General features: G+C 35.3%; 4 protein-coding genes and 1 long non-coding RNA gene across 7 annotated transcripts; 2 read left to right on the forward strand and 3 right to left on the reverse strand.

Annotated features, from left to right (window-relative positions):
* Nucleotides 1-785: 785 nt before the first annotated feature.
* Nucleotides 786-15980, reverse strand: LOC126811929 (splicing factor 1). Its single transcript, XM_050537991.2, has 13 exons — nt 15833-15980; nt 13100-13237; nt 10638-10713; nt 8997-9149; nt 8218-8338; nt 7228-7380; nt 6889-7007; nt 6412-6516; nt 5973-6048; nt 5180-5305; nt 4544-4853; nt 4064-4171; nt 786-2713 (listed from the first exon to the last, which is right to left on the reverse strand). Exons 1-13 carry the CDS (start codon nt 15888-15890, stop codon nt 2436-2438), a joined length of 1821 nt encoding a protein of 606 aa, XP_050393948.2. The 5' UTR covers nt 15891-15980; the 3' UTR covers nt 786-2435.
* Nucleotides 15981-16427: 447 nt separating this feature from the next.
* LOC126811927 (DNA-directed RNA polymerase III subunit RPC1) lies at nt 16428-42687 on the forward strand. The gene is made up of 37 exons (XM_056099119.1): nt 16428-16567; nt 17583-17718; nt 17911-18060; nt 18282-18441; nt 18740-18894; nt 19361-19414; nt 19654-19775; nt 19957-20056; nt 20413-20490; nt 20638-20775; nt 20960-21111; nt 21653-21794; nt 22462-22602; nt 23095-23164; nt 24305-24432; nt 25042-25177; nt 25720-25884; nt 26575-26659; nt 26955-27042; nt 27613-27724; nt 28082-28195; nt 28488-28645; nt 29385-29540; nt 29672-29799; nt 30823-30905; nt 31356-31448; nt 31753-31848; nt 32926-33077; nt 33433-33519; nt 34275-34340; nt 35043-35159; nt 35526-35637; nt 36595-36767; nt 36955-37023; nt 40110-40173; nt 40833-40902; nt 41663-42687. Exons 1-37 carry the CDS (start codon nt 16524-16526, stop codon nt 41745-41747), a joined length of 4179 nt encoding a protein of 1392 aa, XP_055955094.1. The 5' UTR covers nt 16428-16523; the 3' UTR covers nt 41748-42687.
* Nucleotides 42688-43335: 648 nt separating this feature from the next.
* On the reverse strand, nt 43336-65458 carry LOC126811933 (alanine racemase). Of its 2 annotated transcripts, none has more exons than XR_008786124.1 (8): nt 64417-64768; nt 58582-58740; nt 54526-54638; nt 53099-53182; nt 46965-47086; nt 45876-45985; nt 44698-44827; nt 43336-43905 (listed from the first exon to the last, which is right to left on the reverse strand). XR_008786124.1 is itself a non-coding variant. In XM_050537994.2 (8 exons), the coding sequence occupies exons 1-8, from the start codon at nt 65231-65233 to the stop codon at nt 43572-43574; spliced, it is 1170 nt and encodes a 389-aa protein (XP_050393951.2). In that variant the 5' UTR covers nt 65234-65458; the 3' UTR covers nt 43336-43571. The 2 variants fall into 2 exon arrangements, 1 of the variants encoding a protein (XP_050393951.2); XM_050537994.2 differs by lacking the exon at nt 64417-64768 and adding an exon at nt 65116-65458.
* Nucleotides 65459-78886: 13428 nt separating this feature from the next.
* Nucleotides 78887-97465, reverse strand: LOC126811934 (uncharacterized). Of its 2 annotated transcripts, none has more exons than XM_056098959.1 (5): nt 97239-97465; nt 95284-96010; nt 84113-84248; nt 82861-82990; nt 78887-80894 (listed from the first exon to the last, which is right to left on the reverse strand). In XM_056098959.1, the coding sequence occupies exons 2-5, from the start codon at nt 95958-95960 to the stop codon at nt 80809-80811; spliced, it is 1029 nt and encodes a 342-aa protein (XP_055954934.1). In that variant the 5' UTR covers nt 95961-96010; nt 97239-97465; the 3' UTR covers nt 78887-80808. The 2 variants fall into 2 exon arrangements, with proteins under 2 accessions (XP_055954934.1, XP_050393957.1); XM_050538000.2 differs by lacking the exon at nt 97239-97465 and adding an exon at nt 96176-96332.
* Nucleotides 96249-107935, forward strand: LOC126811938 (uncharacterized). Its single transcript, XR_007675785.2, has 3 exons — nt 96249-96464; nt 99780-99932; nt 107487-107935. It is a non-coding gene; the product is annotated as an uncharacterized LOC126811938 (long non-coding RNA).
* The last annotated feature ends 30777 nt before the right edge of the window (nt 107936-138712 follow it).

Raw genomic sequence — 138712 nt, forward strand, 5'->3', positions numbered from 1 at the left:
GGTCAGATATTTTAGATTGTTCCAAAGTATTTAGCATTAGGTTTTCTCTGTTTTGTAGATATAAGGACTTTTGCCACAACTTATTAATACATTTGCGTACTTTCTCAAGCTTATAGTGTTTTTATCCCTATTTTGCCGACTATATATAAAGCTATTTAAGATTACTTGCGCGTTTTACTACATTTCGCGAAAATAGTTAATTATAAAGGTTTTGAGATTTCTTGTAGCACATAGTTGAACATGACTCACACCTGTACGATACAATGTTTGGGAAAAATGGCCCCTTATATTTAGTTTGTTTTCATTTTGTGTGAAGCCTGTATCACTACAGGCCCTTGATCTATACTCAAGGTCTCTTTATGTGCACACCTCCACATAAAGAGGAAGCCAGACTGAAAAATCCTGAGGACCTTGGTCAACACAGTGATCAATCTCAGTACTCACGAAGCGATGGTGACTTTAATCTATGAGAATGTTTTACGTAACAAGATATTACTGACATTTTTAACTCTCCTAAAAATTTTGTTGGTGAGCATAAATATATTGCTGTCTAGCAATTCTGTGTGTAAATAGAGAGAGAGAAATGGGGTTTAACAATCACTTGACATAAACCAGGTCATTTCGGGACTATCATGGTTCAATTTTTTTTCAATAATTTGCTTGTGTGTAGGGGTCTTTAGCAGTGGGAGGACCTGGAGAAAACCCACGAGGTCGGACAGGTGACCCTACTCTTTGTCACTGCAACCAGGGTTGTGTTTAAATAATGACAAACAATTTGATTGCATACATACGTGTAAGAGTTTTATTTTCTAAACTCGATTCAGATTTTACATTTATCTATAGCACTTAATGTTGAATTTACAATTAAAATGTCTGAATCTAGAGAATAACCATTACCGTGATAAGAATGAAATATTGTATATACAAAGAATTAAAATACAACATTTATTTCATGAAATGTAAATGATTGAATAACAGTAGGCATATACATAAATATATGTTAGTAGCAAATCAAAGGGGAGTTCTCCTTTTGGCAAGCACACATGTATAACTGCCTAAAACTGGTCTTTACAGCCGAGTTAATTATTGTCACTTTGTGCACTATTTCAGATTTACTATTAGTTTGTGTGAAAGGCTTTGTCCGCTACTAATTCATATTTAATGATGTATATTTAATATGGAATATGAATATATACAATGATATAAACCAAAAAAGCATATATAAATATAATGTTATTTTAGCCCGACTTGGCTATCTTATACTCTCGGACAGATACTCAACATATACAAGGTTGGACAGATGATACTACTCCTTATCAGAATATCAAAAGAACACCACCTGACCCAGTGACAGACCTTATGATCTAAAACACACACATGAGGGTATTTTACACACTGTTATATAAGTAAATGTCCTTCATTTGAACCTACAAACTATGTACAAAAATACAGAACAGAGTCCCACCACTAAAATTAACCCAAAATATTGGCCATCAATTGGTAATGGTGATATATGTTTAGCTTAACTAGATTTAAAAAAAACATGTTGAATAAATGCATATTTTAAAATAGAAATTAGCCAACAATTCAAACAATATAATGCTACAATCTAGAAGTCGCTAACTCAATATCTCACTTTCTTTTCTGAGGCTTTATGGGCACATAACTCTGGCTACACAACTGTAAATATACTAATATGGAGAAGAGTATAAAAAAATGTATAACATTAACATGTATATGAGATCTTTAGTCAATGTATAATATTTTCAAAATGTAGATTGGAATAATATAGAGATGTATATTAAGATATGAATGAATCATAATTTAATGAACAATTTTATTTTGCAATAAACTGTATCAAGCTTGTTAACGTTAAGTATGTGTTATAGTTTATTAGTTACTCAATGCCTCTCAAAGATTACTATTTTGCAATATTACTGCCCATGAAATACAATTTTTTATCATTCACAAACTTTCAAAGATCAAACAAAATCTTATTCAATATCACACAAAATTAAATTTTATACATTTTATCAATTTACATGAAATGGTTTATAATTTTCCTTAAAGATGCCTTATGTAAGAGTTTGGCTTTAAATGTTATATAAATTATTATTTAGACATTTATTCACATGACAAGCCCATAATCAACTCTCCATATCATCGGATGGCCGAGATGTAAATGGATTGAAATACGATCACCATTTAATGATTTAATTTAAGAACGGAGAAGTGAGGCTGAGTCACGATTAACCAACGTTACAATGCTAATAAAAAATCTATGCCACATCTTGTCAAACAGTGATAACGTCACTCAGAATAAAGTTATTTGAATGAAATGAGCTATTTTGGAACTATTATAGCATGAATGGTCAGCTCTTTATCTAAATCTTACATATTGCATCTTTAATATATTAAAATGTAAAAATTGTGTTTTAACTTGGTGGTGGAGGTGGAGGGGGTGGGGCTACCATCATAGGGTTCATTCCTGCCATAGTGTTAAAACTGTTTGGTGGGGGTGGAGGGGGCACTGGGCTATAAGTCATCTGTTGACTAGTAGTTGGAGGTGGGGGTGGGGCATTCATTGTATTTTGCACTGCATTTTGTTGCCATGGAGGTAAAGCTGATGGGGGTGGAGGAGGGGGTGCTGCTGGCATCTGAGCTCCCCATCTACTTGTGTTGGTGGTTGGCGGTGGTGGTGGAACTCCAGACACTGAAAGAACAAAATGTAAGAATTCATGGAGAAATGTAAATATATTCATATTCAAGATATCAAGTTCGACCTGTGGTTTCCGGTGAACTTTGTCATGTTGCGACCATGAACGGTTGATAAACAAACTGTCCACAAGAAAAGAAATTATTTATTATTATTGTCCTCAATCTCTAATCAGTTTTAAAATTGAAAGGAAAATTGGATTAAATGAGTTGTGGTTGTTGAGAAAAATGTGTTTAATACTACAAAGTAGACTGGCCTGTACTCTATTATTAACATTACCGGTAGTCAAATGTTTTTGTCTTTTTTCCTAGAATTGATTAGAGTAAAATAGAAATCAAATCCAGGTAGGAGCTTTCAATAATTGATTCACCTATCTTGTCAATTACATATGAAGCTCCTCCCATGATGTGCCAGACTACTACCTGTATATTGTCCTTAGCAACCACACCTACAATCAGTCACACAAATCAACACGACTGAATGTTACAGTCCTCAACATATTAGTACAGTTCTATATGAACTTACAACAAAACGAACTATTAATAATATACCCAAGGTCGGTATACAGTCTAACTACATTGATGCTATGTGACCCCATTATCAATTGTATCTTAAAGATACATTAGTTAAGAGCTAACTATGCCTATTGCAAGTCTTTCTTTATGCTTCAGGTGTTATAGAAATTATTAATTAGACCTTTATTTACATGACAAGCTCAAAATCAACACTGTAGACCCCCGGATGGATTGGATACAGCTTGGATTTAATCAGTTGTCCATTTAATAATTAAATCAAAAATGGCTGACCAAGCTAACATGAAAGACCTGCCAATTGAGGGTACCGTAGTCATTGGGAATGTTGCTTGATATTTCTGGTCCAAACTTCCAACAGTGACAACACCATTCAGAATAAAGTAATCTGACTGTAATTTTCAATATTTTCTTTTTTTATCATCTATTTTTGAATTATTATAACAAGAATGGTCAACTCTTTATTAAACTCTTAACTAATGTATCTTTAAGCTTTCTCTTTTACAGTGAAATAAGAGAGAAAGAGACACAAACTATTTCATTTCGGGATTAACATATGGATCAAGTTTTTTTAAATAGTTTGCATGCGCGATGGTGTCTTAAGCCGTGGGAGAACAACAAGAGGAAACAGCGAAACCCCACAAGTTTAGACAGGAGACCCTACCCCTTGTCACGTACAAGAATGGGCTCAAAACCATACCACTTGATTCAATGACAGACTGGATGATCTAAAGCACAGGCATTAGACCACTACACCACCTAACCCTCTAAGAAATAAAAGCAGCATTAACAAAATTGTTATGCTAAAAATACATACCTTGATTCTGAAGCCATGGCATGTTTGCCATTGAATTCTGGGCTTGAGTTGAAGGTGGTGGAGGGGGTGGGGCTGTTATCATTGTTGGGGGTGGGGGTGGTGGAACTCCTGAAAATAGAATTATATGGTTAATTTCCATCTAGCACATTTGGCTTTGCTAAACCGAGTCTAAACCATTCATCCCAATTAGCGATTAAGTAGTCACAGTTGTACATAAGGATATATTTGTGGGACAGAAGTGGCCACCAAACACTATTCATCTTGTTGGGGGCGATGCTCTTCAAGAAATGGTTAAGACTCCGCCAACTCATGTACGGTCAACTTGAAACTTGGCATGCTTTTTCCTTGGACAATTGCAGTCAATTGACAGTCAATATTTGCAGACGGTTCCGATGATGTCATACTTGTTTCTTTCCAAATCACACGATTCACTAAAACCTCATAGAATTGTAATTCAACAAAAGTTTAAGAACTACTTACCTATCATCTGAGATGTTGGTACATTTTGCATTCCCATCTGGGGCTGTTGTTGTTGCCATGGTGGTAATGGTGGCTGGTTATTCTGTCCCATAGGAGGTGGGGGAATAGGGGGAGTCATATTAGGAGGTCTATTTAACTGAATCTGTGATTGGTTAATCTGTGCGTTCATCAAGGGCTGTGGTGTACCCGTAAATCGTGTTGGAGCCATTGATATTGGTTGTCTCATTTGTTGATTATTCTGGGGTGGGGGCATCTGTTGCTGTTGTTGTTGCTGCTGTTGCTGCTGCTGTTGCCATGGTGGGTTCATAGCCTAAAATTAATGAACGATATTGCATTCTGTTATTATTATGTATCTTGCAAAAAGGCATGATTTAATAATAATTTATGTAACAATTGAGCCAATACATCACATACTCAAACATTTTATGGAATTTCAGGCCTCCATTTATTCCATATGCAGCAAAGAGCAAAGAGACAATGAATGATATGGTGCTACTAAAGGGACACATCGATCATTTCCATATTTTTAAACATATTAATTTGTTCCAAATTTAAGATTCAGTACACAAATTGGAAAATATAGGTTGCATTCCACATACAAACCCCATAAACTTGGAATGGAGATCTGTAACTTACCATAGGATTAGGAGGTGGGGCTTGGAATGGAGTTCTAAAGTTCTGTTGTATCGATGTTCTCATTTGCGTAGATTGTGTTGTTTTAGGTGGAGGGCCTTCCCCTAATTCAGCCATTAGTGACATATACTGGAAATGTATCAATATAATGTATGAAAAAGAGAAAAGTTAATAAATTCTCTGATTTTTACCACTTAATACAGTGAAAATGAGACTCTAGAAGACAAAATGTTCATATTAATTGTTTACTGCTTTATAGCCAATATTTTGATTGAACAGACAATGAGTATTATATAAAACCTTTCAGTATAAGCATTTGAAGATGAAATAGACATCACTTTAATTGAATATGACTGATTTCTGTACTGTACTTAAAGAAGCATTATTTAAGAGCTAAATCTGCTTATTGCAAGCTTTATTTTGGCTTCAAATGTTTTATAAACTATTAATTAGACATTTATACACGACAAGCCTATAAACAACTCTCTAGGACATTGAATGACCAAGATTTAAATCGATTAGAACACTGGTGAGATTATAAAATTTAAAATTAAAATGGATATTGAGACTTAGTCTACGGTACATCTTGGTCTATGGTACATCTTGTCAAAACTACAAACAATCATACCCTCGCTCAGAATAAAGTAAATTAAATGAAATTTTTAATATACTCATTATGTATTTTGGAACTATTATAGCAAGAATGGACAACTCTTTATCTAAATCTTACATAATGTTTCTTTAATAATTTATGACTGTCTAATTCTGTTATAGTATGTAGCAATATCTATATTACCTCGCTATCCATTTTAGCTTTATCAGCTAGTGATGTTACAGGTAACTGCGTCATACCTCTAAATGTATCTCCCGGTCTAAAAAAAAACACAATGGATAAATTAATTAACATGCTTCAAAGTTAAGATACATTAATCCTAGCCTGCATCAAGTGAATAGTTCAATGTTTGCACTTTTGATCATAAGATCTGTCATTGAGTCAAGTGCCATGGTTTCAATTCCCTCTTTTTAGGGTATGAGTAGGGTCCGCCCTAGGTTTGCTCCTCTAGTTTCCTCCCACTGCTAAATACCCCATTTCTCTTAGCCTCTCCCTATAATCTAAAGTGGTATCAGGTGTTCTTTCTGATACTCTGTTTGAAATTAATATTAAACTAATTCTATTGTCAATAAATAGCATATTGTTTATCACTGGCCTACCATATTGTATGGAAGACACTTACCGTTTTTGTTTACAATCTTGTGCTATATGACCAGTTCCTCCACACAGACTACATAGTATAGTGTTCGTTATAATATTCTGGGCTGCTTGAAGTTGTTTTAATTTCCTGAAAAAATTATTTTAAAATTGTCAATAGCATAAAAACTTCCTATCTAATAGTTGATAGAATGTTGGTCAATGTCAACCAAATTTTAAATAATAATTTAATTGGATGACATTATGTCAAGGTTTTCTGTAATGCAGGTTTCAGTACAAAGGTGGCATCAACATTGCTCCAAACAGCATTGTAGTTCTTGTGTGTAATATATCAGGTTTACTCAGTGGATCCAAACATTTGCATTAAATTTGCATTAGACCGACCGAAAACATGTGCGGAAATGCTGCGAAAACATGTATATGGAAAATAGGCCTTATAGTCTCACTGTACTAGCACATGTAAATTGCTTCAAATATTTATAGCATTAAGTATAAAACTTACGCTAAACCGTCATTTTCTCGTAAAGTACCATTAAGTAAAGCTAATTCTCGTAATTGTTGACGTCTCAGATCATTTTGACCTTCTGGTACATCAATACCTTGTTTAATTATAGTCTTTATCTGAAAAAGACAAAAGTAACAATATTTGAACTAGAATTCTTAAAGTAACAAGATTTCAAAAATAAGCTTAAATTATTCAATAAAGATATTTCGGAAAACTGAATATTGTGATGCAGATTGAAAATGTTCTGTATTTACAATTTACATTGTTTGATCACATACAATACGCTTCATAATTGTAATTCATATATAAATATTGAAATTTGAAATGAAAACCAACCTTTTCCACTGCTTTTTTAACATTTTCTGGATTATTAGCAGTGACATATGCATGTAGTGGCTCATCTTCACCAGGAAGAGGCTGACCATCTTTGCGACCAATCTTGCCTTCTTTAACTGAACCCTTACCCCGAATAATAATTTTAGCACCTGTCTGAAATAACAACCAATCATTTCAATGAATATCTGTTATTCTGAATTATTATGGTTAAAAGGTAATAATAATATTAATTCATGCTGCATGAGAAACATTACAGCATTTATTAATTTAGATCTTTATTCAAGTCCTAGTCATCGAATAATTTAGGCTCTGTGTACAGTATACTGTAAGGGCACAAATCAGATTGTTTTTTAAGCTACAAAAATTATAGATTTTTGATTTGAAAACATATACATCCATAGACATTGAAAGCACCAACCAAAAATATTCAAATTTGGGTTATGTTATCATTGTTAAATTTCTGTGAAATTTTCACACCCAAGCACAGTTTACACAATCCTCAGGCCGGCATTGTGTGGCCTCACAGCTGAGTGTTGAAACTCATTCTGGTTGGGTCTTAAATCCCTGGGTCCTTGCATAAGAAATTTTATTTCTGCAGTTGTCCATGTATACTGGTAGAACTGTGCAAGTGTGTCAAAGAGAGAGAGAAATGAGATTTTATGTCCACTCTAAAAATTACTAGGTCATTTCGTTCAATTTCATTTCAATAATTCACTTGCGCCTAGGGGTCTATAGCAGTGGGAGGAAATCAGAGGTTAAACAGGTGACCCTACTCCATGTCACGTATCAGCTGGGAATCGAAACCGTGCCACCCGAAATGAAATGACAGACTTTATGGTCTAAAGTGCACGCGTTAGACCACCCAACCCTCTTTTAATTCAGAAGAATATGGATCATACTTTAACAACAAAAACAGCATCAAATTCTTATTGTAGCCAACAAAGTTCCTACGGACAACAATTCATATAAATATTTCATTACTGTACGTACCTCCTTTTCTAGACACTTAAGTGTATTTCCACGTGGTCCAATGAGAAGACCAACAAAGTTGATATCTGGATGTTCATCTTGGGGTATCATAACCTTATCATTCACACGAACTATAAGAGGCCTACAAGATTCAACCATTAAACTAAATGCAAATCTTGGATATCATTAAAAGATTTGTAATTCCTAATTAAAGATACATTATGTAAGACTTAGAATCTTAGATAAACAACTTGTCATTCTTGCTATAATAGGTCATAGATAATGCAAAATGAATATATTGAAAATTTCATTCAAATTACTTTATTCTAAGCAAAGATATTGACCATTGATGGTTTGACAAGATGTGTGCATTGATTGTAACCGATTCTCCATTTTTAAATTAAATCATTAAATGGCCAAACTGTTCTAATCTACTTAATATCGATGACATCCGATGGCATAGAAAGTTGATTATGGTCTTGTCATGTTAATAAATGTCTAATTAATAGTTTATGTAACATTCAAGGCCTACAGAAAGACCTGCAATAGGCAGATTTAGCTCTTGCATAATGCCTATTTAAATAAGAAATAATTTAATGTATATTCATCATTATTTACTAAGATTTAGATAATTTTCAAAGTAAGAGAGCTATATCTACATGTATTTAACACAGCAATCAATAAGGGTCAGATTATGCTAACAATGTTCCAGAACATATTATACCACTACTCATTTGTCTGGGCAATTCACAATTATTATACAATACAATACAACTAGAAGCTAACAATTTAAAACCTACTTATAGTCTGCCGGAGGTTTATATTCTTTATTTAAATCTACCGCTTCTGTAACTAAACGATGTCTTTCTTCTTCCAATTTTTTCCGTGTACGATATTCTCGTGTATTCAACCGCTTTCCTTCATTATTATAGATTGGCTCTGGTGATGGAGATCTGAGGAAGAGGGGAGATAATTTATGTTTGCCAAAACTCATGCAATTGTAGGATATCAGATGAACTCTGATTTCCAGTGAATACAAGTAAAGAATGACAGAAGGGGAAATGGTTATGGGGTGCCAGTTTAAGGGATAATCATTAAGTAGGTGTGGAATTATTTTTATGTGTATTAAACTATTATGTGTTAATTCAAAATTAATTGAAGCAACTCAAAATTAACCAAGAACCAATTAACCGTCTCTTAACAATTAATACCAAAGCGAACTTCTTGTTTTGTTATTCCCTACTATAGATTAGGGAAATCAAACGGTAAGCATAAATCCATTGCCAATATAGTATTAAATATAGCTTACAGAGAATACAAAAACAGGCTATTTAAGTAAGATACAAGTACCACAAATTATGTGTGCGAGCATTCCAATAACCATTGATTAACATTTTAAATATAGCCTACTAGTTCTGGAATAAAAAAATTTACAAAATGACTGGGATATCGTTTTCAAATTAAAATGTTTGAATACTTTAGATCTATCTCTAGTAGTTCTGGAAAATGGGAAGGCAGGGCAGGAAGGGTATTTGGTCATGGTATCCATAAACTATTCAATTAGGAATTGTATTTTCAAAATTAATGATTGAGAAGAATATGAAATCTGATAGATTTGTTTAGGAGGAAAACTATTTTAAATGTACTATAAACAATAAACTGAGGGTTAGAAATATTACTGCTCAAGCAAAATATCATCCCTGTAGTTGAACCACCAATATATCTCCTTTCATTAGGTATTAAAGTGGCATTACACTTTTGCAAGTTCAAATATCTTGCATTCATTAATTAGCCTTTCATCATGCCAACTGCTATGATATTAATTTAGAAATTCTAGCATTTTAAGAGAACACTCTCAAATAATTAAAATCCCTTGTAATAATGTTGTAAACCGACATTTGTTAACCAGCTAATTTACTAACATGTGGGAGGTTTTCCAATACAGTAAGCTATAAAATGGCCACACTATATTATGGTTTTACACTACGGACAAAATTATATGGATTGATAATAATATTGCTACTTTAAAATTTCTGTTTATTTTAATTGAGAAGCCTGGGACAACATGTCATTGTTCAAATTCATGCAAATTTCATTAAAAAGAAACAGAATTAATATACATATAGTAAATCAATGATAAAGTGTGTAATATCATTATATCATAATCATGCAATCTGTCAATCATAATAAAAGTTCAAAAATTAACAAAAAAAGAAAAGAAATTATTGATTAGAATTAGGATATAAAATTACTTATGATAAAATATTCAATTGATCATATCTTTCTATATAAATAATATGGTGTCAAAAATAAAATATTAATATAGTTTTTTTTAAAAAAAGAAAAAGTTAACCAATTTTGTTTGTGTGTATTTTTGCATGACGTTGATCTGTCTTTCTGCTGTAAAATGAGATGTGTTATGATAATGGTCGCGTTCAAACCTGGCTTCTGGATTCGGCGGTATTCCCAAATCTCCTGTACGTAGCTTACGTGATATTTCTTCAATCTGTAGGTGCACTGTAACACAATGATTAAAGTAGGAGCAAAGGTTAACATTATATATACAATAAATAATTAATCAAACCAATCTGGACACATAATTATTTGATATTTGATTTCAACATATTTTCTCAAAATTTTTTTTAGCAATGTTTGTCCTTTTCTAGGCCAAAATATGTCATTAAGCAAACAAATTTCTTCAAAGCAGAAATATGACATTTTGATGGGGTTGGTATTTTCAAAAAGATTTAAGACAAAGTTTAATAATACTAATATGCCATTTTTATGTTTGGAATTTTTAGAAAGGTTCAAGACAAAAGTTAAAGGAAATGGATTATCCAGATTGACTTAAAAACATGTAGAATAAAGTTGTTTCTCCACCTAACTGTAAATCAAATAGTCTGTTATTACTTCTTACCTTAGATCTACATATATTCATAAAACAATTTTATTTCATTTTCTGAAATAACTACATGTAATTTAGACAATTTCAATAGTGTTTTAATTTTAATGATACATGTCTGAAAAATGGGTTTAAGTAATTAAATTTTTCATTAAGGTAGGTCCCCTAGTAGATTTGAAATTTATGATGGGTAATTCAATAGTCATATGGAGAGTAATTATCAATATTTAAGTTTTAAACTAACTTTTTAACATTTACAGATCAAGTTATTCTAAGCATAAACTATGAAAAGATAGCCACGCAAACAGTGCAAATACGCTCAAACAGCAGCTTTGTCTAAACTCCAGCTTATCCGAAAGGAAAGTTTGGAAGATGGGTAAATAAATGCAATGTAGCAAAACGCTTAATATTGACAGAGTGCATCATTTCATGAACCCAATGGTTACCACCTAATTTGATAGAAATCCATTAAAACATAGCATCTATCATGTTCACAATGTTTTTGGCAAAGGTGCAATAACTCTGTAAAGAAAAGGTAGAGAACACTGAATACTGACAGGGTTATCCTCTCATGACCCCAATGCTTTCCACCAAATTTGAAAGAAATCTGTTGACAACTAGAGCCTTTATCTTGTTCACAAGATTTTCGGCAAACAGAACAGAAATCTGTAAATCAATAGTGTTTGTCCTGTCGTGACCACAATGCCTAACAAGGTTTTCAGGAAAAGGGGCATAACCCCAGAAAGAAAAGTCGCGGAATGCTGAATATTGATAGAGTTTGTCTTCTCATGACCACGATGCTCCACACCAAATTTGAAGAGTCTGACAAAAAATCTAGCCTCTATTACGTTCACAACCCAATTGTCGACAGACAGGGTGATGACATAATATGCCAACACTGAAATATGGGCGTATAAAAATATATTTTGTAAGTGTCAAAAGCTATGCAAACACTTAAACCCTTGTGTGCATGAAAAATCAGTTCTTTTTAGATAAGACCTATTAGAGGTACATGTACATGTAAACTAAAAATAGTAAGTCCAATATTTGTTCTGATATGCATAATTTATAATATATATTTTAAAAGGTATACATGTATTGTTATTTATTTCATAATGTAAAACCAAATAAACAAAACTATCAAAAAATTGTTTTTTTAAACTATCATTAATATATTTAGACATTAACAATTTTACATGTATTTTGATTCTTATAATTATAAGTGTTTTATTTTCACTATTGTCAAAAGGTTTTATTAGAATAAATAAATTTTCAAAACCAATTGTTTACGGGGACCCAGCTTAATTTTCAACTGCAAATAAAAACTGATTACTTATCAAAAAGAAATTAATTTAGTTACTACTATCATTTTACATGTGTCAGCTTCACCTAAACTGAAATTTGAACGTTAGGGGAGAAAAAAGCAAATGTTGCAATTATTAATCCTGTTGAAAAATTGATTATTTTCTTTTGATTATTACATTATTTAATTTACCACAACAATGGAACATATTATGCAATTAAAATATAGGTATTTTATAGAAATCAAACTTAATTATTTGGTAATGTCATGTACATGTTTAATGATTTTATGTAGTTGACTTAATCTTAATCAAAGTTTAAAATAAACTGTGCAGCAATTACATGCAGTACTAAGTAATAAATACAAGTTATTATGCAGAATTTTAAACGACGAAAAAGATTAAACAATCAACATAGAATATACTATTCATATACTGAGCTTCACTGATGTTTATGTTGGGGGTCCACAGTACATTCTTTTACCAACTGATTTCAAATTATATTTCAAACCAATAGGTATAATCATGCAGCCATTCCATATTGTATACTAATACAATATGTAGATTATCCAATGACTTCACTATAAGTACAAAGTTTGACCATTGTTCTGAACCAAGTGTTACACTGAAATTCAATTTTAATTTTTTTTGCCAGAACAACTGTATAATTTACATGGAAACAATTTACAAGTTTACACACCTATATATTGTCTTTGTTGTTCTGTTGATAAGTTACATGGTAATGCAGCAGGCATCCCGGGTATGCTTGTTTTATCATCATCATCTGTGTTCCAGCGACTTTTTCTTTTACGCTTTCGTTCACTTGCACTATCTAATGCTAGAAAAACAAGACAAATATTATTACTATTTAATGTGGCCATACATGAGTCAATACCAAGGGCAATTATTAACAACCAGGTCCAGTTTGAAGACTACCAAAATTAACAAAGTTACCTATTTGAAGTCCATAGTATATACATATACTGGAAATTGGCACGGACAAACTGCAGTAGCCTATACAATATAGGTCAAATCCTGTTGGTAGTTAGCATGAGAATTCCATAGAATGCATGAATGAAACAGGGTTTAACATCTTTTCTGAACCAACCAGACTAATTATAATGGACATATAGTATGCTCTAAGGAAAATTTTGACGGCAGCAAATGAATTCCAACTGTCAAGGGTTCTAGGGCTACACACTGAACCACCATACCATGACTCCACAGAAAAGTAGAACTTGTCTTGTATATCCTGACAGACACCTGTACCGTACATGTATAGGTCAAACTCTCGACACCAATAATGATTTCAACTAGTAGACCTGCAAGCAGCACTGAACCAGCTTTCAGGAAGGAAACAGGAAGGAAGCATACGATAAGACCATTCATTGAGTTATCCAATGGTACTTTAGTTGTTTTGATCCGATGAACGACATCCAATGGATAAATTGCATTTTTCCCAAAAAACATCTATTTTTTGTGTTTCTTTCAAACTATTGGATATTTGTTTGACTACTTCCATTTTACGGATCATTGTCAGGATAGTTTCCTCAAGTGGTTTGGTTACTTAACTTCCTGCACCAGAAATTTCAGAAACATCCATTGAGAAGTTTTGAAAGAAAAGAAGAATAGAAGAGCATATTCAATAAATTTAGAGGTTGGCAACTTTTCTCAAAGATTGAGGGCTGAGGCCCTTTTTGAACCACTTTTATCATTTCAAGGCTATTACATCTTGATTCACACCCCTGGACCGCCGATAGGACTCTAAGTAACAGAAGTTTAAGAAAAGAAACAAGAAAGTACTTGATTTTCGGCGTGTCATATTTTGTTTCCAGATTATCCTATCTGTATTAATTGGGTATCATACGGTAGTCCAGGCATCGGGCCACGCAACAATACTTTAATCGGTTTAATGCTGTGATATCGGACGGAGGAATCGCATTTTTGCCAAAAGCATCCATTTTTTGTGGGTTTTTTTTAAATATTGGACATTATATCGACCAATTTCTACGGATCATTGTTGGGATTGCTTTATCCATATGGCTTTATGTTCAAGAAGTTTCAGAAACATCGATTTGAACATGGGAAGAAAATATGAAAAATTAAGGGTGATATATCTGAATTAAACTTATATTACTACAATCGTATTGACTTTTAGTATTCAAAAATGTAGGTCAAATTTGAAAGTTTTGAAAAATGACAAAGATTGTCTGATAAACAACTAGTTTTCAATTTTCATTGATAGAAGTGAACGACAAAGTGACGAAATGTTCAACTGCGATCGTTGTGGGAAAAGTCTGAGGGTTTCCGAAAATGTCATTTGTTTGAAAATAGGTAAGTGACGAAACTACGGCTGATTTTGTATTTTTGGGCACCTTACCCATTTATGCCACTGCCGGGCTGCGCAGAAGTTTCAAAAATAGCCTATGGAGTAACTATCACCATGGTTTCCCGATAGAAAATAGATCGCAGATCTGTACCCTATTAATATTAATAATAGGTTATCTTATTAGCAATGCAAAAGCTCGCTAGAGGCGCCACTGATACTATTTTTATCAATGTCAAAGAAACTGACTGTAAAATGTGTCGTTTTTGCTCCGCGACTTTGTGACGTCGAATGAACACCAACATTTTGGACTTTGCGCAGAGTTTGTGTCAAGCATGGTTTAGACATTCAGAAACGTATTTACGACTTATTTCTTCTATTTTGAAAAAATAAAATTATCAGGAAAAGGCAAAAATGGCGCTCGTCACTGAAAGTAAACGTATTTCTCATAGAAAGACCCTATATCAAAGAAAATAAATTATATAGCCCAAATTTAAAAATTCCAATAAAAAGTTAATGGTTGGATGGATGTTTCCTGAAAATTTGATGTCAGTATCTTCAATGGTTTCTGAGAAATTGTCTTCGGTCACTTTTTTTACATATTCAAAAAAAAAGGTGTATAGTATATATACTGACAGTGACATCGATCAATTTTGGGTCATTAGAATAACATTCTTATTTCTTAATCGATTTTGAAATTTTTTGGGGTTTCTTAAATGGGAGAGGGGTTGGAAAACTAGTAAATATTCAGTTTTAGTCAGATTCAAAAATTTAAAAACGCTTTTGCATTGCGAATCTTTTAACTTAAAGTTAGATCTAGGCATTCTACTGCCTCCACACACTGGGAAATAAGGATATGCAGTAAAAAAAATGGTAATAATAATAATTTTAGTAAAAACAATAGTCTTTCAAACGAAATATAATAATTCTCAATCAAGTCTAAGACTTTGGGTCTAGTTGGTACATAACATTGTATGTACTAAGACCACCACCACATTTTATAGTACATGTACTGATGTAGGTCAACGACCACATCACCATCATGACCATTCTTTTTATTTTTACCGTTGGTCGTGTCGGATGCGTTTCCCTAGAAAATATACATACCATCAGAATTCTCCAACTCTCTTTTTATAGTGCTGGTCACAAATGAATAATTCATCATAATTACAATAAACTGGGTTCTCTTATCTTATACTGAAATTAATTTGGAAATTAAAAAAAAGCAAAACCTTCAACGTTATAAGACGAATGGGTAAAATATGGCTGCTTTACATTTACTCATTTAGACAACGAAACGAAAAAGAAAAAAAACATTAACAAACTGTACATTTACTCTCTTTCAAGATATTTATGGAACACTGTGGTGTGTTTAGAAATGCTATATAAATATCCACTACACACACGAAGACTTATAATTCCAATAGCTAGTGAAAATATATTAACCTTTTATTCGTTTCGTTTAATGTTCATATCGTATAATCCAATCTTTTGAAATAACCAAATAAAATTGATTTTATTACGTAAACAATATTTACCGGCCGCGTTTTGTCAATGTTTTTAATAGAAATGGTCACAGCCATCCAAATGAATGTCCAAATAACATGCTTACCTTTCGAATAAATCATTAATTATCAGACAAAGGGAAGTTATAAAATTTTAAGGATTGTCTCCCCTGTGGCGCTTATTGCAATATGGCTGATGTAAACACGTGAAAACTGAATTGCTAATATCCAAAAAACAATATTTCAAGAAAAAGAAGTTCTGACACGGCGTTCAGTCGTTGTCAACCCACAAGATGGTTAAAGAACAATTCAGAGAAGCCGATGTGGCTAAGAAAATGTAATAACTTCATTAACCTGCCGGTGAAAATTGGATAAAAATGATGCAACGGCATAACCGGCAGATTTTGTTCAAGAATCAATGTGTTCTGTTGTTTTCAAGGGAGGGGGTGGGGGAGTTGAGTTTTTCTTGGTTCTGTCTAAGCCCTAGAGCCTGCTGTTATTGTTTTTAATGGAGAGGACAGCACCTCTTTATTAGCAGTAATGCTTGAGCAAGGCTAGTTCAGCTCTGGACATAAGTCTTGTTACACCCGACTTCAACCTGTCAGTGGCTGTACTGTACTCTGTGTAGGCTGTATGTTCAAGTACGGTTCAAATGGAAACTTTTTGAGTCCCCAATAGATTTTATTGGATCACTTTTTACTGCTAAACGGTTGTGTGCCAGTCTCTGTGAATGCCTGTACAATGTAAAGAAACATTTTAGTAGCAAGGCAAAGAATTTTTTTAAAATTTGAATCAAGACTGACTCGCGACCGTTTAGCAGTAAAAAGTTGTGCAGTAAAATTTACTGGGGACTCAAAAAGTTTCCACAAGGAGTCAATAGGCCCGTTCTTGAATGTACAGGGTGAATTTAACAAGACTTACGTACAGAACTGAACTAGAGCAAGGTTTGCAATTTAGCTTCTAGATCCCATGGATGGTTTAAAACAGTCTTTTGGCATTATTATTACTGGAGTAGCAACAATTAAAAATCTAATTTGCGTTCCTAGATCTCTGATTGTATACAGTGCACATGGGTAGTAGAAAGGGCAATAGAATTAGTATGTGTTGATTTTCAAAACTGTTCCAGGTTAATTAAGAAATGGCGAACACAGAGACACTATGCCTTTTTAGTCATTTGGATAGTACATCCTGGTACATATGGGCCTGACTAAAATGATATTGACCTTCATATTCACTGCAACATATTCTGCAAACCATATGCAAACTGATATATTTTGCCCTATTTCACAATAAATGGGTTGTATTTGGTAAATTGTTCTGCCTCAATTTTTCATCCAATTTTATAATTTCAGAAGCCATGTTACGTTTGGGATGATGAATTCTCAACAAATGCAGCAGGTTTCTCATATGCATGTTGTCAGTAAAAATCTCTACAATCAAGATGGTAGTCGAAAACCTGTTATCAATGGTGTTCTTGATCATAGAATGGTATACACATTTTTATTTCTTCTCTCCTATTTCCTGTTAAAAGATAATTGAAACATACATTTAATCAGAGGTATCAATATATCTAAAACCAGTGCAAGGTGTATTTGTTAATACTATGATTGTGTCTGTAGGCCTACATATATTTTGACATAAGTCTGTATTTTCGTTAAAGGTAGGAATTTATTTTTACAGGGAACCAGTGATAAGGAGAATAGTTGTGAATCATGTGGAAAAGGATTAGTTGATTGTATTGGTCACTATGGTTATGTTGATCTGGAACTACCAGTCTTTCATATTGGTTATTTTAGAACAACGATAACACTACTGCAGATGATTTGTAAGGTGAATGAATGTTTGTACCGTTATACTGCAATGTCTACAAACTAATGTGTAGATGTTTCATATTTTTGTTCCAGTTGAAAGAAGAAATTGCAATAAAAAAATGACAAAACTACATTTCAATTTTGAATGTTCAGAACATTAACTGTATTCAAAATATCTAGCTTTGAAATTAGGTTTGATGTTGTAAATAATTTCATAACATTAATCTGTTATCTTTTTAGCGTTGCAGCAACATTCTTCTTCATCCAACAGATAAAAAGAATTTTTTGGATGCTTTAAAGCGACAAGGAATGACCTATCTTCAAAAGAAGGGCATGAAGAAAAAGATACACGAAAAGTGTAGAAAAGTTACTAAATGTGTACATTGTGGAGAATATAATGGTATTGAAATTGGTGTTTTACATTTTTACTGAAGAGTAGTCTCTAATAAGTAATTTTATCGCCAAAAAGTGCACACCATGGCTGATATCTTCACTTCCAGCATATTTTCAATTGATCACGCTTCAAAATTTTAGGATCATAGATTTAAATCTATTTTTCCATCCACACTTTATTTTTAAAGCTTACTACAGAGTTCACAATAAATTTTTTAGAACTTGCTCAGATGGATTGATAACAGTGATTTTAGTTTTAACCCACACAAAGTTAACTGTGTTTACAATTTTATGTTAAATTGTAGGAATGACAAAGAAATGTGGTATGCTGAAGATTATACATGATTGTTATAAACCTGGTAGAAGAGGGGGAGAACAAATTATTGCTGAATTTGTTGGTTCATTTGAAAATGCTAAAAAGCACAATGGTGAGATTGAACCATTGCTAAATAAAGTTCAGGTAGGTTCCATGTCTTCTCAATAACTCTTTGTCATCTTATTTCTCTGTAATCAAACTTTCAGATGATTTGCTTGACCTAAATTTGGGGATTTCACTTCAAAATGTTTATTTTTAAGGTTAAATTCTTTGAAGTTTACATAGGCTAAGCCAGTTCCCCAATCCCATTCAGACATCCTGAATAAAAATATTGTTTTAAAAAGAAAAAAAGTTCTCCAGTCAGTCAATTTTCCTGCCAGTAAGTCAATTTTCCTGCCAGTAAGTCAATTTCAAGACAAGCAAATGACATGAAATGTTAGTGCTGCCCACTATAGTCTGTCATCTATCAATGTTTGTTTGATCCCATAATTGTGTATTACACGTAGTAGGGTAGTAAGCAAACCTTGTGCATCTTTATTTTAAAAAAAAACCATATATTATTTAATTCAGTTATCAGTATTCGACCAGACATTTACATAATTTATTTCAGGAAATTTTAAATCCTTTGGTGGTTTTGAATCTTTTCAAAAAAATTAAAGATGAAGTAAGTAAATACAAATTTTTATAGGTCTTTTCTATTTTGGGATTATTTTTCATTAAGAGTTTCTGGCCCATGTGAGTAAAAATTATTAGAATGAAATTCTCTGCTAATAGTTTTACTTTACCAACCAAAACTTCAAACTTTTAAAACCTGTCAGTACAGACTCATAATTGTTTTGCATAAACTTGTGACACAGGATGTTGCATTGTTGATTATTACATATTTAATTGTTTGTTTTATAGGATGTACCTTTGTTAATGATGAATCCTAATGTAGGTCGTCCAGAAGATATGATTCTAACTCGTATAGTTGTGCCACCTATCTGTATTAGACCTTCTGTAGTATCAGATCTTAAATCAGGAACGTAAGTTTTTCGTATCAAGCATGATGTGAACGGTAAAACAATAAAAATGGACAAACTTGAATGAATAACTATCCAAACCATTAAACTGTTCATTCACAGGTTCCATTACATATATATATATATATATATATGTTATGGAATTAAAACTATTTTATAAAAACATTGTTTATTTATTTATCAGAAATGAAGATGACATTACTATGAAGTTTACAGAAATTATATTTTTAAATGATGTAATACAGAAACATAGAGCTTCTGGTGCTAAGATGCAGATGATCATGGTAGATACTTAACAATTTTCTTCTTTGTTTTTAAATTAACCAAATAAGGTTTAAGAAAGAGAAGTGCTAAGTTTTGTTGCAGAATCTTTATCTCTAATAACAAATGTTGTAAATTTTACTCAACAGATAAATATATTGTTGGTTTCAGTATAAGTTGTTTTGGTCACAACAAAAAATCGATTACATACATTTGATTAATTTATGAAGTCTTTTTGGTTCAATTTTCAATTTTCTAGAAATTTTGAATCTTTCAAAATAACACATTTTCCTTATACATGTATGTTGATTTTTTTTATATTACTTAATTTTATTGTATTTGATATATTAAAGATGCATTATATGTAATTAATTTACAGGAAGATTGGGATTTTCTACAATTACAAGTAGCTTTACTATACAACAGTGAAACATCTGGTATACCACTTCATATGCAGGTAATTGTCTTTTACATGTGTTGATGCTATTATTTCTTCTTAGTCCTTATTATTGAGTTATAAGAAACCTAAAAATGTTTTCAAGGTTTGCAAAGTGCATAAGAATTGTGATTATTCGTATCAATATCTGAAATTATATTGTTTTAGCCCAAGAAAGCCTCCCGTGGATTTGTACAAAGATTAAAGGGTAAACAAGGTAGATTTCGGGGTAATTTGTCTGGTAAAAGAGTTGATTTTTCTGGAAGAACAGTTATCTCCCCTGATCCTAACATGAGAATTGATCAAGTAAGTATTTCTGCTGTCTGGGCAAAATTCACCTCTTTGAAGTTAAAGTCTATTCCATTCCTAAAATGATCCTACTTCAAAATCAGAACATGTACAATAACTGGGTGTTGTATATCAAAAGCTAATCTCTTGGAATATTTTTACTGTTTGATGGTTGATGAATAATGTTTTGTCATCTATATAGGTAGCTGTACCAGTTCTTATAGCTAAGATTTTAACATATCCAGAACGTGTTACAGCAGCTAATATTAAACTAATGAGACAATTAGTATTAAATGGAGCTGATACTCATCCTGGGGCTAATTTCTTACAACAACGTGGAAATAACATCAAAAGGTAAATCACATGAAATTATTTTCTTCGTCTATGGACACTTTTCTTTGATTAATGCATTTGTGAATACTCCACATGATAGTGAAAAAAACATTCATTTTAACAACCGTATGTCCTTAGAGCTGGATTCATCATTTGTAATGTATTTATGTAGTTAGGACTTTGGACTGTCAACACTGTTCAAATCCCCATGTGAACTGGAAAATTCTTTGGTTCTCACTTACATTGGCCGGTGCCTGTAAGGATGACATGAAAATTGTGTGTAGTTGTACGTATCATACGAAAAACAAGGCCTGTTTACAAATTGGTAATGCACATTAAAAATCCCTTGAAGAAGAGTATGTGGAAATGCTGCTTGGACAAAATTCTCCTCACAATGTACATCTAACCATAGAAGTAAAACTACTGTATCCTCGTAAAATGTTGACAAGATGTTCCATTCTCAGTAACAGTTTACAATATAAGGTACTTATCTCAAGTGAAACCCTGGCCACTCAGTAAATAAACCAATAGTTATAATGAGGAATGTCTATTTATATTATAGGTTTTTAAAGTATGGAGATCGGGAGAAGATGGCCAGTAGTTTAAGATTTGGTGATATTATAGAGAGACATATGATGGATGATGATGTCATTCTGTTTAATAGACAACCCTCTCTACATAAACTTAGTATACAAGCTTTTTATGTAAGTTGTAACTCTAATCTTCTAATCTTAACATAAACATAGCACCATATATCTGTAACTTTCAATTTCTTGGTATTAAGACCTCATATACTATTAAAAAAACAAATAAAATCTATTTATGGAATAACAATTACTATGATTTATTACACTAGGACGTTTCAACAAGATTTTACAAGTCGTTATCAAGTATATACTCACAAATAGGTTGATAATTACTTTGGAAAATCATGTTCACACCGCTGTGTAATAAATCATAGTAATTGTTATTCCATGAATAGTGTTTTATTTAAATAGGCTCCAATTACTAAATGCCAATCAAAGAATATGTACTATAATAGTAAGTGCAGGAGAGCCGCACTACAAGCAAAATAAAACTGAGAAAACAAACCTGCGGCACAAGGCAAACTACATAGACAATGCAAGAAATAATCAACAAATATCAAATCAAGTGAATGGATAATAATTAAATATTTAACACTCAGTGATGATCTTTAAAATAATTTTAATCAACTAATCTTCTCAAAATGTGCTAAATGCAATGGTTGATTGTGAATGACAAAATAAAAGCTTTAATATGGGCATTTACTCATTGGAATTTTCACCCTTTTTTTTAAAGATCTGATTGTCTGCTTGATATAACTTACTTGTATTGTGTTATTATTTACAGGCTAAGATTATGCCACACAGAACATTTCGTTTTAATGAATGTTGTTGTAATCCATTTAATGCTGATTTTGATGGTGATGAGATGAATCTACATTTACCTCAAACAGAAGAAGCTAAAGCCGAAGCCATTACTCTGATGGGAGTGAGTAGATTTAGCTTGATGGTTAAAAAAAAAAGATTCTAAATAACAAGCTCAAAGGGAATTCTTGTCTATAAACAAAACCAAACGGAACTAGATATTTTTTCTTGCATGTGTTATAATACACCTTTCAATAAAAGTTATGATGGACGAAACGTTATCACATAACAGATCAGCCATTTTGATAATATCACTTCTGATCTTGAAATGTGCCATGTAAGGTATTTGATCTGGAGTAATACTCAGTGTAATGATCTATAACTAAATCAAGTGGGCCCAAAATCAATACTAAATGTAATGTACAACTTAACTAAAGACAAATAAATAATTTCGCAATGTCAAGACGAGAATGCTGTTTTTAAAAGAACTTTATGAACTACAGTATCCAAACCACTATAGATCTTAACTGAAGAGACAAATTTGCAAAATATTTTGACATTTAGGCTTATGTTTTAGAAAATGGTTTACCATTTGTTTCATTTGAAATTATTTCAGTCAAAGTCCAATATTATAACTCCTAGAAATGGTGAACCACTGATAGCCGCTATACAAGATTTTATTACTGGTAGGTTCTGTTGTATTGTTATCCTTTTCAGGAGCACATCATTTTATCGAGACTAGTTTAAAACAGAACAAACACGCCATGTTCTATTCATCTACCCCGATCTAATATCTAGGACGAAAGGCATCGTCAACCATGTTGTATTGTTATCCTTTTCAGGAGCACATCATTTTATCGAGACTAGTATGAAAACACGCCATGTTCTATTCATCTACACTGCATCTAATATCTAGGAAGAAAGGCATCTCCACCATGTTGTATTGTTATCCTTTTTAGGAGCACATCATTTTATCGAGACTAGTTTAAGAAAGAACAAACACGACACATGCTCTACATCTCCCAGCATCTAATATCTAGAACGATCATGTATTATACTTTTCTTTATAATGAGTAACTAAAGGGAGATAACTGTGTGCACTACACATGGAATGAGCATACTACAACAGAGTACAGACGGTTCTTACAGGAAATATATATATGGTTTTCTACTATATTTAATCCATAATAAAACCAAAAAACATGACTATCTATATTGCTTCCAATATTGTCTTCGTTTCATTGCTTAGCAAATGTTCTTTACATTTCAAAAATTCCATAATGTTTTATGATGAGTATGCCAGCAGACCATGGTCTTACCAAAGTTCTCGAATTTTGAAGGATCTTAGAACATCAAACGACCATTTGAATTGAATTTTAGTCAATTGTATAACACCCATCACATTTTTGCCGCAAACTTTTATTCAGAATCTAATTCTCTCAATCATACAAAAAAGTAATATGATAATAATCTCCACCAGTCATTACTGCAGAAACACATTTGATTTTATCATGGTTCTATTAACACCACATCTGTTATTGGGACTGGCAGAACTCAATTTCATGTGACTCGCTTGTAATTCCGTCAATTCTTAGCTTTCCAGACTCTCCACCGAGGTCAACAATATTATGTCTGATAATTAAAAAATTTGTGTAAAAACATGCATTAGCATTGCATTAAATTCCATGATATCAAAGAGATACTTGATTGTAAGTGGTTGGATTTAAAATTTGAAACCATGGCTACCCCAAATTTTAGATAAATTACAATTTGTGTTGTGCAGTACGTTCCTTAAAAATTAATCTTATATTTGCTGAATTTTCTAGGAGCCTATCTTATAACACAGAAAGATGTATTTTTTGATCGTAGTAGAGCTTGTCAACTAGTCTCCTCCATGTTATCAGCTAAAGATGAAAAGACCAGAATAGATCTACCTCACCCTGCTATATATAAGGTCAGTTATATGTTATTAACATAATTTATACTCATCGATCAACAGATTTGATACAAAAAGTGGCTGGAATTTGCTTTAATGCCTTTATAAGTATATATGCAAGGCAGAATATTCTGTTATCATTAATCAGCCTTTTATCATTCTATTTGCGAAATGTTCATGTAAATTGTGAAATTGTAACATTTTAATCTCAAATAATGTCTATTATTTATCTTCTTTTTATAATGTCACTTATAGACGTTATATCTATTTCCAACTAATTTATAGGGTTCACTAATAACAGACAGCTTTATGAATAACATTCACTAGGTTTATTAACTGCAACATTTCAATGAGGACACTCTCACCGTTATGAAGCAATGATACAATCAACATGTTACAGAAGGTTATATACAAACGGACAACAATAAACTAATTAACAATTTGAAGCTGAAGCCATTGGAAGTCAAACCATTCAAGATTCAATAAGTTTGTAGATGACAATAATATACCCCGGGGCCGGGTAGTATACTTTAACTTGATGCAAATATTTGACATATTGCTATTTTAAATGTCAATTTCTGAAGTTTATGTACATAACACTCATACTGTGTAATCTTTATATTACAGCCATGTAAATTATGGACAGGAAAACAGATATTTAGTTTATTAATACGTCCTAATAAACATTCACCAGTTAAAGCTAATCTGAGAACTAAAGGCAAAAATTATACTGTTGGTGAAGATCTGTGTTATAATGATTCATGTAAGTACTGGTTAATCAAAGCTCATATACAAAAACTGGATTACTTATTCATAAAATTAAAGCATATTTCAGTAATAAGTATTGTATCTGTTTCAAAATGTTTAGATCTTGTTTTATCGAAGTATTAATGGAGGAATTTTAATGTCATTAAAGATGCATTATGTAAGATTTAGATAAAGAGCTGGTTTTTCTAGCTATGATAGTTTAAAAAGGGATAATAGCGTTGACTTGATAATATACAAAGTCTCAATTTTCCATTTTTTTCGCTAGTGTATGGTCAAATCCAATTAATATCCAAACCATCCGATGATCTAGAGAGTTGATTATCTGTTTGTAATGTTAGTAAATGTCTAAAAAAATAATTTGAATAACATTTAAATTCAGAAAAGAAAGACCTTCATTAGGCAGATTTAGCTCTTACATAATGCACCTTTAAAGTATTTATGCTTTTAGCTGCAGGCATTTCATTAAGCATAAAACATGTTTTGCACATGCTTGCCAAATGCTAAGAATGCTTTGTGTAATATTTCACTTTATTTCAGTTATTGTAGTAAGAAACAGTGAGTTATTATGTGGTGCTATGGATAAAGGAACTCTGGGATCAGGATCTAAAGCTAATATTTTCTACGTCATACTACGAGATTACGGTGAAATATATGCAGCTGATGCTTTATCAAGACTCGCTAAACTCTGTCCTGCTTACCTATGTAAGTACGTTTTTGTTTCTTTCAATGGTTTCAACCATTTCTTGTGAACACTCTACACATTTTATTTATCATCCCATCTTTTTAGAATTATATAAGATAGAGATGTTTATTGCATCAATGTCATAAAGTACAGAATGCACACAGGTACATTTAGACAGAATCACTTATGTTGATAACATTAGTCAGACAAAGAAGCCTATTGAATTTCAACAATTGCTATTAATTAGCCCTGCTTGTAGTGTTATGACGCTCCTTTTACTTATTAACAAAAATTACTCGAACAAACAAAAATTATCATATGGTCTGTCTGAAATTTATATCCATTATTCAAATTTGTGAAAAGAAGAATCCTACTGAATTTCGGTTATGGACCTTGTTTCTCTGTGTAGAATCTTGTGAACACTCTTAACAGGTTGTAGAACCTTGTGAATGCTTTAACAGCAAAATTCACCTTAAGATTTACTGAAACGTATCTAATATTTTCAAAAGCTTCAATATTACTTCACATTTATATTACATGGATACAAATATTTATTTATAGTACCTTTATATTATAACTTCAGAAATTAGGATTGATTTTTTGGGAGAAATTTTCCTATTTCATGAATAAATGTTTTCTCACTTGAATCCATTAGTCCAGTTTCTGAACTTGGTGAAAATTAAGTGATGGTTTTTTTTCTGTATTTTCAGCTAATCGTGGTTTTTCCATAGGAATAGGGGATGTAACTCCACAGACTGGATTGATCAAGGCTAAAAATCAACTGCTGGATGATGGGTTAGATATTACATTAATTTGGTTTTTTTCCTTACTTATTCCAAATTGTAAATGAAATTGATCATGATATTGAAGTGCAGTTATTTTTTAATCTTGTAGATTACCCTTTGTATTAATATTATATAACAGTAAATTCAAGTTTACCGAATTCATTATCTTTTCCGTATTCTATTAGACTTGGATAACTGACTAATTTTGTCTCTAAAATGTATGGAATAGACATTATACAGATATTAAATAAATCTCAAATATTTTATTCTAAACAGCTAACGTCCGGGACGTTATTTAATTATAGGTATACAATGTGTGATGGATATATCCGAGATTTAGAAGATGGCAAATTACAAACACAACCTGGTTGTTCTGAAGAAGAAACTCTTGAGGTAGGATACTAAATAATGAATTACATTTTTACTTATTTAAGTTTTCTAAATTAGGGTTCTCTTAATGAAGTTGGCTTAGTGGGTAAAGACACTGACTAGCTAATCAGGTCTCGTGTTCACTCTCTATGTTGGTTTCCCACTTATCAGACGTGCAGGATGGAGGACCTGATGACCTGACAAGGAACAGTGTCTATTTGTTTGTTGGGACAAAAAATGGTTGAGGTCTAGTGTACACATTTACAGGCATGTAACAGAACCTTTGATATTTTGAATTTCGAATTAGGGTAGGTCATAGTGGCTCTGTCCAGGCAAAATTTCCCTCGAAGCACACTGTATGGCATTTATCTGTTTTCATAAGCCAAGCAGTGCAGAAAAGTAAGACGTTAAACCCCCTCTTCATTTTATTTCTTAATGAAGTTATTTTTAACAGCTGATTCCTGTATCTATCTGATTAGTATTGAAAGTTATTCCTGAGAAATCTGTTTGTTTGTGAAGGATATGTTTTAACTCTATCACACATCATTCCTTATAGATTAAAAATATATATAGTGCAATATTTGTTTGTTACAGGCTATGATATTACGTGAATTATCTGTTATTCGAGATCATGCTGGTAAAGCTTGTTTAAGAGAATTACATAAAAGTAACAGTCCACTCACAATGGCTATCTGTGGATCAAAAGGTATATTATGAACTATAGTATATTTTTGGGGGGCAAGAAGGAGGCTTTCATTTTTTTGTAGTTTATCTCATCATATTTTAATTTAATTATGCAAAATCGACCTACTTAAAGCTATAATCCTTAACATAAGAGTTACAGGTTTTAGAATAAATGCTGAAAAGTGTATTTCCTAGAGGATCTATACATGCTGGGGGAATCAGGAAACGTAGTAGAATATGTAAGTAAAGGAATCAGATTGTGTTTTCATATAAGGTGTTTACAGAAAAGTAAGACGTTAAACCCCATTTTTTTTATTTATAAGTTTAGCCCTCGGTTGACCTTCATCATATACATTCTCTAACATAATTATCATTCTAGGATCATTTATCAATATATCTCAGATGATTGCTTGTGTTGGTCAACAGGCTATCAGTGGACATCGAGTACCTAATGGTTTTGAAGATAGAGCTTTACCTCATTTTGAGAGACATTGTGAGTTAATTTTTCTATACAAATGTCTTAATTAATTGAAGAGAACTGCGGTTGCTCAGTGAGTGCGATGCTGGCTCACTAACCAGAATAATTTGCTCCTGGGGTTGGCCAAGGAAGTTCCTCAAGATTTTCCTGCGAGGTTTACCCATGTCAATGGTGTAGGACGGAGTGCCTGACAAGGAACAGTATCTGGTCGTTTGAATGGGACAAAAATTAAAGTATTGTTTTCTTAAATATAACAAGTATACAAATTTTTATATAATCTAATGATTGCCATGTCACGACCTTACAGCTAAAGATCCTGCTGCCAGAGGCTTTGTAGCTAACAGTTTTTATTCTGGTTTAACACCCACAGAATTCTTCTTTCATACTATGGCTGGTAGAGAGGGTCTAGTAGACACAGCTGTCAAGACAGCTGAAACAGGGTATATGCAAAGAAGACTAGTCAAGGTATTTGTCAAGTAAAACAAATAATAATTACAGTCATACTTTTGGAGCTACATTAATTTTAACTTGCCTTATTTACAGCTGGTTATGTTAGGTCCCCACTGTCGTGTGATGCATTACGTTACGATTGTCCCTATTGAGTCCACGATCTGGTACGTGCAGATACGTTCGGATACGTTTCAATACGATCAACACGACTGCTACGACCGACCTCAATATATAATAAGACCTGATAGGATCATCATAATTTATTAATTACTCACGATTAAAACCATGATTTCAATCATAGCATAAATCGTGATTGTGGGAACCTAGCATTAGACTAGTACACAAGTAATCATTGCTAAATCTGCCTATTACCGGTCTTTTCTCTGGCTTCAAATGTTATATAAATTTATTCTCATAATCAACTCTCTAGAACGTTGGATCTGATAGATATTGAGTGGATTAAGCAATGTCTGTAATATCTACATTAAATGATAATATTCATAACACTCATGAAGACTGCAGATTGAAACAAGACTTTGTGTATTATCATGACAATGGTTATATTGACAACTGATACAAATTTAGACTATTTCTTGTTATGGCAAGAATGGCTTGCTCCTTATCTAAATCTTACATGAAAAGAATCAGCAAGAAGATTTTAGATGTTTGGCAATATTCTAATTATTATTGTCATTTGAGGCTTAGCTTCTTTAAACTGTTTCACGGAAAGAGTGAATATTCTATTTTATTATAGTCATTAGAAGATTTATGTCTACAGTATGATATGACTGTAAGAACATCAGTAGGAGAGGTTGTACAATTTGTTTATGGTGCAGATAATTTAGATCCAGCTGCTATGGAAGGAAAAGAAAAACCAATGGAATTCCACCGAGTCTTAGATCATATTAGAGTAAGTTTATGTCTTTGTATTATAAAAAGAAATTCACCTAATCTCCTAAATTACATTTACTGCCAATATCATTATTTAGTACCATGTTGCCCAGTTTCTATACAGACTGCTTATAATATCTATTTCATTAGGCAACAACCATGGATACATACAGAGAAGAACCATCACTGGATGGACCTCTACTTCTCTCTACGACACAACATCTATTATCTAAAACACCATGGACAAATTGTTCTAAAGATTTTATTAAAGAGATATTGTAAGTATAAAGACAAAGATTCATTGTCTTATAAATTCAGCTTCTAATAAATTTCTATCTATGTAATATTATAAAGATATTTGTGCATGTCTGCCTTGGAACATTTAGATCATATATAGAATTTGTCATGTCTAAAGGCCCGCTCTCACGGTGCGACTTGTAGTAACTATTTGTAGTATCTACATGTAGTATCTACATGTAGATTACAAAATCGTATATAAATGAGTTGATACGACTTGGAATCTCGCAATAATCTCGTCTTGTCTTAGCATAATGGCGTGATCAAACGACGAAGAGACGCTGGCTATTATTGCCCTACATTTGATAAATAAGAACAACAAAAAAAAAGAAAACCCAAATCCGTCTGGGTTAGACAGTGGATACTGCGTAGACCCACTCCCTATTACGTGAACTTGAAGAAGAAGACCCTCTCAGTTTGAAAAACTTTCTGAGCGCGTCCATGTTTACCAACAACAAAGGGAGAGAACTCGTGTTTGTACTAATACTCGACGTTTCTGATTGGTCAATTTCATACGATCTGTTGACTGAAATAGGGAAGTTTCTATTTCGCTCAACTCGCTTTCAACTGGTTGGGAGCTTGTAAAAGTTGGTACGACTAGAGTGTTCTCACACTGCATCTCGGGTCGATACTACAAGTAGTTACTACAAGTCGCACCGTGAGAATGGGCCTTAAAGGTAACAGTGCACCCGACGATAATTTCAATTATCTGGACATAGAGATCATAATTTTAAAATTGTGGCTTATGACATTGCCTGTGCAGTGGTCGTATTTTGTGGATTATGGTAAAATCCTTTTTGTTGCAGTATTGCATCTGATGAAAATTAGCCTTTAATCTCCTGTACATGACAATATTAGTTAGAAATCAAACTTCTTGGCACCACAGCTAACCCAAAGAGATATGTTTTTATCCAAAACATTTCTGTCATGTTCCATATACGTTAGTGAAAGTAGATTTTGAAATAAGGAACAGTTGTAATATTACACTTTGGGTTTTTTCTCAGAGATTTTATAAAGAAAACAGCCAATAAAATAACACAACTGAGAGAGGAGTTTTCTGGAGGAGCACTGAATGAAACCCCTAAAGGTATGTCATACATTCATAATTTAGTTTTATTGAGTTTGAAAGTAGATGACCTATTAGTCTAAAACAGGTCTTAATGTTTTTCTTCAAAATTACATTTTTAGGGGTTTGGGGAAGGAGAGGTAGAAAGGTTAATGCTCCAAAGCTATATAGTCGCTGCACAGTTATTATATGTGAATAGTAATGGGGTCATGTTTTTCTCCATTGCTTGACTAAAAGACTAAAAAATTGGTATTGTTATATTAGACCTAAAATGATCTACTTTTGTGATTGTTAAACCTCATTTTTTTTTTCCTTCCTTTACCTTTATCTTTCCATGGGCCAAATCAACATTGACATTAACAATATATTATAATAGATTGTTATTTAAATAAGACTTCAGAATAAAACCGAAACATTTTGATGGAATAAGCCTAGATTGAAATAATGGATTGAGTCTTATTTTTCTTTCAGTTATTTATGAATTAGAGAGAGTAAGTCAGAGTCAACTGGAGAAATTTTTAGAATGCTGTCATGATAAATTTATGAGAGCTCAAATAGAACCAGGTTAGTTTATTCAAATATTTATTAATTAACTAACTTCTTTTAGCGGAAAAGAATCGTGTGGGTTCCCATTCTCGTGCTTGTGAGAAAAGTAGTACTTCGGTTGACTTTGTTGTGTGTACAAATTGGCAGTGTATAAAATTGAAAATGGGGTAATTGAAAATGCTACTCCCTAATCAAAATCCTCCTGCTATACATTCAACATCTGACCATAGAAAATACCATATGTTAGTCTCAAAGTAACCAAAAGTAGGTATAGTAGTTTGTAATTTATTTAATGTAATTGTTGATGTATATAATATTCCAGGAACAGCTGTGGGGGCTGTTTGTGCTCAGTCTATAGGTGAACCAGGTACACAGATGACATTAAAGACTTTCCATTTTGCTGGTGTTGCTTCCATGAGTATCCTTTACATCTATATATCTAAAGAATGTGAAACAGACATGTGATTGTAGATGATTTTATTGAAATGAAAATTTAATCAAAGTCTAATTACGGTAGACAGTGGAGGATCTGCTATGAAACGTATAAATTTAAGCTTGTTGTTTGGGTTGATGTAACAAGGACAGCTGTCTAGTCGTTCGGATGGGACGGAAAACCGAGGTCCCGTGTACATATTGGCGTGCACGTAAAAGATCCCTTGGCAGTTGGAATTCGATATAAGAGTAGGACGGCGAAAGCCCGTCTTCATTAGCCCAGTTTAGGAGCAGAACAGTAGGACGTTAAACCCCATTTCATTTCTCTTTTGGGTTGATGTAGCTCATGAAACTGAATATTATATATTGTCGGTGGGGAATCAAATTCTCCAGAATGAGAATTTTCTTGTGCATCTTTTCATCTAGTTGTCGTTTTTCTAAGCCAATAAAAAGAGGTTTTATAGATATTGTTTCAAAATATTGTGTATGGGATGTTCCAAAATAAATGTTGTTGAGCCACTACTGTGTGAAATCTATGAAATTGAAGCAGGTAAAGGTGAATTTTTTCCCTAAGGTAGCAAATAACTAGCTTTCACTCTTTATTTCTGCGCTAGATGTTTAGCTCAAAATATGCGGATAGCTACATATTGTTTAAATGGCTACACATACATTTTGTACAGAAATATTTGAGAAAATCTTCAGAAATACATCATTATACATATGATATTTTGACGTGACATTTTTATAAGACATTTTGATTCTTAACCTCTATGTGATTTTTGGCTCTCCTGAACAATTTTGCAAAACCCAGATATGACTCCCCACCTACTATATACAGGTCTAGATATGTCCTACAAATCACCATTGACATCCTGACGTTTCAAAACCTTTTGGTGGAGAGACCCAACCTCCCCAAACCAAATATTTAGCTTTAAATTCTGCTCTCATGAATAGATTATGTTTTCACAATTCAGGTATTTATCTGAATCAATGAGATATTGATTTAATACAACTCTAAGATTAAATGTGTAAATAGTTTTTGTTCACTTTAACTTTATAAAAGATATCACACTTGGTGTACCTAGAATTAAAGAGATTATTAATGCTTCTAAAAATATCAGTACACCTATAATAACAGCTCAGTTAGATGTTGAAACTGATGCTGAATTCGCTCGAGTTGTAAAAGGTAGAATAGAGAAAACTACATTAGGAGAGGTAAATAGAATTACTAGAATTTCAATAGTATCTGTTGCATCAAGACCTTGTTGTTTAAGTATATAATTATCTATAAATATGCATTACTAGCGGTTGACCCCATTTTGCAGGTGGTAAAGCGTTAAACTGGAAGTAATATAACTCTGGAAGTGGTAGTGTATAACCACAGGCCTATGTCACTCCCCGGCAAGAGCTGTCTTTCTACTAAAATTTTCAGACTCTTTGTACCCCAAATATTAGACTCTGGGCAGCCCTAGTGTAGTGGCTAATAGATTTAGATCATATAATAATTTATCGGTATGCGTCTCTAATTTGATGTAATATTTAGTTGTATATTTGTTATAATATTTTGTAGGTTTCTGAGTATATAGAAGAAGTATATATAGCTGATGATTGTTTTATACTAGTTCGTCTTGATTTAGATAGAATTAAACTATTAAAGGTAACATTTACATAGATCCAATTTATTAATACCTAATGTGTATTACACCCTTGGTGTGTTGAATGAAATCTAATGTGTACTACACCCTCAGTGGGTTGGGTGATACCTAATGTATACTACACCTTTGGTGTGTTAGGTGATACCTAATATATACTACACCCTTGGTGTGTTAGGTGATATCTAATGTGTACTACACCCTCAGTGGGCTGGGTGATACCTAATGTGTGCTACAACCTCAGTGGGTTGGGTGATAGCTAATGTGTACTACACCCTCAGTGGGTTGGGTGACACCCAATGTGTGCTACAACCACAGTCGGTTGGGTGATAGCTAATGTGTACTACACCCATTGTGTGTTGGATGAAACCTAATGTGTACTACACCCTCAGTGGGTTGGGTGATACCTAATGTGTACTACACCCCTGGAGTGTTAGGTGATATCTGATGTATACTACACCCTTGGTGTGTTAGGTGATATCTAATGTGTACTACACCCTCAGTGGGCTGGGTGATAGCTAATGTTTACTACACCCTCAGTGGGTTGGGTGATACCCAATGTGTGCTACAACCGCAGTGGGTTAGGTGATAGCTAATGTGTACTACACCCATTGTGTGTTGGGTGATACCTAATGTGTACTACATCCTTTGTGGGGTGGGTGATACCTAATGTGGGTGATATTATTGTATGAAACTAAGACACCACATCCCTCAAGGGGTGTAAAATAATGTATTTTTTTTTATATTATTTTACTTTTAGCTAGAGGTAAATGCTGATACAATCAAACATTCTATCTGTACATCAAAACTTGGAGTCAAATTTCAGGTAAACATTTTTTGGGTCACTTACTTTTTACATGATGTTTTTTCTGAAGAAGATCACCTGCCAACATTATTGTGTATTTTTACTATAGCCCCAAAACAGGTTACTAATCTCAGTCTAGTCTATAATAATTCTTCTAGTGTCTTGATTGATTGGGCAGTGAAAGCTCATCAGGACTTTCAGGCTTGATTACGACTTGTCAATGATGCAGGTCAGAGGTCCTGTATACACCTAAACGAACCCTTGACAGTTGAAATTTGATATAAAACTAGGCCATAGCACCACGGTTGAGGCAAAAGTTCCCTCATCATAAAACACTTTATTGTGTATGCCCATCTTCGTTAGCCCAGGTGGAGCAGAAAAGCATGACGTTAAACCCCATTTCATGTTGTTCCCAGTTGTATAACAAGTTTCTGATCACAAGACACCTATACTATTTGATCTAATTTATCTTTATGGTATTTAGTGACCGTTATATTCTGAATCATTGATTCTCTTATCATTATTGGTATTTTGGTCGTAAACTCTTTAAGCTAAATATTAGAAATAAGCTAAATTTACATCCAGAAGAAATACAAAAGGGAGATTATAGCTTATTTAATGCCTATTGAATATTCATTTCTGCTGGTCATTTTATTTAAATTCTTCTGTGGAAAACAGAATATAAAACATGGTTATTTTTAAAATTGATTAATGTGTTTTCAGGATATTGAAATCCACACAGATAGTGTACTAACTGTAAGTGCTAGAGAAACAAGTAAAAGTTCTATGTATTACATTCTACAAAACCTAAAGAAGATGTTACCATCTGTCATGATCAAGGTATATATGTTTCCATTTGTTATGACTAAGATATGTTTGTGTTACGACTATCGGTAATGTATGTTTTCATGTTATGATTAATGTGTATTTCCATTGTGTTACAACAAATGTGTATTTCCATTTATTATGACTTAGGTATGTTTCTGTTATGACTATCGGTAATGTGTATTTTCATCTGTTATGACAAATGTGTATTTCCATCTGTTATGACTAAGGTTGTTTTCATCTGTTATGTCCACTACCTTACACATAACCAAAGTGAAAATATGTCTCAACGTGACCAATTATTCCATTGATGAGAATACAAAGAACACATGGTTTGATAAAATTAAAGATTGATGGTAAAGTTATTTATATTTTATTTAGGGTATTACTTCTGTAACTCGAGCTGTTATCCATTTTGATGAAAAGAAAGGAGATAACTCATATAAACTGTTAGTAGAGGGAGATAACTTGCAAGCTGTTATTGCTACAAAAGGTAAGAAAAAGGAATATTCCTCCAATGAGTGCTTATTTATAAACCCAGTAGTGCAGGCCAAGAGTAATGTATAATGAAATGTAATCATTACACAGTTCGAATGAAATTAATAGTGGGACATTTAATGTCTTGATGTATCTTTTTAAGACTAGGAATCCCTTGCAAACTACAATATTGTGAAAGTTTAATCTCTAATAGGAATATCAGCCCTAAAGGGGTTCAATTCTTTTCAGTAAATTGAAATTTCATCAATCTATGCTGCTCACTGGTATTTTATCATGGGCGAACAGTAATGACAGGCCTTTTTTTTAAATCCGATTGAATCCAAGCCAGGAGGTTATCTAGTTTTGGTATTTTGATTGCTTTCTTATGTTAAATAATCAATCTGATTACTTATTAGCGTGGATTAAGCCCAGAGAAATTTGATATTTTCGCAAAATATGCAAATAACACATCGTTAATTTAAACAGGAAAGAAAAAGTAATTAATTACATTCCAAATATGTAATGGTCAACTACATTTCAATTTAAACATCAATTAAAATAATGTGTATCTTACGTATATTAAATACATTAGATTGTAACGTAATGTTTATCTTGCATAAATTCAATACATTATATTGTAACGTAATGAACCCACCTGGGAATCACATTGGCTCAGTGCCTTAGACGCTGGCTCGCTAACCAGGTCTTGGGTTAGCTATTGTATTGGCTGAGAAATTTCCTCAAAATTTTCCCACATTGCTTCCCCCCTTCTCAGTGGTACAAAACGAAAAACCAAGGTACTATGTGTTGGCTTGCACGTAAAAGAAACTTTGACAGCTGGAATTTGAATTAAGAATAGGCCATTTCCCTTATTGTACACTGCAGAAAAGTAGGACATTAAACCCAATTTCATATCGTTCCCCGGGCCTCCTGTATGGTCATGTTAATAAAGATTATATGTATATATTTGTAGGTGTTAAAGGAACCCATTCTACATCTAATAATACATATGAAGTAATGAAGACATTAGGTATAGAGGCAGCTAGAACTACTATCATGAATGAGATTATATATACTATGGTCAATCATGGTATGAGTATTGATATTAGACATGTTATGTTATTAGCTGATCTTATGACCTTCAAGGTAAGTTTTTACTGACAAGCACATCCAAATAAATAATATTTATAAATGTTTTAGGGGCCAGGATATTTATTAAAAAAATATGACAATTTACGCCTATTGACAAGAAGACTTATTTTACTGACTCCATTTATTTAAAAAAGGATGACTTAATTTTGAGAATTTATTTATTATGCAATGTGTATTTTAGGGTGAGGTATTAGGTATAACTAGATTTGGTCTGGCCAAGATGAAGGAAAGTGTTCTTATGTTGGCTTCTGTAAGTATATCATATGGATTTTGATGTATTTAACTATTACACCATTGTAGGATAATTAATGACTAATATTCAATGGAAAACACCTGATATCACTTCTTATTTATCTAGTTCATTGCCAAAAAATAAGGTGCCCCACATAGCCAAGAATTGACTCTAATATTTACATGACAGAGAAGCAGCACATACATTATCAGTAGTAGCTTGTATTAGTCTATATAAATAGTCATCGCATGTGATTTTGTCAACACATCTTTTGATTTACTACAATTCACATCTGTAGAGCCCAGCATTTATAAGAATAGAATACTAGTCATATTTTCCTTTGGCTTTTACAAGGTTCTTTTTAACTGAAGGGTTCTGAATTAGATTTTTATTCTAGCTTTCTGTAATGTTTCATATTGTATTTTTGTCAAATTACACCCATAAGATGGAATTAGAAATGTTGTATTATGTATTATATACTGTACTTTAAATGCTTTTATTGTATTTTAACTTATATTATTTATAATCTATTGTCAGGGTAATCTATGTATAAAACTGTATGACTGATGTTTAATTATTTATATACATTTCAACATCTCAAGATGCCTATGAAGGGCAGCCAGTTGGCTTATATCTATTGTAGATATAGAAGTACTTGTATTTCTGTTCAGATGTTATAATGTATATAAATAATTAAACATCAGCCATATAGTTTTATACATACGTTGAATAATAGATATCCATGTTTGACCTGTTTACACTACAAAAGAATTAAATGTTCTGTTCTTGGCACTCTTAAAATTTATAATGTAAATGTTAAAATTTATAATGTAAACAGGGTTTAAGTGCAGTGGCGGATTAAGCTCCACCAAGGCCTGAGGCGTCAGTTGCTGGAGGGCCTATTTAGTTTTTAAAGTTAGAGCCAAGGTAGTTGCTAACATTAAAGATAGGTTGCCAGGCAACGAAACATACGCCCACAGAAGCTAAATCGTCCGGGCAGTCAACAAGTGTTGTCGCATATTTTTACTTCTTTCGGTAATGAAACATTTATAATACACTCATGAAGTAATTATCAGAAAACCATTAGAATTTGTTTGGTTTTTAATATCATGGATTTAGCTGTTCAAGTCATAAAAATTCATTGAAAATAAATATACTTGTTCGTCTCAAGCTCTTAAACTCTGTGTATCAATCTGAAGTCAATCGGATGATAACTTTAGCCTCTAGAGCGTCACAAGATTTTTCAAAGTGATCAAGGGCCATAACTGTGACAGTAATTATCGAAAATCACTGAAAATGAATAGACTTCTTTGTCTCATGACCTTAAACACTGTGTATAAATTTAAAGTCAACCGGATATTGACTTTGGCCTCTAGAGTGTCCACAAGATTTTTCAAAGTGATCATGGGCCATAACTCTGGCAGTAAATATCGAAAATCACTGAAAATGAATAGACTTCATCTCATGACCCTAAACACTGTGTATAAATTTAAAGTCAATCGGATATTAACTTTAGCCTTTAGAGTGTCCAAAAGATTTTTCAAAGTGATCAAGGGCCATAACTCTGGCATTAATTATAGAAAATCACTGAAAATGAATAGACTTCTTCGTCTCATGACCTTAAACACTGTGTATAAATTTAAAGTCAATCGGATATAAACTTTGGCCTCTAGAGCGTCCACAAGATTTTTTTGAAGTGATCAAGGGCCATAACTCTGGCAGTAATTATAGAAAATCACAGAAAATATACTTGTTCGTCTCAAGCTCTTAAACTCTGTGTATCAATCTGAAGTCAATCGGATGATAACTTTAGCCTCTAGAGCCTCACAAGATTTTTCAAAGTGATCAAGCGCCATAACTGTGACAGTAATTATCGAAAATTTAACGTCAATTGGATATTAACTTTGACCTCTAGAGCGTCCACAAGATTTTTTGAAGTGATCAAGGGCCATAACTCTGGCAGTAATTATCGGAAATCGCTGAAAATCAATAGGCTTCTTCGCTTCATGACCTTAAACACTGTGTATAAATTTAAAGTCAATCGGATATTAACTTTAGCCTCTAGAGCGTCCACAAGATTTTTTGAAGTGATCAAGGGCCATAACTCTGGCAGTAATTATCGGAAATCGCTGAAAATCAATAGGCTTCTTCGCTTCATGACCTTAAACACTGTGTATAAATTTAAAGTCAATCGGATATTAACTTTAGCCTCTAGAGCGTCCACAAGATTTTTTGAAGTGATCAAGGGCCATAACTCTGGCAGTAATTATCGGAAATCGCTGAAAATCAATAGGCTTGTTCGTTTCATGGCCTTAAACACTGTATATAAATTTAAAGTCAATTGGATATTAACTTTAGCCTCTAGAGCGTCCACAAGCAATTGTGACCGACGGACGGACGGGGGCGACGACAATATACGACCACATTTCAATGTGGCCGTATATAAACGGGATTCGTTACTGAGGTTATAATATTATTAAAATATTAGTTATAACTATTGAAATTTGTTGTACAAAATGCTTTGACAGCAGAAAGGTCACCGGAAACCAACTGTACATACACCTATTTTCAAGGATAATATTTTCTCATGATGGGGTGTTTACATCGAAACTAGCGCAAGATCTTTTGCTAGATATGTTTTCTTAAGCCAAAGTCGTTTGATATTGGTAATGTAACTTTATATGCCCATAAATGATGTCACGTGGATACAATATATTAAGCAAGACATAACCGAAAACTTACAAGGATTTAACGTACATTGTAGGCCTACGTTTAAAAAATAAGATCAGATCTCCAAACAATAGGGCCTATTTAAAATGGCGTGGGCCTAATTAATTTCGGGTGAGGGCCTTTGTTGATTCCCGTTGGGCCTAAACCCCACCCCCTAACATTCATTGTCTATGCGTTTTTAATCGTATCAAACAAGTCTTAAAAATTTTTTTTTACAAAATCTTTTTGCCTGAGGCTGCAGCCTCATCAGCCTCGCTGATAATCCGCTACTGTTTAAGTGTAGATATAAATGATTTCAGTGTGGCATATTATGTTCTCATTCCCGTTAAGTCACAGTCAATAAAAGGAGGTATAATTTTTTTTAATAATTACAGTTTGAGAAAACAGCTGATCATCTATTTGAAGCATCTTATTATGGTCAAACAGACACAATCAATGGTAAGAAACTTATTAGAATTTCCAACTGACAAATCTGAATCATTCTGTTTATATAATTGGAAATTTGTGTATATTACGATGATTACAATTTTTTGTTTATAAAAACAAATTATATATTCAGTCCAATTTGTAGATTAGTTTAGCTGAAATCAAAGGATAATGGAAATGAATAGGCATGTTTCAAGAGTGAATTCTGATAGTTGAATGATGTAGAGATGTAGCTATAATACAACTAGTTGGAAGAATTATAAAATATAAGCCCTGGTGTAATCCTTAATTGCCGGTGTTCATAAAACGATTGTGAGTGTATCAAATTGTGTTACATTACAGGTGTCAGTGAGTGTATATTATGTGCTATATTACAGGTGTAAGTAAGTGTATTACAATGTTATTTTACAGGTGTTATATTACAGGTGTGAGTGAGTATATTACAATGTTATTTTACAGGTGTTATATTGCAGGTGTAAGTGAGTGTATTTCAACGTTATTTTACAGGTGTTATATTACAGGTGTGAGTGAGTATATTACAATGTTATTTTACAGGTGTAAGTGAGTGTATTACATTGTTATTTTACAGGTGTTGTATTACAGATGTAAGCGAGTGTATTGTAATGGGTTATATTACAGGTGTTAGTGTATTATTATGTTATATATTACAGGTGTCAGTGAGTGTATTATAATGGGTATCCCTATGAGTATTGGAACTGGATTATTTAAACTACTTTATCAATATCCTTTTTAAATAAAACTTTCTTATAGCTTCTTATTCACTGATGTTGCTAAATAATTTTTCATTTAACCTTATTATCATGGACTCTACTTTTTTCTGCCAGTGGTTGGCAAAATTATGTCTTTGCTTGATTAGGAAAGCACGCTAGGAGGTGAAAAAGAACACTATTCTCTATTGAAATAATGGGAAAGAATTATGGTCAGTCAGTGAAACATTAAGTTGTTTAAGTAATTTAGTTTATAAGGGGTAATAATTTAACAAACCACGAATCACGGCAAATAATTTTTACAACCTATTCAATGGTGTTTATACCATTTTCTCAATCTGTTTCACAGAGAATTACGAGTCTCGTATAATATCTCTGTCATAGATGACTGCCTTAACACATGCTGTCACAGCACGCGGTGTGAATCATTGGCTGAATGGCACGTGCATTGTTTACATAAGACATAACTGCTTCGGAGAGAATGCTGCATTTTAGTCAATTTAATACCCATTTACACTAAATCGGAAATAATTTTTACCTACAAATACGTCAAATGCCTTTATTTATTTTTCCAATAATATATACAAAAAATGTTTTAGAACTTAATTTGTCGCAGGAAAAAAGTTAATATTTCTAGCTCATTAAGCCGCATCAATGTCATCCTTATCAGTGATTGTCGCGGCCAAGCAAATATTCACTGCGGATCAGTGTGCCATTTTCTTTCTAAGAAATTTATGTCATCTTCCTTCATTGTTTTTCTTAACGACCATCACAGCTAATAAACCTTCAACTTTATCTCGACGTCCATTAGTCTTCAATAATCAAGAATTCCATATACCTGAAGCAGGATTAAGTTAGCAAAGAAGGATATACCAAAAATGCAATAAATAAATTGTCTCTAAGAACATACATGTAGTGCTCTAACAGTATTTGAACTCAATCATGGAGAAAACTGATTCTTTGTGTTTATTTTATACTGTTTCGTGAAGATGGGATTTAAAGGATGAAAGTGTGTATGCAATGAAAGATATATGTCACAGGTACAGTGTGTAGACTTCTAAGAAGTGTGATATATTAAAGAAGTAAAGGTTTCTGAACATTCATGTGCCCATATTTCTACTTAAAATACATAAGTAACATCATCATTTGATGTTGGTGTACCATTAATTCAAATGGTGATGATTTTATTGATATGGAGGCGCTGGATAGTGTCTGTATGTAAGTTATTTTAATGTCCTACTCAATATATTACTTAATGTCTCAATCTCCATTAAACCACACATACTTGAGGAGAACATTTACCACTGTTCATAACACATGACACAATTATATAGTACAATGACGATATATGTTGATATGTTATATATATATATATGTTCATGTTTCCATATCTTGTTTACTAGTAGAAATGGTTATAGACTATTGTCCCCAAATAAGTGCAGGTTATTTCCCTTTAATAAGCATGATGAAATCAATATATTTTTTTTTTATTTAATGTTGATCACGAGATTCACACTCCGAACCGTTTGGTATATTTCCAGTTAATGGTATTGCAAATAACTTTCGACTAGATTTAGACTTAAACTGCCTTACCATTTCTGAGCTCAATTTCTGTTTCCTGTATATTCGATTTATTAAAACATAATGGAACATTAATGTTTAAATCTGTTTGAACCAAACATAGGAGTATATAAAGATTTAAAACAAAATATGAAAGTGGTTGATTTTATAATATTTGTTTTCATTATGAATGTTTAATTTTGATTATTTATGCATACATGTATTTTTTTGTTAAAAAGCAGAGAAAATGCAGATTTTTTTTATGTTATTTATATATTAAAGAAATAATTATTATTGTAAAGGATCAAAGGTTATGGCAAGGTCTTTAAACTTATTGGGTAGACAGTTTACCAGTGGGTTGTTTACTGTTAAGACTTCCTTCCACAGAGTCATTGGAGAAGATATTTTACAAATGGGTCATAGTCTTAAACCGTCCTGTTACAGGGTCAATGGAAGATAGACCACAATTAATTTCCCTCATTGACTTTAATGTTAATTTTGTTCTCTTTTCCCAGCTACAACTTTTAGCCATAATTACTTTGGGCTGAAAACTTCTGGCCAGGTCTCTGTTCCAAAGCTTGTATTAGATTGACCATTGAAATTTTGAGAAACAGTAGGCTACTTCAATTTTTTGTAACTATCTGCTGCAACCAACCTCTTAATTCTGTTATCCATCAACCTCTAAACCATGGATATTCAACAAAATATGTTAATTCAAGCCTTCTTCTTTATTTCAAGCCAAAAAAGTCAATAAAAGTCCACAGGGGAGAGAAAGATTATTAAAAGAAACAACATTCACAGGTACCGATAAACACCATTGGAGAAGAAAAGTTATCTCCCTTTAGTGTTCAAGTAGTTCTTTTTACTAAACCATTGACAAAGACAGTTGAATTAGATATATTTCTCTATTTTATTCCATTACATGATACAAGCATGTGACAACCTTTCAATCCATCAATTCAACAAATATTTACGAGGTAGATAAATTTTAACTCTTGACATCTGACAAGTGGAATATTATTAAAAAAGGAATCAATAGGGAGACAGTGCAACATTTTGATTTAACCTTTATCTCTCACCACACTTTGGTTTAAAGCTATTTGGAGATTCAAAATTTTAGAACTACATTGTTACTGTTAATTTTTCATCAGATACATAAAGTCTTGGTAATCTCTGACCTAAACTTGTAGCAATTTCATATGGAATAGTCTTCAACTCATCTGCAAGTTTTGTTAATGAATGTCCCGAAGTATAGTCATTCTTCATCACATAATAGACTTTCTGTGAGTCAAGGTTATCCAGTTTAACAGTGATTGCATCCATTGAAACACGTCCAATTATAGGAAATCTTTTACCATCAATAGATGTCAGATATCCACCACCAGATGAAAGAAGTCTTCTGTAACCATCAGCATAACCAATACTAAATGTTCCTATTATTTCTTCTTCCTTACATCTGAAAAATTTCACATATGCTATACCTTTATTCAAATATGTTCTAGGATGGGTTTGGGCCTTGGGGACAGTTTAAGGATCAAAACCAGTGTGACATCGCCATACATTTTTCAGTTTATAATTATTGTCTTGCTGAGACATTGAGTCCTTTCCTTTCTAGTCATTTCTAGATGGTTCTAAAGAGGGAGGTCCTGTGTATACCATAGACAACAAGTTAAATATCGTCAGAGCAAAATTTACCTCATAGAACAATACTTCATTAGCATAGCTGGTGCAGAAAACTTGAGAAAAGACAATATTCATCAATCCAATAACACATTCAAACCCTTTGTTTTTATTACCAACATATATAATACTTGGGATATGAAATGGAGTTTATAATTAACATCTTACTTTTCTGCACCAACTGGGATAATGAAGACAGGCATACAGTGTGCTTTAAGGGAAATTTTGCCTGGACAGCAGCACTGCTGCCTACTCTTAATATCAAAATCCAATTGTCAAGGGTTCTTTCACATTCACAGCAACGTGTATTTGTCCCATCCAAATAACTAGGCATTGTCTTTGCCAGGCCCTCTGTCCTGAACCATTGAAAAGGAGAAACCATGCTGGAAATTCCTTTATCGGCCAACAAGGGGATTGATCACAGACCTCCAGGTTAGCAAGCCAGCGCCTTACACACAATGCTATCACGGCTCCCATATTACTTATGAGATAACTTTTTGACCATGTTAGTGTGAAGCATTGTTCAAGCTAAGTTTATTTGTATATAAATGAACTATAAACTACTTACTGGTATGTTTTATCATAACCAACATAAGATCCTGGTGGTAATAATTTAACTAATGTAGGTTTGGCTAACCATGATAATGCTGGTTTTAAATTCAGTGATTTGATTTTTTCTACAGTAGCTTTACTTGGATCTGGAACAAAACAAAAAGTGTCAAAACATTAAAGACACCTTATTTTTAAGTAATACATGCACATAAAACAAAACATGATCTTGCAAGAAGGGGTAGTATATATCTTCCTTTTTTCAGTGTACAAGTATTGCGTTGCTGAGACATTAACCCCATTCCATTCTAGTCATACTTAAAAGCAAGTTGACAACAAGTTAAAAAAAATTCCCTTACAGAAATCAAAATATCTTTAATTGTAACATGGGCGGGAAATCTTCTTTGTTCTTTTCGTTGAATAAACAGATTGTTTTCCCTCTAGTAGATTCGGTGGAGCTTAACAGTGCAATAACTAGACATGTTCAATGTTATTGCACCCTTTTGCTGGTTTACACTAGTTTTAGTAGAAATCATATAGAGAAATGTGGTGGGTTTTCTGTGCGATAACAACAAGCATGTTGAGCAGATGTCAATGTTACAAGTCATTTATAGCATGCTTCATTCGTTAACAGGTTTAACATCTCGGCCTATGGCCTGGATATTTAAACCTGTTAACTCATGAAAGCCATGCTATAAATATAACTTGTTAACTGGCAATAATTTGGAATCAGTTTCAACTGCCACTGACCTTCAACTATAGCAGTAACATTTGTTTTTCATACTAATATGTCCAGTTGTTTATCATACAGATCCACACTACTTGAGCAGTATACTAATATGACCTGTTGTTATATATCTTTATCATATAGATCTATATATATCTTTATCATATAGATCTACACAACTAGATATATGACCGGTTGTTATATATCTTTATCATATAGATCTACACAACTAGATAATATGACCTGTTGTTATATATCTTTATCATATAGATCTACACAACTAGATAATATGATCTCTTGTTTATATATCTTTATCATATAGATTTAATCTACACTACTAGATATATGACCTGTTGTTATATATCTTTATCATATAGATCTACACTACTAGATATATGACCTTTTGTTATATATCTTTATCATATAGATCTATACAACTAGAGCAGTATATAAGAAATAGAGATTTTAACCTGGTGGAAGACCGTACATACAGATTCCTGGCCTAACAAAATCTAAATCTGTACCATAACCCTGTATTATAGCAGCTGAATTAGCTGCATGTAGTTTAATTCCTCTACATCTGTAACACAAGTTCATCATAATAAATATATTTATCTGTTTGGTTTCATGCTTTCCTAAATTTTCAACATAAAAATATAATTGCTTGACATAGTGATATTTTATAATGTAAATACCCAGTAATTGGAAGCTTCTTGATAGACTCACTAAAAACCTTCAATATGCATGCTCCAACTTGAAGACTAAAGGGAGATATTCCATCTTAAATTTCTCGTACATTGAGGTTCGCATATTGATAGGTAAAGCTATTTATATAAAAAAAATATTTAAATAAAATAAAGACTTGAACTCCAGAGGAGTACTGATATGTTTCGGTACGTCAGGTCACGCCTTCTCCCGTCAACAATCATGTTACAGCATGAATTGTTGCCATTTGGAGTAGGTTCAAAACAAAACAAAATTTTCAAAAATCAAAATCAAAATGGCGGTTGAATATCGATTTGAAGGTTTTTTGTAAAATCCAATATGCACAGCTATGGCTGCAAACTACCCCCCCCCCCCCCCCCCCAAAAAAATAAATAAAAATTTAATATTTATGAAAACAATACGTAATTAATATTTGTATTATTGTATAGGAGTTGTTCAGATTTTAAAAAAGGCAGTCAATTCACAAAGATGAAATCAAACAAACATTTGAAGACTAAAGGGGAATAATACATTTTGTTATTTTGGACTCCGACTAGTAATCCTTTCCCCCATTGACTTAAATCTTAAAATCCATACCATTCTTTGGCTTAACCAATTTTTTTCTACATCCAGTCAAAGGAATCTACAGATTGCATTGTCATTTTTGCATAGGAATTTTTTAAAATCATATGTTTACTTTCTAATCATTCCACCCCCAAATTCTGGCAAAAAATATTAAATGCAACACTCTTCTTCTATTGTAGACCAAACAGTAAAGAAAACTTGCAGTACTAAGGGGGAGGGGCAGGGGAGAGAATTAATATAAATAGATGAGTATAAAGCTTAGGAATTACCGTAAGTCTTTAGTAGCTGTAAGAAATGTATCTAATTGTTGTTGAGTAAATTTAGGATCATCCCAGGCCTGGCTAAAATGTGTCATAACACTATGAACAGGTATCTTCAAATCATCACATTTCTGTAACAGGAATATATATCATGTGACCATTTTATTCACTGAATTCTCGTGTTTTAGTGTAGACTATTCAATTAATTATGGGGGAGCCACAGTGGCTCAGTGAGTATGGTGTTGGATCACTAACAAGGAGAAAGGTTCCTCAGGTGTTTTTAAGTCTGGTGCTGTATGGAGGGTCTGACGAGTCAAATGCTATTAGTCAATCGGATGGGATGAATTGGCATTTACTTAAAAAATAATCCACAGTTGGAATTGGATGAAGAGCAGGAGGAAATGCTACATTTGCCCCTGTCTTCATTAATCTGGTTAGTAAAAAAAAGTAGAATGTTAAAAAAACCTGTTCATTTCATTTTATTTAATGGGGTGTAATGTCCTGTTCTGCAACGACTGGACTAATAAAGACAGGCATACAGTATGCTATTAGGAAAATTTTTGCCCTACTCTTGGCCTACTCTTATATCGAATTCCAACTGTCAGTGGTTCATTTGCATGCATAACAATGTGTACACAGGACCTTGATTTTTTCCCATCCGGACGACTATACATTGTCCTTTGTGAGGCCCCTCGTCCTGCATCACTGACAGGGGGGAACCACGCTGGAAAATCCTGATGAACTTTCTCGGTCAACAAACGGATTGAGCAAGGGACTTCCACTGACCTCACTGAGCCACCCATATGTTAAGAGAACATAAAGTATTCATTGTATTGTTCACTTAAGCGGTGGACACACTAACCGAATGATTCGTTCGAATTGTTTGTCAAATTCTTCGGTGTCGAAATTCGCCTAGTGTGTCCACTGTCATTCGGCCGAATGATTCGCCTGAATCAAACATGTTTGATATATTCAGACCTCCACTGATAGCCGGGGAGGGATTATGTTTTACCCAAAACAAATTGCAAGAGAAACCAATGCAGTGTGGTTCAATTATATGTATGTCAGACAACGTCATACTCAAATTCGGCTGAAATAACATAATTAACAGAAGTCAATATGACAGTCTTCAGAAAGTTTTGGAGAGCGATATCTCGTAACCAGTGTGTTTAATGGTAGGAGAATAACCACTCTTTTTTTTTTAAATTCTTCAAACAAAAAGTAACTATGGAGGCGAAATGTGCTTAAAAAACAAATTTGAAGAAAAAAACAAGAAATGTATTTTTCACATGGACGGTTGGCTGCCAAATTTGGTAGTAGACAGGCTTTTTCCCTGTATAAACAGCACGAATCTTAGAAGATGTGACTTTTACTGTGTCTTTTATATGGTTTTCGATGTCACTGAATTTAAAGATAATTTCAAAAATCCATCTTGATACCAATTCAAAATGGCAGCCAAAACGGAATCCAAAAAGATGGATTTTAAGTTAATCGTCATGTATTCCTGTTGAATATGATTTTAGAGAATCCATGATGGTAGAAATTCTAAATTGCTGCCAAAATGAAATCCAAAATAGCAGAATTTTAATTAATCGTAATAAAATAGTATTGTCTTCATATCACCAGCGAAAATATCGTAAGATATCACCTTTATTGTGTCTTTTATATGGTTTTCGATGTCTCTGAATTTAAAGATAAATTTCGAAAATCCAACATGGCAGCAATTCAAAATGGGCTCAAAAATGGCGGATTTTATGTCAGAGAGAGAGAGAGATGGGGTTTAACAATCACTCGACACAAACTAGGTCATTTCGGGACTAACAAATGGTTCAATTTTATTTCAATAATTCGTTTGCGCGTAGGGGTCTTTAGCAGTGGGAGGAAACTGGAGGACCCGGAGAAAACCCACGAGGTTGGACAGGCAACCCTACTCCTTGTCACGTACAACCGGGGAATCGAAACACCGCCAGTTGACTCAATGACAGACCGTATGATACAGCCCGCGCGTGCTAACCATTTGGCCATCCAACCCCCCCGATTTTAAGTCAACTGTCATTTTTTCCAGATGGATGTGACTTGTAGCATGTCATTTATGTAGTTGTCGATGTCACTGGGTTCAATTCTGATCTCAAAAATCAATTTCGAGAATCCATAAGTTCAGCAGAAATCCAAAATGGCTGAATTGTATTTAATCGTCATTTGTTTCCGTTTGATATGGCTTGTAATATATCTTATGTAAGGGTTTTAAGGTTGTTGAGTTCAGTTTCTACCAAAAAACCTAGCCAAGATGGTGTAAATTAAAAACGACAATCCAAATTTGCGATTTTTGTTGTTGTGAATATTGCTTGTAAAATAACGTTTTCAGGGTTACTTAATTCAATTTGGGGTTCAAAAATTAATTTCCGATAAGATTTTTCACACATCAAATTTGTGCATAAGCTAAAAACATCAGGTCATGCCATAGAAAACATGATTTTGCAGTCAGTTTTTCAAAAGAAATTTTGCACTGGGGAGAAGAGAACCACAACGGACCCCCATAGAGTGCGATCCCCTTGCGAAGCCAGGTTCAGGAGCCTTTCGACCCCCAGTCCGTCTCTGGTATCATCTAGATTCTAGACCGATTGTAAACACAGGTTCATTTCTGTCTTTTATTCATTTCACGATAAGTTCTTGCAATTGCCACGGTAATACTGTTTTTCGCCAGCAATGGACACTAGACAACACATATATGATGCCAGGGACAGGCTGATCTTTGCTCTGTGAGGGGAACGACAGGGTTCTCTCCAACCAGACTCGAAATTTCTTTTGAAAAAAACTGACTGTAAATGGTGCTTTCTAGAGTATATCCTTGTGTTTTTAGCTTATGCATACATCTTAACAATTCATCAAAAACTACGTAAAATTCATGACTACGCAAGAACATTAACTAGTTTAGGGACCCTTGAAATTACCATACTCCTTTATTCAGTCCATCCTTGAAATGGGAGTTGAAAGATAGGATGTTAAAACGTGTTTCAAATTCCCACATTATTTGATTACTTTAATTATCAGTAAAAATACACCATATACAATAATTATTTGCATATTATTTCATAGTTATGTGTCTGTTTTATCCAATGAATAATTTATTGTTAGATCATGTAGAAAGATAGAAAGATATTGTGTTAAAACGTGTTGCAAATTTCCATATTCCATAGTAGACCTATTAGAAAAATTAACTGGACAATTTATTGTTAATTTGCGTAGAATGATATAGTGTTAAACATGTTACAAATTAACAACTGGTATATTAGTATTTTACAGCTACAATAAAGTTTATGTTTAATCAAAAATTCCAATAAACAATTCATTTTTAGGTTGAAAGGAGTGACTACATGTCATAGACCATATTTAAATGTTGTTTAAATGTGTATTTTCATAAACTTTAATGCAGATAGATTATTATACGGAAGGTCCACCTGAATAGAAAATAATATTTTGTGTGAAACGGGTGTCCTGGAAACAAATGGGTTCACTAACATCAAATATCTGGTTCTATAAATTGTATTTGTCCCTTGTAAGCTAATTCCTATGCCGAACAAACCTTTCCGTTTCATCAAAAATTCCAATAAATAACTTATTTTTAGTTTGAGGGGAAAGTTCTACAACAAGTGGTAGGCCATATTTAAATGTTGTTTAAATGTTGTGGGGATTATACCATGCGCTGATTTCCGGTATATAGGGATCCTGATCCCACACTATGGGGAAGTGGGGTTCTCTCCAAACGCGGCCGAAATCTTTTTGAAAAACAGTATGTAAATGGTACTTTCTATGGTATAACATGGTGTTTCTAGCTTATGCACATATTTTACGTGTGGCATTCTTAACAATTCATCAAAAACAACGTAAATTTATGACTAACAGGGGACCCTAAACTATGCAAGAACATTAACCAGTCCATCCCTGGAAATGATACCACAAGTGCTGTAAACATGGATCGCATAACCATTTCTGACCTAATATTAGGGCTCAAATTCTTAACAACTAGATGTATCGAAACAACTTTTAACGCACGTGAAGACAGTATCAATTTTATTTTGATAGCCGTTTTAAATTTATACCATCTGGGCTATTAAAAGTTACAAGTCATATAAAACGGAAAAAATGATAATTAATCAAAAATCTGCCATTTTGGACTTCATTCTAGTGGCCATTTTGGATTTCAAAATTAATTTTTTCAGATCAGAATTCAAAGAAATGACATTCAAAATGTGAAAGACATGTTACAAGTCGTATCCAAACGGGAACCAGCTGCTGCCAGGCAGGATACGCCCACATTTTACAGGAGATGGATAGAGAACAAGCTAAAAATAAACGCGATTTTTTGTACAATCAAGGGCAATAATTCAGAAAGTTATGGCCTGAAATGTGCAAATATCAAAAGGGACTGAGATCTTTGGGATATAAAGATATGTTTTAAGTTTCATCAAAATCAGATAAAAATTGTGACCTCTAGAGGGTCCACAACCTTGGTATTACACACTTCTACACAATTTGCGTACAAAGAGCGGCCATTTTGTCGGGCAGTTTATTTCGATTTCCCGAAATTCGAATTCAACCTTCATTATGGTGGAATGGTTGAGTATTTAAACGGTTTTTAAAATTGGAAAAAAATTGTGACCTAAAAACGCGATTTTTCGTACAATCAGAGGCCATAATTCAGGAAGTTACGATTCGATATGCGCGAATATTGAAAGAAACTGAGATCTTTGGATATAAACTTGCATTTCAAGTTTCATCAAAATCGGATCAAAATTATGGCCTTTGATATGCCAGATGTTTACACTACATGTATTTGCATACGAAGGGCGGCCATTTTGTCCAGCAGTTTTGGTCCGATTTTTACGACATTCGAACTCAACCATCCTTAGGGTGTAACAGTGATATATTCAAACATTTTTTTTAAAACGGATAAAAATTGTGACCTCTATAGTGTCCACAAGCTAAAAACACGATTTTTCGTACAATCAGGGGCCATAATTCAGGAAGTTATGGTCCGATATGTACGAAAATCAACAGGAATTAAGATATTTGGGTTATAAACATGCATTTCAAATTTCATCAAAATCAGATGAACATTGTGACCTCCTGAGGGTCCACAACCCCGATACACAATATTTTGACACTATTTGCGAACGAGGGGCAGCCATTTTGCCTGTCAGTTTCAGTCCTTAGGGTGTAACGGTGATATATTCAAACGTTTTTTTAAATCGGTTAAAAATTGTGACCTCTATAGGGTCCACAAGCTAAAAACGAGATTTTTCGTACAGTCAGGGGCCATAATTCAGGAAGTTATGGTTCGATATGCGTGAATATCGAAAGGAACCGAGATCTGTGGGTTATAAACATACATTTCAAGTTTAAACCAAATCGGATAAAAATTGTGACCTCTACAGTGCTCACAAGTCAAAAACGTGATTTTTCATACAATCAGGGGCCATAATCCATGAAGTTACAGTCCGATACATGCCAATATCGAAACCTACTGAGATCTTAAGGTGATAAACCTATATTTCAAGTTTCATTGAAATCATATAAAAATTGTGACCTGTAGAGTGTTCACAAACTATTGTGGACGGACGGACAGGGGCGACAACAATATAGGTCCACATGAAAATGTGAGCGTATAAAAATAACAATTAATTTAAAATCTGCCATTTTGAATTTCTACCAAGTTGGATTTTCAAAATTCATGTTTAAATCCAGAGACATCAAAACCCATATAAAAGACATAGTAAAAGTCATTTCTTACGACGATGCCATTTTATTGCCAAATTTGGCAGTCATTTTGAAAAAATGGCCGGTACAATGTGAAAATTTAATATTTTAAATTTGGTTTGGTCAAATGTGTTATTTTCGCCTCTATTACCACTTTGTATTGTATTGTGGCTCTCGTATGTTAAGAGAACATTAAGTATTTAATTGTATTGTTCACTTAATCTGTGTGCTCAATTTCTAACCAGTATTGAATATTAAACATCTTAAAATCTGTATCTTTAATCTGACATTCCACACTTTCAGACCCCAAGCTAAATCACTGCCAAACAACAATTATATACAACAGATTATAATAATTATAATTATTGTTATGCGGATGCCCCTACCTGAATTAAACTGTTTAATTCTGTTTGTTGACATCCATTTCTACCCATACCAGTATCAAATTTTATCACTACCGAACCAGTACTCTGATCAACAGAAAAGGTGCATCATATTAAGTCTATTTTATACCGGCATGGCTAATTAAACATACTGTGACCGAGGTCTGTCAGATATTACACGAGTCTGGAATGGTTCTTCAAATCAATACCAATTGAAACTTATAATAATAATTATCTACATACACTTACAGGATAACTGACTAGTACCTAATGCTACTAAGTCAGATAGACCTAAAAGACTAATGTATCAAGTACAATGACATATTTATATGAAAATACTTCTTATCACATGGCGCGATCAAGTGTTGACATAAACAAGCAATCAAGTATTGATGTAATAATTTACAATATAAGGAATAAAACAATGGTAAACAAGCCAACAGTGAGGCTGATGTCCCCGCCGAAATCCCGAAATAAATAGATGACACATACATGTAGTAATTAATTGCACATTTATCTTTTTCAAAAGTATCAAGCATCAAACTGATTATCAACTATATTGCATGGTGACTTATTGTATGCTAGCTTGAACTCAGCCCCTTCTTCTGACCTTGACCTTGTAGATTGATCGCATCAATTATTAATTTCCGTTCTAGCCCAGACTTTTTCCATAAGCAAATGAGATTCATCGTAGATCCCACATAAGGTATCTGTTCTAATATGCTAAGTTCTATTATGCAAAATGCAGAATGGAGAAGTGTAATGTGCAAATAACTATTATACTGTATTTTGTATTATTGAAAAGTGTAGTCTGTATTTTAACACAATTGTAAATTGTAAAACTAAAATATGTATTTTGAACTGCTGAAATAATATTGGCAACGTTATCCTAACACATGGTTCAATTTTCTTTCAATAATTTGCTTGCGCGTAGGGGTCTTTAGCAGTGGGAGGAAACCGGAGGACCCGGAGAAAACCCACGAGGTTGGACAGGCAACTCTACTCCTTGTCACGTACAACCGGGGATTCAAAACCTCGCCAGTTTTGTATATGAGATTTGACTTCACGTCAGTCTGTCTAAATCAAGTATTTTCATTGGCTGTTTGAGTAACCGCCTTGTCTGCTTCGATTGATAATAGGTCGTTCCAGTCTGCAACGCCAGACCCTCCAACAAGGAACTTTCTTGGCCTCCTGGTTAGTAAGCCAGCTCCATATTCACTGAGCCACATTTGACAGAATATAATTTATCTTAAATATTCTGTATTTACTTATGACTTTCAGTCTTTTAACTTAATTTAACTTTTCCAAAAGATTGAACAATAAGTTTATGTTTGGAAATGACAAGTTATTTAATCCTGAGGGATCATATCTTTGAACAACAATGAGCAGGTAAATAAAATGGCCCTGTAAAATTGCAAAAATAATATTACCTTGTTTTGGTTTAGGTACCAATCTGACCATGCTTGTAGAAACTCTGCCGTACATATTGTAGGAGTTAGATTAAACTTACAAGTTGTGTATATATCTTCTTTAATACAGCTTCCTATAATATATATATATACAGTATATAAAACATAAACTACAACATTGTATAATAAACCCTCAAAATATAACAATACACAATTACCTACATATATATATATATATATATAGCCAGGAGCCGCAGTGGCTCAATGATTAAGATGATGGTTCGCTAACCTGGACGTCCTGGTTTCAATCCTGGTGGTGTGGGCCGAGAAAGTTAATCATGATTTTCCAGCATGTTTTTCCCTTGTTCAGATGGCAAGGACACAGAGGTACTGTGTACTCATTGGCATGCACATAACAGAACCCTTGACAGTTGGAATTCAACATAAGAGTAGACCATCACCCACTGTCTGGACAAAATTTGTCTCATAGCACCTGTTGGCCTTGTCTCCATTAGCCCAATTGGGGCCGAAAAGTAGGATGGTAGACTCCGTTTCATTTCATGTGTCCCAAAAATATAAGTACATAGAAATAAAATATAATAAATATACTATTCAAAAAAAGTAGGGGATATTTGATTTTTAAGTGTTATTAAAGTCACCTAATGAAACTGACGAAGAAACAAATGACAAAATGAAATGAAGTTCACATTCATCGATTTATTCCAAATGATCGTTAGACTAAGTAAGGCACAGACTGACCATTATAAGGGTAAAATGATACCCGGGGTCAAACAGCAAAGTTACCACAGCATCACAACCAAGTCAGTAACAGGTAAATCCTCCTCTGTTTGCCAAACAAGCATTGATCCGACGTGGCATACTCCTAATGAGACGTCTAAGGTCATTTTGGTCCAGATTGTCCCATTCCTGTTGCAACGCAGCAGCAAGTTCTTGGACATTGGCAGGACGTTGTTGACGTTGACGTAACCTCTGTCCAAGCATGTCCCAGACATGCTCGATTGGGGAGATGTCGGGACTCAGTGCTGGCCAAGGTAATGTGGTGATGTTCTGTTGTTGGAGGTAACCTGTAACGATCCTGGCCCTGTGACATCTTGCGTTGTCATCCTGGAAGATGAAACGGCGGCCATGACGTCGTGCGAACGGCACAACATGGACTGCCAAGATGTTGTCCCGGTAGTACTGGCTTGTAACACGCCCTGCAACAACATGTAAAGCTGTTCTTCCAGCAACAGTGATGCCTCCCCACACCATAACAGAACCACCCCCAAATCGATCATGTCTGATGACGTTAACGTCTTGGAAGCGCTCGTTTCGACGACGCCACACCCTCCTACGTCTGTCCAAAAAATCAACAGTGAACCTTGACTCATCTGAAAACATCACATTGCTCCAGCGTCGATTATCCCAGTGTTGACGATCCCTACACCAACGACGTCTTGCCTGAATGTGATGATCTCTCAAACAAGGGATCACGCGAGGACGTCGGGCGCGAAGGTGACCCCTATGCAGTCGATTCCGAATCGGCTGGCCACTCACTCTCACACCAGTGTCTGTTTGAAGACGAGCGCTGATCTGATTTGCTGTGATGACACGTTTTCTCAAGGCCAAGGTACGGATAAATCGATCCTGGGCTTGAGTTGTCGCCCTTGGTCGACCTGAGCGTGGTCTGTCCTGTACAGATTGTGTATCACGGTATCTGGACCATAGCCTGCTTATGACTTATGACAGACTGAGAAACATTCATCGTCCGCGCCACAACCGCCTGTGTTGTGCCGATCTGTAGCATGCCAAGGGCACGTAACCTTTCATTTTGGGTAAGCCGACGCATATCAAAATTTGTTTTCTGGTCACTAAAACAATTAAACTGATGTTTCCACCCTGGAATTCAATGCCACAATGACTGTAACATTCAAAGTCAGAGTCGTGCAAATCTTGGGTTGGACCCCCATGATGATCCCAAGCATCACCTGCATTCCATGCGGTAGCTATTGGTGCGTTTGGGCGTCACATGTAACTGGAAATGTTTCTTCTGTTAGGTTCTATAGTGACTTTTTTCGTAGTCATTTGCATATTTTAGTATTATGCCCCCAAAATCAAATATCCCCTACTTTTTTTGAATAGTATATATACCCAATATATATAAATATATACCCAATATATATAAATATATACCCAAAAATAATATTACATACAACTGCAATTTAATTCCATATAATAGGAAGAAATAATGGATAAATAATTAATAAATTACTGATGTCCTGTGGAGTAATGTTTAATTACATAATGATAATGACATTTGGATTTATTGTTGGAGCTTGAAATATCACTGTATTGTCATCATCTTATACTCAAAGCCATTAAAAATGCAATGCCTAATTTGTGAAATATTTCTGGTAAACGTTTACTTGGACTTTCCTATCTTATGGGCATGGCACATAGGTGAAACTAGTGATGGGTCTCTTTTTGTGGAGTTCTGGGTTTGAACCCAATATCAGTTCTCGGTAATGAACTTTGTTCCTGCAAACGCAACACTTGTCTTTTTTCACGATTTTAAGCAGTCCCATGTCACACGTTTTGACATTTAAATACAGATTAAAATTTCAACATTCATCGCAGACAACGCTTCCACGCCACTGGAAGAGTTGCCGATCAACCCCGACCTGGAGTGCCACCTGTAACAACCGCTGCTTAAGATCGCAACATCCGACTAGAGCATCTGCGCAACAGGTTCCAGTCAGCTACAGATACTGCCAGGGGAACTGTTGGAACATGGTAACGTCAGATCATCCCATAAACAGTCCAAAGGCGTCTGGCTGCTCTTGGGTTTCGCTGCCGTCAACCTTACCAACCCGATCGAACACCTTTGGGATGAACTTGGACGACGGGTTCAAACTCAAGCCGTGCCACCACGAAATGTTGCCGAGTTGACACAGGCACTCCAAAATCATTGACAAACAACCCCACAGCATGTAGTGAGACATCTGTGCAAGTCCATGCCATGGTGACTTCAGGCATGTGTAAGAGCTAAGGGTGGACATACCCGATATTGACTTCAGCTGACCCCTGCATTTCATGGTTCTCTGAAGTTTCGGTTTTGTGCATTTGTAGTGAATTCTTTTATGAAATTATCCACAGATGCTTGTTATCTCCATTTTGTCAATTGTTATGTACATTTGTTAAAAGTTTTTGCAGTAAATAAACTTTAAATTTGGCATTGCATTTTTAATGGCTTTGAGTGTAGTTTTGTAGCACAGTTATTCCTATCTGGTCTGTTAGAAAGGTAGTAATAGAATTTTATAAAATAAATAGAAATGAATTAGTTATAATTAATGAAAAATTATAATACAATTTCAAAACCTCTGATTTTTTAATTGGAGTCCGATTAAAATATTTTGAAATTTGACAAAGCATCGCCTATTTCAGTTTTACAAGAATAGTCCGTCTTCATTATAGAAAATATTTTACATCGATTTTACTATTAGAATATTCTTAGTCATTATTCAAATTCAATTCAATTTAATTCAAATGATCATTTTTTGTGCATTTTCAGATTTCTAGGAATTGCATATCTTTCAAATCTTTATATTTTCCTTCTTAGTTTTGTACAGGATCTACGGTGGCTAAGTGAGTAAGACGCTGGCCCACTAGCCTGGAGGTTGCGGGTTCGCTGCTAGTGTTGGGCGAGTAAGTTCATCGGGATTTTCCGGCATGGTTTCCCCTTGTCAATAGTGCAGGACTGAGGACCTGACAAGTCGCTTGGATGGGATGAAAAATCGAAGTCCCGCGCATACATTGGCGTGCATGTAAAAGATGGCAATTGAAATTTGACATAAGAGTAGGCCATAGTGCTGCTGTCCGGGCAAAATTTCCCTCAAAGCACACTTAAAGGTGTATGCCCGTCTTCATTAGCCCAGTCTGAGCAGAACAGTAGGACACTAAACCCCATTTCATTTAGTTTTGAACATGGATTGATTTCATTACATTAATATTTTAAATAATTCCAATTTGAGACAAAAACTTGATAAAATTCTATTAGTTTTAATTGACAATACTCACCTAGAATCTGTATATATCCTGTCACACCATATTGCCTCAACTGAGCCCCCTCCCAAGCTGTGGCAACGGCAAAGTGTGATATTCCATTAGCTTCCAGGTATCGTGCTATTTCCAAACTTCCATGGCCATAAGCATTGGCTTTAATTACAGCTATCACATCTAAATATTAACAAGCCAACAGTGAGGCTGATGTCCCCCGCTGAAATCCCAAAATAAATAGATGACATATTAATTAATCGCACATTTATTTTTTTCAAAAGTATCGAGCAATCAAACTATACACTAAGTTTCATCATTCTCTATCTGATAGAATCACGATTATCTTGTCCCAAAGCATGCAGTCATCACTCTCACTTAATTAGAATTAAAGTTATCATGTCCCAAAGCATCAACCAATCAGATTGCTTATCTCTGTTTACCATAAGCAAACAATGTTCATCATCGAACTCTATCAAGGCATTCACCTAATGAACGGCTACACCAAGTTTGAACATTCTACCTCAATTAGAAGGAGCGTTATTGAGTTCCAAAGTCTCGACCAATCAAATTGCGTATCGCTCTGCTTACCCTGAGCAGAAAATGCTCATTATCAAACTTAGTCAAGGTATTACTGTAATGAAACTATACACCAAGTTTCATCAATCTCACTTAATTAGAACTAAAGTTATCGTGTCCCAAAGCATCAACCAATCAAATTGCTTATCTCTGCTTACCCTAAGCGGAAAATGCTCATCTTCGAACTCCATCAAGGCATTGACCTAATCAACACATACACCAAGTTTGAACATTCTAGCCCAATTAGGAAGAGAGTTATCGTGTCCCAAAGCATCAACCAATCAAATTGCTTATCTCTGCTTACCCTAAGCGGAAAATGCTCATCTTCGAACTCCATCAAGGCATTGACCTAATAAACACATACACCAAGTTTGAACATTCTAGCTCAATTAGGAAGAGAGTTATTGTGTCCCAAAAAGTGTGACGGACAGACAGACGGACGGACAGACAGACGGACAGACAGACGGACAGACAGACAGACAGACGGACGAACCCATTTTAATAGTCCCCTGCTTTCTTCGAAAGGCGGGGGACAAAAATCACATATTATTGTTATGATGTAAACCCACAATCAACATCTGTGTAAACAAGATGTCATCCAACTTAATACCAAAATAAATAGAGGACACTGTGACACTTACATACGTTTAACTTTTCATGAAACATGAAGCAAGGGGCAAGGGCATGTAAGGTTTATGGTTAAGGTAACAACATTTATTAATATTTTCACAAGTCTTGAGAAAATATTTTCAATTTGGCATTAAACTAACTGACTAAAATAATGCAATTTTTAGAGCACTTAAAGATGCATCATGTAAGAGCTAAATCTGTCTGATGCAGATCTTTCGTTTGGCCTCAAATGTTATATAAATCATTAATTAGACCTTTATTGACATCCCAAGCCTATAATCAATACCGGTACTCTAGACCATCACATAGTTTTGATTTTAAACGATATAAACATGATTGCCAATTAATAATTTAATTAAACCAGCTGTTGCCAGCCAAGATACGCCCACATTTTACACGTGATAAAGGGAAAGAGAACAAGCTAAACACAAAAGCGATTTTTCGTACAATCAGGGGCCATAATCCAGGAAGTTATGGTATGAAATGTGCAAATATTGAAAGGGACTGAGATCTTTGGGATATAAATATATATTTTAAGTTTCATTAAAAATCGGATAAAAATTGTGACCTATAGAGGGTCCACAACCTTCGTATTACATACTTTTACACAATTTGCGTACAAAGAGCTCCCATTTTGTTAGGCAGTTTCGTTTCGATTTTCCAGCAATTCAAATCCAACCTCCAGTATGGTGGAATGGTGGGTTTTTAAAATCGAATAACAAGCGGTTGCCATGCAAGATACGCCCACATTTTGAAAGAGATGGACAGAGAACAAGCTCAAAAAAAGAAGTGATTTTTTCGTACAATCAAGGGCCATAATTCAGGAAGTTACAATCCGATATGCATGAATATTGAAAGGAACCAACATCTTAGGGCTATAAACATGTATTTCAAGTTACATCAAAATCGGATCAAAATTGTGTCCACTCTCTAGAGGGTCCAAAACCTTGATATACAATATATTTACAATATTTGCGTACGAGGGGCAGCCATTTTGTCCGGCAGTTTTGGTCCGATTTGTACGAAAATCGGACTCAACCATCATAAGAGTTTGACAGAGATATATTTTCAAACGTTTTTTAAAATCGGATAAAAATTGTGACATCTAAAGGGATCACATCCTAAAAACGCGAGGGCCATAATTCAGGAAGTTATGATCCAAAATGTGCGTATATCGAAAGGAACCAAGATCTTTGGGTTATAAATATGTATTTCAAGTTTCATCAAAATCGGATCAAAACTGTGACCTCTATACGGTCCACAAGCATATTTTTACGCTATTTGAGAACGAACGGCGGCCATTTTGTCTGTCAATTTTGGGCCAATTTTCACGAAATTCGAACTCAGTCGTCCTTAGGGTGTAACGGTGACATAATAATACGTTTTTTGAAATCGGATAAAAATTATGACCTTTAGGGTCCACAAGCTAAAAACGCGATTCTTCGTACAATCAGGGACCATAATTCAGGAAGTTAAGGTCCTATATGCGCGAATATCGAAAGGAACCGAGAACTTTGGGTTATAAAATTACATTTCAAGTTTCAACAAAATCGGATAAAAATTGTGATCTCTATAGGGTCCACAACCTTGATATACCATATTTTTACGCTATTTGAGAACGAACGGCGGCCATTTTGTCTGTTCATTTTGGTCCGATTTTCATGAAATTCGACCTCAGCTGTTTTTAGGGTGTAACGGTGAAATAATAATACGTTTTTTTTAAATCGGGTAAAAATTATGACCTCTATTGGTTCCACAAGCTAAAAACGTGATTTTTCGTACAATCAGGGACAATAATTCAGGAAGTTACGGTCCGATATGCGCGAATATCGAAATGAACCGAGATCTTTGGTTTATAAACTTACATTTCAAGTTTCAACAAAATCGGATAAAAATTGTGACCTCTATAGGGTCCACAACCTTGATATACCATATTTTTACGCTATTTGAGAACGAACGGCAGCCATTTTGTCTGTCAATTTTGGGCCGATTTTCACGAAATCCAAACTCAGTCGTCCTTAGGGTGTATTGGTGATATAATAATACGTTTTTTTAAATCGGATAAAAATTATGACCTCTATAGGGTCCACAAGCTAAAAACGCGATTTTTCGTACAATCAGGGGCCATAATTCAGGAAGTTACAGTCCGATATGCGCGAATATCGACAGGAACCGAGATTTTTGGGTTATAAACTTACATTTCAAGTTTCAACAAAATCGGATAAAAATTGTGACCTCTATAGGGTCCACAAGCTAAAAACGTGATTTTTCGTACAAACAGGGACCATAATCCATGAAGTTTCGATCCGATACATGCCAATATCGAAAGCAGCCGAGATCTTTTGGGGATAAACCTATATTTCAAGTTTCGTAAAAATCGGACAAGAATTGTGACCTGTAGAGAGTCCACAAACAAATTGTGGATGGACGGACATCCGGACGGACTGGGGCAACGACAATATATGTCCACATGAAAATGTGGGCGTATAAAAAATTGTGACCTCTTGAGAATCCACAAACTAAAAAACAATCAGGGGCCGTAATCCAGGAAGTTACGGTCTGATCTGTGCAAATAGCGAAAGTAACCAAGATCTTTGGGACATAATTTAAGTTTCATCAAAATCTGATAACAATTGTGACATACTTTTGGTCCGATTTTCACGAATTGGAACTCAACCGTCATTAGGATGTAAAGGTGATAAATTTTAACGTTTCTTAAAATTGGATAAAATTGTGACCTCATAGAGGTTCCACAAGCTAAAAACAGGATTTTTCGTACAATCAGGAGCCATAATCCAGGAAGTTACAGTCTAATATGCACAAATATCAAAAGGAACGTTGATCTTTGGATATAAACATACATTTCTTGTTTCATCAAAATTAGATAACAATTTTGACTTCTAGAGTGTCCACAACTTTGGTATTACATACTTTTACACTGTTTGCGCCCTTTTTGTTTGGTAGTTTCGGTCAGATTTTTACGAAATTGATGTTTTAAAGGTGATATATTAAACGGTTTTTAAAATTGAATACAAATTGTGACTTCTAGTGGGTCCTCAAGCTAAAAATGTGATTTTTCGAACAATCAGGGCCCATAATCAAGGAGGGGATCAAGTGGCTAAGTGGGCAAGACGCTGGCTCGCTAGCCTGGAGGTCGGGCGTTCGATCCCTGCATTGGCCAAGAAAGTTCAGTCAGATTTTCCGGCATGGTTTCCCCTTGTCTGTGATACAGGATGGAGGCCTGACAAGGAAAGTTGTCTAGTCGTTCGAATGGTACGAAAAACCAAGGTCTCGTGTACACAATGGCGTGCACGTAAAAGATCCCTTGGCAGTTGGAATTCAATATAAGAGTAGGCCGTAGCGCCGCTGCCAAGGCAAAATTTCTTTCATAGCACACTATATGACGTATGCCCGTCTTCATTAGCCCAGGTTAGGAGCAGAACAGTAGGACGTTAAACTCCATTTCATTTCATTTCATTTCCATAATCAAGGAAGTTACGTTCGGATATGCGCGATTATCGAAAGAAACCAAGGTCTATGTGATATAAACATAAATTTAAAGTTTCATCAAAATCGGATAAAAATTGTTGCCTGTAGAGGATCCACATCCTTGATATACCATATTTTACACTATTTGCGTATAAGAGGCATCCATTTTGTCTGGCAGTTTCAGTCCAATTTTGACGAAATTCAAACTTAACCATCATTAGGGTGTAACGGTGATATATTCAAATGCTTTTTTAAATTGGATAAAAATTTCGACATATAGAGGCACCTCAAGCTAAACACACGATTTTTCGTACAATCAAGGGCCACAATTCAGGAAGTTATGATCCGATATGCGCGAGTATCAAAAGGAACCAAGATCTTTGGGTTGTAAACATGCATTTCAAGTTTCATCAAAATCAAACGAAAATTGTGACCTCTAGAGTGTCCACAAGCAAAAAACATGATTTTTCGTACAATCAGGGGTCATAATCCACGAAGTTATGGTCTGAAATGCACAAATATCAAAAGGGTCCGAGATCTTGGGAGATAGATCTATATTTCAAGTTTCGTCGAAATCGGATAAAAATTGTGACCTGTATACTGTCCACAAACAAATTGTGGACGGACAGACAGGGGCAACATCATGAAAATGTTGGCGTATAAAAATGGATAATTGAGATTTTGTTTATTATCATAACAACTGTAGCAATGGCAATCAAGACTACATTGTACTTCAAACGGCTATAACTCTGCTCAGAATGAAGTGATTTGACTGAAATTTCAACATATCCCCTTATTCTTTAACTATTTCCATTGAAGTGGAACTTGCACCTTAAATTCCATGTTGAATAAACCAAGTTTAGGGAGTACTGTGGGTGGCTCCTCCCCACATCCACCACTGGCGCAACTTAAGAATTGGGTTTCTGGGGTCTCCTAATCGAGCCATACACCACTAGCACCCCAAATCTTCAGTATCTTCCATGTTGAACAAAACCCACCTTAGCTCCCGAACCAATGTTTTTGCCGTATTGATGGAGTTAACATTATTTTAAAAACATGGAACCCCAATGTTTTAAGAATCAATCACAAATTGTGGGGAAATAGAGAACTTATTCATATCAAAAATATAATTACAAAAACAACAAAAATTGTACCGTGTACCTATTAATTATATTTTGGGTACTGGTGACCTGTAGGCATTTCAGGAACACGCTTTGGGAAACCCTGGTCTATAATAAGGTATCAAATCATGCAAGCAGTGGTGTAGTGGGCCAGTCACAGAAATTACGCGGCAAGTTTTTATTAGTTGCCACAGAAAACATCAAAACTTGAAAACGACCAAAAAGAAGCTTTACTGACTAGATAGTTGATTTGGGGTAGTAGCATCAATTGCTTTATAATTATATATACCGTAGCCAAAATTAGCTAATCACACATTTCCAATATTTGCTTATAATTATAAATCTTCCATGTATGGACAAATTGCAAAACAAATTGCAGTTGACCTATATGAAACAACGAAGAACTGCGCAACTACTATTGGCTTATAACGTAACCACTATAGCCCCGTGTCAAAAACTGCGATTCCGTTTTTGGCACCAGCAACAATAAAATAGTGCCGACTGATGTTCAATCAATGTACGGGCTTTGCGTGCATAACTTGCTGTCACTGCTCAATCTGCTTTGACTCTATCATCCAATCACAGGGGACGGAGAATGTTTCTGCTGTCTTGTCTGGCTTCTCAGTTCAAGAATTAACAGTAACACTAAACTTAGAATACTTCTTACTGTAGGTTAAGCCATGCCATGGTTATTGGTAGTCAAGGATTGATAAGCCAGAAAAGCTAAAAATAACCCTACCTGTTGTTTTACTACAAAACTCTCTCAACGTATTTATATTGTGTAATATGGTATCCAGATCTATTCTCAAATAAGACGAACGACCGGCTAACTCAAATTCTTTCTGTATTCCATCCATTTAGGCCCACAGAAACACTAAATAAATGGCATTAAAATATCGATCGTAATTTCAGTGGCCGAAGGCCAAGACAACCAGAACGAGACTAACACGCTTCTATGGAAACCAGCCGAAATGGATTAGATCTTTCATCGACATTCATTTTGAGACCAACATAATCTTAGTTATATCTATGGCGGATGCCTCGAATTGCCCCCGAACACAACCGATGACCGCCGAACACCACCGAAGTATCTTATCAGTTAGTAAATATTAGGTTCCTAACTAAACCGTTTGTACAAATATGAGCCATATAGGCCATGTCATTGACACCCATCTCAAAAACATCACAGAAATACAGAGTTACTTTGCGCGTTATTATTTTAAATGTGGGGCATTTCCAGTATAGCCTATATAGCTAATTCTACAGGAAATTATGGTCCAAAATATTATAGTTGTCGATGTCTGTGTACGGCTATAGAGTATTTTATTTATAATTTGATTGCATCGAAATGAAATGAAATATGGTTTAACGTCCTACTGTTCTGCTCATAACGGCTGGGCTAATGAAGACGGACATACGCCATATGCAGTGTGCTATGAGGGAAATTTTGCCCGGGCAGCGGCGCTACGGCCTATACTCTTATATCGAATTCCAACTGCCAAGGGATCTTTTACGTGCACGCCAATGTGTACACGGGACCTCGGTTTTCCGTCCCATCCGAACGACTAGACAGCTGTCCTTGTCAGGCCCTCCGTCCTGCATCACTGACAAGGAAAACCACGCCGGAAAATCTGGATGAACTTTCTCGGCCAATGCAGGGATCGAACACCCGACCTCCAGGCCAGCGAGCCAGCGTCTTACCCACTTAGCCACGTGATCCCCTTATTGCATCGAAAGGATCGACAGCATGCAATATATAAAAGTAAAACACAACAGTAGGCTACAAAAATTATGCACGGGCAAAGTTAATTAATCAAGGTATTCTATTAAACCGACATTTAGTAGGCAGATAGCCTATACATATATATGAAAACTTGATATGGGCCCCCTAAAGCAGGCTCCGGGTCAAGCAGAAGGGCCGTTAGCGTGGTTTCTACATGGCACTATGTATACTGACAAAAGGATCAGCGTCTAGTCGTTCGACGGCGGGTACGAAAATCTGAGGTCCCGTGCACACACCGTGGCAGTTCTAATTGGAAAAACAGTGTGTAGCCTACCCGTCTTCAGACAGTATAGTTGGTGCAAAAATGTAGGGCATTCAGCCGATTTCATTTCATTTTACAAAGCGCGAATCTTATGGTGCATGGCGGTCCGCTGAATTCTGTGTATGGATATTCTTTAGCGGTCGCTATAATGGATGTTTGCCGATATGAGCCTTTCCCCCATTGCCTATGATATATACCCAGTATAAACTGGAGGGATACAGTAAAATTTACTTCTCTCGGGATTGATCGGTGACTAACTATAAGAGTTTAGCGTTCCTTCTGAGCTCTTGCTCAAATCAAGAATGGCCAGCGTTCACCAAGGGAAGGTCATTTTCTTTGTCAATGGGTGATTTATTCATTGCAGGGCTAAGTACTGTCGAATTAGCATCCTTGCCAGAAGAAATGTATTGTTTGAATAAACTTTCCATTGGCTTTTCGTCATGTAAATTTCACTTTTGCATACACTTTTGCCGCGCCGAAATTCCCGAAAATATCAGATGCTTAATTTAGTACAATCAAGATCTTTTTTCGTGAGATTTGGGCAACGTAATCACTAGTATAAGGATTTGCATTATGTGAACTGTATGTTAACAGAAATGACATTTGAATTATTATTTTTACAGCAAATTGTAAATTAACTGTTAAATAGTGACCACATCGTTTGTTCCCTCTTTGGCCACCTGTAAGATTACATCAAACGTAAAGTAGAAATACAACCATATATCATTTTACATTATGTGAGCTGTATATTAACAGAAATGCCATTTGAAATAGTATTTTTACAACAAATTGTAAATTTACTGTCAAATAGTGTTCATATCGGTTATTCCCCTTCGACCACATATCCAATTTTGTGCAAAATATTTACTGTTATGTCAGTCAGATTAGTCTATTTTAGAGAAATAAGTGATTCAAAATCGGAATGCACCGTATGAAGACAGTGATATGCCATACATTGGGTGGTGTGGGACATTTTGCTTCGTGTCATGCCTCCCACTCTTTCTATTGTAAGAAGCAGAACCCCATGTTATTTAATTTCTTTCCATTATCGAATGAGGTTTTGCATTCTCGGCTGAAAGGTAAGCAAAACTTTATGTGTTCGCCAGGATCGAACTAGGGCTACTTAGCCGAGTGGGGACAAACACATTCCATTTAAAGATGTCATCTTTTCAAAGCATACTACGCTTCAAATTGTATTTTTACCGTAAAATGACTGGCAGAAAGTTACCAGTAAAATCACTGTATTTTAACACTGGTTTGTAAATGTACCCCTAAATGGTAGATTTAGATTTACAAACACCACGTAAATTTACAGTGAGTGTAAAATAACTTTGAGGTAATTTTATCAACCACAGTGTAAATTTACAGTGAGTGTAAGATAACTTTGAGGTTAATTTACAACCACAGTGTAAATTTAGAGTGAATGTAAATTTACCTCACTTTCTATTTACAAGCACAATGTAAATTTACATCGAAGTTATTTACGCTCACTGTAAATTTACATGCTGTTTGAAATCTTGAAAATCCAAGATGACCACCATGGAGGAAGTGGTGCCTATCAAAAATGAAAAGCTACAGTTGTAAGTAGCATTTGTGGAACATTTGGAGCTTTTGTCCGGAACGTTTAGATCCATCTCAAATCTGCTCCTGATCTGTCGAAAAAAGGATCCGGAGATTGGCCGTAACCGCGCTGTATGACCGTCTGAGACTTGCGGCGATACAAGCATCTTAAAACAAAGCAAAGGGCGTCATTTTGTTACAATAAACATCAAAACTGCTTGACAATTTAATTTTTTTAAGATTTATACTGAAATGTTGACAGGTGAATCCAATCATGTTTAAGATTATGTGTAAGAGAGAGAGACGGTGGGGGAGGGGGGGGTAACGTCCATTCGATACAAACTAGGTCATTTCGGGACTAACACATGGTTCAGTTTTATTTCAATAATTCGCTTTCGCGCAGGGGTCTTTAGTGGTGGGAGGACCCGGAAAAACCCCACGAGGTTGTATAAGCGACCCTACTACTTCCCACGTACAACCGGGGAATCGAGAGAGAGAGAGAGAAATGGGGTTTAACGTCCACTCGACACAAACTAGGTCATTTCGGGACTAACATATGGTTTTAATTTTATTTCAATAATTTGCTTGTGCGTAGGGGTCTTTACCAGTGGTAGGAAACCGGAGAAAACCCACGAGGTTGGACAGCGGGGAATCGAAACCACGCCAGTTGACTCAATGACAGACCTTATGATACAGCGCGCACGTGTAATATAAAATAACTTTTAGTAATAAAGATTATTCCAAGCTTAATTTATGGTAATTTGAAATTTACGTTAGTTTTCAATTAGTCAGGCATCCGGGGGCAGATTCCCCATTGACTTCAATGTTAATTCTGGTCCCTTTGCCCGGCTCCAACTTTTCCCTAAATGTTCGTTGGACTGAACGCTTTTCACTACAGACAAAGCAACAAATGGTCATCCCTTTGCTCTGCATTTTGCCTGAGGTTGACCAATAAAACTTGAAGTATGGCATACTTCAAACAGCTACTCCTGTACATATAATCGTAATTAAGAGAGAGAGAGAGAGAGGGGGGGGGGGGAGAGAGAGAGAATTGCTATGAATTAGACAAAATTTAAAGATGATCTTTCTCTATTCCAAAAAATGTAGTTATTTCCCCTTTTACGCGAAGCCTGTGAAAGTCTTTTTAATTTGCAGATAGATTTTCCTTCATTAGCTGTGGTAATACTATTGAGCGTCTGGCAGTAAATAACTTACCAAGGAGTGTACCGCCGGATTGGGTTAGGGCTGCACTGGGCATGAAGTTGCTTGATAGGGGCATGGTGACACACCGTGCTTAAATAGACTGAAAACGTCTGTTCCACATCCGTATAAAATATGGGCAATAAAAGAGCCTTTGTTGATCTAAGATTCCAGTTATATAATGTATGGGGAGATATGCGTATCTATGTTTAGGATAGCTCTATAACGCTTTTCTCGAATGTTTTACGTAATTTATAAATGCTCGCTATGAAATTTATATGTACAGACTTATTGGGGGTTTATACCATTGGGATCTAACTCCTGCAAAGAAAGACGCCTATAACTAATATGAAGCTTTTTGAATTCTTCGGTTTCTGTTACTACCGTATCACTTGCAATAATTTATCTGTGGTTTATTGGGTATATATACCGCACTATAATTGCCGTTATTTTGTAAAAGCCTTTAATTGGACTGTAACCACTGACTCGCATATTAGCTTATTAGCAATTACTTCTCACCATGCTAAACTTATAGCTAGAGCGGAATTCACAACATAATTCTAAATGTGAACCTAGGAACGTGTATCTTATATGCTTACTGTCTAGTCGTTCTGTTGGGACGAAAAACCGAGGTCCCGTGTACACATTGGTGTGCACGTAAATGATCCCTTGGCAGTTCGAATTCAATATAAGGAACAGGCCGTAGGGAAATTTTGTCTGGATAGCAACGGAATTCCAATTGTCAAGGGTTCTTTTAAGTGCATGTCATTGTGTACGCGGGACCTCGAGTTTTCGTCACATCCGAACGACTAGCTGTTCCTTGGCAGGTCCACCGTCCTACACAACTGACAATTGAAAACCATACTAGAAAATCCCGAGGAGCTTTATCGGCCAACATGGCCCCCTTCTACAAGCGCATAATAAATAAATAATCGACAACTTAAAACAAATAATTTTTCCTGTATATGATTTGTGATTTATTAGAATTGTCAAAATTTAATCAAATAAACGATTATTTTTATTTCCTGTACAGTTTATGACCTAAAGGTTGAAAGTGTGAAACCCGGTTATCAAATTAACATTTTAGAGATTGTGCCATTTATGTAACAATAATTAAATTGCCCTTTTAAGGTCCGCATGCGTTCTGTCATCATACTATAATACTCAAAAAACGCTGAATCAATCTATATTTGTATCCGAAATTTGTATGGTATTTGGAATGGTCAGGTTTAAAGGGCACTGGCGAAAATCGGCATGGCTGTATCGCATTATTTTCAACTTTTATATACATACTATGGCATCTATTAATATACTATTCAAAAAAAGTAGGGGATATTTGATTTTGGGGGCATAATACTAAAATATGCAAATGACTACGAAAAAAGTCACTATAGAACCTAACAGAAGAAACATTTCCAGTTACATGTGACGCCCAAACGCACCAATAGCTACCGCATGGAATGCAGGTGATGCTTGGGATCATCATGGGGGTCCAACCCAAGATTTGCACGACTCTGACTTTGAATGTTACAGTCATTGTGGCATTGAATTCCAGGGTGGAAACATCAGTTTAATTGTTTTAGTGACCAGAAAACAAATTTTGATATGCGTCGGCTTACCCAAAATGAAAGGTTACGTGCCCTTGGCATGCTACAGATCGGCACAACACAGGCGTTTGTGGCGCGGACGATGAATGTTTCTCAGTCTGTCATAAGCAGGCTATGGTCCAGATACCGTGATACACAATCTGTACAGGACAGACCACGCTCAGGTCGACCAAGGGCGACAACTCAAGCCCAGGATCGATTTATCCGTACCTTGGCCTTGAGAAATCGTGTCATCACAGCAAATCAGATCAGCGCTCGTCTTCAAACAGACACTGGTGTGAGAGTGAGTGGCCAGACGATTCGGAATCGACTGCATAGGGGTCACCTTCGCGCCCGACGTCCTCGCGTGATCCCTTGTTTGAGAGATCATCACATTCAGGCAAGACGTCGTTGGTGTAGGGATCGTCAACACTGGAATAATCGACGCTGGAGCAATGTGATGTTTTCAGATGAGTCAAGGTTCACTGTTGATTTTTTGGACAGACGTAGGAGGGTGTGGCGTCGTCGAAACGAGCGCTTCCAAGACGTTAACGTCATCAGACATGATCGATTTGGGGGTGGTTCTGTTATGGTGTGGGGAGGCATCACTGTTGCTGGAAGAACGGCTTTACATGTTGTTGCAGGGCGTGTTACAGGCCAGTACTACCGGGACAACATCTTGGCAGTCCATGTTGTGCCGTTCGCACGACGTCATGGCCGCCGTTTCATCTTCCAGGATGACAACGCAAGATGTCACAGGGCCAGGATCGTTACAGGTTACCTCCAACAACAGAACATCACCACATTACCTTGGCCAGCACTGAGTCCCGACCTCTCCCCCATCGAGCATGTCTGGGACATGCTTGGACAGAGGTTACGTCAACGTCAACAACGTCCTGCCAATGTCCAAGAACTTGCTGCTGCGTTGCAACAGGAATGGGACAATCTGGACCAAAATGACCTTAGACGTCTCATTAGGAGTATGCCACGTCGGATCAATGCTTGTTTGGCAAACAGAGAAGGATTTACCCGTTACTGACTTGGTTGTGATGCTGTGGTAACTTTGCTGTTTGACCCCGGGTATCATTTTACCCTTATAATGGTCAGTCTGTGCCTTACTTAGTCTAACGATCATTTGGAATAAATCGATGAATGTGAACTTCATTTCATTTTGTCATTTGTTTCTTCGTCAGTTTCATTAGGTGACTTTAATAACACTTAAAAATCAAATATCCCCTACTTTTTTTTAATAGTATATGAGGTAACATCACAATCCAAGAATGTCATTCCTCACATTAAAACACAAAGGCCATTTATGTGGGATGCAATCACTGGTTTATTATGACGTCGCGTTTCTAGCGAACGGACGAATCTTGGAATTTTAAGTTTTGAGAAGAACGCGTTTGAAATTTGCATTCTATTTGTTAGGGTTAGGGTCACTCAAATGACCACAAGATAGCTGTCTCGTTACTACAAGATATCTATCTTGTTATTCCAGGCTACACTGGTAGTATTCCCTTGTGGGATATGTTTAGCGTCGTTCATCGAGTCGCCTCATTACAAATGGCACTCAAAAGCATTCGTGTGCCAATTTTAAAATGTTCATTTTGTCTTAGATATTGGATATCAGAAGCCCATCTTTTTACGGTAAGATAACATCAATGTTGATTTAAATTGACCAATAAGTCTTGTTTGCAATGTCGAAAAAATGTAGATGACATTGAGTTAAAGACGTGCCTCCTTTAAAGCCACGGAACGTTATTTACATTTTGCGGAAAATTTTATTCAATTCTGATTTTTGGCCGGTTTTTTTTTGGGGGGGGGGGAGGGGGGGGGGTCGTTCGTTTTGGCTTTAAATATTTCTGCAGATGTTGCCGAAGTTGCCGAATTTTTAATACTGCAGAAAATCAAAAACTGTGCAAAGTCAAAACGAACGAAAACAAAAACGCCCAATCGTCACGTTACTCCCGAACTGACGAATCGGAGATTTTTAAGTTTTGAAAAAAATACGTTTGAAATTTGCACTCTGTTGTTATCTCTGTGGCCATCAAATGATAACATTTATTTGTGATTTAATATTTCATACAGTTACTTCAGGACACTAACCACCGTACCAGTTTATTTGTTACTTGTGATACCTTTCACTTTGATAGGGATCAACGTTCGTGGCATAGTCTCATTCGCCATTTTGTAAGAAAAACATAAAGTGGTACGGTTCACATTCGCCCAAATTCGCCACTTTGTAAGATCAAAAAAGGGTTGTTTTATCATGAACAGTTTATTATGGCACTCTAATCATGTTCGTCATAAATTCGTCGATTCGGGAGAAAATTTTATCCAAAACTTTTCATTTCGCCATGGTATAAAAACGCAAACCCAATAATTAATGAACACATATGTTTACTCATAAAAAAAAATGTATGCAAGTTTAACACCAAACATTAAGGTTTAAAAACACACACAAAAAAATCGTTATCTTCACTCACTGTGTGCAATAACATTCAGAATCAAATCAAAATATTGTAGGCCGGGGCCCCAGAGGTACATGTCCTCACAGAGCGCGCCACGTACCGATATATTGAACAGCGTTTCTTTTTGCTACAGTAGTATAAGTAGGCTATAAGCGTACTAAAATGTTGGTAATGCTAGATTCCCACTATCACGAATGAAATCGTGATTTTAATCGTGGAGTAGTCGTGGTGATCATATCGGGTCATCACATATTGAGGTTAGTCGTAGCAATCGTATAGAAACGTATCCGAACGTATCTGCACCTACCAGATCGTGGACTCAATCGGGACAATCCTGTCGTTAAGCATCGTACGACAGTGGGAAGGAACCTCAAGCACGGCTGACACTTGCACGATTCCGTGGCACGCATTGGCACGACTCGAGTCGTAAACTAGTCGTAAACTGGCGTGAAGTGTGCGTAAACCCGTCGTGACTGCGTGCCATGTCGGGACGTTAATTTTGAAATGTTCTAAATTTTGGTCACGACAAAATTTAGCGACCGGGATTGAACTATGCGCACACTGTTCATGAACTCGTCGGGACGATGCAGGAGGGTGCGTCTTCTCTTCCCTGCAATGATTGTGTCTCTGACATTCAGCATGTTGTCTCTTCCACAGCCAATTCAAAAATGACCAGGGATTGATGAAGATGAGTTAGTTGTATTTTACGTCCGCTTCCACCGAGGTGATATCGCAGACCAGGGGTTGGGGAGGCCCCCTTTTTATATGGCGTGCCCAAGTCGGCACGACACCGTCCGAATTGCGCAAATTCGTCGTGCCAATGCGGGAAGTGCGTAAACAATGCGTGAAGTCGTCGTGCCAGTTCGTGTCAATGTGGGCACTGATGGGCACGCATTCGTGAACTCGTCGTGAACTATGCATGAACTAGTCGTGAACAGTGCGGGAGCCTCCCAGTTCGTGCCCCAAAATGGCACGACTTGCCACGACAAAATCGTGGCCAAAAGTCGTGCAAGTGTCAGCCTGGCTTCACATAAGCACATGCAGGTCACTTTATTCTATGGAATACAATTACTGCTGAGCGACGTTTCGACTTCCCCAGTTTTTATCATGCAATGAAACAATTTGGTACGCACGTTAAAGAACCCTTGACAACTGGAAATCGATAAAGTGAAGACTGCCTGGCAAACATAGGCGTAGGAGCCGGGGGGGGGGGCATTTCCCCCCGCCCCCCCCCCCCCCCCAAAAAATTTATTTTCGGGCAATGAAAAATTCGACGACCTTTTTTTTCTATTAACGTTTAGAGAAAAAATATAACTAACTTATGTCTATGAGATCCACACTGCCCGAAAAAACGGTATTGATTTCGGGCAATTTTCTCTTATGCCCCCCTGAATTACTTTGAGCTCCTACGCCTATGCTGGCAAATGTCAGTATTCATTATCCCGGTTGGTCCATAACAGTAGGAAGTTAAACTCAATTTCATTTGATTTCATTTCTAAACCTGAACTGCCAGTCAGATGATTTCAGATTTAGTTTGTCCCAGTCATTGAGATGGCGATTGGGGACAGACGAAAATATCAATTCAAACGTTATTCCTTCTGTACATAGTTTACTGTTAATAAAAAGTCGAAACAAATCAACTAAATCAATAAACGTGATTGTTGCTAAAATAAACATTTCATTGGCTTTTTTTATTATTATATTTCACGTAGCAATTTCATGTAATTTTACATTAACAAGACAACAGATGCTTGTGGATGTGTGCCATCGTATGGTCTGTTCGATGCCCTATATTATTTAAAACAAGTGGAAATGAAATAAAATTTGATTTAACGTCCAAGTGCTTGAAACCTACTGGGTTATTGAATACGCAATAATTATATGATAGGTATCTTGCCCGGACTTGCAGGGCTTCTTTCAGTTGCACGCCTTCGTGTTGTTCATCCCACCAGAACGACTAGACGCTGTTCCGTGCCAGGCCTCTTTTCCCGCACACTAGCCACAACAGTCTAATATAGTCGGTAATAAAATATTTAAAGGAGCTAAATCGCTACTACTTGGGACCTAGAAATTGACATAAATGGGTCGCAACGCATATAATAATGTAATATGAATGCATATAAACTCATTACATTCAATCGTTTCCGTTTTTACTCCAATAGTATTTATTGCGCATGCTCTCCAGATACGAATATGACGCCACCGTTTGACATGACTCGTGGAATATTTCTAGCCTCGTTCTTCGAGTCCCTTGTTACAAATGGCGCTGAAACGCATTATGGTACAAGATTCGTGTACTGATGGTAAAATGTTGTATTTGTCTTAAATATTGGATATGAGAAGCCCATCTTTTCCCGGTAAGATCACAACATCAATGTTGATTTAAATTGACAAATAATTTGTGTGTTAAAATCTAGAAAACCGAAATCTCGTGTAGGCCTACACATTGGCGTGCAAGTAGAAGATCGCTTAGCAGTTGGAATTCGATATAAGAGTAGGCCATAGCGCCGTTGTCCGGGTAAAATTTCCCCCATAGCACACTGTATATAGCGTATGCCCGTCTTCATTAGCCCAGTCGGAGCAGAACAGTAGGACGTTAAACATTATTTCATTTCATTTTTTTTTTTTTTTTGTTTTGTTTTTTTCGTCAGCACGATCAAAGTTAAATACGCACATGTTAATGTGGAGTATATTTTCAGATTTGGCTTGATATTTCGATATTGCCGAAAAATTGTCAATGCGACAGAGGTTATATATTTTTTTCACATTTGGTTGGAAGCGATGATGTCATAAGAGGAATAACCATAGAATGCTCAACATTCAAGGTGTCCGTCCGGAAAAGCTGCATTTGAGACAAAGCTGCTGTATGGGCGTATTCCACGCTCTGCGTGGCTATCTTTATATAATGATTTATTGTCGGGTTTCCATTTCTTTAAAACATTTTAATTTATCACGAATAACGCCTTCATCTGTAACACATTCGCGTGGAATTCAGCGATGTCTGGCATCCGATATGTCCACCTTACCAATCACCTTCCAGAAGTTACGCGAGTTTAGGTGTTTACATTTATGTAATAACTTTTGTTGTTCACTTAATTAATATGATCTCCTTAAACGTCATAACAGTTTAGCGAATGAACAGTTGGTATTTTGAGGAGTTTCTCGTCTGAATATCGAAGTGTTCTTCTTGGCAAATGATTTAAGGGTTCTTTGATATACGTACATCATTCAGGTCTTTACAGGTCTGAAGAAGTATCTTAAAGTGTATTCTCTGTTGAATTGATAGCCAATGGAGAGTTAAACTCGCTTTCACTAAATCTCACAAATGCTCAAAAAGTCCCTCCTGTTATTCACATTTACCCCTATTGCCATATTTGTAAGATTCTGATCATTTACTACATACATGTGCAAGACGTGAAACTGGTGAAACTCTTTTGAAATGGATTGAGATACCTCAAGACCTTAATATGCGTTTTGTATTTCAGAAAACTATTTGAAAACTCAGATTACTGGACGCAATTCTCTCCATACACTTACGGCTAATTAATTACAACTTGGCGTTTCATTGTTGAATAAAGAAGTCTAGTCGAAGCATTGCTCAGTAATAAACAGCAATTGTATTGTATTATTCTATCAAAAAGGTTTTAATTGCGCTTGAAAATCAATTATATTGCCTGCATCTGCTTACCTTCAGTTAATATACTGTAACAGTGTAAATCTTCGATAATAACTAAAGACTGGAACTATCCTTGAGTCTATTTATTACCGGAAATCATTTAACATCATATACGGAGAACAGCACGTCCGACAAGCAGTGTAACTGTCCTGGAAACGGGATGAAACCTAGAATGCTTTGTCAATGTACAAATCGGTATTTATAATAAAATGGTATCTTAGGAATTAATAATATACACGAAGGTTACTAATAACAATTAAAGGGGAATATACTCTAATTTCAAATCAATTATGTTCCGTGAAATAAGCCAGCAGTCTCAATCGAGTGCAAATTCCTAGCGTCTGGTTATTCCAGTCTACATAAGCCGTTTGGTTTGGTGCAATATGTCTAGCCTCGTTCCTCTAGTCTCTTGCTAGAACTGGGGCTGAAACGCATTATGGTACACGATTCGTGTACCAATGGTAAAATATTTATTTTGTCTTAAATATTGGATATCAGAAGCCCACCCTTTTCCGGTAAGATCACAGCATCAATGTTGTTTTAAATTGACAAATAATTTGTGTTTTAAATGTTGAAGATTTTGGATGATATTGAGTTAGAGACTTCGCTCCTTTAAACCATGGTTATGGCAGCTGGCTGGAAATATAACTGACTTTGGGTTCTACTAATCAATGACAAGAAATGACAAGAGCGTTTGTTTGTCAATAGCGCCAAAATTATTGCAAAAAGTGACCGACATGGAAATGGTTCCATAAAAAGATAGGTTGCCAGGCAACAAAACATACGCCCACAGCAGCTAAATCGTCTGAGCAGTCGACAAGGGATGTCACATATTTATTCTTTTGTAGGTAATAAGGGGAATTTAATAGACAATTTCATACAGATGACATAATTTTCGTCGTTGGAGGGTTCACAAGGTTTTAAAAACTAAAACAAGGGCTGTAACTCTGGAAGTTCTACTAATTCAAATAATGCATATAAATTTCATACGGATCGGATGATAACTTTTGTTGTTCAAACGTTCACAAGGTTCAACAAAGTAAAACAAGGGCCCTAACTCTAGAAGTAAATGACGGAAATTGCTGACATTCAATAGGCTTCTTCATTTCACTAATTTAAATGATGCATATGAATTTCATACAGATTAGGTGATAACTTTTGTCGTTCAAGCGTTCACAAGATTCAATAAAGTTAAACAAGGGCCATAACTCTAGATGTAATTACCGGAAATTTGCTGAAACTCAATAGGCTTGTTTGTTTTACTAAGTTAAACGATACATATAAATTTCATACAGATCGGATAATAACTTTTGTCGTTAGAGCATTCACAAGGTACAACAAAGTAAAACAAGGGCCATAACTCTGGCGTAATTAACAGAAATTGCTGAAATTCAATAGGCTTCTTCGTTGCACTGGTTTAAATGATGGATATCAATTTAAAACAGATCGGATGATAACTATTGTCATCAGCATTCACAAGATTCAACAAAGTGAAACAAGGGCCATAACTCTAGATGTAATTAACAGAAATTGTTGAAATTCAATAGGGTTCTATGCTTTACTAATTTAAATAGTGCATATAAATTTCATACAGATCGGATAATAACTTTTGTCGTTCGAGCATTCACAAGGTACAACAAAGTGAAACAAGGGCCATAACTCACGGAAATTGCTGAAAATCAATAGGGCGTATAAAAATTGATAAAATTATAGGTAATTGAAATTTTGACTAAAATGACCTTACTATAGTCCCTGACAACAGCATTTTTGTTGTTGTGTATTTGTCATTAGCACCCAAAGTATTGCAAAAAGTAACCCACAAGGAATGGTACGAGGGAAATTTTCCATATACTCTTCATCGAATTCCAATTGTCAAGGATTCTTTTACGTGCACCTCATTTTTTGTCCCATTCCGTCCTTTACCATTTACAAGGGAAAACCTGGCTGGAAAATGAATAACTAAAACAAAACATTCAAGGCAAAGCATTATACTTTTATTATTATCCTTTTGACAGAACTCATTTAAAACCAAACATGATACCAAGTTAAAGTGTAATATATGACAAATAAAATCTTAAAATTTTAAATAACAAGAAAAGATCATTAAACAACATTACAAACATATGTAATCTAACATTGTAACATAACAGGAATGATTTTATATGGTAAATTTCATCTTGACCAATGAAACAGATCACTGTACAGATTTATCAATAATTTATACACAAATATCACAACCATCATATCAGCTTAATAGATTATAATATGCAACTTCATAAATAAATATTTATCATTTCTATAAATTGTATTTCCAAATAAAACTGAGCAATTTGTTTATTACAGATGTCACTCAAAACCATAGATAACACCATGTACTGATTTTAAAACGTTCATTGAGTCCTTAATATTGGATATTAGGGTCCCATATTTTCACAGTAAGATAAAAACATCAATATTGTTTGAAATAGATCAATATTGAATTCTAGTTCTTGTTTTTAATTTTGAATATTATGGATAGGATTGAGGTCTAGGGTGAGTATCTCAGGGCCAGCGGAAGCAATTCTTGATTGGGGGGGCTTCCATCCTAGGTCCTTATAGTCGTGGGTCCAGGGGCCGCAATAACCTGGAGAAAAGAGTACTTGCAGCCAAATTATTGGGGGGGCTAAAGCCCCCCCTAGCCCCCCCACTCCGCCGGGCCTGTATCTACAACCAAGATACCTTCATGCTTTGAACATTACCCGTATAAATGAGGATGAGTCCCCCCTCCCCATCTCCTTTACTTATGCTCATTCAATACTTCACATAATTCTTTTAGTATAATATATATACCATAACAGATTTTTTATTGAAAGCCTTTTTACACAATAGTTCAGCTTAGATTAATCTGAAACCAACACAGATTCTATTTCATCCCCATTTTGGGTAGGTCGATAAACTATATACCTAATATGAATAAATTAAGTAATAGCTGTAGCCTATGTTAGACATGTTTTGTATATCTCTAATAAATTGTCCAGCAATAGTCACTCTTTAGATAAAAGCAGTTGACAAGAATTAAAACACATTTGAATATGCATGCATGTAGTAACTAGATATTGAGCAATAATTATAATAATTAATTGAGCAATAAGCAATAAAAAAACAAACTGAACACTCCTTTAAAAATATTGATTAATATTATTATTGAGTAATAAGCTGTAAAAACAATCATATAAATGAAGTTAATGTCACTGATCCTCATTTGAGGGATTTTGAATTTCTTGCAAACTACACTATTGTGAAAGTTAAATCTTTAAAAGGCACATCAGTCTAAATATGGTTCAATTCAAAGATATGATGAATTGAAACTTCGTCAACATTCGGCACCTTGTGTGGACGACATAAACAGAATACGATCAAAACAAGCCAGCAGTACCTATGATCTTTGCTAAAATCAGCTTTATGGACCCTTCTCTTAATCCAGCTGAAGGACAATATCTACTGTTGATATTTTGATTTATTTTCTTAATTAAATGTTAATTGAGTCGTGAAAACTTAGACAATCAGCGACTATAAACAATCAAATACAGGGTGATTTGTTTTTTTTTAAAAACTCATTTCACCATTAACGGTTATATATTGGTAATAACATATTAAATGGAAGACATTATACTGTTTGATAAATGTATTCATAATCATAACACCATCTCCGTTTTTTATCACATATAATACAAATTATTTACAATAATGAGGATAAGAGTTTATTACTTCCCCGTGATAAACTTGTGTATGGAAAGTTTTTATTGGAATATGAAATAAGAACTGCAGACCATCAATAAGCAAATATGGTGGCTGAATACTTCCATTTAGATTGTGGTGTTTCCAGATGAAATGTGAAAGCAAACTCTATACAGATTAATCATACTCTGAACCTATTGTGATACTTATTTCACCAGGATGTACAAACGTTGCATGATACCACATGTTAGTGTCAACCACAACTGTAAAAATATACACATAAAAAATTATAAATATTGACTAAGCTCTTTAGGAGGAAAACACAAGTCAATAATATAAAAGTATAAGATTCTGAAAATTTAACAGCCAAAGTGAGACACAGAATACCAAATTCCAATCTGATAAAACACAGATCCTATTTAGTTTCGTTTTTTATAGTTCAAAATTTTGTTTTACTTGTCTTTACTACACTAGGATCTGGAAGAGTTGTTATTATTAATGTGTTCTGGATGATGTGAGGGATTAGCCAATAAAAGGGTCTGTTACAGCAGACTTTTGACGTGTGGTGCATGGAACTGTGGGTAATCCACTAGAAACATCAATGCCGATTGGTTAATCAAATGTCGGACATCATAAGTCAAAAGCCGCTCGTATGACCTCTGACCTGACCTCCCAAAACAACTGTTCAGATTTTCATGTAGTGTAGGCCACCGAAAGTATATAAAAAAAAACGAAACGAAATATAGATCTGTATTTTAATCAGATTGACCAAATTCAAGCTGTTTTATATCTTTTGAAATGTTTAATCAGAGGTATACCTGGAAAAAGTGTGTAGCAAGCCCCCTTTCCAGACCACATTGACAACATTAATACACTAATGTCACACTAAGTGTGGTTATATGATTGAGGGCGGGATATTAAGTAATATATTGATATTGCAAGAGACCATTATTGGCATTAAACAATTTAAAATACAGATATTTCATCTATAAATACTGTAATAACATACTAAAGCCAACCCAATTTGGTTTACTTTTCTTCAGGGTCTTGATATATAAATAGCCACATGAATCAGGTGAAAGATGTTTTATTTAAAAACTTTTAAACAGTAAAACAAAGTATGTTTGGTTTTTAAATTTGTCTTTCCTGAAGAAAGAAGAGACAAATTTCAAAAGGTGCTCCCAGAAAAACAGAATATAAAATTGATGTGGCCTAAGGACATAGTCAATTGTCTGGGAGGTGAAATGTTTGTATAATGTAGCTGATTAAAATGTCATGGGATTGAATTTTTCATGTAACAAGCGGTTGCCATGCAAGATACGCCCACATTTTGCAAGAGAAGGACAGAGAACAAGCTCAAAAAAAGTAGTGATTTTTTGTACAATCAGGGGCCATAATTCGGGAAGTTACGGTCCGATATGCGCGAATATCGAAAAGAACTGAAATCTTTGGGTTATAAAATTACATTTTAAGTTTCAACAAAATTGGATAAAAATTGTGACCTCTATAGGGTCCACAACCTTGATATACCATATTTTTAAGCTATTTGAGAACAATGGGCGGCCATTTTGTCAGTCAGTTTTTGTCCGATTTTCACGAAATTTAAACTCAGCCATTCTTAGGGTTTAACAGTGATATACTAAAACTTTTTTTAAATCGGATAAAAATTATGACCTCTATTGGGTCCACAAGCTAAAAACGCGATTTTTCGTACAATATAGAAAGGAAACGAGATCTTGGATGATAAACCTATATTTCAAGTTTCGTTGAAATCGGATAAAAATTGTGACCTCTAGAGTGTTCACAAAAATTGTGGACAGAGGGGGGCGACGACAATATACGTCCACATGAAATTTTTTTACGCTATTTGAGAACAATGGGCGGCCATTTTGTCAGTCAGTTTTGGTCCGATTTTCACGAAATTTAAACTCAGCCATCCTTAGGGTTTAACAGTGATATACTAAAACTTCTTTTAAATCGGATAAAAATTATGACCTCTATTGGGTCCACAAGCTAAAAACGCGATTTTTCTTAAAATATAGAAACGAGATCTTGGGTGATAGACCTATATATCAAGTTTCGTTGAAATCGGATAAAAATTGTGACCTCTAGAGTGTTCACAAAAATTGTGGACGGAAGGAGGGACGGACGGGCGGACAGGGGCGACGACAATATACGTCCACATGAAAATGTGGGCGTATAAAAATACAAGATTATAAAAATACTTACAAATATCTCCTTTTTCAACAGTTACATTCATTGAGTGACAAATATTTTCACATTCAGGACTTGGTACAAGGTCCCACGTTTTTTTCCCTGATATTTGTGCCTGCCACGATGGTCGTTCAACATAATCAAGCTGAAGATGAATAGATTTGCATTAACACTAGTGCTTTACATGCTAAAATTTGTTTCTGCAAGTCTAGACTACAAAAATGTACAAGTGTCTTTGAATAATAATCAAGTCTAGATTAAATGCACAACAACTAGGTATCTTTGAATGATAATCATGTCTAATCTATAAACAATGTACCACTGGATGTTTTTGAATGATAACATAGTATTAAAATTTATTGTTATTTCAGTCAAACAAGCTTTTATAGAAAATCAGTGATGTGCTACAGGGGCGGATCTAGGAATTTTGAAAAGGGGGGGGGGGGGCGCCGCAAAATGAGGGCACTGACCGCGGAGACGGGGCACGCCGCTGAGAGGGGATTTTTTAGGGGGGGGGGGGAGTCCCAAAGAAAATTATCCGTCATTTCCTTGCATCTGTAGCCATTCCAAGAGCTATTTGGCTGATATTTTCGTCTAAGTAAACGTTCGGAAATCGTTGAAAAATAGCCTTAAAATCGAGCAAAAAAGTCAGTTGAACAAGCGACTCGAAAATTGTCAAGGCGAGCGAGGCATTATGATGGGAAAAAAGACGAATCTATTCCCTAGCCACTTCACTATTTAAGCCTTGTAACTTGTACTTTGTACTGTCCACACATGAAACAATGCTACATCAAGTTGCACTCATGCGCGTCGGTGAAGGGCATGAGTGTATACGCCGCGATTTCACAAGATGTCTATCTATAGCCACTCTATAGGATTAGGGCACCGTCAGCTAAACAACAAGAATTCGTTTGAAAGTGAAAGCATTAATTTGACCAGACTGGTGTGTTTGAATTGATGGTTTGGGTCGTTTGGGATCCCTGCAACGGGTTGGGAACGGACATATTTGGGTCTGAGAAAGGGCACTTTCAGCAGTAAAAAAGGGCACTGTCGAAAATTAGGGGGGGCGCGCGCCCCTCGCACCCCCCCCTTAAATCCGCCTCTGTGCTAGTAGATTATGCAACTGATTCAATCAGTTATACAAGTTGTTTGGAATTATGGAAAAATAATCATGTCAAATGTCTCTAAATAATTAATTATTTCAATTATCTCTCATTTGCACAAATTAGTTGAAAAGACGATGATGTATCAGTATTAATGAACTTACATGCATGAAAGCTCCTAGCCCACTTCCTCCCATAAACATCCAGTCTATGGTACTAGATTCAGAATCTTTGGGTATAAAATAAGGTCGTTCATAGTGGCTTCTTAATATCTTGGCTATTCCTTCATGACAGTTACTCCTGGAAACAAACACACAATAAATCAGGTTACCATTACAGTCATTACATCCCATTTAAGACTTGGATAAATACCGAATAAAATTTGTGATACTCGGCATATGAATTATTATGAAGCAAAATATCCCAATATATAATTAAGCATAATATGTAATACTGAAAGAATGCCTGGTACAATATGTAATACTGACTAAGTGCCAAGTACAATATGTAATACTGACAAAATGTCAAGTACAATATTATATAATACTGAAAGGATTCCTTGTACAATATGTAATACTGGAAGGATTCTTGGTACAATATGTAATACTAAAGTGTCAAGTACAATATGTAATACTGACAAAGTGTCAATTAGTATTGTCAAGTACAATGTAATACTAACAAAGTGCAAAGTTTATATGTAATACTATTTATTGATGAAGTACATTGTATCATGTCTGATGTATTGAGACTCGGTGAAAATGCACCACATTTATAAATGGATGATTGTAAATGTTATTTGATTGATACACTTTAATCTTGATATTCTGAATATAACATCAGATCACAACAATAAGAATGATGTTTTTACGATGGGGTAAACACATCACATATCAATTCTCCCAAACACAAAGAAATTTAATTTGACAGAAAGGGAATGTTGAAAATTACAATTTTATGGTGCAAACATGAGGTATAAAATTTTCTGTACCGTCTGAGCTCATGAAGACTAGCATACAGTGTGCTATGAAATTTTGACTGGAGAGCAGAGCTACAGCCTACTCTTATATTGAATTAGAACTGTCAAGGGTTGTTTTACATGCACGCCATGTAAGTAGGACCCCAGTTTTCCATCCTATCCAAATAACTAGATTCTGTCCTTGTCAGACCCCCTGTCCTGCACCACTGATAAAGGTAAACATACCAAAAGGAATATTCCTTATAATCTTGCAAGGCGGATATGTACAATTGTATCTTCGGAAGAGGATAAATCAAAACGTCTGAAAGTTTGGCCATGGTTCACTTCGTTTTAGCTCTGTAGAATGTACGTTCTCCTAACTTTAATGCTTTGTTGTTTTTGCACTCAGCAGATTTACCTTTGTGTCAGCTGAAAAATTCTGTGAACTTTCTCGGACAACACCGGATTGAACCCCAAACCTCCTGTATAGTGAGCCAGCACCCTACCCACTGAGCTATTGCAGCTGTGTGGAGAGAAGGTGATAAATACAATACATGTATAAAATACTGCTGAGATCCCAGGTACATGTGATGTTTAAATCTCTATTATTTATAAAGATAACCAATGGCCCAAAATAGACTAGGGAAAAAGTAGGAACTACAGCAAACATTGGCATTCTTTTGCCTCCTTTACCTCTATTCACTTGGATTGATCACAAAATTTTATTTGTAGTTTCTTTGGTTTTGGTTGTAACAGACATTAAATGAAGTTTGGGGTCATTATCTTACTTTTCTACATAAATAAAGAAGTCAGTCAGTATATTTTATAGCATGCCAGTGTGTTTCTATTAAATCTGAATAAAGAAGTCAATTGGGGAAGTAAATAACATGTGCCACCACAGATCAATTACATATTGATTCTTTCTCTTTGTGTATAAACTTAAAAATAGTATATAAGCTTACATTTAATACAATAATGACTGGAAAGTGAAAGCAGTTGTCGCTAATTTTTTTCATTGTATTACATGTATGTAATATTTCACATTCTTTCAAACTTGATATCCCCCTCCAAAATAGTGCAAATATAAACCAAGTCTGACTTTTGAAGATGCAGCTTATTTACCATCTCAAAATAATCACCAAAACAGTCTATAGGGCTAAATCTGTATATTATGGCTTCAAATGTTATATAAATTATTAATTAGACATTTATTCACACAACAAGACTATAATCAACTCTCTAGACCATTGGATGGATGCAATTTTCAATGAATTGGCACATAATTGCCATTTTGTGATTTAATTTAAAAATCGATAACCAAAAGTTTGTTTATTATCGAAACAATTGTACTTGACAACTTCAATCAGAATGATATAATTTGACTGAAATTTTCAATATGTTCATTTTTCATTATCTATTTTTATCTAACTATTACAGCAAAAACGTCCAGTATTTTATCTAAATATTACATACTGCATCTTTAAGATATATCAGAATCTATTTTCTCATAGACTTAATAAATATGTGACTGTTCAATACCGTTTCCAACATTTGCCCATAAAATGTTATTACCTGCTTAAAAACAATAAAATATCATGATAGCATAATAGCTATAGCGGGAAACTGTTATTGAGCATGCATTACATAGGCAGGTTTATACAGGAACAAGGTGGTTTCTCATCAAGAGGCTTACCTCCCCATTCACCGAAGAAACTCATGGACTTTTGTTTTTCTTTGATTAGATATCACAGGGTTTTAGACAACTACTTGGGACAAGAATAAAGGATTCTAACAGCCATCCACACAGAATTAACCAGTTTTATTTATTTAAATATATCTGTGATTTCTCCTATAATGAAATATTGATGGTCAAAGTATAATTAATTGCAAAAAACTGCATTTGCTTAAAATTCAGCTTTTCAAATCATCATAAATCTGATCCCAGATCAATATATAATATAGATTTACCTCTATGGTTAGAGTTTCAGCCTTACACAACATGTGGCACCACTTTCTATTATGTAGCTTATCAAAGACCCTTTAAAAGTATTTTCTATAAAAGTGAACTTTCCACTGAACTCAGTCAATAATGCTTATATAAGTACTTTTTCAGTCAATAAAATGTGAATGAAAGGTTAATCAAATCTTGGTATACATTAATTCATATAATTGATTAGCATGAAAAAGAGCCACATACTCAACAATACATCAACAATGGAAATATTCTGTGTATTATTTTAAAAGTTAAACGCCATGGTGAGTCAGCACCTCGCTACCTCACTGACATTATAAACGTTTGTAAATCAGAATATCGTACTAGGAGTAGTACTGAAGTGAAGCTGTTGCCCTTCTCTTTTAAAGTACATGTGAAGAAAATGTCCCAACAGTATGGCAACCGTGCCATTTGTGTTGCCGTGTCTAAACTGTGGAATAGTTTACCATTAGATTGGAGATCTTGTACAAAACTCCCTCTTTTTAAATCAAACCTCAAAACTTATATTGTTAAAAATTCTCTTAAAAACTATTTTATGTTCATAATGCTGGATTTTATATGTACAGACTATTGAGACAAATGTGTAATGGTCTTAAAACAATAAATATATATTATTATTATTATTATTATTATATAAACCAAGATTTCTTAATCAATAGTTCTAAATGAAATGGGGTTTTACGTCCTATTGTTCTGTTCTGACTGGGCTAATAAACACGGTCATGCGCCCCACAGTGTGCTATGAGGGAAATTTTGCCTTGACAGCAGTGCTACAGCCTACTTTTCTTTCAAATTCCAACTGTCAAGGGATCTTTTACATGCATGCCAATGTGTACACGGGGCTTCGGTTTTTTATCACATCCGACCGACTATACATTTCCTTTGCCAGGCCCTTTATCCTGCACCAATGACAAGGATGAAAACTTCGGAAAATCTCAATAAACTATCTTGGCCAACCAGGCCCGTAGCCAGAGGGGGGCAATGCCCCCCCTCCTCCCGAAAAAATGTTTTGCCGACCCCCCCACCCCCCGAAAAAAAATTTGCCGACCAGAGCTCTAAAATACCTACTGTAGACTGAGCCGGGTGTGCCACCCCTAAATACCTCACTGCCCCTCCGAAGCTAGGAAGCTGGCTATGGGCCTGTGGCCAACGCAGGGATGGAACAATGGACCTCCAGGTTAGCGAGCCAATGTCTTAAACACTGAGCCACCATAGCTCCCTAATCAATAGTTGTTATACACCATTTTGCAATATGGTCTAACACTACCACAACAATCATCCACAATTTCTTTTGAGCACTCTAAAGACTCCATTTATCCTTCAATCTTTTTAAATTTATATAGGCTGTTTACAGTACATGTAAGTTTATTGAATTTCTGCACTTTCTGTAATAAATCTCAGAATTATTGCTTTTACTTTGAAGAACATTGTAAATGCCCTAACTATCTGATATGTTTTAAACATATATGCATTATTTAAATTACCAGTAGTAAAACGAAGTCGCTTATTGAACTTCCAACAATTTCTTTTAATAACTTGTTGAGTGTGGTAGGGGCTATCGGGTCTTACAGAATGGTTTAACACGTCCATGTTAGATCATGAGCTCTGTCATTGAGTCAAGTGGCATGGTTTTGATTCCCCTCTTGCTCTTGACAAGGACTAGGGTCGGCTATACAACCCCATGGGTTTTTTTAAGGGTCCTCCGGTTTCCTCCCACAGCTAAAGATCCTTGCACGCTATCGAATTATTGAAATAAAATGAAACCATATGTTGGTCATGAAATAAACCCCATTTCTTTCTCTTCCTTCTTGAATTATGGCTCTTGTTCACTTCGTAAAATTTTGTGAAAACTTCAGCTAAAAAATTTATTGTCCAGACTGTTCAAAATTTATATACATTGTTTAAATTAGTATAAAAAGGAACCCCTGATGAATAACTATTACAACAATTTCTGATAATACTTATATAGTTATTGCCCTTGATAATGTTATAGAATCTTGTCAACCATTTAAAGATATTATACTCACTGTACCAAACCTTGCTTTTTATTTAGGAGTACCTAAAGATTCACAATTTGATAAAATTTATGGACTGCTCTGACCACTTAGAGACTGTCGGTATATGTTTTGTTGCCTGGCAACCATCTTTCAAAACAGCTTTTCTTTTTTAAGTATATACATTAAAAGATAGAGAGCAAGAGTGACAGCAAGAAAGAAACACACAAAAATGATGTTCACTCAACACTAACCATGTCATTATGGTAGAAAGAATTAGGAATAAATGTAGAAAATGTGTCAAGGATAAAGCCAAAGGACTACAATTATCCCATTTACAGATCTCTAATTTTGTATAATATGTAGACACAAAGATAGATGGACTGGGTGATTTCATTTGAAAGTGGACGGAAACCAGGGTTGGACCTCTCCATTCACTTGATCTGATATGTATACGTCTGTTGTTTGAGGTATCTGTATATTGTCTGTCGTTCTTAGGTTTGAATTGTGTAATTGTGGAGTGCAGTCCCCCTGTGTTTACTATTTGCTTAAACTGTAGAAGCAATGGCAGACGGACTGGATGATTTCATTTGCAGCAATGACCACAAAAATGTTAATGAAAAGGTACACCCATCCCTTATTTGTACCACCACAGAAAGGAAGGTATCATACTGTCAGCATCAGAATTAGAATCAGATGAAATGAAGAATAAATTAGAGTTCAAACAAAATTTTATTCCAAATTTTGAATTTTCTAGGCCCTGTGTGCAAATTTTAATGATTAAAGTAGCTAAGTCTCTAACTCAATATCATCCAAAATCTTCAACATTGAAAACACGATTTATTTGTCAAATTAAATCAACATTCATGTTGTGATCTTACCTGGAAAAGATGGGCTTATGATATCCAATATTTAAGACAAAATAAACATTTTACCATTGGTACACGAATCGTGTACCATAATGCTCTTCAGCCCCAGTTGTATCAAGAGACTCGAGGGACGAGGCTAGACACATTGCACCAAATCAAACGGCGTATGTAGACTGGAATAACCAGACGCTAGAAATTTGCACTCGCTTGAGACTGCTGGCTTATTTCGCCGAACATAACTGATTTGAAATTTGAGTAAAAACGGAAACCATTGAATGTAAATCAGTTTATATACATTCATATTACAGTATTATATGCGTTGCGACCCACTTTTGTCAATTTCTAGGTCCCAAATGTTAGCGATTTAGCTCCTTTAAAACATGTGTGTAGTTGATAAAAAGTTTTCCTTACAACATTAGGAATGTTTTCCGTAATGAATTTCAAATGTAGAATTATTGACTTTTGATCCAATAAGTTTTTTCCTGATAACGCTGACAAGCAAATCCAGACTCTGATCAATAAACATTGAACTACCGGGTATGTATATATAACCTAAAGATTACTATAATATTCATATTGTAAATACCCAGTCAAAGTAAATATTGTAATTCAGTCCAAGAAAATAAAAAAATAATAACATCTACAAACAAAATCGCTTGGTAACAAGTTATAAACGATAAATACTAATCACTGATATCGGTCATAGTTCTAAGACTTTATTTTTACCTATAATATTACTATACAGCACAGCAGTTATCACTAATAAATCGGCTAAAGTGAAGAGATATTGATATAAAGTTTGAAGAGACAACAGATAATATAAAGTAAATAAAATTACAAAACATGAAATTAGCATAATGATCTGTCACTTATTTTTCCAGGCAAACATTCTCATTTTATTAAATCACTTGATGGTTTTTTAGTAATAGAAAGCCAAGAAAAACCCATAAGGTTAAAGCAAAAGAGAGAGAGAGAGACAGAGAGAGAGAGAGTGAGAGAGAGAGAGAGAAAAAAAATGGGGTTTAACTCCACTCAACACAAACTAGGTCATTTTAGGACTAGCATATGGTTCAATTTTATTTCAATAAAATCGCTTGCGCATAGGGGTCTTTAGCAGTGGAAGGAAACTGGAGAACCTGGAGAAAACCCACAAGTTTGGACAGACAACCCTATTCCTTGTCACGTACAACCGGGGAAAGAGCTGATAGTTCTTGCTATAATAGTTAAAAAATATATAATGATAAGAGAATGTGCTGAAAATTTCAGTAAAATTATTTCACTCTGAGCTTACAATAGAACTATAGACTAGCCTCGATCGTCATTACTACAGTCTTTTCGATAATAAACCAAGTCTTGAATCAAGACTCTTGATTATCCATTTTTACGGTAACCACATCTATCAGAAAACGTATTTGAATCCACTAAATATCGCAGTCATCAAGAGTTGATTATGGTCTTGGTAAGTTAATTAATGTCTAATAATGTAGATAACATTTAAGGTCTAAAGAAAGACCTGCATTTAGGTCTTGCATAATGTATGTTTAAAGGAGCTAACCCTCTAACTCAATATTTCCATAATATTTGAAATTAAAAATATGAATTAGAATTCAATATTGGTTCATTTCTATCAATATTTATGTTGTTATCTTACTGTGAAAATATTGGATCCTAATAATATTCAATATTTAAAACCCATTGAATATTCTATTGTCGTATATTCTATGGTTTTGGGAGCAATTTGTAATGAAGAAAGAAAAACATACAAGACAATACTGAAGTAATTAGTAATGGCTGATTCACAAACTACAAAATAATAATAAAAACACATGTAGAATGAACTAAGCAGCCGTAAATGACTCGTCATTTGGACTATTTACGTTTTTCACTGAACATAATTAATTAGAAATTGCAATAAATATTTTAAAAATTGAATATAAATCACTTTATATACATTCATATTACATTATTAAGTTCTTTTAGACTCATTTTCGTCTATTTTAAGGTATTAAGAATAGATCTATATGCCCTGTAAAGAAACATTATGGGAGATTAGATAAAGAGCTGGCAGTTCTCACTATATAATAGTTACAAACTAGATAATGTTAAGGGAATTTGCTGAAAATTGATCCACTCTGAAACTGAGAATTTAGCAATTGAATTTTTGGCCTAGCCTTGATCATCATTACTAAAGTCGGTACGTTAAAATACATAGTTTCGATTATCCATTTCTTGATTTAATCATGAATGACCATAGAGCATATTAGAGCAGCAGATCAGATCCTAATCTAATTAATATCGCGTGCTAGCGATGACATAGAGAGTTGATTATGGTCTGGATAACTTAATTAATGTCTAATTAATAATTTAGATAACATTTCAGGCCTAAAGAAAGACCTGCAAAAGGCAGATTTAGCTCTTGCATAATGTATGTTTAAACAGGCATTATGTAAGAGCTAAATCTGCCTATTGCCGGTCTTTCTTTGGGTCTTAAATGTTATATAAATCATTATTCAGACATTTATTAACATGAAAAAGTCATAATCAACTCTTGATGCCATTGGATGGCTCTGATTATAAGTAGATTAGATTTGATTTGGCCATTTAATGATTTAATCTAAAAATGAAGAAGCGAAGCTAAGACTCGAATGACCAGTCAATTCACATATGGTGTCAAAACCAGAACCTTTTCAATATTCATTTTGCATTATCTATTTGAAATAATACAGCGAGAATGGGCAGCTCTTTATCTATATCTTACACAATTCCCCTTTAAGCAGGTGACAAACAATCTTGGTATCAACATGACAGATATCAGTCAGTTATAGTCACCCAAACCTCAAAACAATTCATTTAAGACCCACACCTAATAAATGTTGTTAGCTTAAAACAGGACATGGTGGAAATAACATTAATAAACATAGTTCATAAAATGACAAATACTTGAAATTCTGATTAATGTTCATATCTTAAAGATGGGTTCCCGCGTACAAACTGGGTGATTTAATGTATATATGGACTAAAAACATATTCAAACTAATTAATTTGTCATAATTATGCTTCAAATCCTTCTCAAACATTGTAATTGCGAAGGAATGCCCTGCTATTAAAATTTGATCAAACCAGGTCATGTTTACGTCACGTCTTGCAAATTAGAGGAGAATTCATTGCATACATAAGACGATGTTGTCTTTAATCGCTTACTATTTATTACAAATATCGAATCCTAATTAAATTCTCGGATTATCCACTACCCGCGTCTTTTTCCGTCATTTTTATCTCTGAAAGTGGTGTACGTCTAACTCTTCATAAAGTTTATCAACTTGTACATCAAGCGCTCAATGTTCGCGTGTGAGCTTTGACATCAAGGTTGCAGAAACTCTTAATCGTCGGGCTGTTGATTAGGGGAACCCTTACATTTTTGTCCTGTATACGCTCCATGAGTGTTTTTCGGGGAATCCAGTATTTTTCTAGTAAGATTGGATATCTCTACTTTCCATATATACCAAAATTGCCATACTTTTATTGGAAATAAAAACCCGATAAATACTTTTCTGGGAACCCATCTTTAAAGAAATAAAACAACAAGGAAAGCTACACTGCATAAATAAAATTTTGCATTTTTAAAATATCAGAAATTTCTTTTTGTTGTTTGAATTGAATATTGCATTGGTTTATCACATGTTAAAAATGTGTTCGAAGAATTTTTGAAAGTAAGTACCAGAAGGGAACATCAGTCAACACTTTCCTATAGTCATTGATTGTACAAATGTCTTTTCGGGTGATTTTGGGGTTTAAATTTTGAATTAAAATAAAAAAAGTTTATTTTCCTGTTGAAAGAAGTGGCATATCCAATTTTTCATCAATTTACTCCAAAAAATAATGTTCGCCATTTACAATAAGGTTAACAAGTTCATCTCCGTTAAGAGCAACCCTCTTCGTTTCCAGTGAGTTTAATCAAGTTGCAATCATGGGCGGGTGATTCCGATCTAGGGCCTAAAATAAGGTTAAATTCTCGTGGCACCGATTCTGTGCCCAACGGCGAGCGCTGGCCCCATCGGAGGTGCGAAGTTCAGAGCTGAAAAACGACATCTTTGAACAATACTAGCGCAGTTTACATAGGAGTTTATTTGACTATGTGCAGCCTTTTTCGCATGAAAACTTGCTCGACCCTGCAGGGCATTTCTTCTGGAAAAAAAACAATGTCGCTTGCCCACATTGCTTTTTAGGCGGCGGTGGATCAAGCTCCGGTTTTCCATCCATATTTCAATACTTAAAAATCGCAGAAAATTAAGTCAAAAGAAAACTTGTACACCGTAAAACTGAAATGACGATCAAGGATGCAGCGGATCGGATACCAGGTCTACTGAAAAGCATGACTAGTGAGCTGATGTCGCGGCTGGCGCTCAGTCGACTCATCCGAGGGAGTTGATCCAGCGCCAGTTGATCTGATCTGATCTGATCTGTGCAACTTACCACAACAAGAGGAAACACCCATTAGAGGTCAGGAGGCATCACTACCTTAGACTTTTTTTATTTTATTTTTTTTCAGAGTGCGTTTTTCTTTTTTTCGAGGCACAGGTTTTTGATTTCGAAGCACGTTCGTGCTCCAAAGCATGTTATTTTAGACCTTGTTCCGATCATAAATGAACTGTCCACAAGAAGAGAAGAGAAAAGAATGCAAGCGACAATAAGACCTGTATCAGGTAAAAATAAGAGGCTAAGTTCAACAAAGGTTGTTTTTTTTAACTGTGACAAATTATAATAATTTTACTGTTATCACTTGAGTAAATTCACTATACTACTGTGAAAGAGTAATAATAATAATAAAATATATACAAAATTTTAAATACATAATATATTTCACAATTAATCTTGTATGTACATGTACATGTAGGGGGTACATGTATGTGATAGAGTAAATTATAACTCTACATGTACATACAACATAATTCTGAAATATTATGTATCTAAAGTTTTGACAAAATAAATGGACAAAGAAACTCTGCACTCTAATATTCTATGAAAAATTCGAGACTGACATTCCTATGGGGGTGTTTTTTCATTAAATGTGAGAAATTCCAATAAGATGTGTAAATCTTTAAAAATAAAATTTAAATGATGAGGTTAAAAAGAGAATAAAATTCTGAAGTCAATACACTATAAAAACTACATTATAAAAACTAGAAGTAAATACACAAGACTACGGCACTCTATATATATAACAAACTACCGGTAAAAATATTTTCGAAGATATTCTTAATTTTTAAAACATTGTATATGCCTACACCTGTGAAAATAAATAGACAAAGCAAATATTCCCTCATATATTTTAATTATTGACAGTTAATTATGAGCATTCAAGACACTAATTTTTATGCATTCACAATATCGATATCATAGGATTTATTAATTCTTGTCGCCTTTATTGGGCTAAACAGAAATTTGAACAAAAGACAGACAGACGGACAGAGTAGTCACCACATTAATGTAAACATAAAAAAGGTAAAATTTTTTAAATACATACCATCCAAAATACCATGGCCTTTCTCCCTCTTCGAAAGCAACTCTTGCATCTGTCATATTAAGTGCCTCTTCTAGACTTTGAAACTCGGTTTTATAAGGAAAAAATTGACATTCTTCCTCAGTAATGTCAAATGCACCCTCAGTGTTTGTATATAAATCTTTAAAAAAATTGTAACTAAAAGTTTGCATGGCTGTCCAATTGCTTGTTGCATCTTTAATTAAAACTGGCACTCCAGTAAAGGCATATTTTGCCATAAAAGTTTCCACAGAAAGATTTCTTTCTATTGGCACTGCTCTCAAATCTCGGCATACTTTGCAATTTGCAAGTGGTCGTACCATTTCTGATATTACTGGGTTTATATCAATTACACAACGGGAGCCATAAACCATATCATACACTGCTTCTTTCGCGCCCAACTGAAACCCTATCGCGGTGAAGGCAACTATTACTATTAACTGTATCTGAAATAACGGTCTGTTTAGTATTTTGTATTGAGATTTAAGTCCTTTCTTTTGAACTGATTTGTCAGAACCATTTTCCACCGTTGGGTCAGTCGATAGAAATGTTTCTTTAATCTCCTGGTCGTCAAGACCTTTCTTGAGCGCATTTTCGCGTATCTTTAGGAACTTTTGCGTAAGTTCATCGATTCGGCTTTTTTCTTTGATAGCTTTAGCCATTTTTACGATCTAGTCACCACTTTGGATACTTTCTGTATTGTGAAATACCACTGTAAATAAAGAAACAGGATACGATAGACATGATTACAAGTATTACCCGGATGATATTCCCCGCAGTTAATCAAATGTCAACTTTGTATATTTATAGCTCTATTCAAATTGTGTGTTGACATTGTATATTAAGCACCCATTGAGTTTGTTATCCGTATGCTTACCTTTACCGCTATACCCAAATATAATTTTGGTTTTTTTCTGGAACGCAAATATTGCCCCCTCTTTCCGTGTTTACGGTCTGTCTAGTCCTCGTCAATATTGAAGTTAACGTATATTTAAAATCTGCACGATTGTTAACATATTGTCATTGTCCAATCATAGCTTTCATTATTGCTTTGTAAGTTAATACTTCCCACAAATATCATACCTGTCAAAATGTACGTACTATTGACCAATCAAGAGTGTCTATCCTGCGCGACCTTTGGAGGAGTTCGTAGTCACATTAATACTGTGAGTCTTGTGTTATAATTGTCATATTGTTATAATTTTATGTACATGTTTATATTGTATGCTGTCCTAAATGGATGTTTCGATGCAATAAAATCTTATCTTATCTTATCTTAATCTAACGCCTGCGATTTAGATTGCAAGGTTAATCATTGAGTCAGAGTTTGTGGTTTTGATCCCATGTATGTTCGTGGCAAGTATTACGGGGAGGGAGAGGGGGGGGGGGAGACGTCTAGTGGTTTAAAGCGTGGGCGTTAGATTATAAGGTCTGACATTAAGTCAAGTGGCGTGGTTTCGATTTCCCCTTTGGGCATGACATGATGTCCAACCTCGTAGGTTTTCTCCGTGTTCCCTCGTTTCCTCCCACTGCTAAAGCGAATTTAGAAATTAAATTGAACTATATGTTAGTCACGAAATGAACTTGACGTTAACCCCTAGACCCCTTCCAGCACCGGTATCGAACTCCAGACATCCTACAGGTAGTAGAGATCTTACTCACTGAGCCATCGTGGCTCACCAAATTATAGCATGGGATTAGAAGCAGATAATTGAAAAGGTACATGTATACAATATTGATAAATACAGAACTCCAACTGTATAAAACAGTCATGAAGCGGTTATAATAATATGAGGTTTAACGTCATATACGTGTTTATAACATTTAAGGTAAATTGAAAATATTTACAAAACAGGCTGTTGTATAGCCTACCGCCGTATTTATCACCCGGCTAAATTATTGTGTAGGTGACGAACGGATATAGGTATAGCTTCTCTTACCACGTCATTTTTATTCACACGAAAGGTAATGAAATCAGAAATAGGCAATTTAATCGGGTACGTAAATCCAGCACCTTTTCCATTGGTGATAAACTCATGTGTGCACAAATACCGCTGTAAGCTGCTTGATGAGCGCTGTGTATCTAGGCTGTGTTCCTGATTTTTCTAATAACTAACAATTTCTAAATTATACTTTTCCGCACCTCGACAATAGATCCAACGTGCGACAAGAACAGTATATCAGACGAATCGTGTAGATTAATATAAGTCCAATTAAAGGATATTATTTTTAGCGCCAACGTATCGATTATCGTGTTTGTTTTTATTCCCGTGGTTTTATTCAACTGGTTCTTGCATGTTTTCTGGTTAGCAGGAAACAAGAGAAATTTTATTAACAATAATAGATCGATTTGGCCTATTCAATAAAGAATACCATTTTCTATTAACACACGTATGTTGACTCTATATCACGTGGACGACGCATTGAAAATGTAATCCATTAAAGAGACAAGTCTACGGGGAATATAATTGTCAAAGTTGAAACTAAATTATAATTTTCTCTCCCCACCTTGAAGTACATTCGAAAGATCATCTCCCCATTTATTCTTATGAAACTAAATTAAAATTATCTCGCCCCACCTTGAAGTACATGTATACAAAATCATTCGATAAATCATCTCCCCATTTATTCTTATCTTCATTATCTCAGTTGGAGCACGAAACAACATTCCATTACATCTCAATTCCTATCTATATAAATATGGAAGGATAACGTTGCCACTATTATTTCAATGTTCACGGTGCAAAATACATATGTCAGCAATTCAAAATACGTATGTTAGTTTTGCAATTTCCATTGCTCCACAGTACCAATGTCACAGTGTTAAAATTCAGAATACACTTTTCAATAATACAAAATACAGTGTTAGACCGGGAGCCCAGGCTCTACCTAGCTGAAAAGTGTACCAATTTTCTCCTATATGGTATCAATGTATGTATATCTGGTATCATCAGAATGTAAGTCTGCCGGGTTTCTGGTGGTGGGTATGGTATTCCACGCCCTAAATGCCATGATCCCCAACTAGGCTAGATTAGCTCAAAAGTGTACCACACGAAAATCTTACTGCAGTGTACAGTACATCTTCAGGTATTACAAAAACACTCTGACAGACATTTCTAATGGTGGGGTACCCCTGACAGAGCTATGTAATTGCCAGACATTTGTAGTGGTGGAGTATCCCTGACAAGAGTTATCTAATATTTAGACTAAAGCTAGGCTAGATTAGTTGAAATCTGTACCCCCTAAAACAGCTTTGGAGTTGTTCAGTACCACCACAGGAGTCATGAATGGTCACTGCCAGACAGTTTGTGCTGTGGGTTACCCCTAACAGACACGCCCCAAAATGCCACGCCTCCAACTAGGCTAGCTTCGCAGGCACTGTTCCCGTGTTCTAAAAAATTAGATTTTTAGCCAGGATGCGTAGGATACTAATACCTAGCACGTATGGAAGAGGCGATGAACTGCGATTGCAAGAAATTGATTTTTGGGCAAAAAACATTTTATGGGGCTAAAAATGCGTTTTTGAAAAATAAAATTGTTCCTATACAACCGCAGTTTATCGCCTCTTCCATATGTGCTAGGTATTAGTATTCTACGCATCCTGGCATAATTTTTAATTTTTTGGACCACAGGAACAGTGCCGACTAATCTATCCTAGTTGGGGGTCGTGTTATTTTGGGCGTGTCTGTTAGGGGCAACCCACCGCACAAACTGTCTGGCAGTGGTCACTCATGATTTCTGTGGTGGTACTGAACAACTCCAAAGCTGTTTTTGGTGGTACAGATTTGAGCTAATCTAACCTAGCTTTGGTTTGGAAATTAGATAACTCTTGTCAGGGATACTCAATCACTACAAATGTCTGGCAATTACATAGCTCTGTCAGGGGTACCCCACCACTAGAAATGTCTGTCAGAGTGTTTTTGTAATACCTGAAGATGTACGGTACATTGCTGTGCGATTTTCATGTGGTACACTTTTGAGCTAATCTAGAATAGTTGGGGGCATGGTATTTTGGGCGTGGAATACCACACCCACCACCAGAAACCCGGCAGACTTACATTCTGATGATACCAGATATACATACATTGATACCATATAGGAGAAAATTGGTACACTTTTCAGCTAGGTTAACCCCCTGGGCTCCTGCTCTATATAATAGTTATTTTGCACATTACACTTCTCCATTCTGCATTTTGCATAATAGACAGATGCATAATAGAACTTAGCATATTAGAACATTTGTACTTTAATTCGAAGTTGGCCAATCGTGATTGATCTGTTGATTGTGGTCTTTATTTGGTTATACAAAAAATCGCGTTTTTAGCTTCGCTAAGAATATAAACGATTTTACATGCCCAGATTTAATGTGGTCGTATAATATATTAGCGGAGATTGACTTAACAAATCTCTTTCTCCCTCTCTCTGCCAAGTATCATACATTTTTGGGGAAAGAAAACTGATTTATACAATTTTATTGACAGAGGTGGGAAAAAGTCGCGGGACCTCGAGTCCGAGTTGAGTCCCAATTTGCTCCACCTCGAGTTTAGTACCGAGTCGAGTCCCAAGTCTTCACAAAGTCCGAGTCCCGTTCAAGTCGCCAGGTCATCAAGTGTCAGCAGTTCATAGCGAATAAGGTAAGTTAGAGTTATGACCCCCTCTCCGCGACTGAATATTTCAAGTCGAGTCGCAAGTCTGTCATTGATGTGACTTAAGTCGGACTCGAGCCTGTTTCGCATGACAATCAGGACTTGAGTTCCCACCTCTGGAATTTGTCACCTAGTTTTTGAACTATTGATTTTTGAATAGAAAGCATTTTTTTAGTTATTGTTTATGATCGGCTGTTTGTAGTCGGATTATAATGTAAAATCAATACCTATCGGATTGTTTGGTAGTCTATTTATTTATTAAATATTTTTATTGTAACCCAAATCGATCACATGATATATTATTTCAAACGGCAGAATATTCACTGCGCATATCTGGTAATAGGGAATCGGTTTCAGTCGAGTTATTTGCCCCCCCCCCCCCCGCAATTTGATAATCTCGGCCACAGACATGAACGTAATAACAGCCCCCCACCCCAATAATTTGGCCGCAGGTTATTGCACGCAAGTAATTATGCAGTTAGATACAACGACGTCTAATTTTAACATAGAAGTGAGACTTCCAGAAGAAAACCCTGCTATGCTCTATACTGATCCTTGGGTTGAGAGACCCCCAGTTGCGTGGGTCACGATTAGTTAAATGAACAGTCGATCTTTATTTCTACCGGATCACACTTTCGTTGTATCTGTGGCAGATTAGGTAATATAAAAAAAACGACTTAACGACGGGATAGAGTTTTTCTCACACTCATCCCTTGTGTCCCTTATCAATCAAAAAATTCACTGCTATCAGTTCTGACCAATTGAAACAAGCGGTTGCCATGCAAGATACTCCCACATTTTGCAAGAAATGTATGGGGAAGAGGTCAAATCAATAGGGCTCACCCTCTCATTCAAGATCTTTTGATCCTTAACATATTTGTTAAGTTTCTTCAGAATGGGACAACGATTGTAGCTCCCCTGGAGGGTTTACAAAATCCATACATATTTCACATTTTTCGTAAAAAGCAGGGGCTATAGCTCTAGAATGTAAGGTCTGATGAGTACCAAAGTCAAATTCATCCAAGAACGTTTGATCCTTACCACATAGTTTAAGTTTCATCTCGTGTGTCGGACAAAATTGAACTCAACTAAGAAATAGTGATACTCGTTTTGAGTTTCCTCTAAATCGAATAAAAATTGTGACATCTAGATGGCCCACAACCTGAGCATTACTTGCTTTTATGCTATTTGCGTAAAGGGGCGCGGCCATTTGACTGAAAACTTCGGTCGGATTTTCACGAAATTCGGACTCAACCATAATTATTATGTAACGGTGATATATTATATCAACGATTTTGTAAATAAGATAAAACTGATGATATTTCGTACAATCAAAGGTAATAATCCAAAAACAAAAAGTTACGGTCCAATACGCGCCAATATCGAAAGGAACGGGGATATATTTGAACGGTTTTTACAATCAAATAAAAACTGTGGGCTCTAGAGGGTCCACAAGCTAACATGTATGGAAGTGACGATTCTATATGCGCCAATATCGAAAGAAACCCAAATCTCTCGGTTATAAACATACGAACAACAACAACGTGATGAGGTAGTATAGCCATACTAAACTTAGGCTAGTTCAGCTTGAGAACAAAAACTAAGCTACACCGACATTTTAAGTCCTAAATCTGTTTCTATTCTATGTAATAAAATTAAAAAGGTTTGTTTATTCTTTGTGAGTATGGGAACCGGAGTAGAAACGCATTACAAAACAGTATACTAATATTTGGATATGGCGCCCATTTAGGGCAGAGATCTATTCTCGAAGAATGATGTATATGGTTCGCTGTGTGCAGAATGGTAGTTGTATACGCATTCGGTGCATTCAGATTCAGAAATGAAATGAAATAAAATGGGGTGTAACGTCCTACTGTTCTGCTCCCACTAGGCTAATGAAGACGGGTATACGCCATACATTGTGCTATGAGGCCTACTCTTCTAAAGAATTCCAACTGCCAAGGGATCTTTTACGTGCACGTCAATGTGTACACGGGACCTCGGTTTTTTCGTTCCGTCCGAACGACTAGACAGCTGTCCTTGTCAGGCCATCCGTACTGCATCATTGACAAGGGGAAACCACGGCAGAAAAACCCCGATGAACAATCGCGGCCAACACTGGGACCGAACCCGCGACCTCCAGGATAGAGAGCCAGCGTCTTACCCACTTTGCCATCTTGGCTCTATTCAGATTCCGAAAATGTTTTTTTTTTATTTCTTGTTTAGATATAGTCTGTAAACGATACGCATGAGTCGTGTAACTCAGAGTTTGAACGTCCAATCAATTTTTCTATATCTTTTTATAAATATCTTATTCCGTTTCCAACCCAGTGCGCACTTTTCCAAATACTCTACGGAAATCAAAACGTCATTCATTGTAATTCATGACAAATCCCTCCAGTGTATCGTGTTCTATTTATTGGCTTTTGTTCAATGAATGACAACTCTAATAACTATTTTGTCAAGTTGAATTAAGCTTCGTTGGGTTTTAATTTAATAGCTTTTTAGTTTGCTCCGTTGTCTTTATATCTATTATATTTAAAGATACGATATGTAAGATTTAGATAAAGAGCTAACCATACTTGCTATAATGGCTCAAAAATAGATCAGGTAAAATGGAAACATTGAAAATTTCATTCAAATTACTTCATTCTGAGCGAAGTTATCAAAGGTGGCATTTTGGGGCGTGTCTGTTAGAAGTAACCCACCGCACAAACTCTCTGACAGTGGCCATTGATGACTCCTGCTGTGGTACTGAACAACCCCAAAGCTGTTTTTGGTGGTACAGATTTCAGCTAATCTAGCCTAGCTTTGGTCTAAATATTAGATAACTCTTGTCAGGGATACTCCACCACTACAAATGTCTGGCAATTACATAGCTCTGTCAGGGGTACCACACCACTAGACATGTTTTTCAGAGTGTTTTTGTAATACCTGAAGATGTACGGTACACTGCTGTACGATTTTCATTTGGTACACTTTTGAGCTAATCTAGCCTAGTTGGGGGTCATGGCATTTAGGGCGTGGAATACCACACCCACCACCAGAAACCCGGCAGACTTACATTCTGATGATACCAGATATACATACATTGATAGGAAAAAATTGGTACACTTTTCAGCTAGGTTGAACCCCTGTACTGGGCTCCTTGTCTATATCTCGAGTGTCTCTGGATTTATCGTCTTGTAAACGGACTCTATAGCAAAAGCCCTGTGTTGGCCTCTATGTCCCCATGATAGAGGTCATAAATTTACCAAACGGTAAAAACGGGTTGTCATTTAGCCCTAAGTTCATATTGGCCGATTTATTTCGTTATTATTACCCCCTTAAGCTTAATTAATCTGGCCCTGCCTTCGACCCCAGTTCGTCCCATGGTTTTCTACACGGCTGTAGAAATATCTAACAGCACAGAATAAAAAAAAATCCTGAAAATAAATCAACATTTTCCTGAAAATATCTTATCAACATTTTATGAAATCTAAGTGATAAGCAAGGTGCCAAGAAGAAAATCACGCCCATGGGAATGATGGGATAGTCTCACATTCACGTATCACTTTACGTTTTGTCCACGACCACAATTAATTGTTTGGATTATGTTGTCGATATTTCGTACAAATTGTTTGATTCGTGGCAAACGATCGTGCGGGCATTATCCTTAGTAATTACGATGATTACAGATCTATATAAATTATAATTTCAGTGAATGGAAATATGGAAAATATTGATCGGTTGAGTAATTCATTAATGATGTAGATTTAATCTGTGATAAATCTCAGCTGACACGAATGACACTTATTGTCGTACACCAGCATGCTCTCTAATTACAACCGTGTTTCCTGTTAACTAATCGGAAATCAATTATCTTAGCAATCTGCGTGTTGGTGGCCTTGACTAGCTTTCGCTTTTTTCATGGCATACAGTTCGCAAAATTTGAACTGCTTAAATGAGAAAAAGTCTGGCTTCCGGTGTTGTCAGAGAAATTTCTTTGGGATTTTCCAGCAAAGGTTTTGTCAAAGGTTTACGGCCTGGCAAGGACCAGCATCTAGTCGTTCGGATGGAACGAAAACCGGAGTTCCGTGTACAAGCTGGCAGTTGGAATTGTCAGAGTAAGCGGATATGTCGCTGTCTATGGCGGGGTATGGGGTTCAAAATGCAGTCTAGAGTAAAAACCAAAACGTTAAAAGTATAAAGTAGAAAATCTGAAGTAAACGGGAAGATTTGTATCTAAAAGGGTATTAATCTACATTTTTGGTGCATGCCCGACCCCCTGGGACAGAGCCACGCCAATTTTTTGTGTGTGTCTTTGTGTCGTCAAATCAGTATGATCCATCATAGGGCTGTACCTATTTATATAGGTCCATGTCCAACCTCCAGGCTGGAGTTCTGAATGGATCATCTTGGAACTTGGTATATTTATTCCTTACCAGGAGCGTTGTCACACCCACTTTTTGTTAATATTTAGTCTGTAAATCTTTCAAAACAAACCCAAACGTCTAGCTTTCTTTGCCTCTTGTCACATTATAGTCATATTTCATGCTCTTTATTTTAAAAAGTACCATATCAATCAAAGCAGGAATGTGGACGTATATTGCAGTGGTAGCGATGCTTTTGTTCCTGTCTGTCTGTCTGCATGCGCGAAAATCTAAAACTATATTAGAGGCTTTTGGCAAGCTTAAATCCCTGGTCAGTATCGCGTATCCGTATGGTTTTTGCTAGTGACGTCACCAATACGGCAGCAAGTATCGAACAGCTTTCATACGGAAAAGGTTCGTATAACATTGTCGTCTTTTTACGTTTTTTTTCCCTACTTTTTGACGCTGAAATGTTGTATCATAGCGTTTTTATGAATCTATGTGTATCCTTGAACACGAAGGTGTATATATTATGTGATATTGACCATTATAAAGACTTGAAGTTATTCATTATTAATTTTATGAATCTATATGTATCCTAGAACACGAAGGTGTATATTTTGTGTGATTTTAACCATGATACAGACTGGAATTTAATCATTATTTTTTATGAGTTTTTCTCGGAATTCTCATATTTTTTTCTGTCTGTCTGTCTGGAGTTGGTTGGGACTTTCAAATCAGTAAATGATGGGATTCTATGGTAAAGGGGTATAAACTTTCTGAAATGATACATTAGTGAAACTAAAAGTTGCTGTCGAGTCGAAGTCGAAGATTTTTAATAAGATTCGACATTAATTCTTTTTTAATAGCTCAGCAATTGTCAAGCGACTTCACTGCCTCCGGGAAATTGTAGGCTAGGCACTTGGCCAGTACCGATGGTGATCTTGTATAGCCCAGCAGGACTATGGCTGAACCTGGAAATTGTATACAAACTTTTTTTATGATTGATTTTGGTGTCTAACCGTATGTTTTGGGGGCCAAGGAATACATTGATTAGATGATAGTAAAATCAAACATGCCGGACAATATGGCCCTTTAACTCGTTAGCCGTGTTTGGGGGCGATTATTTCACCGAACCACACTATATCTAAAACAAACTATATATTTTTGGACATAGGAACATAGTAGTGATAGGATTACACCTACATGGGTAGGTCCTGAAAAGGGAAGCACAAGTTGTTTGTTGAACATTTAAAAAAACAAATTCTACCCGCAAAACCGGAACATAACATCCACAAATCTAGGTAATATCCAATTTAATCCTTTAGTCGTGTTTCTGGCTGTAACCTGTGACATCACAAGCGAGAAAAGGAGTGACGTCTTACTTATTAGAGCAGGTTATCCAATCTTATTCCGAAAGAGGACACCACGGGCTACTAAAATCAATCATAAAAAAAACTTTGTATACAATTTCCGGGTTCACTTGAAATAGTGAGTTTGGCGACCGGACTAGTATGGAACTAAGTTCAACTAAGTTATGCATACGTACGCGACGCGAAAATCTGCCAAAACTCTAAAATTACATTGACGCAACGTATCACGTATACGATACGGATACGTGATACGGGTGGGGAAAATTCCGCTTGCCAAAAGTCTCTATTGGCGCAACGTTTCAGGTGACGATACGGATATGCGATATATGGATGGGGATGGGAAAAATTCCACTTGCTGAAAGTCTCTAATACCCAAATCTATTTTGCCGTATGCTCTCACTAATACTGTCGTGATGTGTTATGAAAATTGTATGGCCACCATCAGAGGCGGATTTAAGGGGGCGCGAGGGGCGCGAGGGGCCCCCCCCCCTAATTTTCGACAGTGCCCTTTTATACTGCTGAAAGTGCCCATTCTCAGACCCAAATATGTCCGTTCCCAACCCGTTGCAGGGATCCCAAATGACTCAAACCATCGATTCAAACACACCAGTCTGGTCAAATTAATGCTTCCACTTTCAAACGAATTCTTGTTGTTTAGCTGACGGTGCCCTAATCCTATAGAGTGACTATAGACAGACATCTTGTGGAATCGGCGGCGTATACACTCATGTCCATCACCGACGCGCATGAGTGCAACTTGATGTAGCATTGTTTCATGTGTGGACAGTACAAAGTACAAGTTACAAGGCTTAAATAGTGAAGAGGCTAGGGAATAGTTTCGTCTTTTTTCCCATCATAATGCCTCGCTCGCCTTGACAATTTTCGAGTCGCATGTTCAACTGGCTTTTTTGCTCGATTTTAAGGCTCTTTTTCAACGATATCCGAACGTTTACTTAGACGAAAATATCAGCCAAATAGCTCTTGGAATGGCTACAGACGCAAGGATAATTTTCTTGGGGGACCCCCCCCCCCAAAAAAAAAAAAAAAAAAAAATCCCCTCTCAGCGGCGTGCCCCGTCTCCGCGGTCAGTGCCCTCATTTTGCGGCGCCCCCCCCTTTTCAAAATTCCTAGATCCGCCCCTGACCATCAGCTGCCATATAGAATTTGAGAAAATCTGCCCTAGGAAATCATTAGTAGAAAATCTGAAGTGGAAAGTCGAAAGTCAAAAGTTAAAAGTAGGAATTCGAAAGTCAAAAGTTGATAGTAGAAAATAGAAATTCTGTCATTGAAAGTAGAATTCTGACGGTTTAAAAGCTGGATAATTTTGTTATAGGTTTCCACCATTAAAATACTCTTTTAGATAAGAGTGCCCCCTTTTACTTTTGATTTTCTACTTTCGACTCTTTACTCAAGATCGCATTTTAACCCGATACCCCGCCATAGCTGTCCAGTCAAAATTTCGCTCATAGCAAGTCGTATGGTGTATTCCCATCTTCAATATTCCGGTTGGTCAGGAGTCACGGTGGCTCAGTGAGCAAAACGTTCCCGAGATAGAAAGTTCATCGGGATTTTCTGTTGTGGTGTCCCCTTGTCAGTTATGCAGGATAGGGGGTCTGGCAAGGGACAGTGTATAGTCGTTCGGGTGGTACAAAACACCGAGGTCTCATGTTCACACTGGCGTGCACGTAAAATAATATCTGGCCGTAGCGCCGTTCTCCGGGCAAAAGTTCCCTCACAGCTCAGCGTATGCCCGTCTTCATTAGCCAAGTCGGGGTAGGACGTTAAACCCCATTTCATTTCATTTTATTTCATTCCAGGTTGGTTCAGAACAGCAGGACGTAAACCCCATTTCATTTCCTCAATTTAGAATTTCCATGTTACCAGAGTCGAATTATTATTTTTACTACAGAAGACGCGCCGGTATTCCGTGAATGGATAGAAAGAAACCCCAAAATATTATACATAGATCCCTAGAGGTAATCAAATTCAAAAATAAAAACAAAATTTTACAGCAGTTTAAAAATAGTACGTGCACGAAGTTCTCCAGTTGAGTCCCACTTATCGGTAAATCTGTAAATAATTTATACGCATGGAATATTTCCATAAAAAGTTCGTTATTATCTTTGCTACTCCATGGGGTTTGCTTGAAATACATCAGATATTGACGTTTTATCGACGGAGATCGAGGGCAGTATGGATTCAATTGCCACAGTTCTCTATATAGACTAAATATTTTCATAATCATCTTTTATTTTTTACTATTTTTAGTTGCAATAAAAACGACCTTAACATTTACATGCAGTCGAATTCACAAACATAATTCGTTTTTATGAAATCGGTTTTATAGTATAAATACTAAAACTTGGGCCCTTATTCACGAAAACTTAAACTAAGTTACAACCGAAATTTTAAGAAATACTGCAACTTCATTGGATATATGCAAATTGATTTTACTGGTCAGCCAATCGAATTGCAGTATTTCTTAAAATTTCGATTGTATCTTAGTTTAAGTTTTCATGAATAAGGGCCCTGTACATTATATTATGTTGTAAGTGTTACTGTTTAGAGTTAAAAAATATGAAGTTTTCTAACTTAGCTCTTTCTTAATTTTGTGGCATTGCTGTCATAACAATTTCACCTTCATTTGGTAAAAATAAGATTGTTGATCTGTGGAAAAATAAAATTGTTGATTTGTGGAAAAATAAAATTGTTGATTTGTGGAAAAATAAAATTGTTGATTTGTGGAAATATAAAATTGTTGATTTGATTTTGTATTTTGATTTGTTGTATGGAAGACCAAACAGTTTTTTATTCAATGTTCTTAATTTATAGTCATTAATTCTTAATTCTTCATTTTTTGTCGTATTTCAATATTTGTACACTAAAATAAACATTTTTATCTTAAAATCAATATTTGTTTTACAAATCAGATTTGTAAATTGTATTTTTGTTTAATTTATTTTTAATATGCAACGAAAAACAGATCTCGAACAAGAAATTTCCAAATACAAATCTCCAAATACACATTTTGCCAAACATTTGTCAAAAAACATTTCTCCTAAATCATGGAACCGGGACGCTAGTGGTGAGCCGAAATGAACCTGGCATACAATAAGTCACCATACAATAATTGGGAATCGAGCAAGCAAACAATAAGAAAAATCGTTCGATGACTATAGTGAAATCACGTGCGTAGTATATGGCTAAACCACTGAGTTATCTCTCTCTCTCTCTCTCTCTCTCTCTCTCACGTTTTCACCGCGATAGCGGCTCTTCAGGCATTTATTAAACAATAATTCAATTAACATTTATTAAACAATAATTCAATTAACAATGTTAATTGAATTATTGTTTAATAAATGCCTGAAGAGCCGCTATCGCGGTGAAAACGTTAGCATAAAAATATAGTTTTATTTTGCCATCTTTAATTTCAATTATATATTACCAAAGAGCAGCTTTAATTAACTATTCTACTATATATATATATATATATATTTGCAAGATGGTGTCCCCAACAAGGGACACGACGTGCCCGACGTTAGATCATTTTCTTTTGAATTTCACGTTAAAATATGAATATTATGGACATTCCTAATAAAATTGATTTTTAAAACATTTTTCCTCAATTCTCCAGTCTTCAGCCATCTTGCGAGGCAACTCATCGCGTTTACGAGAACCGATTCGAATACCAACTCGAGACCTATGTCTATAGTACAAAACGAGATAGTTAATCGAAACCGATTTGTTTTCTCGTAAAAACGCCTATTGTACAAAACGAGATAGGTAATCGAAACCGATTTTTTTTCTCGTAAAAACGCATATTTGTCGTATTTACCACGACGATTTGCCAAATCGATTATGCAAATCTTCCAACTTGCTCGCCTGTCGGATTGACGATTCGATTTCCAAGATGGCGTCCCCAACAAGGGACACGACGTGACACGACGTGCCCGACGTTAGATCATTTTCTTTTGAATTTCACGTTTAAATATGAATATTATGGACATTCCTAATAAAAATGCGGGGTTACAGTTTAATTTAGGGGTATATCCTTCAATAAAGAATCCTCAGCTCTTCATTCTCTGTGCGCATTTTGTATATAGGACAGATTGTGCGCTATATGACTGTGAGCTAAGGGGTATACATCTATAATATGGGGTTTTAATAGTTGTTTATGTACTCGGACTCTTGCTCTCAATACATTCCCCGTTTGACCAATATATATATTCTTCGCCACAACCAGCGCATGTTATTACATATATTAGGTTTCTAGAGGCGCAAGACATATTTTCCATTATTATGAATTTTGAGTTATTCCTAAAGGTGAATTCATTTATCTTTAGGAATAACTCAAAATTCATAATAATGGAAAATGTTTCGATGACGTAAACGGCAGGTGTCAACCAAAGCCCTATATAGGGAAAGTTACGACAATTCATTTCCAGGCACCATTTTGGGTCCCAATTATGACGCCATAAAAGCTATGCCGGGCTGTTCCGGGTAGACGGACAATGTGAAAAATAAAATAAGAAATATAATATTTCTTGTGAAAAAAAAATCCTTTTGCCTTCTAGTCACCGAAAAAAAAGTGCCCGAAATCCTATTACCTTTTGACCAAATCTGCATTGTGCGACAGTTTTCGGGCTTTAAATTGACGAATGGATAAAACATTTAAAATCAGTATAATATACACTGTCTGGTGCCACTCTATGGGCGCCATATTTTTCGTGCCTCATTTATTTGATTTATCAGTTTTTCGGGACGTAAATTTCTGTAAATGCAACTGATTGAGCTCAGATGCGTATCGAAAAAAAACATATAATTAAGGCTATATTTGAGCACCTTCAGTTTGCTGTATTCACGGACTGAATTAACACCCCCAATATATCCGCCGACTGTCTTGTTATATAGAGTACTGCATAAATTGGTGGAATTGAACTATTTTTGGACTAGTATTCGTATTAAATATTCAACTTTCACATAATAGTTTGCAGAGGATTCATGTAGAGCAAGTTTTTAATCGTAACAAATGTAGGGCCTAATGTAGGCCTAATATTCTTCTTAAATAAGCTTTAATTTGCAATGGATGAAAAGTCATATAAATTCTCCATTATATCTAATAAATAATAAAGCCCAGAGGCGTGCTTGGGCCTCCGAGGGTAGACAGACCAAATTTACGGTACTTTTGGCCGAGGGGGGGGGGGGGGCGTCACAGGCTAGAATGGATTTGACGTATATCTGAGCTACGGCATACCATACCTTGACACTTGGTTAAAGATACATTATGTAAGATTTAGATAAAGAACTAGCCGTTCTTGCTATAATAGTTCAAAAGTAGATCATGTAAAATGAATAATTTGAAAATTTCATTCAAATTACTCTATTGCAAGCGAAGATATTAGCCTTTGAAGGTTTGACAGATTGTGCAGAGAGAGAGAGAGAAATGGGGTTTAACGTCCACTCGACACAAACTAGGTCATTTCGGGACTAACATATGGTTTAATTTTATTTCAATAATTCGCTTGCGCGCAGGGGTCTTTAGCAGTGGGAGGAAACCGGAGGACCCGGAGAAAACCCACGGAGTTGGACAGGCGACCCTACTCCTTGTCACGTACAACCGGGGATTAGAAACCACGCCAGTTGACTCAATGACAGACTTTATGGTACAGCGCGCACGTGCTAACCATTCAGCCATCCAACCCCCCGACAGACGTGTGCAATAATTTCAACTACCGTACTGGTTGATCGAAGCTAAGTCTCGGTCCTCCACATTTGATTAAATCAAAGTATCGCTGAACCATTCTAATCTATTTAATATCGGAGAAATCTGATACCATCGAGAGTTGATTAAGGCCTGGATCAGTTAATTAATGTCTAATTAATGCCTTAGAAAACATTTCAGGCCTAAAGAAAGACCTGCAATAGGCAGATTTGGGTCTTGCATAATGCATGTTTAAGGGATTATGATTAAGTCCTGAAGATGAGAACATAGTTAGCAACAATCAAGAACTAAACGACCTACGAGTAAAGAAAAACAAGCATCATTTTGAATATTATGGAAATATTATTTCGGTTGTGAAATCTAATCTGTAAGTCATCAGTCCCTTGGCTGAAAATGTCAACAGGAATATTCTGGTCATTGTCCGTCGCACACAAATGCAATTTGTATGTCAGTATGGTTGATAGATTTATTTGGCACAACATAATAAATCAAATCATAGCATATTTTTCTAGAACTAATTTGGGGGGCGCCTTTGAGATTGGGGCTCTTAGTTGCAGTTTGGTCAGCACCCCGCTTAATACAGTACAGTTACAACTGACAAAAAATAATCGCCTCAATCTGATGGGAAAAACGATCTATATGAGTGAGGTGCAAGAATAAGGAAACAAACTAGTTTCATTTTCTCGTCATGTCACTTATTCTTCGCCGCGATGGGGGGGGGGGGGCGAAACCAATTGGTCTGAGGCCATAGAGCTACCCAGTTCGCCCCTGACAATTTTAATCTGGGGATAAATTCGGAATTATGATCATAAAAAATGGTTGCAAACTGCAAACCTTTTAAAATCGAAATCAGAGGAAATTAGATACCAGCCATACAATAGGTCGTTAACTGGTTTCCTGTCCAACTGAGGACTTAAGCCAACGAACAAGGAGTATTGATCAATGGTGCATGTACGTACATTGAGAGGGCGTTTTTTCGGAACAGAGGTGACATAGCCACACCAATCCCTATACCCTAGCTGGGAATCTCACCGGATTCGATTGTTATCAACCATTTCCTGTGTCTTTTGTTTTTGCAAACACCACCTCCTGTATACCCACACAGTACGGCTCTAATGAAGCCCCTGGTATAACTTCTATAATATTCTAATAACACGGTATTTTAATATAGCAAGCATTCAATTCATTTTATTAGATATGAAATATATTATGTGTATTTAAAATTTCATAAATCTATACAATCTGTTGTATAGGATAAGCTACTCGGTTTGATCTGATATTTTCAATTTCATAACTTTTATTTTTTATAACTGTCTATGTGTTGCCTTTCATTGTGTAAATCAAATTTAATTTTCATAAATCTATACAATCTGCTGTATATCAGATCAATTAAAAAAAATGTATTTATTATATGGTGCCAGGTGTTTCTTTCATAATGGCTGCCAAATTTGGTATTATTATTATTATTATTATTACAGCATATTTATAGTGCGCCCTTTCATATAACATGTTCAGGGGCACTTTACAAAGTGACAATGTAATCATAAATAAACAACACGATTATGGACATGTTAACGATTGTATACAGAGTCAATTAAAAGCCTGATTAAAAAAATGTGTTTTAAGTTGTTTTTTAAAAGAATATAGAGATGTACAGCATCTTAAACTAAATGGTAGATTATTCCATAAAACAGGTGCTTGATAACTAAAAGGGTGCTGACCATAACAGACTAGTTGGACATTTTTGGACTTTTAAAGTAGTTTGTCTGATGTACGTAATTTTCGGCCATTATATCGTGGTTATGTACGCGAAATGTGCGGAAAAAACGAATTTGACAAACATCAATTAAAGAAATGTATTTTTCATATGGTGCCGGGCATTTTTTTTTAAAATGGCTGCCGAATTTGGTAATATAATGTCATTTAACAAAAACCCCATCAATTTGGCAATGCAAGGGCATCCCGTAAGATATGACTTGTGCTATGTCTTTTATATGGTTTTCGGTAAACGCGCTTTAAATATCTGGATGCGATAGACTTCGTGTAGAAAAGTCAAGGTATATTATATCATTGGCAATAATAAAGATCCAATTTTAGTTTGTAGTTACACACTGTTATCCACCAATAGATGTTTTAATCACAATAAATCATAAAACTTATTCAGCTCGACGTTATACTTAAATATAATTAGATACAGTTGGTTTAACTTGAATAGAGATTTTAATTATCTATGCTGCATATAAGGTATGTAAATATGAATGAGCCAGATATCATGAATTTCTTATTAAGATCGCGCATATTGACTTTAAATACCCCTCCCTCTTCCCTCGCTTAATAAAGTTTAGTACCGTGTAACTTCGATCCGATTCCAAAATAAAAGTTATCTTTATATTAAAATTAAACAAAAAATACACTTACAAATGTCTGATTTATAAAACAAATATTGAATTCAAGATACAAATGTTAATTCTAGTGGACAAATGTCGAAATACGACAACAAATGAAGAAATAAGAATTTATGACTAAGAATATCAAGAACATTAAATAAAGGGCTGTTTGGTCTTCCATATTGTTGTGCGAAATTGTACTTCTATAGCCAACGTTGAAATATAACTTATCCTGTGTTCACTGTCGACACAGTAAGCCGAAAATGAAAATAAGATTAGTAAGCTCCCCCTTAATCCCACGGAACAAAAATTTATTTTTTTGGTCACGAAAGATAGAGCGGAAGTCGGCAGATTATTTCAGTTTCAATTTTGGCCTGACATCAATTATATCTCAAGACTGGCTTTATTTATAGACGTAAAATTTTCATATTGACAATTTTACTTTTGACCAAATTAAAAGGGGTTTAGCCATTTTGACAGTGAACAACTTTCTAAATCACAGATTTTGAAATAATTCAAAGAGATTTCGCTACTTTGAGTCTGGCGGGATCGATATATACTTATTTTATGATCAATCCATATCCATCAAGTCAATGTCAACAAGTTACCTTCCGGGTGTTCTCATGTGAGAGTTCTATTCCCTGCCATACAGTGTACAATGAGGAAATATTTTGTCAAGGGTTCTTTACGTGCATGCCAAAGTAGTATGGGGCCTTTCTTTTGTTATATCCAAGATTGGATGGTGTACGTTGTATGTCAGGTCAGATCACATGATGTTTAGAATGTCACGTGATATTGTTGGCTTGTTAAAAGAAACGAGCATGGTTATTGGATTGTTTTGTTTCAATTTAAGATCGATCGGTTATATAGAGATTATCAGATATTAAATTGGCGACGAGGATGAAAACTGGCAGAAATAGAGAAATAAAATATTAGAGCGGATAATACGAGTAAGTAGGTGGCGAATTTTTGAGAGCAAATTATAGAAATTAAATAAAAATTGAGCAGTAGATCGCGAAAAAAAAGCCCTTGAATTTTTTGTTTGCGACGACCAGATAAAAACAGGATAGTGCTGGGAAGATTGGTTCAAAGGTATAGAGAGAGAATTTCGGTATTTTAGAATCGCAACTCCCATTGACAAGAAAGTTGCCATTATTATTCATGGAGGAAAGGAGATCTCTAGGTTAGAGAGAACATTGGTAGATCCAATAGCTGAAGAAGGCCAAATATTAGATGAATACCAGATATTGAAAAAGAAACTCAATGAATATTTTCTGCCACAGAAGAATGAACACATCGCCAAATTGAAATTTGGTAAACTTCGACTTATTCCAGGTGAGACAATCATTGTTTATGCTGCTAGATAGAAGAGAACCGGGTGGTTACAGAAGGAAATATAATACAGACAATTGTAGAAGATTTGATGGTAGAAATTATTATAGAGGTGGTAATTATGCTTGTAGAAGAGAAAACAGAGAAATCAGTCAACAAGAGAACATTACTACAAATCAAGCAACCCACTAAAAGGACAAATCAAGAAAACCCGCAAGAGAAAGAAAATAAAACTTCTTCATCAGATGATGATTTCGCTGATGAAACCACAGTCAAACTAACAGCCAAAGCCAACAAAATTAGAACAGAGGACAACGGTACAATTAAAACGGCAATGTTAGAATAGATGACTTTGATGTGATTATGGAACCTGATAGTGGAGCAGATGTAAATATCATGGATGAATATCAATTAATTTTAGAGCTTTGGAACACAGAACCAATTCTAGCTCAGTATTAGAAGAGAGTAATATCACTATAACAAAACTGCAACATAAGCTACCAGTAAAAGGAGGATTCAACACAATCTTTAGAAATAAAACAAGAGGAGTTCCTGCTAGAATAGTTGTTATATATAGTCACATGAAATTTCCACCACTTCTCTGTAGACAAACTATAGAAGAACTAGGAATGTTAGAAATAAGACCTGATGATTCATTACTAGAGCAGAATGGGTTGAGAATTTCTGAAACTATCAATAGAGTCACAGAAGTAAACTCGACAGAAGAAATAGTAGCATCACATCAGAAATTATTTGAAGGGAAAGGCATGATCAGAGATAATGATAAAGATATTTATGCAAAATTTAACATTATGCCAGGAGTTGCACCTATTGCCCAAAAGCCAAGACCTGTGGTCTATCATCTTTAAGAACCATTAAAGAAATGGCTAGATAAATGTGTAGAAGGTGAAATGTTTGAAAGAGAACCACCAGGAGAACCGGTCACATGGTGTTCATCACTAGTAGTTCAACCTAAGCCAAGATTCAGTTATATTAGCAAAGATCAGCTTGAACCACATATGATTAGAGTCAGTGCTTAGTGCTGAGGATACCAAACAAATACATGGAAAGAAGCCGAGTCACACAAGGAACCATTGTAGAAGATCTTACGCACAAATTGAATGACTGCACGGTATTCTCAAAGTTAGACATGGTCCAGGGATATCATCAGTTATTATTAGACCCTAATTCCAGAGCAGTGGCAACATTTAGCCCCCCAGAATATTTGGAGATATACCTAAATATCTAAATCAGAGAGATGACATCTTAATAGGAGGAAGAAATTCAGAAGAGCACAACAAAACATTAGTAAAAGTATTAAAGCGAGGTGAAAAATTTGGTATCGCCTTTAAATAGAGAAAAATGTCAATTTGGAGTACAAGAATTGGAATTTTATGGTTAAAATTTTACTAAAGAGGGTTTAAAGTCAACACAGGATAAAGTACAAGCTGTTAAAGAGAGTCAACCATCTAAAACTAAAGAAGCTGCAAGAAGTTTTTTTAGGAATGATAGGATATCTTTCTAAAAATATACCCAGGTATTTATCATTGACAGCACCTTTAAGAAATGAAATGAAATGGGGTTTAACGTCCTACTGTTTTGCTCCTATACTGGGCTAATGAAGACGGGCATACGCCATACAGTGTGCTATGAGGGAAATTTTGCCCAGGCAGCGGCACTATCGCCTACTCTTATATCGAATTCCAACTGCCAGGGGATCTTTTACGTGCATTCCAATATATACACAGGACCTCGGTTTTTCGTCTCATCCGAAGGACTAGACAACTGTACTTGTCAGGCCCTCCGTCCTGCACCACTGACAAGGGGAAACCACGTCGGAAAATCTGGATGAACTTTCTCGGCCAATGCAGGGATCGAACACCCGACCTCCAGGCTAGCGAGCCAGCGTCTCAGCACCTTTAAGAAAACTAACACAAAAAGATATAAAATTTAAATGGGGAAGAGAAGAAAGACGACAAGCTTTTGAGAAATTGAAAGAGAGCATTACTAATGATGAGCTATTTCAACAATACTGGACTTATCATAGTTAGAACAGAAGCAAGTTTTCATGACGGACTTTCAGCAGGATTATTTCAAAAACAGAAAGAGGATTGCAACCGTACACCAACAGAAAAACGTTATAGCCAGACAGAGAAAGATGCATTGGCTATTAGATGGATGAAACAACTATTTAAGTTATATTTATAGCATGGCTTTCGTGAGTTAACAGGTGTAACCAGAGGCCGAGGGGTTAAACCTGTTAACGAATGAAGCGTGCTATAAATGACTTGTAACATTGACAACTGCTCAACATGCATATTGTTATTGCACAGAAAACCCACCCACTTCTCTATATGATTTCTACTAAAACTAGTGTAAACCAGCAAAAGTGTGCAATAACATTGAACATGTCTAGTTATTGCACGGTTAAGCTCCACCCAATCTACTAGAGGGAAAACAATCTGCTTATTCAATGAAGAGAACAAAGGAAGATTTCCTATCCATGTTACAAAATGTATTCATTAGGAGGGCCGAAATTCAAAATCATTACATCTCACAAACCTCTAATACCCATGTTCAACAAACCAACTGCGAAACTACCACCTAGAATAGAGGAAAGGGTTATGGAATTACAAGATGTAGATTTTGAGTTAATTTATAAACCTGGTAAAGATGAATTAGATCCGCTTGACTTTCTGTCACGTCAGCCACTGCCAATCACTGGTACAGATTCTACAGAGAAAATAATCAAACAAGTAATCATAGATGAATATGATACATTATTAGATAGAATCAAACACGAAACGAAGAAAGATGTAATTCTACAGAAATTGAGTAAAATCATAGAGAAGGGTGACTAGGAAAAAACCCCAGAAAATATCACTATCAATAATTACTACTCAGTCAAGGATGAATTATATATTTATGTTGAGATGATATTTAGATTAAACAAAATAGTAATACCAGAATCACTACAAAGAAAAGTCATTAAAACTGCACATAATTTAGGACACCTTGGCACCACTAAAACGAAAAAGACGCTCAGAGAGAAATATTGGTTTCCAGCTTAAAATAAGATGGTAGAAGCTATGTTACGAATGTCAAGTTACAAATAAAAGTCATAAACAAGAACCTGTGAAAATGTCAACGATTTCTGAGAAACCATGGGATTGTATCGCCATAGATTTTTGAGGACCGTATCCAGATGGACACTACAATTTTGTTGCTATCGATAAGAGAACAACCAGAAGTTGAGAGAACAACATCTACATCATTTAAAGCGGTCAAACCAAAACTCAAGAAAATGTTTCCAACATGGTACGCCAAAAATATTACAAAGTGATAATGGACCACCATTCAACTCGTAACGAATTTGAGAATTTTGCTAGAGAAGAAGGATTTATACATCATAGAATAACACCACTACATCCGAGAGCCGATGGAGAAGTTGAATCTTTTAGATAAGTCATCTACAAGGATTAGACAATATATTAGCCATTCAGGTTATAGATCATCGCTTCATTCAGCTACAAATTTTAGTCCATACGAAGCTTTAATGAAGAGGAAAATCAGAACAAAATTAGATCATCAAGATGGATTATATTCAGAAAATCAAGAAATAATTACCAGAAATGATAATGAGTATAAAGAGAAAAGTCAGGAAAATTGCTGAAAACAGAAATACTAAACAACACAATTATGTAATAGAGGATTTTGTATTACTCAGGTAGAATAAAATCCACAAATGATCAACCGGATATCATATTCCTGAAGCAGTGGCCCGAGAAATCCTTCTCTGGCCATTGCTGGATTGGCTTCTGATACTTGAGCTTTTGTAGTACTACCGACTTCTTTATTTGTTGTGTTTGTGATCGTAAATAACACTACAGTAATACTGATTTCCCAACTTTATTACTAAGTTGTACTGGCTTTTCAGGTTCCTCGTTCTCAATGGTAATGACTGGTAAGAATTTCTGGGTGAGCTCTAATCTAGCTCTCCTCTACACCCTCATTTATACCCCCTACTTTTTCCAGGTCTTCAATAACCTTGACGTGAATTTCCACGCCATATAAGAAATAAAACTCTTTATTTCCCACTAATAAGATAGGAAACATTACCTATTTTTGGTCAACCGACCATAGGTCAATAAACAGCTAGAATTTGATGACTATTTTGACAATGATTATAATTTAACCAAAACATCACTGTTTTTTACGAACAACTATATCCACGTTCATTTAGTACTTGTGATTTGACTTTATAGACAAAATTGAAGAGTCAATTTTATAAAGACCCAAAATTGTCTCAAGGGCCAAAGTGCTTCATTTTGGAGTGAGTTTGTCTATATTCTTCCCGTTCAATCAAATCTATCCCAAGTACAGCAACATGACAGCCCTTCGTTTAATCTGGATTTTTCCTAAAAATTTGGACAGTGATTTAAGGTATTAAAAAACGGGGAAAGTATTGTTCGTCTCCAAACAGTATTGTTTACCTTGTTTTCGATTTGATAGCCTCGTTTGTCACGCAATTAGTTTTTCTGCAATATTCTGCTATGCACTAGTTAATTAGCGTTATGTAAACATATTTGGTCCAATTTGGAGCTCTGTTTTAAGCGTAATGCTTTTGTAACGCAGTTAGCTATTGGTTGCTAATCGGACCATTGACCAGTCATAATTTGGAACAGAAATTTGCTTTCGTTAAAGCAGTGTTTAGTGGGATTAGGTATAATCAAACGAAACACTGTCAGGAGTATGACCGCATATGAACCAGCATTTTATATTATGTCATCTATAGAATTGATGGATCTTCAGTATAGCTGCCAGAAGAGTTACTGATGGAGGAGAAGCGTATCGAGATTCAAGTCATTTTAAATTAGTAAACAGTGTTATCCACAATGTTGTTAAAGATATATCTGATCCTGATAAATGGAGGGAAAATTTATTGAGTAGATTAAGACCCGACCCTGAAGTTAGACAACAGGCAGATAATCATTGGGACCAACAGAGGAATAATCTACCACCACAACAACCAAGCCAGGCAAATAATCGGCGACCACGAAAAAATAGAGCATGGCGATTGGATTGTTTTGTTTCAATTTATGCTCAATCGGTTCACACTAATCAGCAGTGAATTTTCGCTAGGCCGCTACAATCACTGATAAGGACGACATGGATGCGACATGGATGCCAGAAATATTAACTTTTTTCCTGAGACAAATTAAATTCTAAAACATTTTTTTTATGTATTAGAAAAATAAATAAAGGCGTTTGACGTATTTGTAGGTAAAAAATATTTCCTATTTAGTGTAAATGGGTATTAAAATAGGTAAAAGTCTCCATTCTGCCCGAACTAGAACGTCTTATGTAAACAATGCACGCGCCATTGAACCAATGATTGACGCCGCGTGATGAGACGTCACGTGTTAAAGGTAGTCATCTTTTACAGAGACATTAGAAGACTTTCGTAATCCTCTGTGAAACAGATTGCAATCGGTTATATAGAGATATTAAATCTTTCACATCGATACTCCAATAATGATGTCAGATGGTTTTAATAAATCTGAATAAAGAAAGTAAACATCATGTGCCACCACAGATAAATTACATATTGATACTTGTATAAACTTAAAGGGGCATTATATATATAAGATTTAGATAAAAAAAAAGCTATCCATTCTCACTACAATACTTCTAAAATAGATAATATGAAATGAATATATTGAAAATTTCATTCAAATACAATATCTCAAAAATAGATAATACAAAATGAATATATTGAAAATTTCATTCAAATTACTTTATTTCAAACAAAGTTATCAATGGTTGTAGTTTTGACAAGATGTGTACATTGATTGTAACTACCGTACTGGTGGTTATTCGAGTATTAGCATCGCTTTTTCATTTTTAGATCATATCATTAAATGGTCGACAGGCCCTTAACTAGGGAGGGGGGGGGGGGTAGCAAGGCAGCGCGTTACTGAGCAATCGCGGCTCTCAAATTGTTTGAATAGATTGTCCAATTTTTATACGCCCACATTTCAGTGTGGGAGTAGTATGTCGCCATTCTGTCCATTGGCTTGTGAACGCGATAGAGGCTACGGCATTTGACGGATTCTTTTCAAATTTGATTTGAAGCATTGTGGTCATGAAAGGACGAGCCCTATCGATTTTCTTACCAGAGTTATACCCCTTTCCAAAAATCATTGTGAACGCGATAGAGGCTATATTTCTTAAGGGATCTTTTTCAAATTTGGTGAGAAGTATTGGGGAAAATGACCCTATAGATAATCAGCATTCTGTGATTTTCCGATCCAGAGTTACAAGACCCCCCCCCCCCCCGCCTCCCACCCTTGTCGAAAACATGGTTTTGTTTCAAAATTATCGATCCCTGCATTGGCCGAGAAAGTTCATCCAGATTTTCCGGCGTGGTTCTCCCTTGTCAGTGATGCAGGACGGAGGGGCTGACAAGGAAAGCTGTCTAGTCGTTCGGATGGGACGGAAAACCGAGGTCCTGTGTACACATTGGCGTGCACGTAAAAGATCCCTTGGCAGTTGGAATTCGATATAAGAGTAGGCCGTAGTGCCGCTGTCCGGGCAAAATTTCCCTCATAGCACACTGTATGGCGTATGCCCGTCTTCATTAGCCCAGGTTAGGAGCAGAACAGTAGGACGTTAAACTCCATTTCATTTCATTTCATTTCGTTTCAAAATTAATGTGAACCATAGTGGTCATAAAAGGACGATGCCTATCGATATTCAAAATGTTCCAAGGCTCTCAGTTCAGGAGTTCTGCCCTGTTATTCGAAAACCTTGAAAACTCGATAGGGGCTATAGTTTTAAATGGATCTTTTCAATTTTAGTGGAAAGCATTGGGGTCATGAATGGACGAATCCTATCAATATTCAGCGTTCCACGACTTTCCATTCCGAAATTATGCCTCCTTATTCAAAATTCTGGTGAACACAATAGAGGCTATAGTTTTACCGGATCTTTTTCAAATTTGGTGTGAAGCATTGGCGTCTTGAGAGTACACACCGTATCAATTACAGTATCAGTATTCTGCGACCTTCCGTTCTGGAGTTACCTCCCCTTTGTCGAAAACCTTGTGAATGCGTTAGAGGCTGCCGTTTTAGTGGATGTGTTTCAAATTTGTTGTGAGACATTGGGGTCATGAGAGGTTGAATCCTCTATGTATTCAGCGTTCCACGACTTTTTCGTTACTGGGTTATCCCCCTTTTCTGAAAACATTGTGAACGCGATAGGGTCTATAGATTTTAACGGATGTTTTTCAAATATTGTGTGAAGCTTTTGGAGTCATGAGAAGATGACCCAGCCCCATCGATATTTAGCGTTCCAGTATCTTTCATTGGTGGTTAACCCCTATGCTATTGTTTATGTTTTAGCAAAAAATGTCAAGCTTGTCATCAGATTTCTTAAAGGTCAACATCTCAGTTTTTCTTTCAGATCAGCTGATGTCGAGACATATCTGCTTAGTGCGGCTATATTTTAACAAGCTTAGGTATGTCTATAAACAAGAGGGGATCACGTGGCTAAGTGGGTAAGACGCTGGAGGTCGGGTGTTCGATTCCTGCATTGGCTGAGAAAGTTCATCACGATTTTCCGGCGTGGTTTCCCCATGTCAGTGATGCAGGACGGAGGGCCTGACAAGGACAGCTGTCTAGTCGTTCGGATGGGACGAAAACCGTGGTCCCGTGTACACATTGGCGTGCACGTAAAAGATCCCTTGGCAGTTGGAATTCGATATAAGAGTAGGCCGTAGCGCCGCTGCCCGGGTAAAATTTCCCTCATAGCACACTGCGTATGCCCTTCTTCATTAGCCCAGGTTAGGAGCAGAACAGTAGGACGTTTAACCCCATTTCATTTCATTTCATTTTCTATAAACATGTTGACGAGAGTCACGTTCCAATTTCCTTTCCAATTACTAAGTTCTGAAACGCAAAATTTGCCTTAATACAACTGCATTTGAATCCATTGTCAACGGTGTTTTTCAGTGTTACGTAGTTTCCAATAAACATAATGTTTTAAATGAATTAGCTAAAAGCAAATTCCCTGCCTAAAATAGATTGAAGACAATTTCCTGTTGATAACGGAAATTGGTGATAATCGGATGCGACATGGTGTGTGTATTAATATTATTAATTAACTTATCAATGAAAAGCCGTAGAAAATAGAAAGTAACAAATAACAGTAAACATTCTCAGATAAATTTAGATTTAATTGAAATACGGTGTAGGTGTACTACAGTATAGGCTTGGGCACACGCGACACACACAAAACAATGATTTCACGTGCCCCCACAAAGTATGCCCTATAAGTTAAGAAAAAAAGATTTATATTTACAGGTTTCTTATATTTACTGATTCATAAAACAAGACTACACAGTAATTACTGACGAATGTGATTGTCGCGGTTTTGCACGGTGACCCAGCTTAGAACGGTTGTACATATTAGGCGGCCAAGCTCAACACAGAGCACTGACTACGCAAGGGTCTGTGAACCAACTGTTGAAGTAATATTGTGATTGTAATGCAAAGACAGAACAGCCATATAATATATAACATCCCTAATGAAGAGTCGCTACTACTAAAATAGTTATTTCTGTTTAGAAACTACTTGAGATAGATCAAATTTAATTTATACCGAATATTCGAACATTAATTATGTTCCTTCAGATGTGTTTTGTTTATTGTTTTTGCACTCAAATCTAATATTATACAAATATGTGTTTGTTGAAACCAGCGATTGCGGTAGCCACAGTGGCTCACATACGAAACACAAGCTGTTCTTGTTGGAATTTTAAAGGGTATCCCCGTCTTCATTATTCCCAGGTGGAGTAGAAAAGAAAGACGTTAAACCCCATTACATATCGTCCGAACAAATCATATTGTTTCCAGAAACCTTTAGGTATGACAGGGGATATGACTCTTACATGAGAATACCCGAACTTGATGAATGTCGTATAGTGATGGATATGGATTAATCATGAAATAAGTACAATTTAGGCAAAATATCAAACTGTCGGTTATATAACCTTATTAAAATATGGATCTTGCCAGACTCAGTCGTTAAACTTCTTTTAATTATTTCAAAATTAAATTACCTTTTTATGATTTCGAAAGCTGTTTAATGGCTAAACCTCTTTGAATTTGGTCAAAAGGAAAATTGCCAATATAGAAATTTTACGTCTACAGATAAAACCAGTGTGGAGATGTAGTGATGGGGCAAGTTGTAAGGCGCATATTTTCAAACAGTGTCTAAAATAATATGTGATTAAATCTAATCCGTAACTAGCTAGTTAGAGATTAGTGGTTGAATACCTTTGACATTCTCAAAAGTCAATGTTTAAAATTAATTTTTAAAATTTGATTATGGATCAAACAAATCACTGATTTCAAATAATCAGTTAAAGAGGTTTTTTATTATTCATGAAAGGGGTCCAGTTACATGAAGTAGATTAGAAAAACGTATGGTTAAGAACAGTGTTTCCCAACCAGGGGTATACGCGAAATCAAATGGATCAGTGGACGGTAAGCAGGGAGAAAAGCGGGTACATGAAAAGCAATTTAAAGCATGAAATTATTGGTATTCGGACAATGAATTTCAGAGTCACATTTCCCACAGGCGTCCTAGTTGAGTCAACATGTGGGGAAATGCGGGGGGATGTAATTGTCTTCACTACAATGAAAAATCAGAAATTACCGTTATTTGTCAATTCTGTATAAATTTGCAACCTGGAAGATGAAAATCTAATTATTATTCTTAATAAAGTTCTTCGGATCGCCCCGCTCGGCTGTTGAATTATAACTATAATCATGAAATGTGTCTATTTCATGTTTTGAGAAATTTAATTGGCCGTTTAGAATTAGATACTACCTTTGCAATTTTTATACATACAACTTTGTGCCGTTATTTAATAAAAACATGAACAGTATATTTGCAATTACATAAATGTCATGAGATATATTAACCATAAAATTCGAAATACGTTTGGTCCCATTCAGTTTTCCATAAGGGTTTGTTCCAAGTTTGATAAAATAGGAAATTTAGATGTTTGACATATAACACGACGGAACGACGGGCATGATTCATCTAAGCCATGCACCCACCTTCCCATATTAGTACGTAGAATATTTCGAAAAACAACTGACCCCATTCAGTTTCCCATTTAGGTTTGTTCCAAGTTTAGGAAAAGGAAAATTTAGAAGAGTTTGGCAACAGACTGTACAAATGTTCTGTCAACTCCTGCAAAACAGGCAGAATTAGCAGGCAGGTCTCGAGATTTTCCCATTTCTGATTCTCTCAAGAACTTGCCCCCATTAATGAACTCAAATGTCAGCATGATATGTCACTATAACAGTGTCGAATTTAGATGAAGAGAGATGCTTGCTGCAGGGGTGGGGGGGGGTGTGTGACAAGAACAGCTGTCTAGTCGTTTGCATGGAACGAAAAACCGGGGTACCGTGTATACATTGGCATACACGTAAAAGATCCCTTGACAGTTGGAATTCGATATAAGAGTAGGTCATAGTGGCGCTGCCCGGGAAAAAATTATCTCATAGCACACTGTATGGCGGATGCCCGTCTTCATTAGCCCAGTCGGGGCAGAACAGTAGGACGTTAAACCCCATTTTATTTCATATTGTGAAATTTAAAATAGCTAAATCGCTATTCTTTGGCACCTACAATGAACACAAATGGGTCGCAACGCATATAATAATAACATATGAATATATATATAAAGTGATTTACATTATAATTTTTTGTTTTTTGATTTTTTTTTGTTTTTACTGTAATTTCTAATCGGTTATGTTCGGCGAGTTACGCGAAGAGTCCCAATTGAGTGGCAGTCTTTATTGTCTGGTTATGCCAGTCTACACCGGTAGTATTCTCAACTGTTGGATATGTTAGCCTCCTCCATCGAGTCGCTTCATTTCAAATGGCAATCGAAAACATTCTGACGCGCGATTCGTGTGCCAATTTTAAAATTCTCATTTTGTCTTAAATATTGGATATCAGAAGCCCATCTTTTCACGATAAGATAACAACATCAAAGTTGATTTAAATTAACCAATAAGTCGAGTTTGTGTATTGCCTCCTTTAACATGTACTACCACTTAAATATGAATTGAAATAGAAATCGTCCGACCAGATAAAAGCAAAATGCGAATTGCATACAGTTCATGATCAAATTTCGCACCGGTCAAAAGAATGAATCAGCTGATGGTAAAAACCTCAGTCACTGTGCAAAGTCCTCCTAGTTAAAGGGAGACTACCCTATATTCAGGGTTATCTTCATTTTTGCTGGCGCCACCAGTCTTCCTTTTTACAGGCAACCCTTCTCAGTGCAAAATCATTTATTGGTATGGCTAAATAAATCCAATTCCATCACTTTAATAAAACAGTTTAGAGAAGCATTTATATTATGGTTTCTTAAAATGAAACCTAAATTATCGATTTATATCATTATCTCTCCCGTATGTTAGAAATTTTCTGATATATCCCTCGTTAAAGTTGCGTGTATCAGTTAAAAATACAACCACAGTGTGTTGATACAGGGGATACACGTTTTCATAATACCGGTATAGAAAACTGACTATTTCAGCTATTTTATACATCTTTTTGTTATATATACCTTCTGGATTAGGTGCCAAAATTTGAGATTTGAAGTATCTGTATGCCTACTTATAAATCGTGGAGAGGGATCATTCCACAAATGAGGGGTCGGATTGAAATTTCATACATATCATTGCTCAAAGCAGCAGAAACACCTATTTACTGATCACCAATTGTTTAAAAAAGTAATTGATCATGTAATATGTTTATTATTTTATACTTATGTTCTATTAAAACATAGAAAATTGGTTTGAGGTTAAATGTTGCAATTTGTGGTGTCCCTGAATTTTTGTGTTACGTTTTGGGGACATTTTGTACTCAACATTTTAACAACTGGACCATGTTGAGCACAAGACTAATATTTCCAAATATTTTTGTGAAACATGCAACAGAGAATCTAAGATTCTGTTTGCTAGTTTTTCATTTCTTAACAAATGGTAAGTTATCTCAGTGGGAATATTGTTAAGTTAGCCACGATCTTAACTTGAAAAATCAAACCAAAATGTTTCATCTTAATTCCATTTTGACGACGTTGTAATAAATAACAAATTCCGAAAACATAAGCAGTTGTATTGTGTAAAATTGTCTGTGAAAATTTATTAGCTTTGTCAATTTTGAAAATCGAGTCCCTCGTTCAATTTACGAAGTGCTTGTTTATGCCGCTGGTAACGCCCTCTATTAGCTGCGAATTACGTCAGAGAGAGATGTTTAGTTTATGGTCACATGATAAACATACCCAAAGATTCCGATGGCCCGGCGAATGGATATTTTCTGAATGAGTTCGAATCAAGGTTGAGTGTCCCTGTATTTACGTTGTTATCGAAATTACGTTGTGATGTGAATTTACCCCCTGCATATGACGCATAGATGCCGAACGTTATAATTGCTGAGTCCAAAATACCAGTATTCTTCCATAGATGAAAATTATCGCTTCCTTGATATTCAGGGATAACGCGACAGAATGGTCGCGGTGTCAAAATATTATTATGAAAATGGGAAACCAAAACTTTTGTGTCCCTATTATTAACTAGATATTGTATTAGTATACGCCTATGTAACCAATGCTACATTATTTTCTTTGCTTTCTGGTAAACAAGCTAACAATCTTGAAATGTTACCTTGCTCTTTTCAAGTCTTTTGTTTCATTGTTTTGGCTAAAAGGATCCATAACGTAAGCTATTTAAAGGGACACAACCAATTCTCAGACAGCTACTTATTTTGATTGTTGAAAGTTTAATATTTTTTTTATATTTGAAAGTATATTTATTTTTCAAGTTTTAAAGGAGAAATACTACATAATATGGTTTGATTTAGTTATTAGTAGGCAAGTCATCAACATTTACACGTGAAAATGCAGTACTCCGAATCACAGTAAACTATTCCATGTTGATTTTTCATGATAACTGATTTACAAGTAGTTCATATCGATTGTTAACGTCATACAAACTTCATCAATTTTGCAAAATCTTTATTTTATTAAAAATCTACAGAAAATGTGTCGGGAATTTGGGAATATCCATGTAATCGACATTGACTGGCAAGAGGTGTTGGCACAAATATACACTATTTCTGCTTAGACTTCTAATAAAGGTGCCTCGTTTTAATAAAAATAATACATCATAAACACATTATATCTTATATATGCACAGAAATTAAGCATTAACAGTCTAATTTGTTGTCCTTTTACACGAGAAATCTGTACTTAACCTCTCATGTAAAATCGTTCATTTGTTTTCTTTGGAACTTGACAATGAGAAATCACCAACTGTCCCTCAAATGGCACACATTACTCATATTATTTGTATAATTTTATAAGTGATTGAGATAACTTAAAATTTTAGTACCTATGTCACACTTTGGACCCTTCATTTGTGGAATGACCCAGAGAGCAAAATTTGAGATGGTTAAATTTCAAATATCTCGATTTGTAATATTCAGAAAATGTAGCAATGGCTCGCTGAAAAAGTAAGGTGTCCAACCATACAAACTTTTTCAACTACCAAGAAATAGATTGATAATTTTATGCAGAGAACACATCATTTTGAGGGTTAACTTCCTACGAACGCAAATTGCCTCTGAAACGGCTTACACTTACAGTAGTTACAGCTTCTCAATAATTTTGACACAGTGCAGTGGCTATCAAATTAATTCTATTCTTTCCATTATCTACAAACCTACAGCCTTAAATTATGATTTTACATTTCTTTTTCAGATTTGCACACCAGTGAGGCAATATGGTAAGAAATGATAAAATTTTAAACTGGGTGTTGAAATGAAGCGAGGGAAATAAAATGGGGGTTTAATGTCCACTTGACACAAGCTAGGTCATTGCAATGCAATTGCAGGACTGACACATCATGCAACTTTGATTCAATAGGGGTCTTTAGCAGTGACCGCCCTAGACTTTTAAACCTTTAGCCAAATCAAAATTTTATTAGCCAATTCAGAAACTTGTAGCCAAATATATTATATTAATATTCATGTGTTTATGAATTAAAAATAAACATCTAATATGTACTTATTTACCCAAGAGTATTATTTTATTCCCTGAACTGTCAGAAAATTCACATTTGCGAGGATGCAGGCAACCAAAAAAATGAGGTTCTGTCAAACAAGTGTCGCTCGTACATTCCTCATCACATTCACACTGCTGTAACAACGAATCAGAAATATGATTGGTTGGAGACATTTCGAATGGATTAGGTTTAGTTTTGGTTTTCTGATTTCCTAGATTTGTTTTTGGAAAGCAGTCTGGTAAATCATGTGATATTAACCAATCGGTTCCGATTCTTTAGTTTGTTTGGGTTGGGATTGCCACCTGATCCTGTATACACTGCCTGTAAGTAATAGGTAATTTGCCACATTGGTCCTACCATTTATAAATTGGTCAATAAATCTGTAACCAGTAAATAGCTGTTTTTTCTTCAATATATTGATGCCATAGTTCTGGAAGGTTGTAAGTGCCACTTATGACCCAAATAGCTTTTTTGCATAGGATCACTAATCACATTGGGGGGCTTCTCTATGCAAAATTTCAGAACTGCAAGGTCGTAACTTCGACAAAAAAATTTCTTTTAAAAATGTTGATCTAATTGCGTAATTAAGATTGGAATAGATTTTTCTCTCATATCTCAAAACCAAATCCGACAATTTTTGAGACTTGATGCCTTTCAGAACTATGACATCGATATATAGTAATAGTATAGACGGATATCAATAAAATTGTTAATTAAATAGCTGTTTTTCTTCAATATATATAGTAATAATATAAACGGATATGTCAATAAAATTGTAAATTTTAGGGACTAACACAACATTGTCATTCTGTTACTAAGTTGGTGTATAACTTGTGATTTGTTAATACAGGATTCCCACCAAAAAGACAAATGTTGCATTATGTAAACACACTTTTCTATTAGTGTTTAATGTCTGCTTCCATGGATGGTGATTGTGGACAAGTTGTCTTATTTTATTATGCTTAGCTCACGCGCACTCGCTCAGGTGTATTTCCTGTTTGAGGTAACCAGATTAAACCCACGAGTTTGAGAAGGTGCCCCCTATCTCCAAGCCACATACGCCCACATCAGGTATAGTAACCACAGCCACGGTTCAGCTAGAGATCAAAGCGTGGCACTCTAGACCACAAAGGGGATTGGATGGCCAATGGTTAGCGCGTGCGTGCTGTATCATAAGGTTTGTCATTGAGTCCACTGGCGTGGTTACGATTCCCTGGTTGTGCATCACAAGGAATAGGGTCCTCCGGTCTCCTCCCACTGCTTAAGACCGATCGCGAGTGTATTATTGAAACAATTGAACCAGATGTTTGGACATATATCAATCTGGTTCACACTGTAGGCTCTACTGACCAGTTTGGTTGCTAGATGTGCAAGTTTTTACAATATACTCACAGAAGCATGTAATCCTAGGGTCGGATTGTTAATAAATCAAACTTATTTCAGACAAACCAAGTAATCATACCTGGGGCCTGTTTCACGAAATTTTAACTAAGATAAAATCCAAATTTTAGTAATTTGATTGGATAATATTAGATTGATTTTAGTGCTTAGCCAATCAAAATTGAAGTATCTACTAAAATTTGGATTTTATCTTTAGTTAAGATTTCGAAAAACAGGGCCCTGGTGATTTTCAAGGAAGTAGATCTCATTACTCATTCTGTTAAACATGCATTATGCAAGAGCTAAATCTGCCTATTTCAGGAATTTCTTTAGGCCTGAAATGTTTTATAAATTATTAATTAGCCATTAATTAACCTATCCAGGCCATAATCAACTCTAGATGGCTGCGCTAGCCTGCGATCTTTAGTGGATTGTAAGCCGATTTACTGCATAACTTTCCTTCTCATTAAACGATTAAATGGATAATCGAGACTGCTGTTTATCGTACTGACTTTAGTAATGATGACCGAGGCTTATGGGAATTTCAGTCGCTTAGTTCTCGGTTCATAGTGGATCAATTTGAATGAAATTTTCACCAAATTGCCTTCTACCTTATCTAGTTTTTAACTATTATAGTGAGAACTGCCAACTCGTTGCCGAATCTCCCATAATGTATCTTTAATATTTGACATTTTATTTTATTTCAATTATCTCAATCTTGTGTTACAGCCTAAACAGATTAAAGAAATCAAAGACTTCTTGTTAACAGCAAGACGAAAAGATGCAAAATGTAAGTAAAATTATATACCAATTTCTTTTTATTTACACCTTCCCAAACCCAACACCACCGCCCCCCCCCCCCCAAAAAAAAAATCAACGCACCCCAAGGCCCAAACTTGCTAATGATGTTTAACTAACGCTTTTACGATCAATAATGAGATCAAATAATTACCACTGAAGCAAGTTCGATTCATCCGCATTTCTAAGTAATTGATGAGAAAAACACATATTTTGAACTAACCCTTCAATTAATAAGACCAAATGTTTACCACTGAAGTAATTTGAATTTATCCAGATCTAATAAGCTGCAAATGTCTATAATGATCAAAGTTCCTCATTGAAAACTACTGTGCAGTTTAAATGTTTATCAACTTTACCCCTATTTTAGTTAATATTTATATTTGAGTATTTCATACAAGGTAATCGGCTATATCATCGCATTTTGCATTTTGATTTCCATAGTTAAATCCTGGTTTATTTATTGCTCCTAGTCCTTGTGAAATCAAGTACTTTTCCTTTAGTGTATTGCTTTGTCAGTTTGTGTCTAGTAACATTCCTAGTGATAGCAGCCCAGTTAGTAGTTCCTTTAGCAACAGTCTCTGATCGGACGATGTTCGTTGACTGTTCCTATCTGTTACTATATAGCTGCAATAAGAAAATACCGCTCTTCCCCACCTCTGTTTTAAGGCTATTTTGGAATCCTTACAAACTATTTTTCACTGTGAGTCTTCTTTGTTTCATTAAAAGGAATCATTTCTCACCACGTTTGAAGTTATGAAAATACCGCTCTTCCCCACCATAGATCTATAGCTATTTTGGAATCCTTACAAAATAGCCTTAGAACAGATGTGGGGAAGAGCAGTATTTTCAATTTGCAGCTATGTTGTATATAGGAACGGACAGCATCCGATTGGAGACCAGTTAGCAGCAGTAATACTGTAGTAACATTCCTAGTGGTAGGATAGTTAGCAGTAGTAATCTGATTAATTTAAATCAGTTTGTCTAGTAATGAGTATAGAGTAAAATGATGACATCATGCGTGTCAAATGATCTATAAACTAGATTGGAATCTATCTTTAACATCTGTGTTTTATGGATGGTTTAGTTGGATGATAATTGACGTTTATGGCGTAAGATTAATGGGAAGTCTGATTACTTTATACAGAATCATTAGTATTATTGTAGCTAATATATTGACACGTTTACAGAATTTATATCAGATTTGAGACAAGGAATTTTCTGTCAACTAGTGAATTTCCACTGGCCGACTAACCCATGCCAGTATCAATGTTTGCTTTTGATCTTCAGTGCATCGATGCATATCGGCACCACCTGTCATTTTGATATTTTACTATTATACAAGGTCATAGTTATCAAGACAAATACCTGGATGTACAAGTGATTTATCTCAGTATAGTAAGTGCCACAGGGGATCCCCAGCACATGTAAACAAATTGAAACCAAGACGAACCTGAAGACAAGACATAACGCGTGAAAATTGCAATCAATAAACATCAAATGTACTATCATATAAAGTGAATAGATAAGATGACTTTTTGTAAATGTCCACTGCACAGTAGTAATGAACCCTGCACTATAAAGACTTCACTCAAAATAAAAACAAACCCCCCAGCAAGGGAGATAATCCCTAAAACTAATCAATGAACATGGTTTACAAACAGAATGTTTTGCAAAATGTAATGCCATATCGGTGAAATTGAACTATGAACAGACGATGAAAAATAGCCCAGTTTCTGTGTTACGACTTGCTTATGATGAACTCATACACCTCTTGTATTATAAAGATGATTTTAAAATTTAATTCTGAAGCAAGTCACCAACTTATGCGGTTCTACCGTTTCACATCTGCCATGTGAATTAATACTGAGTGGGTTTTCTGGGGGTCCTTTGGCTATGTATAAGCAAATTATTAAAATAAAATTGAACCCTGTGTTTGTCTTGAAATGACCTAGTTTGTGTCAAGTCAACGTTGAACCCCATTTGGTAGGTATATTGCCTCTTCTGTTAATTTAGATTTATTCAAAAAATAAAGTTTAGAATTGGATCATAGGTGCACCGTCTTGGCCCAGTGGGAGCAGAACAGTAGGATGTTAAACCCCATTTCATTTCCATAGCAAGGCTCTACACAGCATTTTGAACTTACTTGTGCAAACATAAGTAAATTTTCAAAACCACTAGCCAAACAAAATTTTCAGTTGCCAAGTCTGAAGATTAGAATAATTTGTCTTATGATATAGGTAAATTATATTGTGAACATACATAACTCTTCAACTTGTCCTATAATAATAATAAAAGATGTTTTAAACAGACTTGTTTTATTAATTCAGTAATTGTCAAATGGAGTCCAGCACAGTCACTCAGGCAGAGTCTTTAGTTTCAGTATCAGTATGACTGTCGTCATTTTTTCCGACTGGGACTCACTGCAAGACGAAGATGGCGAGTTTTGTAATTTTGCTTGTTTGGGTGGTGTAGCGTCGGTAGCATGACTATCATCATTTTTCCCCGACTGAGACTCACTGCGAGACGAAGTTACTTTACTAGTAAAATAAGACGATGTTTGATTCGTCTGCTAGCCATGCTGTCAGCTGTCCCGTAAACTTTCGATAAATACAGGGCATGCGCAATGAGAATTTCCTCGCAGAGTACTCGCAGAGGACAATGGGATTGACCCAATTTCAAAACAGGAAGTAAACAAGAGTGACAGTCGACTGGCATCATTGCTGATTACGTTATCTTTACGGAGAAAAGTTCAGATATGTTTAGATATGTGTTGCTTAGGTAGTATTCAAGAACAGGCAAAACTAGAGTGCCTTGAATTATCTAAGTCATCAGAAAAATCATTAATATTTTGCTAATGATGTTTAACTAACGCTTTTACGATCACATTTATGAGATCAAATCATTATCACTGAAGCAATTTAAAATACTTTTACGATCACATTTATGAGATCAAATCATTATCACTGAAGCTATTTGAAATACTTTAGATCTAGTTTTAAAAATGTTTTGTTACTTTGTGAAGTCTGTGACTGTTGCGATCTATTTAATTTGTCTACCTTCAAATTACAAGTAGATGTAATGACAATTTGTTTGACAGTCCTTCATGTTTATAAAATTGTGCGGGAGCCATAAAAAGCTCCTGATACCTTGAATATATGCAGTTTAAAAGTAAACAAAAACTGAAAGTAGTTTATTAATCTCAATATTTAGGAGAGCGATTTAGCTAATTTGCAGAAGTCTTTAATGACTCCTTCGAAGGAAAGCCGACGTGCATCGAGAGGAGCAGGAGCAAAAGCTCCCCAACGTGAAGGACAGGTTTGATGACCTGTTAAGCCAGCATCAGACTTGTGCAAAAGCAAGGAATATAGTTCAGTCATACCTGGGAGATATGTATTGACTATAAATTGACCTATCCTGTAGCATTAGCTTAAAGATGCATTATGTCTGTACTGTCTACCTCGGAAGGACACAGAAAGCTAACCCCAAATTACAAATACCAGAATGTCGTGTTTGGATGTTTAATGTAGTTGAGTGGGTGATCTACATACTTGGTCGCACTTGGTGTAATTTAAGGGTAAAAATACTGTGATTACTTCACATCTTGACAAAGTTTACATATGGAAAGTCAACTGACAACACAGTTTGTAAAATTTAGATAAAGAGCTGGCTGTTCTTGCTATACTCTACAACTAGGGTATTGTGTACATGTAGTTGTGCTGTTTTTGTGGGAGTTTCTGTATTTAATGGTTAGTTTCAAACCATTGTTGGCAAATTGTTAAAATTTGTTGAGAATCATCAAGAACTTTGGGTTCCCACTGTCACATGGTCTACTGTGTGAATAAATGTCTAAATAATTTATATAGCATTTGAAGACATGTAATAGACAGATTTAGCTCTTACATAATGCAACTTTTAACATCGGTAACATTCCTAGTGGTAGGATAGTTAGCTAGTAATAACTATAGAGTAAGATGATGACATCATGCGTGTCAAATGATCTATAAACTAGATTAGAATCTATCTTTAATATCTGTGTTTTATGGATGTTTTAGTTGGATGATAATTGATGTTTATGGCGTAAGATTAATGGGAAGTCTGATTACTCAGATTAATAAACATGCATTATTTTTTCCATCTTTTAACAGATTTACCCTATTTCAATTGTCCACAGGCCGTTTTCATGATTTGTCTGAATTTGCTTTTAAAAAAATGGTATGTGGGGGTAAACATTTCAGCCAAGTCTTTGAGAGGGAGAACACTCGGGCCTTCACCTTGATCGTTTTGTTAAAAGTAAACAGTTTGCTTCATTATCAAGTCGTTTGTTCATTATTACTGTCCTGTATAATGGAACAATCAGAACTACACGTTCAAGGCTACAATAAATAAAATATGTTTACAAAAAAAAAATGGCCAATGAAATTCTAAGAAATCTTAATCCGTGGGAAATTGTTTCTGTAGAGTGGTTTTGTGTCAAGCTGGGTCTGTTTGGGTTTATTCATAGTATTAATAATAACCATGTTGCGCGAATGCCCATGTTAGGAACAGGATTTTGACATTTTCTGTACAATTCTATTATTAAACTAATATCAAATCTTATTATCCTGTCGTCTAAGCTACCTGGGACATGAAAACAAATTTGAAACCTTTGGAAATAAAACCTGTAATACAAGTTGGTCTACGAATAAATACTATGAGACGAAATGTCCCATTTTCTAGTTATTTTTGGGAAGAGACGAAATCGTGCCTGAAAGAATATTTGCTTCATGAGACCAAAGGAATAATTACCAAAACAATTAGCTATGTGATTTAATTCCAAACAACAAAAGCTATTCAGAAATTATGGACTGATGCATGTAGCATACAAAGATGTTGGTTGAAAGACTTTCCAACATAGTTTTTCTCTTGTCAGATGTGCAGGAAAGAGGGCCTAAGGAGGCACTTAAAAAAAGGACTCTTCATTAGCCCTGATGGTGTAGAATGTTAAACCCCATTTCATTTCATAAAAGAACCCTTGACCGTTAGAATTTGATTAAAATCTATGGATCAGTTTCATAAAATGCAATTGCAGTACAGAATGAAAAATAGTCCAGATTATGTAACTCTTAGTTGCGGTTTTAGTTTGGAACTCTAGACTTGCTTATGATGAACTTATACACCTCTTGTATTATATAGATGATTTTAAAATTTTATTCTGAAGCAATTCTCCAAAGAAGTATGTAATCCTTGTCCCCAAAAATTAGAAATGGAGATTTGTACCAACCTATGTTGATGTGTTGCTTTAAAATGAAATTAATATTAATAAAACCATTCCACCAGGGGATAGAAAAACATTTTTAAGTGTTTTAGAACACTGCAGTAATTTAAGTATCTGTGCATCATTTGCTACATAGAATTTAATAAAGGTTAAATTTTATAGATATTTACTCCGCCCCCCACACATACACACACAGCGTTTTTTTAAAGGTTGAATGGTTTTAAAGTGTGGGCTTTAGATTATAAGGTCTGTCATTGAGTTAAGTGACATGGTTTTGAGCACACACTTGTATGTGGGAAGGAGTAGGGTCGCCTGCCCAACTTTGTGGCTCTTTGGTTTCCTCCAACAGCTAGGTTTTAAGGGATTATTGAAATAAAGTTGAACCATTTGTTAGTCATGAAATGACTTAGTTTGTAACAAGTGAATGTTAAACCCTGTTTTGTATGTATATTCAGATTTGTTCAGAAATGTTTAGAATTTGATCCAATGGTGCAAGACAGGGAGACCTTTTAAGAATGAAAATTAGACATTTACCTTTTTGAAATATTTCAACCAAATTGTGTTTTGATTTAGCAGTACTCAAGAACAGGCAAAACATCATTTAAATATTTTGCTAATGTTCAACTAACGCTTTTACGGTCACGTTTATGAGATCTGAATCTATTTGAAATACTTTAGATCTAGTTTTAAAAATGTTTTGTTACTTTATTGTGAAGTCTGTGACTGTTGGACAATTTGTTTGATGACCTGTTAAGACTGCATCAGACTTGTGCAAGGAATATAGTTCAGTCATACCTGGAAGATATGTGGAAATGGCTTATGGCTTAAAGATGCATTATTTAAGATTTATATAAAGAGCTGGCTTTTCTTGCTATAATAATTCTAAAATGAATACGGTAATATAGTGAAAATTTCAGTCAAATTTATTTGATTGAAGTTATAAAAGTATGAAGTTTTAAAGAACATTAGGAGATGGGAATTGTCTTATCCACTCAATAGCTAAGCCATCCAATCATCTAGAGAGGTTATTACAGTAAACTTTGTATACGTCGGATCTTTGCTCAACTCGGATAAAATCGTTTGATCCTGCATGTTTTTCTTAATTGCTCATTGCTCAACAAAGTTGGATCGGCAGTATGTTCAGAATTTGACTAAGTCAGTTTTCTCCCGATGGTCTAAAACACGGTTAGGTATTCCATGCACAGAACCCCAAAATACTTTCCCATATCATTTTGACGCGACACAATAATAGAAATTTCCCCCAAAATTCGAAACTCGCTGTCTGCTGTACGAGACACTTTCCAGGAAAGTTTAAGCCATTTTTCAAAGATGGCAACAAAAAGGAAGTTATCTACTCGCACATACAAACAAAAGCTTGAAATGTGCCTTTGAATCAATTACCTGACTCTTGCAGTTTATTTCTGATCGAGCTAAGATTGAATTTTCGGTCTTCGACTAACTCGGATCTTCGCTTAACTACGATAAAATTGCTCAGTCCACTTACATCCAAAGGTTATTGTATTTCCAAGTCATGTGAATAAATGTATAACATTTGAAGACCTGAAATGGGCAAATTTATCGCTAACATAATGCATCTTTAAGTATTGCTTTGTGTGTAGTAACATTCCTAGTGATAGCAGGATAGTTATCTGATTAATTAAAATCTGTGCTTGTTGAGCAATCAGTGTTATTACATTCCAAGTGATAGGATAGTTACATCACATCTAGCAGCGGTTATATGAAAATCATTGTCTAGTAATGAGTATAGAGTAAGATGATGACATCATGCGTGTCAAATGATCTATAAACTAGATTGGAATCTATCTTTAATATCTGTGTTTTATAGATGTTTTAGTTGGATGATAATTGATGTTTATGGCGTAAGATTAATGGGAAGTCTGATTACTTTATACAGAATCATTAGTATTATTGTAGCTACCATATTGACATGTTTACAGAATTTATATCAGATTTGAGACAAGGTATTCTCAGTTACTCCATTTACCATAATAAAGAA

The sequence above is a fragment of the Patella vulgata genome, chromosome 2 (assembly GCF_932274485.2).
Source record: "Patella vulgata chromosome 2, xgPatVulg1.2, whole genome shotgun sequence".
Taxonomy (NCBI): Eukaryota; Metazoa; Mollusca; class Gastropoda; family Patellidae; genus Patella; species Patella vulgata.

Coding starts and splice junctions, on each gene's coding strand:
- LOC126811929 (XM_050537991.2), bottom strand. CDS start 15,890: ATGATGAATTATTCATTTGTGACCAGCACTATAAAAAGAGAGTTGGAG. Junction 5,306..5,972: donor AAGCTAAAATGGATAGCGAG/GTAATATAGATA, acceptor ATACATTTCCAG/TATATGTCACTAATGGCTGA. Junction 4,854..5,179: donor CCCCACCTCCTAATCCTATG/GTAAGTTACAGA, acceptor CATTAATTTTAG/GCTATGAACCCACCATGGCA.
- LOC126811927 (XM_056099119.1), top strand. CDS start 16,524: ATGGTTAAAGAACAATTCAGAGAAGCCGATGTGGCTAAGAAAAT. Junction 18,442..18,739: donor ACATTGTGGAGAATATAATG/GTATTGAAATTG, acceptor GTTAAATTGTAG/GAATGACAAAGAAATGTGGT. Junction 18,895..19,360: donor CATTGCTAAATAAAGTTCAG/GTAGGTTCCATG, acceptor AATTTATTTCAG/GAAATTTTAAATCCTTTGGT.
- LOC126811933 (XM_050537994.2), bottom strand. CDS start 65,233: ATGGATGGAATACAGAAAGAATTTGAGTTAGCCGGTCGTTCGTCTTAT. Junction 54,639..58,581: donor AGGATATATACAGATTCTAG/GTGAGTATTGTC, acceptor TATATATTATAG/GAAGCTGTATTAAAGAAGAT. Junction 53,183..54,525: donor GGTACCTAAACCAAAACAAG/GTAATATTATTT, acceptor TCTGTTGATCAG/AGTACTGGTTCGGTAGTGAT.
- LOC126811934 (XM_056098959.1), bottom strand. CDS start 95,960: ATGGCTAAAGCTATCAAAGAAAAAAGCCGAATCGATGAACTTACGCAA. Junction 82,991..84,112: donor GGCTAGGAGCTTTCATGCAT/GTAAGTTCATTA, acceptor ATTCATCTTCAG/CTTGATTATGTTGAACGACC. Junction 80,895..82,860: donor TGTTGAAAAAGGAGATATTT/GTAAGTATTTTT, acceptor ATATTTTTACAG/TTGTGGTTGACACTAACATG.